The following is a 144,179-nucleotide window of genomic DNA, read 5'->3' on the forward strand; positions in this document are numbered from 1 at the left end:
CGCCGTCTCGGGTTCTCCGTCCGTCGCCGTTGCTCTGTGTTTCAGGTTTTTTCATCTCCTGCGATTTGAAAAAAAAAAAAAACATTCCGTATTGCTCCCTCCAAATCAAAGACAAATTTATCAAATAAAAATTTTGTTGTGATTATATGTCGTTTGCATATACAAGTCTATTAGAGTGACATTTCTTCATAATTTTCCTTTAGTCCTGGGTACAGTTTTGTCTTTAATTTATTTTTTCCCACTGAAACACTAGCTTTCATATAAATATAAAATCAGTAAAATATAAATATACAGCAAATACGATATGAACACTGCTTGTATGTCTGCAAAGCTGATGAATATTTTGCAAGATGCAGAGTGCATTTTAGACTTACGTATAACTGACAGTGAGCAAACACCGTAATTTGAATAAATCTGCAATAATCTTTTAAAAAGTATAATTCAATAGAAATCTCATCTCATTTGCTAATTCAGATATTGATTATCACACATCATCTGAAAAAATGTAAGTTGATGACTGGTCACTGTTGACACAGTTCAGAATGCACAACAGGTTTATGTTTGTGTTGGAGGTCAAAGTACATCTCATCACGCAGCTATGTGCTGAGACTGCGTAAAATGCCATTCAAAGATATGTAAAATAATTCACGGATTGATTAATGAATGTCAGGGGCTTCAGCCTTATTTAAGGCAATGGACAGCAGAGAACAACATAATTACTCGAACAGTGGAATTTAAGAGTGAAGTTTCCAATGTTTTTCACAAAAGTACTAGTGTGCTGTGATGATATGCTCATTATTGGCTCTCATTGCTGATAGCCAATGTCCCGTGTTTCCAGGCACATGCAAAGGTATGGCACACATACGACCGGTACTTCCGACCCCATCAGCAGGGCTACGTGTCCATCACCCTGGGCTCCCACTGGATGAAGCCAATCGTGCATCAGGCCTTCCCGGCTAACGTGCAACGTTGCCAGGAGTCCATGGAGGCCGTGCTGGGCTGGTTCGCCGAGCCCATCCACGGGAGCGGAGACTACCCCGCCTCGCTGAAACGGCAGAACCCGGGCCTGGTGCCCGAGTTCACCCAGGCCGAGAGGCAGCTGGTCCGGGGGACGGCCGACTTCTTCGCCCTGTCGTTCGGCCCCAACAACGCCCAGCTCGGACAGGCCCTGACCCGATACGACCAGCAGGTGTCGCTAGACCTGCGGCAGGCCTTGAACTGGATCAAGTTGGAGTACGAGAACCCTCGCGTGCTCATCATGGAGAACGGGTGGTTCTCTTACGCCACGGTGGGGACCGAGGACACGGTGGCCATATACTTAATGAAGAGGTTCATCAGTCAAGTTCTGCAAGGTGAGCAACTGAGATCTGCTCTGACTGTTACTGGAATTCTTATCCAAAATACGTACCAATCGCATTCTGGTATGATTACATTTGCCCCAGGGTTCCATAGAATTCCAGACTGGGAAATAATTTGCCATCATATCAGCCACAAAACATTGTATGGGTTATTCCTAGTTTTCAAAGATTAACCTTGTCAAATCAAATATAGTCCCACGAAGGAAAGAGAGGCTACCCTTAAAGCTGATCTGCTGCATTGAGACCATCAACGTCCAAACAGTGTTTGTATCTGTGCATGTTTTCCAGCAATTGTACATGACAGTGTCCAGGTGTTTGGCTACACGGCCTGGTCTCTGGTGGACGGATTTGAGTGGAACGATGATTACAGAATGAGGCGGGGGCTGTTCTACGTGGACTTCAACAGCCCAGACAGGGCCAGGCTTCCCAGGACTTCTGCGAAGTTCTACAGACAGGTTATCGCTGACAACGGCTTCCCCAGCAGTGAGATGAACCAGGATGTAAAGGGCCGTTTTCCCTGTGACTTTCACTGGGGTGTGACCGACACCAATCTGCAGGTGAGTGGGTGGAGGAGACAGAGAGAGTGCAAGAGAGAGAGAGAGAGAGAGAGCAAGACAGAGAGAGATAGAGAGAGACACATGCACACACAGCATACACGCCAAAAAGCAGACACACATTCACTCATGCACACAACACACACAGACAGACAGACACACACACACACGCTCACACACCTAATATCACTTACTGACATTTTCGTCATAGGCTTGGCTTTTAAAATTTTTTTGTAACTAATTCATAATCACAATCATTGCATATAGTTGTAACCACTGCTTTGGCAACACAAGTACCTATATTTGTCATGACGATAAAGCACTTTGAAATTGAAAATTGAATTGAGGGAGAGAGAGACAGCAAGAGAGAGAAAAAGCCAGAGAGAGAGTGAGTGGGGGGAACAACACCAGCAGGCAAAATGGAAGATGCTTCCAGGTTTCCTTGAGAGAGAAACAAAGATGGCTGAAAAGCTAAGATTCTTCACATGCACTGACAGCTGTACAGTAGCTCGTGACTCCTTCATGAAAAATGAAACGAAAGGCTCTGCAGTCCGTGCACTTGAAGTGGTTTCGTCTTTTCCCAGGTACGCCTCAGACCTTTCTCCCCGCAGTTCACCGATCCCCACCTGTACCTCTGGAACGTGACCGGGAACGGGGTCCTGCGCCCGGTGGAGGGGGTGCGGCTGCAGACCCGCAGCGCCCAGTGTTCCGACTACCTGGCCATTCAGAAGCACCTGGACCTGCTGCAGGCCACGGGGGCAGACCACTACAGCTTTGCCCTCAACTGGTCCCTCATCCTGCCCCGCGGAGACCCCTTGACCATCGACAGAGAGGCCCTGAGGTACTACCGCTGCATGGCCAAGGAGCTGAGGAAGAGGAACATTCAACCGATGGTGATCCTCTACTACCCCACCCATCACAGCCCATTTCTGGGACTCCCGGCCCCCCTCCACAGTGCAGGCGGGTGGCTCAACGGCAGCATTGTGGGGGCCTTCAGGGAGTACTCCAAGCTGTGTTTCAGAGAGCTGGGACCGTGGGTGCCGCTGTGGATCACTATCAATGAGCCGAACCACCTGAGCCAAGCCTACAATGCCAGTGACCCGTACCGGGCTGCCCACCACCTGGTCCTGGCACACGCGGCAGCCTGGCGCCTCTACGACGAGGAGTTCCGGGCCCAGCAGGGGGCGCTGGTGTCCTTCTCTCTGCACGCCGACTGGGTGGAGCCCGCCAACCCCTTCCTGGAGTCTGACGCTGCCGCTGCCAAGCGTTTCCTCCTGTTCAATCTCGCCTACTTCCTGGATCCGTTCCTGGGGGGGAGGGAGGGGGACAGAACGTGGCGGGGAGGCGACTACCCGGCGGATGTGCGGGAGTACCTGCGGGAGAAAGAGAGCCTCGGGCTCTTTCACTTGTCCCTGCCCCGCTTCACCGAGCAGGAGAGGGAGGAGGTCCGGGGAGCTCTGGACTTCATTGCCCTCAACCACTTCACCACCCACCTGGCGTCCCACAGGCGCACCAACAGCAGCCTTCGCCGCATGATGGACCACGACTGCTGGTTGACCAGGGACCACACCTGGCCCTCCTCCAACCAGAAGCAGAACCTGGTGCCCTGGGGCCTGCGGCGGGTGCTCCGCTGGTCAAAGGAGCGGTACGGAGAGGCCAGCATCTTCATCACAGCTAGCGGGGTGGATGACCAGGCTTCCAAGAATGACCAGATCAGGCAGTTTTACCTCAGAAGTTACCTCCAGGAGGCCTTGAAGGGTAAGTCCACTCTCAGGCTTCTAACTTACTTATTTAATTCATCAATTAGAACAGTATGTACCCTTCTTTTTTTCAGCAATGATCCACACGCTTTACTTAGCTGTAGGCGCGGCTTTCTGCAGTTAACATATTGCTATGACAGACAAGTATTTATGCACCGTCTGCCTCTGGATAATTTAACATTTCTCCCCAGTCCTGGATATGTAAGTAGCTGGCAGGCCTGCTGGATGGAGGTCCACCATAATGGCTAACGGTTATTAAATACAAACAGAAAATGATGAACTACAAGAACATTTGTCAAGTGTTGGTCTATTTTTGCGATAACTCCTCAAGCTCTAGCTTTGTTTAGGTCAATACAACAACTGCAATGGAGAATTATCAAGGTTATAAACTGCTTGAATGTATCAGAGGCCAAAGGTGCCAGTCCTACCAGCAGCATCATAGATGTTCTAGCAAACACACAACCTTATCATCTGCTGCCACTAGTAAATATGCCTTTATGGTGGACCTTTGCAATCATAAAAGGTGCGTAAGTACATAAAAAATGCAACATAGGAGATGTGCGTAGGTTAGCGATAATGGTATTGCCCTATTTGCTGAACCGTCAGGTTGGCTGCTGTGATATTTGTGCTTAGTGTCTCTAGCTACCAGGTTAAAATTACAATTATGATTTCCTCATTTGGCAGATACTCTTAGCCAAACCCTCTTTCAAAAGAGCATTTGACATGGTCAGCAAACACCACTAGAGTTTAATTGACCTTGGGCCTCATTCAACAAACATTTCTTAAATTTTTCTTACTTTTGTTCTTAAAAATGTTTCTACAAAAAATAAATTTGGGATTCATGACACATGTGCAGACCTTTGTTTTTGCATGTATCCCAGGTGTATGAGGTGATGAATGCTGACTGTAAATTTTATGCGTAATCCAGTTGATGTGATTAGCATAAGGAAACAGCCCTGAACAAATTCAGATAGGAAAAAAATTATGAATACCAAATGGTCTTGGAAACGTTCTTACACACAGTTTATGATCAAATGTGATCGTACACATGTTTTGTGAATGAGGCCCATTGAGTCTATCATACATTGTAGTGGTGATAATGACGCATAGGCTACTGCATGTTTCATATTGACACAAAAGGTGACTTTGCTCAAAGATGTGGGAGATGACAATGTGTTTCCTGCATCAAGAAATGAGCCTTCAAGAGCTTTTACCACAAAATTGCCTCATATTACAAGTGGGATGTTACTTATACATAAACATAACCACTGTAGTACGATAAGGGTTCAACCTGATACAGACATCTTGTGAGGAAACTAAGTGAGCTCTCACTGTGCATAGTGCGCTCCATTTAATTCCCTAAACACAATGAATTCAGTGTATGCCCTCCATTTCTAAAAACCCTACAGCTTTATTCATTGTGAGTCTGGCAGAACATGAAAAGGAGAGAAAAACATGATAATTAAAAAAGAAATTGCTCTTGCTTACATTCTTTACTCTGCGGAAAAGACAAATTGCCTTGCCAAGAGATTGACAGGCAGCCTCATCCAGTGAAGAGTTTGGTCATATTGGACATGAGGGTGATGTTGTTCCGCTGTCCCCCCCACAGCTTACCAGATGGACGGGGTGAACCTGAGGGGCTTCTACGCCTGGAAGCTGCAGGATCGTCATGGGCCCCGGTTCGGCCTCTTCTCCTCCCCCTCCTCCTCCCACCTCCAGTCGGTCGCCAAAGGCTCGGTCTCAGTGTACAGAGAGATAATCGCCCGAGGGGGGGGAGCTGCAGAGGTGGAGGACCGCGGCGGGGCGTTGTGCGGGGGGGCGGACACCAAGTCCTCCTGCGCCCTGTGCGATGCGATGCTGGGGAACAGGCCGCTGCTCTTCTTCGGGGCGTGCGTCTTCCTCACGCTCACCTTGCTGGTGGCGCTCATCCTCTTCTGGGCCAAGCGGAAACAGAGGGGCCCGCCCCGCGCCGCGCCGTACCGCCCCAGGAGGCCGAGGGGCAAGGGGCCTCATGTTTTTAATGACAGCTGCTTAAAATTCTCTACTACGTGAACTGTTCTATGTGAACTGTTCTATGTAAACTGCTCTATGTGAGCTGCTCTATGTGAACTGTTCTTTGCGAACTGTTGTTTCATATATGCTCCAAGACTTACTAAAGGATATGATTCCTCATTTGTTGTGTACAGGAGATACATAGGTCTTCGTCTTTCTCTCTGTAGCATTCTTAACTCCATAAAGGGTATATGCCATTGACATTGTACTGATATTTCTTAGTACACAAACAAAATAGGTTTTCATATTTATCAGTAAACGAAGTGCATGAATTAGGATTTTGATTCACACTAAGAGTTGACCAAAGTCTATCCAATGCATTACTAATCAAAATTATCTCTACTCAGCTTTTTATTGTTTCATATTGATAACCAGTTGTGCTGAACAACTGTATGTAAACTAAAACTTTTTTATAATTAGCTTTTTTTAATATAATTCCCCAAATTTGCAACATTGACAGAATAATCCGCTTGACTATCATTTTTAACCATTGGTTCAAAACCTGAATTGAAGTCAGGTGTGGTCTAAAAAAGTTACATACAGACAGACTAAACGCTTTTGAATGAAACTGAAAATGAAAAAAAAAAATAATAAATTACATTTTCAGTACTAAATGTAAATTAGATTTTTATTTTTTTTTCCAGTCATAACATACTACTAAAGGTAATGGTGATTGCTGGACATAACATTTGAACTGAGCCTTAAGTTAGTATGCAGTGGAGTACTAGTTTGAAAACATTGACCTCTACACCACTTTCTTTCCCCCTACGTCCAGTGTTAAAAATTGTATATTTAAAATACATGTAGTCTGGTAATTGTGAAATACTTTTACTCAGAATATGGCTCTTGGTAATACTCTGCTGTCACTTAAAAATGACTCTATAGGCATGGACTTCAAAGGAATTTTTAAATGATAAATGTGCCTGTCTGTGACTGCTAAATAATCCATTACTATTTATTAAGAACTTTCAATAACACAGGTAGGCTGTCAAGTTGTAGGTCTTGGTGTAAAGACCATCTATATCAGTGGTGTCAAACTCGTTGCCATGGAGGGCCGTGTGTATGCAGGTTTTCATTCCAGCCTCAGATCTTGATTATATAATTAGTTAAATTATTTGCTGAATTAGGTATGCAGGTTTGTGCACAATGGTGACCCAACGTCTATGGTGACCCGCATTGTCTAAATAAAAATTTTCTTATATTCTGTGCTTCAATGCAGTTAAACGCATATGGCTGAATGAGTAATTGGACTCAATTAAGGCAGCATTAATTGGTTGGAATGAAAACCTGCATACACACGGCCCTCCATGGCAACGAGTTTGACACCACTGATCTATATGGTGCCATGCATTGCTTTTTGATGAAATCACTTACTGGACTGTAGTTTATTAGACATGTACACCATTCAGCCTGATGTCTGTGCTAACAGGCTATTTAGCTGAAAAAGTACACACAAGCAGTAGTTCTTTTATTTTTTTATTTATGAGGATTTCCACTTTGACTTGGATTCGATCGACATTTGTCAATCGATCACTCAGCAAGATCACTAAGGTTAATTTCCAAAACTGAATCTGTGAAGAAAATGTGTAAAAGTGAAAGTCAAAGTAAACAAAAATATTGATTGAATATTGGCGATTGTGTGTTGTTTGGCAATTTCAACAACCCCAATGATTTTGTTTTGACTTGTGGCATTTTAAGAAAGAAATGTACAAAGAGACAGAGAGAGAGAAAATTGACTGAGGCTAGAGTGATTTTCAACGTCTACTGATTTGTATCTGGGTAGCTGTATATTTTTATTGTACATAACATTTATTGTACAGAAATGCATATTTTGGAAGCAATGCTAATGTAAATCGCTTGAATTATATTAAATCACAAATATATCTGTAAATATTACAGCCATCCCCTCAGTCTTTCCAATCCACAAACTTTGTTGTATTTAAATAAATTACTGTATAATGTTTGCAGTGTGCTTTTTAAAACCTTGAACCATTAGTGCTCCCTGGTGGTGGCTACTCCACAGTATTAAACATCACACACTCTCTCCTCCCCTCCTCCTCCTTGCTGTCACCCATGCATATACTAGTCTGTCCCATGTAGAATAATCGCTCAACATTTTCTCTCAAAAGAGGCAATTCAAACGAGTCAATTTTTTGTGGGTGGAAAATGTTCACCAATTAAAGAAATTAAAGAAAATAAGGAAATATACTTCACCACTGAATTACTCAGGCATAAACATATTATTTACAATGGAAGAGGCAGACATTTTAATGGCAGTTGCTTTAATGGCAGGAAGCCCTTATAATATATATTTTATATTTTTCTTGTTGACATCAGCCTAAAAACAGACCAAAGAACAGACAAAACTGTAAACCACTTTTATCCAGAACAAAGTTAATATTTCATGCAGATCTCTATGATTTTTCCCCAACATTTGTCCAAGAATAAAACAGAGAATGAGAGGACCAAGTTAGATTTTCTGTCTGAAAGAACTAATATTACCTTGAATGGTAAAATACTGATGTTGATGGCATTTTATTTACAAACATGACATTTAATTTCCAGCTATCAGAGTTGTGCAGATACCTTTTGGTGGGCATCTGCTCAAAGCAAGAAAAGGGCACACCAACCTAGAAAAACTTTTACGACACCCAGTTAACATACAGTACAAATTTTACCAAAATGAATGAATGAAAATGAATGCAACAATGATAATACAAATCAGGTTGTTTTTTTTGTTTTTTTTTATCAATTCAACTGGGTATAAAATGTGCTAAAGTCAGAGCTCTATCATGGCACTGATCCTAAACGATTCTGGTCCAATGCCCTAACTTCTACACCGGACACTGACCTATTATTCTGTTATAAATGTTCCAGTATTTTGTACAGGAACCCAGGATTCTGGTGGAATACGGTCCTAGACTCCACGTGAGACCTGGCAGTGGTGGAAAGAGTTGTGCTGTAAGGCTTGACTGCCTATGCCCACATCCAACTGCAGTTTCTACTTTCCCCAGTTCCTTTGTTCTGTTTGTCTTACAGGCCACACTGTTTCAGTCCAGTATTTTTAGACCCAAGCTTTCTTTGATTTTCTTTGCTTCTAAAGGTACCCCAGTGAAACTAAGAAAACTCAATGGACCAGTTTGTTCACAAATACGTTTTATTTAGATGTGCTACTTAATACTTTAAGCGTAAGGTGAACAATAGATGTTCTTTCTGAGGTAAGCCTGTGTTTTTAGCACTTATGATAACAGGTTCACAGACAGAGGTAATGAAAGCAACTAAAACTATGTTCTGTACAAAGAATAAAACAAGCCTTTAAGTATAAATCAGATGAGCAGCCTCTGGCGTGTTCTGTTCAGGAAGTCAGTCCGAGCAAAGTTCAGTTGCTAGCTACAATAATAATTGTATTTTAATAAATAAATGAATGCATGAATAAATAGATGCTTTTCTTTTATTTAAGTCCACAATGAAGTGTTCGCAAGGCGCACGTGGCACCATGAACATTGGGAAAATTGTAATTTGGACGATTTGGAAATGTATGGACTGCGGATAAAAATAAAAGGAGCGGGCAGGAGCGTGCTCTCCCCGCCCTTTGTTTTCAGGTCGCAGTACTACATCCAGCCAGCAGATGGTGTAAATATATCAAACTCAGGGGATTTTTTCATTTTTATTGCTGCGTGGCAGTTTGCTGTGCGATCCTTATTGTATGGAAGTGTAATAAAAATGCAGTTATATATAACAGAATATTAACATATGGCTTGAACTGATTAATGGATCTAGTATGAAATACACAAAAGTATGAAATGGACAAAAAGCAAAATATGTTCCAGTAAATTGTATCGCCTGTAAACATCACCCAAAGCCAGAGTGTAACAGGCAAAATGAGAAGATTCACATTTTTGTTAATCTTCCACAGTATGCATTTTAATTAAATAGGATTACTTTACTTATTTGGATTGAGCATTTATAAAACATCAAATGTACATATCAAAACATATCTGATACTATTAGTTATTTCCACATTCATACATGCTATTTAAATGGTAAATGGTAAATGGACTGCATTTATATAGCGCTTTTATCCAAAGCGCTTTACAATTGATGCCTCTCATCTATATTTATATTTTGTAGATATTTTATGGTATATTTTATGGTAAAATCTTAAAATGCATGTGGCAGTTACAATTTCAAACAAAATCTAGAAAGGTAAAACATAATTTATTGATTATTATGTATATGTTTAACCATTTATTTTTGTATGCATGCTTATATTTATGCGTGCCATCTTAATCACCTTCTTCTTGGTAGCTATCTTATCTTCTGGATTGCCTAATAATAATAAAATGCCTATGGTACACTTGGCAGCTGATATGATTGCCACAACGGCATTGGACAAGGGAGCATTTCATTCATGTATGCAGAGGCATACAACCCAATGGTTTAATAAAGATATAAAAAGTTTATTCATTTTAATCTACTATTTGCCTATATGGGTCAGAAACAGTCTATAATTGATGTCACTCCAGATTTAAGAATACTTTGGCTGAAGAATTATTCTACAACACATTTTTCTATAGCTCTCTTATTTCAAGACAGCCTTGACAAAGTAGAAATATCTTTAAATATGTTGCTTGGAAATTAATGTTGCAAATATTGCAATAAATTATAGGCTAAATACAGGCATCTGGTAATAGTCTGCAATGAAATCAGGGACACTAGTAGGGGACATATCTCTCATCAGCTGCCTGGTGTTTAAACTGGTATTAAGATCCTCGCTGCAAATTTAATACGAGGAAATCTAATGAGCAATTTAAAAAATACCAAAATGGTAGTGATTTTTTAAAATAAAAATGGACATTGATGAGGACTTTGTATTTTACGTATTCTGGCAGTAAACGAAAAACAGGCACAGTAGGCTATATGATGTCGCATCGTAACTTGGTATGGACTTTACACATTCAGAATGAGGCAATGCTGGTAGGTAGTGCTATCTGAATTAATGAGCAAACAACTGCAGCGACCCCGCTGGAAAGAACAGCTAGGCTAGCCGATACTAGCTAATTTCAACTTCAATCACTGAAACAACTATTAGCAACTTATACAAGGCAAGATATGATATGCGATCCCTTGAATCACATGACTCCCATTGTAGCTAGCTAACATTAGATTAGCCAACTCGCATGCATGAAAATGTTTTCGCCAATACAGACTACGGCGTTGTGTGGTAATCATTAAAGGTAACATTAGCTATCTTCTTATTTTTGTTCAAACCGCCTTGCGCATTTCATGCGACGATAGTACGCTCGTTTAAGCTGCCATTTGCTAAGGGGGAGAGGGGGTCTGTTTTGTTGAGTAAAAAAGTGACAGAGTGAAACAGAGTGCGAGAGGGATCCGAGAGTGAAGCGGAGGGAGGCCCGATCCAGGAAACGGCTAGCTGCATATTGGAGACGGCAACATCATGGCAAACATCGCAGTCCAGAGGATTAAACGGGAGTTCAAAGAGGTCCTCAAAAGCGAAGAGGTTAGCTATTTTTTCCTTTAAACCATATTGCCAGCCACGCATACGTTTGATGAAACGTTTGTATGATCACAAAGTCTTAGGTTTTGAAACTGCCATATATAGTATCACTAGCTAGTTTTTTCCATTGTAATATAGCTAGCTTGGCAGCTAGCTAGTGATCGAGGCCTGCTGAGGGAAGGGAAATTGGCTAACGACGGTAGCCGGGTAGAGCTAACTAGCGACGATAGCTTATAACACACTGCTAGGGCCAAACTATGCTAGCTAAACGGCAGGTCTGAATTGTCAGTGGTAGCTTGTGGTACGAGATCATCATGCAGAGAAATGGGTATATGCAGGGTTTGTAAAGGGGTTAGACTAAGGGTTGGTAACAGCAGTCTAACGTTAGTCTAGTCTAGCTAGGTAATTATTTAGCTACGCGTTCGGCCACTCTAAGTGTTTTGTAGGTTTGATTGGACACATTGGTTTTTGCAAATAATTTTGAACATTGGGCGTAATTGGTAGCGATTGATATATTCAGGTGGAGCATGCTGGTTTTATGAGGTTATAAGTTAGGTAGTTATTACATAGCTTGATAGCTGCTCAGTGTTATCTAGTATTACCAGAAATATCTTGTAGCCAGCTAGTTGGCTAGCTTGCTACTTGGTCGCATAGTTGTTTGGGTTAGCATAAACTCGTAATGTTACCAACCTAACTAAATAGCTAGCTACCTAGCATTATCAAAGGCCTTACTGTGTAGAAGTAGAGGAACCAGGCAACAGTAGCTTGCAAGCCAAGCGTACACAATAACGTTAGTAGGAGTCACTTCATAGCTTGTAAGTGCTTGTTATTTAGCGGACCTTAAATTAGCTTAAACATGGCTGTCAGCATGAGTTGACTGCATGTTTCACAATTGAATGAAAGTTTTCAGGGATCACGTCATTGAACGCTAGCTACTATTTTGAACGCCTCTCCTCTACTCATTGCCATGTAAAGCTAGCTAGATAACGTTAGCTAGCTACTTATTTCACAAATTTGATTAGCTGACGTTAACTGGCGTCAGGTCACACATTTTAATGTGATAGATGAATGGCAGATGGATATATATTTAACTAATTTGTGGCCGACCGGTATATTCAGTTTAGCTGATGTGGGACACTTGTGCGAGGTAGCATTTAGCTAACGAACACGTATTGGATCGGAGCCATGCCCTACACTCAGTCTGAACCAAGAGGAATGTTTTGGGTGTGGTGGGGTACAGGACACTTCTTAGGTCACAAATCCGGTGAAGTGTCAGGTTCCTCACCACAATTTCTCCAGGTGCATCAGAAACGGTGGTTAGTACAGTTATATACAGAGTAGGTCTATATCGCAGTTATATATAGGTTAGGTGTTGTGCGTGCATCTGTATAGCAGTTATATTATTTGCTGTGTACTCATCCGCACTGCTGAATTCTCACAGTTTCGTGAAGGACCTGCAGTACTATGAGTGAAAGGCACTGACACTGGTAATTCTGCAATATTCCCAGAAATGGACATGGAATGTAAATGTGAATTTGAAGTAGAAATGAAATAAGAAAACCTAATCATTTGTAGGCCTACTCTTCACAGTAGAGTGACATGTGGCCTCCTTTGAATTTCACTTGATTGGGGAGAGAAGCTGAATCAAAGTGCTAAACTTGGCATGAGTTACAGGTAGGAAATTGTTCTTGCCTGTTGATTTTCAGTGCGTGTGGCTTACGGATATCAGAGTCCTTCATTTTAGAAAATATATTCCATTGCCCTGCCCCCCATGTTAAATATCACCCTGTCATCAGTCCCAATGTGGTCAGAATGGGTTAGATTAGGTCCTAGCAGAACTTTGCTGTCAGTTATATACAAACCCCATCCACTGGAAAAGTGCCTGCAGTATTACATAGTGCTGTAATTCAGAGTACACTCTGAGTAGGATGGTACATTTCTGAGTTTAGTCATCAGATCCCTTGTAGTGTCCCTTCCTGAGGTAGGCAGTGGCCAGGCACCCCCGTCAGGTCTTGACAGAAAAGCAGAGAACGAATTCACCGCTGGACTTTAAAATGTTTTAAATAAAATGCTAATTCAAAAGTTGACCCAGTAGCTTGGTGGTTGGAGATGTACTGACTAGTGCTGATAGTGTTTGGTTAGATAATATTTACCACTGATGTGACTCATTACTTTGCATTTACAAAAGGTAATGATTTTCTAGTGTTTAAGGTTGGTATGGGTGGGCATTTAAGTTTTAGGAGAGGCCTATTTACTTGATTTGGCAAATGTTATTTAAATGTTGAATGAACAAGACATGGAAAAATTGTACATATTAATATGGAAAGTGAAACCATAGTCTAAGCACAAGTCAAAAAGTAAAGATTGTGATTGCAGAAGTGCGGGGGGGTGTAAGGTAGGCTTGCGATCTTGGATTGGGGGGTGGGGGGCTGGGTTGAGATTGAGATTGCAGAACTAGGGTGTGGTGGGGGGAGGAGTGTAGTACGGTTTTAGAAATTGTCAATAATTTGGGCTATTTATTCCTGATTATGTTTTTCCATTAATACAGTCAGTTATGCTAACTGAATTTCAAGTGAGGTTGTGTGTATTTTTGGAAAAAAAACGAATGGGATTACAAAATATGAGTGACAGAATGTGGAAACAAGACGCACATGCAAGAATAACAAGTTGGTACAACATGGACATGGGACAAGCATGTTGAACACCATCATATGCTTGATATGTGATATCCAGTGTAACGGTAACATATAAAGGTCTTTACAAGCTTGGAGTGGTAGTTGTATAGTGCTAAACTGCAAATGAATAATCAAATAATAACCTGTAAGCTGCATTCTGTAAAAGGCTATTTGGAAAGTATTGTGTAATGGTTGTCCCAAGAAAAATAAAAATACTTGCATTTCGACGTGTAATCAGTGATAATACAATGCATTCGCAGACCAAAACCTGCCTAGTTCTTTAGCCACCTTTCCCAAGGATAAATGTAGGATAGAGTGAGACGTGGCGGACTTTTAATACTAGAGGAAATGACCTGGGGTCAAGTCAGCCTGCCTTAAAGAGCAACTTTAGTGAAGAAATAAATATAAAAACATATATGTAAGGTGACACATACCTGTGGTTAATCTGAAAGGCATAGGCTATAACCCTCAATCTGTAGGAAATGGCCATTTTTGGCCATTGTTGTTCACTGGTCTTTGTCACATGCCATTATGTCATCGCCTACATGGAGGCTGGGCGTGTGTGTAGCCATACCTGTCAGGCTCTTGTCAGACTTGGCCCTTCTCATCCTCAGACCGTGAGTTATTGCAGGCGAGCACAACCCGTTTGCACTTGTATTATAAAAAATAGCAAATATAGGATGATTAAATATCCCCATGACAGAGTTGCTCTTAAAAACAAAGACTCAAGTCAACACCACATGAGCCAAGTATGCTTGAATGTAGCATGTGAGAACTTTATTAAATATAAAATGTTCAGATTTCTGAATCTAGCTAACGAGACTGCCGTGTGGTCTCAATCTTAAGTAATGAATATTGTGATATCACTTGCGATCAAAATGAATGAGAATGTATTGTGTATGCTTTCAGTTTCGTAATATTTAAGACGACTGTTTGTGGTTGGACTGAATTGACGGACGGTATGTAACCTGTAGCTAGCTACAGAAAGCCGTGCTGTAGCCGTGCTGTTTACTTCTGTAAAGCTTCCTCCTTTTCTCACTGCCTGCTCAGTTGTTTCCGTGCTGTTTACTTCTGTAAAGCTTCCTCCTTTTCTCACTGCCTGTTCTGTCGTTTCTTTTCCGACAGACGAGCAAAAACCAGATTAAGGTGGAGCTTGTGGACGAGAACTTCACGGAGCTGAAGGGGGAGATAGCGGGGCCGCCCGACACGCCGTACGAGGGTCAGTACTCCCGCCTCCGGCTCCCCGAACACGCCCCGCTCGCGCCGGCATTAAAATCCGCCTCCGGTTTCGCCTCCGAATGCTTTCCACAGCCAGTCAACAGCAGTGGAGGAGGTCCTCAGCTTAATGATACCCATGGGCTGTTCACTTAGCGCTTCAACTCGCAGGTCTTTAACGCGTGGGCTAATAAGTAGCGCGATAAAGAGGTGCGATGTCTTTGCGTTTCGGCGGGTGTCGTCATTTCGAGTAGGGAACCCCAGAGAAGTGTGGCGTCGGGGCGTGGCTGAATTTCCTTGCCTCTGTCTGTCTGCCGTGTCTGTGTCCTGCATCTCTCAAGGTCAGGCAGTAGGAAGACTTTGTTATACAGGGCTTCTCATTACATCTCTTAGCTCCTATAACATCCATATCCAGGGCTAATCGTTGAACTTATTAAAATACACTACATGCACTATTAAATGATTACATGGCATATAGCTTGATGTTTACCAAAGTGAAGTTCTTGCTCCGGGTTGTTGTGCATTGCCCAAGAATTCACACCTCCAGTATTATAGTTATAAGTCCTGTACTTAACCTCTTTTCTGCATGCACCGTTGCCTTTCGGGGTCTTTCTCAGGCATATCATTATTGCAGCTGGCCTTCTTACATATCGAAGAGGCTGTAATGAGCTCGTTTCGTGGCCTGATCCCGCCCCCAGGTGTTTCGGAGAGCGAGGCCGCGATCGCGTCCCGACCCCGCCGGCCGCCCCCCCCCTGAGCGCACGTCAGCTCCGTACCCGCCTGCGACCGACGCCCGCGTTCCCGTACCCGAGTCTCGGCGCTCGCCTCGGCCTCGTTGTCAGGCGCACCGGATTTCATTTAACGAAACGGCGCTACCGCAGGACCACCGGCTCCACGTACGAGCGGTTCATTTCTCGGCGGCGAAGAACGCGCGGAACTCTGCGTTCGGAAAACAGCTGCTTCCAAAAGTGTTTATTCCGAGCAGGCTGTTTGCCCTCCTTTCGACTTTTTTTCCCCCCCCAGTTTATCCGGGAAAGCAGAGAGAGGGTTACAGATGGAGATTAGATCACGGAGCAGAACCGTCACAGCGGGGAACCGAACCCCCTGCCGCTCGGACGCGGCCACTTAAACCATGACTTGTAACGGTTCTGATTTTAACAGGGCACTTTACCGGACTGATAAATACATGAACAGGATGGAGCATTATTTAAAATAATCAGATGAACAGGATGGCACATTATCTAAAATAATCAGATGAACAGGATAGCACATTATCTAAAATAATCAGATGAACAGGATGGAGCATTATTTAAAATAATCAGATGAACAGGATGGCACATTATCTAAAATAATCAGATGAACAGGATAGCACATTATCTAAAATAATCAGATGAACAGGATGGCACATTATTTAAAATAATCCGATGAACAGGATGGCACATTATTTAAAATAATCAGATGAACAGGATGGCACATTATTTAAAATAATCAGATGAACAGGATAGCACATTATCTAAAATAATCAGATGAACAGGATGGCACATTATTTAAAATAATCCGATGAACAGGATGGCACATTACTTAAAATAATCAGATGAACGGGATGGCACATTATTTAAAATAATCTGATGAACAGGATGGCACATTATTTAAAATAATCCGATGAACAAGATGGCACATTATTTTAAATAATGTTAACTATCACTCTAGTGTAGCACTGGAGCTACATTAATGTTTCTTGTTTATTTTAGGAGTGGAGCAGAATTTTCTGTTTGGGGTTTTGGGGATTCTCACCGAGCTCTAGGGATTTCTTTTTCCCTCCCAGTCCCAGCCTGTGTTTTTCTTCTCGCAGGTGGCAGGTATCAACTAGAAATTAAGATTCCAGAGACGTACCCATTCAATCCGCCAAAGGTGAGCGTACCCATTTTTTTGGATAAATATACATATTTTGTGCAAGCCAGTTAAAATTTCTCATTTAGGCTGTTCTCAAACAAATTGCTTTATGGGAGGTTCTGTTCATTCTCTGCTTATCTTGCTCTCATTTGTTGATTTTGGTGAAGACAATTTTTTTCTTTGTGGTTGTAACTTCAGTGGTGACTAATGTGAATAATACAGGTGATACGATACGATATACGTTATTGTCCCCTTAGGGGAATTTTTCTTGGGCTCAGTGTCGCTGCATTTAACAAATGTCATTCTACATTTACATGTGACACAGTCAACCACATACTGGTATTCATATGTACATGCATTTCAAGGTGTGATGTGTAACTACAACATATGTGGAAACTGTTCAGCTAAGAGTAAAAAGGGTACCTCAGGAACAGTGGTTTAACCTAGTAGGTTTTAAAAAAATGTTTTCAGTATTTCTGAGTCAGTGTTCTAGAACTCCATTCCGTTCAATTACCAGTAGCCTAATTGTTACATCAGCTTTCGAATGTTTAGTTAAGAACATTCTTTAGTTAAGAACATTCTAATCACATTTTTCCTATCTTACACCTTACAGGATTAAATCAGCATGAGAATGTTCTGTTAAAAATGTTCTCCTCACATATTTGCGATCTTACACCTTAGCTTAAGTAAATGGGAACAACACAGAGGGACTGGGCACAAAATCGCCTCAGGTATGGTTCAGGATGCCTATGAGCCCAGATCAGTGCTTGCCGTTGAGCGTGTAGACTTTTATTTTTCTTTTTTTTTAGAACATTTCTTTAGACTGGTGAAAGGAAGCGGGTTTGTATTCGTGCTGCTGTGCAGGCTCATCCGTCAATTCCTTATCAATTCCTGGAATCTTTCTGTACATTCACACAATAGGCTCTTGAGAATAATACTCCTAAGCCCTCTCTAGCCTTTATGTTCCGGTCTCTGTCAGGTTGCCAGTTCCTCGACCTGCCCGCACCATGACTTACGGCTGTGCCTCTCTTTGTTTCCAGGTGCGGTTTATTACTAAAATCTGGCATCCGAATATCAGTTCGGTCACCGGGGCAATATGTTTGGATATTCTTAAAGATCAGTGGTAAGTTCTGAGAAACGTGCTTCTGTTGTCCATTTTCACCAGAGACGTATGCCTGACGCTGCTAAAAAGTGACATGCTGGTAATGGCACCTCTTGTTTAGTTTGAGCGTGTATCTGTAATTAGCGCTTCTATCGTGAAATTTGTGTCATTACTTATGCTGTCAGTTGTGGCCTTGTATTCAGTACAGTAAATGGTAGTGATACTGGTGTTTTGGGCTGCAGCTGATTGGTACTGCAGTTTATGATCTGTTATCAGTGCTGTTGTATTGGGCTGTAACTGATTAATGGCGACGTGTAGTTCAGTAACCGTGTGCAGAACCGGTGTTTAGCTGCTACTGAACCGCTGTGCTGTCGAGCTGTGACTGATACCGACGTTAAGCGCGGGAACAGGTGGTTAGGACTGGTGCGCGATATGGCCACCGTGTTCAGTGCTGGAGTACAGAACACTGAGTCCCTCTCTCTCCCCCTTCCCCCTCCCCCAGGGCAGCAGCCATGACGCTACGAACGGTGCTGTTGTCACTACAAGCCCTGCTGGCAGCAGCAGAACCAGATGACCCCCAGGACGCAGTGGTGGCCAATCAGGTTAGAGGAGCCCTTCCTGTCCGTTTCTCAGTCCGCCCGTTTTCCCTCTGGAAGCGAGAACGAGTTTGACAAAGTAGCAGCAAACTCGGTCCTAGTCAGCAACAGCTTAAATGAGCATTTTCAGTTTTCGCTTTATTTGATCTGTTGAACCAGCTTTAATGAACTGCACATCATTCCTATAAATGTCAGGGTCAGCAGATTATAGCTTCAGCCTCTTTAACAGCTGTTTTAAAGCGCCAAAATATTTATTATGTCTCATTTCAAGAGTACGGTTTCATTGGCTGCGACTGTGGGCTCTTTCCTGGCTTTGCTCGGTCACGGCTCTCTGTCTCTCTCTCCCTCTCCCAGTACAAGCAGAACCCCGAAATGTTCAAACAGACGGCCCGGCTCTGGTCGCACGTGTACGCCGGAGCGCCCGCCTCCAGTCCCGAATACACCCGAAAAATAGACAAACTGTGTGCCATGGGCTTCGATAAGGTGCGCACGGCAATACCAACAGTGATGCGTCAAGTGAGGCATTTTACTGAACCGGTTCGACAAAATGCACGTTTGAGTAGTATGCGACTGTGACGACCATTTCCTCTTCAAAGGAACATGTTTGAGGTGTTTTTTTCCGACAGCATTTCATTTCCCTCTCTTTTGCCATTACGGGTCAGGAAATCTCCTTTGGTCAAGGGAACAAGATACTAGCTAGCTAATTAGCAAAACTGGCATATTTTCTAGGTGCTGAGCTTTTTTTTTTTGTTGGTTCTTTAGCCAAATCCTAGAGAAGGCAGTTTGTTAGACTGCTAGTTTGTCCTTGTATATCTGGTGAATATAATCCAGTTAGTGCCACTGAATATGCAAGTTGCTCAGTTTCATAAGTTTTCGTGATGCACGGTGTAAATTCTTTCAAAACTTTTAAAAGAATAAACAGAAAATCAGTCTCAGAAATGAGCAAAAGGTACATTTTCCACAAAGATCCAGAGGTATTCCTTCACACAGAGATGTCAATGTGTGGTATAGCTTGGCAGAAAACGTAGTAGAGGCATGTACCCTCAGGATATTCAAGTACAGGCTTTCGGCAGCGCTAGATACTGTCATTTGTAAGTAAATGGTATTAGTAGGTGGGCTGAACGAGCTGTTCAAACCTCTGTCATGTCAGCGTACATTGCTTAGTAAGGTAGTTGACAAATTGTCCAAGTCAGAATCAGAATCAGGTTTTATTGCCAAGTAGGTTTACACATACGAGGAATTTGTTTTGGTCAACACACCGAGGCAGCCATCCGCGGCGCCATCTTGGCGTCTCCACTTCTTTGGATTTTACTTCCCTCCCCTCTATAGGGAATTACTGCACTTTAATCCCAGGGCAGGTGCATTTGCATTGCAAGGAACTCTGGGTAAGTCCAAAAGTAAAATGAAGTCTAATGCCACTATCATCTTCTTCCCTCTGACAGAATGCAGTAATAGTGGCTTTGTCTTCGAAATCCTGGGACGTGGAAACGGCGACAGAGCTACTACTCAGCAACTGAGTCTGCACTGAAGGCCGGAACCCCTCCCCGACCCCTCGTCCTCCTCCTCCTCCTTCGCCGGTCCCTTCCTCCATCCCTCCGTACATTTTTTTTTGTCGGTTTTATTCCTCCGTTTGTTACCACTCCCAATCCACCCGTACCGTAATCTCCACAGCCCCTCCCCCCCCGACCACCTCCACCCATACCAGTCAGTCTACCCTCGGTTCATCTTTTACACCACCTCTGTCCCCCTCCACCTCTTTACCCACCTACTCAAAGCCCACAGTCAAATACACCGATGCCCCTTTTTTTCCCCCTTTTCATTTTTCGGTTTTTGCCTCCCTGTAGGAATACGTTTTAGATTCTCTTTCAGTGCAAGCGAAAGGAAAATACTGTCACTGTTCATCTGATGATGCATAATCTAGCTGGGGGGGAAAAAAACGGATAAAATGCAAACCTCACACCCACAACTACAATCACACAAAAGAAAGAGTTCATCTGTATATAAAGTTATTAAAGTCTGTGTAAATTAAAAAAAGGACGTGGTGAAATATTTTAAGTTTTTTTTTTCCCTCAGTACTGTAAAGTTATGAACTTCACCTGTGTTCATGGAAAAAAAAAAAAAAAAAACTCCCAACCAATGGTAAGCAGAGTGACCGTTACTTGTTGCCATAGGGACTGTGGCATGGGCAGCCAGTGTGCCTGTGTTCGTAGCTGAGGGCGGTGGTACCGCGACACTTTGGCAGAGACCAGTACCGGGCCTCTGTGGGCTCGAACCCAAGCTACTCCTTGGCATGAAAGAAACTGGATCATTTTGCTTCCTGACTGGTTTTAACTTGAAAACGCTGCCACTCCGGTGCTTTACCAACTCACGTGTAACTTGTGTTCCTGTGTGGAGCTAGCACCGTTTGACCTCGTTCACCAGGTTTGTGTGTGCAGGAAAACCAGTATCCCCCCCCCCCCCCATTTAACCCGCCGAAGGTCGACTGTTCAGGTTAAATTCACCGTGTCTGTACTGTATGGTACAGTATTGGGCATGTTCCAAGTTAAGCCTAGCTGGCCCACCACTGTGCCGGTTGCCATGGAGATTGCGTCTGTGGCCCCCTTCCTGTGACATGATGGAATGTTCCGCTCTGTAACTGCTCCACTTGCTAGTGCTATTAGGCAGTAACGGCGTTGCTTGTTTTGCGTTTGAAGAAAGGGGTCGCCTGCCTCTTACCACGTCCTGCATTCATCTAAATGCTGTGCAAGAGGCCAGATAGTGCTGAAAATACTTTTCATTAACTGTTTTTTTTTTTTTTAAAGAGGTGTGGTTTGTATTTCTTAGTTTGCCATGTAAGGAATAGTTGTGCTACCTTCACCCATTTCACACACAATGGCCACACTATCTCGTGCCCTGTTTTAGCTAGTGTACGCTAGCACATATTTAGCACTTCAAAAGTCTGTTTTGCACTGGGTGTTCAAAACCAAGTGAACCTGCCTCCAAAAGGAGTAGATGGTATTAATTCCTTAGGCAGATCATTCATCCAACAGTGATTTATAGGACTGGTTCTTTACCACAAAAGCGAACATGTTGCCCAGTATGTTTTTCTGATCATTATTCTAACAATCTAAAAGGAAAACAAGTTTTAAGTTGAACTGACCTTTTTTCAGAACACAAAAAGATGGAAACCACTCATTTCTTCCGAGCCCCTCGTTCTTGCACAATATAGAACGTTAAGAGGACCCTAGAGAACGTTCCCTCACCTGGGCAAATATCAATTCCCGAATCCTGCTGTGGCAGCTTCATACCAGTGATAAAAGGTTCCCCCAAGGTTGTGCGTGTTGCAAGCTTTGAGGAGGCCATTTTACTGCCATCATTTTAGAACCGGACACGGCGAGTACAAGTCGCGCAATTTCAGTGGGAACACAGCGCAATGGGTTTAGTTTTGAGTTGCTCATGGACCACTGAACCACTTGCCCTCAGCTGGTACCAGAATGTGGCTCTGGGGGCAGGAGAGGGAAGACTCTCAACCCCATCTTCACGCCCTCCATCACCGGCCTTCTCCCCAATTTCCCGCTCTCGCCCAGTAGCCCCCTAAATGTACATACCCAACAACCCCAGCCTTGTGCTTGTACAGAGCGGGGCGGGGATGGAAGAACAGACAACTCGATTCCTCCTCCCATGTATATACATACACCCATATGTCCTGTCCATATTTGTGACATTTCATCTTAGAATGCACCACTGATGGCTGGAATTATTTTTGGTTAAAAAAAGGAAATAAAATTACAAAAAAAAGAGGGGGGGGGGAATTATGCAAAAAAAAATGTATACCTAACGTCTTCCTTCCTGTTGTACTTAGTATCAATATTGCACGGACAAAAAGAAAAGCAGCTACAGTTTTTGCCGATTCCTCCGTTTGGGTCTTGCCACTCTCGCCCTTCAAAAGTCAGATTAAGCAGTATAGCATGGTTATTTATTGTCAAACTGTCATATTTCTTTGATTAAAAACATGGAAAGGGAACTTAAAAAAAAAAAAACCCCAAAACTCCACTGTAGTTTGTTTTGTGTGTGTGTATGAATTTCATAATGCTTGCCCTAAGTGCTAAGGTGTCATCCTGGACACTGCACTGGTGAACACTCACCACTGTCAACTCAAAAAGTCTGTCCCACAACCCATTTTCTTTGATAGTGAATGGTCATTTTCCCCTCTGGTATATACTTGCGGCAGCCCAACTGAGTTAATACTTTGCTGTTTATTGAAGGCCATTGTTACTTCATTCGCTGAATTAGGTGCCGTTGCGAAGCGTTAAACCAAAAACCTGCACCCACACCGGCCCTTTTTCAGATAACATTACATTATAGGCATTTAGCAGACGCTCTTATCCAGAGCGACTTACACAACTTTTTACATAGCACTTTTACATTGTATCCATTTATACAGCTGGATATATACTGAAGCAATGCAGGTTAAGTACCTTGCTCAAGGGTACAACGGCAGTGTCCTTACCCGGGAATCGAACCTGCGACCTTACGGTTACAAGCGCAGTTCCTTACCCACTGTGCCACACTCCGTCCCTAAGATGTTCTAGAGAGCAACCGAGTCGCTATTTAGCTTTTGTACGGAAACGATTCGCATTAGCATTTAATTTACGTCGTCAGCAGTGCGTGAAATGCCTCGCCTCCCCGGTGAAGGCACGTTGCGGCCATATCAGCCATGACCGTAGCTCACCGGCCGACGGCTGCAAGTTTTATGTCATTATTTATACCGATATCGATGTGACCCTGACGCTATCGCGCATCCCGAAAACACACGTCGTATATCTATCAGCTTCTGTGATTTAGCGCTCTGAGCGTAGCACGTTAGCCTAGAGCTCACCCGCAATGGCACGTGCACACCCTGAAGCCGCTGCTCTCCTTTCAGGTGAGTCTGCACTGCAGAACGTTAGTATTTTACGCAGAAAAGAAACGCAGTCATTTACAGTGATTATTAACGTGCAAATCCCCAGAACACCTGGGCTCAATTAGTGCATTATTTTACTAAAGCATATTAAACACTGAACAAAAAGAAAAACCTTTAAAAACAATGTCATCAGAGTTATGAATTCAATGTTTATTTTTTTTGCAAGCATCCAAATTCCAAGATGGCTTTTAAAAATTTTTTTATTCAAAACCTCTTCTTAAGCATAACAGTTTCCCAGAAGAAAAAATGTACATTTTATTTTGCAAACTCCTCATTTCGATACAAAAATGTAAAATCTGCACTAAGTTACAAATAAAAGGCCTCGTAAAAGGAAACCACAGTCACCTGCTAGAACCCCCCCTCCCCCCTCCCCCCACCCCCCAACAATTCTTTCCACGTGGCTAAAATTTATGTGAGGAACTACTTCTGTAAGAGACGCGAGTCTGGGGGAATGTTAACATCGGAACACAGCCGGAAACTAGAACAAGCAGTTAAAGACCAGGAAAACGAAAAGCCATGTGTGTTCGGGGTTCGTGTGTCCGGGCCTGAACACCCCCCTGTACAGGTGGGGGGCAAATATAACTAAATGTGCCCCCAGAATCGGTGACAAAATCCTAATATGAACACAACCCCTCCCTTTTTAATGTTTGAGCCCCCCCCCGACTAAAAGTGCCTATTTTCACTCGACAAGTGCGGCCATAACAACGTGCCCGTGTCTTTGCGTTATTCAGGAAGTACAGGAGATAACTGCCACAGTGATCATCCATCGAAGACTTCACAGTAGGGATGATGGGAGATGAAGTTTAGTCAGTCAGTGGAAACCCCCTGCAAGCGTACTTCATTGGCCCTCTACGCCACTGCAAAAACAGCCTGCCTATTGGACTCGGCCTCAGGCGTTCTTCATGCAGAAACACTCCACAGCCTACAATTCTCATCTCTGCGGACGAATCCAGTCACAGACGCCTGGCTTCAAATGCTTTGTCGGTATGGCGACTTGAGCTTAAAACCAACGGTAAACCGGCTTTCCGCAGTTCCCGTTTTTTTAAAAGAATGAAAATTAAAACGGTGATGAACCTGAGGGATTATAACATCTACACTTAGAGAGTAAAGTCAGACATGACGAAAACACACGGAAGGTATTATGGGTTTAACATGGCGCTGTGGGCTGAATTTAAATGGGAAAAGGCTATGGGTAAAAAAGGCGTGTCCAGTGGAGCGAAGATCAGCACCCACAGCGAGCAGATGGCTGTCCGGGCCTACGTACTGGGTTTGAACCCTTTCCAATTAGATTTTTTTTTTTTACTCTTCCTTTCGGATACTTTTTCTCCGCTGAGGAGAGCGCTTGCTTCGCCCGTGGGGGTTTAGGAAGCAGCGGCTAGGTGTGTGTGTGTGTGTGTGTCCGAGAGAGGTTTGGGACCCGTTCGGGGACCAGAAGAGCTATTTAAGAGTCAAAGGGAAGAATGTCTGTACAACCAGGTCTGACGGGTCCTGAAACAGGCAGGTCATCTCTCCTACCACCTACGCTTCTGCGGCCATTTTCTTTTTACCTGCAGGAGAAGAAAAAAAAAGAAAAAAAGCAGGATGAAGCGAGCGGGACTAAAGGAGGATGCAGTTTGGTCAAACAGAACCTGTGACAATCCCAGCAGAGATTATTTCATCAAACCAGTGGTTACCAAACTTGTGGTCTAGGGCAACCTTTGTGTACGCTGGTTCTCTTTCCGACTATAACTACACTCCCTGAAGCATAGCGAGCTATTAACAGTTTTTTAATGAGACACGCTTAAATGCGTGATGAATGATTTTCTGCCCTTCATGCAAAATTTTCAGAAATGGTCTGAACAAAATCAGACCAGCTCAAAGAAGACTGAAATGCTGTGGCAAGTGATTCCTTTTGAAAGACGTTCCAATTCATTGATGAGCCTACAGCTCAATCAAATCAACTTAAGCCCTAAAGGCTGAAAGTATTTAGGACCTGGTCATTGAAACGAAAGCAGTTGTGGAAAATCAAGAATGAAAAGGCAAAACAAATGGGGAAGAGCCAAACCAGCACTGTGTTAAAATCAGTTAAAAAAATAGATGGATTTTAAACATTTCTGCAAGGACTTTTGCCTGTGTTGAAAACCAGTATACACAGGACTACCCCAGGACAGTCTGGAACCTGTTACAGCATTACAGTTTTCAAACCCCACCCTGTGGTACCTACATTACCAACAGCCACTGCTAACTGCGGTGTGTAATGACTTGCAGATCTCTAGCTCATGTAGATGTGGTGTGAGACCGATGGAACCATACTGACGGTGTCCAATCAGGAGCGACTATTCTCACTGCCTCCGTGATGTAATAAAGTGGCTAAAGATTAGCCAGGATCCTAGCTGTGTTGACCGCACTCACTCTCACTGCCTCTCCCTGCCTGTCCTGCCCTCTGTGCGCCTGCGGGGGGCGCTCCTGCCTGCCTCCGTTGCCCTGGCTGGAGTCCGGCTCGCTCTCCGCGTTCTCCTCGCTGAACAGAGCCAGCAAGCTGCTGAAGGAGGGAAAGCAACTGCCGCCATGACGATGACTGCGACGCTTCCACTGAACGCAACGCTTGGACTCGGGCAAGCATGTGCTCTCTCAGATCCCTCCTTACATTTCTATTACTGTTCATTCTATATTAACTATTACACTGGGCTGGCCAGGATGGGCTCCCCCCTGAGACTCCTCCTGGTTTGGGGAGTTTAGTTCAGGCCTGGTTTTTGCCCAATTTTCCTCTCAGTTTCCTTCGAAAAGAGTCTTTGTGACAGTGTCTCTGTGAAAAGCACTGCACAAATTAAATTGAACTGAACTGAATGGTGAACCGACATCTAGTGCTGATCCAGGGCTCCCACTCATTTCAATCTGTCATTTTCCCAGACATTTCCAGGACATTTTGTGACCAACACCTGCTAGATTGTGATCACAGGGGAGCGTGACTGACTGACTGTGGGGTGTGTAGTTGCAGACCAGCTTTCCACTTCACGCTAAAGATATTTTACAGGACATTTCAGCTATTTTCTTATTTTACATGACTTTTCCCATAACTGGAGAAGGCAATTAACAAAAATTTGCGGTTTTCCGGGACGTGTGGGAACGCTGATTATGGATTACAGACTGAATGCCAGACGCTGCTGTACGCTGAGAGACAGCGCGGAACGCGGGCTGTGTAAAGACTACGCAGACACGGGCACGTAGGGGGCTGAGGTCTGTGCCCAGCCCGACGCACAGCATACCCGTCACTTAAGAGCCCGGCCACAGATCGCACTCGTACCTCTGCAGGTCCACCTGTCTCTGTGGCCTATTGCTGTCTGTTTCCTTCTGCTGTTTTGGTATCTTGATGGTGATTGGCTGCACGGTGGGGCTGACGGTGCTGTCCTGGGCCGCCGCCGCAGCCGCCGCCCTCTTCCTGCCCCGCCCCGCCCCGGTCCCGCCCTCTTTCTCCGCGCTGGCGGTTAGCGACTTGGGGGGCCGTCCTCGCCGGGGCTTGTTGGGGACCGGCTGCGCCCCCGCCTTCTCGTTGGGGGCCGCGCTGTTCTCGCTGCCGTTGGCGGGGGGCGCCGACGCCCCCTGCTTCTTCCCCCTCTGGTTCCCGCTGCCCTGGCCCGCCTCCGAATTCACGTCCTGAGAGGGGAGGCGGAGAGGTGGCTCAGCCTGAGTGCTGTGATCCCACAGATAGAGCCTGTGTGTGTGTGTGTGTGCGCGCAAGTCTGTATGCGTGCGACTGTGTATGCGTAGGTCTTCTGTATGCATGTGCTTGCAGTACGTGTGTGCATGAGTGATGTAAGGAAGGAGGGATGGGGGGAGGAAGAGGGATGGGGAGGAGGGAGAGAACGAAAGGGTAGAATAAATCTAGCAAGCACGAGACAGAGGGTCTCTTCAAGGCCGGCCTCTCACCTTCATCTCCACGTCAGCGTTTACCACGTTCACCGGATTCTCCTCGTTCTCCCTCGCGCCCATTTCCAAGGGCTCTGTACCCACCTCCCTTTAAAAGAAACAAAACAAACAAAAAAACACAGAGAAAAAGCATTAAAAATGGCCCAGCGTGCTCATTAGCACAGTGTCAGGAAAGGCCATTATACAGTTCACTAGCCCGAATCATTTACACAGTTGTAATTGCATAACAGTGTTTATGCATTCAGTAGATGCCGCAGGTTGACCTGGGCAGCATTTTTTTTGTTGTCCATTCATACAACTGGACACAGGATTCAAGCTTGCAACCCCCCACCACTGATAACCCTGGGAATGGCGGTGAAGGTAACGGGCGGCGCGGTGCGGGGCCTCACCTCGCCCTGTTTCCCGCCGGGGAGCTGGGCTCCGAGTTGCTGCTGACGTTGCTGGCCGTCTCGGAGGGCGTGCTCTTGGTGTAGGGCCTCCTCCCCGTCGCCGTCAGCGGCTTGTTCACCGCGCCCAGCACTCCTGCGGGTTTGGGCTGCAGGGGAAATGCGCTTAGCGTTAGCGCTGGAGCATTGGGGGGTGGGGGGCTGGTATGAACGTAACATAATGACAAGCCCAACAATGCTCACCGTTTTCTAAACTAAATTGCACCTAGTTCTCTGTTCACCTACAAACTAGATAGTATCTAACACTGTATCAAGCCTGGTCTCGAAAATCCCCGGAGTTTCTGCCCGCACTACATGACATGGCAGGCTATTCCACACGGTGACTACTCTGCCTGAAAAAATGGAATTTACTTTTTGCTAATTTCCATTTATGTTCTACTAACAGAACTCAACCTGTTTTGGGGGGGAGCTTCTTGGTACTATTACACCCCGACCAGAAGGCCAGGATTTCTTTAACCACTCAGTAAAAGAAACGTGGTCTAGAAACCGTGGAAGTGTCGATGTAAACGTCCAATGAACTCTCTCAACTAATGAGAGTCTCGTAGTGTTTAAGCAGGTATCGCTCAGCTGTCCAAACACAACCTTGCACAGAGTTATGAGTCATAGCGTCGATTAGCTTACGGTTTAAGTTCATGCTAAAATAGACTGTAGTTCAGAGGAGGAGCTGGGGGACAGGGAAGGAGTCAGATGATAACATCACACACCAATGAAAACCCGGCGTGTGAAAACCTGCAGGTTTAAATTGCAGCCCTAACTTGGCACACCTGATTCTACCGATTAGCAGCTCAATGAGCCCCCTAGCTGCCGATTGAGGTGTGCTTTGTTAGGGTTGGCGTGAAAGCCTACAGGACAGCAGATCTCCAGGAACAGGGTTGGGCAGCCTTTGCTGTGAAGGCAGGAGCGCTCACCTTCCCCGTCAGGAGGACCGTCCTGGCTTCAGACGACAGGTAATCTTTGTCGTTTTTGAAGTCCTGCGAAACAAGGCAAGGGGAAAGAATGAAGACGGAGGGACGTTGCCGGGCAGACGGTCGATGATTCTCTGCCCGCGGTGTGGCCGCGCCGGCCTAGAGGGGCACCGACCTTATCGGGCGGCGTGTAGAACTTGGTGGGCAGCACGGGGTCTTTGGGCGAGTCCAGGTGGCAGGCGGTGCTCTTGTTGACGATGACGAAGAGCGCCACGTCGCAGACGATGTACAGCTTCTGTCGCGCAACGGGAGACGGATGACCTTTAGGCAACCTTTGCTTAAAGGGCAGTTACCGACGCACAAGCACGGTCCGTGTTCTCACGCTTGGGAGTTTTAGCAAAGTTTACCAAACAAAGTCCGACAGAGTGCTCGATTGGACACGTGCGTGTTTCCTAAACCCCACTGAGAGGGCTGTCTCCTCTCTGGTATGTACAAGCACTTCATATTCCAAATGTGTACTGACTTTAAACAGAGAGCTTCAAATGAATGATAATCTTCATTTAAAGACATATTTTGTAATATTATAAAATTAATTTTACAGGCATATAGAAGGTGCCTGAAGCTGAAATTATATTAGGACCACCATGTTGTTGAGTGGATATAATCAGGTATCATACTGGGTAAATATTCCTAGTACTGAAACGTGCTCAGTACATTGCTGCCTAATTTGAAGTCTAGCTCGGGTGCTGGGAGCACAGGGGTCCGACAAGGCCAAAGGGCCCCGACGCGGTCAAAGGGCCACTCGCCTCGTTGGTTTTGGGGTCGTCGGGCGACTGCGCGTCCCTGGTCTGCTTGATGTTCTCCACCATCTTCCGGAGGAAGGCGTGGCTGTTGTTCTCGTTCTTGGTCATCAGCACCTCCAGCATGAACCACAGACACCTGAGTGAGCGGAGCAGAGTGGCAGGGTTATGTGGTGGAAAGGACTGTACATTTAACTCTTTGGTGAGAAGGTTTTTATGGAATTTATTTCTCCAAAATTCCAAGTCAGTGTAGAGTGTCAGTGTAATAGAACACCATTGCTTCCCGTTACCAGTAGCGAGTGTGACATCAGCATTAGAATGTTCACTGTTCTTACACCTTAAAGGGTTAAAACATGGTGCAATACATGTTCTCGATGTTATTTTACATTTACCCCCACCCCCCCCACACGAAAAAAAAAAAGAAACATTACAGCCAAATGCCATAAAAGAGAAAGTGCCGTTGACCTTTAAGCACCTTCTACTGTCAAAAACTCTTTTGACTGATGCATTAAAGACTGTGTCACACCTGGCGACCTTTCCCCTCCCCTCGCTTGTGTATTTAGCGGGAGGGGTGAAGCTGCAACGGCGGAACTGGACCGCGGCCCGGACAGTTCCGTTCACGGCGTTGCCCCCTTTTCGCACGCAAACCGCGCCTCGCGAACATTTTGGCAGTGCAAACCGGACACGTTAAACGTAAGCCGTTTAGGTTTCTCGTTTTGGACAGGAAGCCGATAGATTGCAAACGGATAACGATCGCGGCTTTACCACAAGAGCGGTTGCGAACCCGACGGCTTCGAACTTAATCCTCCGGCATCGACTCTACGGCTGTCCGAGTTTGTTAACTAGCGTTGTTGCTCCCAGTCGCGGTTTCTGAACGTGAAGTGCAATTTTTTTTTTTACACGTGTTTTTCTCCATTCCACTCCACTTTCAATAACCTAAAAAAATACACATGCGTGAATGAAGGGGGTTAGTGATATGGACTAAATGCTATAAAAATAAAAACATTTTATCGACCTAAGGGGTGACGATGGCAATGTTTCTCGCTCAATTTCCTTAAACTGGTCAATGTTTCAGTAACAGCGAGTGGCGTGACTCCAACCGTGACACGAACACGAGCGCTAAGGAGGAACCGTCTTTATTGCCGAGTCTGTTTTCCGCTGCGCTTTTACTGGAGGCGATCCGGTCGTTAACGGCAATTCAGTCAACCGGAGACAAGACGACGATACCGCCACCTCGCGTGGCCGCCGTTACGTGTCATAACTCGCCCGAATCGTCTCCTCGTTTATTTATCACACGTCCAGTCACAGAACAATGCCCCGGGGCAATATTTCCCACATCGTTCAGCTGTGTTCATAATCAAGGGACGAAGACAGATCAATTACAGACAATCAATACGGGTCAGCACATGGGTTTATTTTTGCTTTTTACCTATTACTGAAAATTAGAAAGGTCTACTAACAGAAAATGCCCCCAGGCAATTTAATGAAACACTTTCAAAACATTGGAGGGAAAATAGCAAAAACAAGGAATATTTCTGAAATATTTATAACAGTTAAAAATGATTCTAGAAAGACTCTGGAAAACCAGAGTATGTTCCAGCCATCCCTGAATTTGGAGTGCCCAATTGAATTTGTATGCTGAGGCCAGCCCCCTCTCTAAATTTTGGAGAGTGCAGACAGGCACATGCTCTCCTGTGAAACATGCGTTGGCCACGCCCGCTTTTCGCTGCGCGGTACGCCAGTTAAGCTCGTGCACACGCCGGGCCGGAGAAAAGAACGGTCAGGCGCAGCTCGTGGGGGAACCGAACGACCACAAGGGGTCGCTGGCGTGCGGACGTCTGCCAACCGGCTGACATTGTGATTGTGAAAGCTAACTCGTGTCACCTGACAAGCATAATCCTTCCGGTTAATAATGTGTTGCACTGCACAAAAAGCTTTTCAATCCAGTTCATCGCAGATTAATCCCGCCTGTCAACTTGTATTCAAAAAGAGGACCTGCAGAAGACATAGTGGATTACCAGTTCAGTGTGAGGCTACCAAATTCCACCAGCAGAAAATACAGCTTCAATTATATGTGCTGATGAGAGGCCCAGAATTAGGGTGTCTGACCAATAAACCCACACAAAGAACGACACAGACCCCAAAATTTAAATCCTGTTTCTTTGACCCCACCCCGGCCCACTTACTCCTTGATGTCACGGAGCTGCTCCACGTCTTGGGGCTTGGTGAAGTCCGGGTCGTGGGCCAGCAGGTGTATCATGTAGGGAACCACGTACTCCGGCAGGAGCGACAGCAGCTTCTCTGAGGGGAGAAAAAGGAGAGAAAAATCTTCAATAACTATAAAAAAACGGGAAGAAAAATAAAATATAAATGTGCATTAGTCTCTCACCCCCACCACACCCCCCCCCCCCATTACGTGCGTCTAGCGGGACTTGAAGGGACGGAACTGGTTTCTAAAATAAGAGCGCTCATTTTAGGGCAGGAGCTTCCCATTTTAGCCACGCAGAAAACTAGCGTATGAGCCTGGCAACAGTGAAGGCTAACGCTACTCGACATTTGAATCACACTAAGTTAAGTGACACTTTTAAGCATTTAGTCAAATGGAAAAAGGTGGAAACATAAGTAGAATGGGATACGATAACAAACAACTGTTGATATTGTAAGTGTGCGGTATGACTCCACAGGACAAAACTCCAGATTAGAGCAATCTGAAAAGCTTGGGTCAGGGTTGGCGCCTATCCGAACGTCTTCACTGAAGAGCCCTGTGATGATCAGAATTTTACCATACAATTATTATTCAACATGTTCATCTAACCACACTTACATCTGATGTTGAAACGTATTATTTTTTTATGATTATGCAGATTATGCACCCCTTCAATGGATGGGAGGGCTGACCTGAACCACTCACCATTGCACACAGACTGTGAAACATCTGAGAGTGTGATAATGGTCCACTGACCATGAACCATGCGATACTGTGACACTGACCTTGGGACAGAGACCGAGGTCCATGTGATAATGTCCCACTGACCGTGGGACACCGACCGTGGACCCTGTGATAACGTACCACTGACCATAGAATGTGTGATATGGTGCCACTGACCGTTCGGCACAGACCACGGACCCTGTTATAAATGTGCCACTGACCATAGAACGTGTGATAAGGCACCACTGACGGTGGGGCACAGACCCTGTGATAAGGAACCACTGACCGTGGGGCACAGACCCTGTGATAAGGCACCACTGACCGTGGGGCACAGACCGTGAGATAAAGCACCACTGACCATGGGGCACAGACCGTGTGATAAGGCACCACTGACCGTGGGGCACAGACCCTGTGATAAGGCACCACTGACCGTGGGGCACAGACCCTGTGATAAGGCACCACTGACCTTGGGGCATGGACCCTGTGATAACGCACCACTGACCGTGGGGCACAGACCCTGTGATAAAGCACCACTGACCGTGGGGCACAGACCCTGTGATAAGGCACCACTGACCGTGGGGCACAGACCGTGTGATAAGGCACCACTGACCATGGGGCACAGACCCTGTGATAAGGCAGCACTGACCGTGGGGCACAGACCCTGTGATAAGGCACCACTGACCGTGGGGTACAGACCCTGTGAGAAGGCACCACTGACAGTGGGGCACAGACCCAGTGATAAGGCACCACTGACCGTGGGGCACAGACCCTGTGATAAGGCAGCACTGACCGTGGGGCACAGACCCTGTGATAAGGCACCACTGACCGTGGGGTACAGACCCTGTGAGAAGGCACCACTGACAGTGGGGCACAGACCCTGTGATAAGGCACCACTGACCGTGGGGCACAGACCGTGTGATAAGGCACCACTGACCGTGGGGCATGGGGTTCTGCTTGATGTACTCGCGGCGCACGCTGATGTTCTTGAGCAGGCACTGGCGGGCGTGGGCGCGGCGCTCCTTCACCGGGTCCTTGGCGCACAGGGCGAACACGGCCAGGTACTCCAGCGGCAGCGTCAGCTTCACCAGCGCCAGGTGCAGCTTCATGGCGAACATCTGCCTCACCTGGTAGCACTCGTCCTGTCCGAGCGGAGCGAGAGAGGGAGAGAGGGAGAGAGAGGGACAAAAAGAACAGAGAAGGTCGTTAGAACAGAGGTGGCCATCTGTCCGTCACACGCAGGACGTCCAATCGCACTGCGGGGAGGCCCGGCGGGGGCGGGACTCACGTTGATGACCAGGCCGCACAGCTGGTACTGCTCCGGCGTGATGATGTCGTGGTAGCAGGGCTCCTGGGCCAGCTTCATGATGGCGCTGCCCGCCGCTAGCCGCAACCGGGACATGTCCGACTTGCTGTGAGAGAGAGAGATATAGAAAGAACGCAAGTGAGAGAGAACAAGCGAGAGAGAGAGACAGAGAGAGACAGAGAGAGAGAGAGGGGTCAATCTGGCTACGTCACAAACGGTAACAAATACAGTGCCTTGCATTGGCAGACCTATCGACGTGGCAAAATTCAGGAAACCATGTTATACCAGGCCTTTAGTGGACGGTGTTACCCACACAGATGTTCTTGAACAGGTGCTCTACTCACAAGGAACTCGACCAATACCAAGCCATCAGTGTCACAACCGACAGTAGTTAATGCATAATCCTACAATAAACAAACCAAGTGCCACTGCAGGCGTAGTGTTTTGAAGCAACAAACGGATTTAAGGGTTTAGTGTTAAATGTAGCATAGGTAGGGGCAAGCAAACCGATGGTTCACCTATGTTTACGTTTACCCAGAGTTCAGTGTTCATTTGAGCCAAGGTGGCAGCGTAAAGAGGTGTACAAAATGTGTATTCTCAGTATCAACAGGCCTGCGCTGGTTTGACCTCCCATTCATGCTGTCCAAGTCAGTCAGTAAGTCAGCAGGTAAGTCAGCAGGTAGGCAGACGGGCAGGTCAGTAGACGGGCAGGTCGGTCGCGTATACACGCGCGCCCCAGGGGGAGTACCTGATCTTCTTCTGCTCCGTCAGGTCACCCTCGCTCACGAGCATGGCCGAGAGGAGCCGCAGGGTGGAGTTGGCCGACTTGGACTGGTTGTTCTTCATCCCCAGCAGCCAGCGCACCAGCAGCTTCACCGCCTGGACCTGAGGGGGGGGGGGGGGGGGGGGGGGGGGTTCAGAGCCACCGGCGGTCACGACCGGGCCTGCCACGACCGCGCTTTCACGGTCTTTTTTACGAACGAACGTGGACCTGGGACACGTCTCGGCAGCGACCGTTCACTTAAAAGGCCAACTTGGACCTTAAAGGATCGACCGCGCCTTGTCCCTTTACAAACTGCACGCACACACCCTCAGCTTTTGTTCCATTCTCTTTCATAAAGGCCAACTCAAGCTGTTCCGCAGAGAGAAAACCCAGTTTAAGTGCTTAGTTGGAGCTTAGAACGTGCGCCTCCATCCGCCCTCTTGTGAGCTTCAACAAAACACTCGTAAACATTTCTCAAATTGGTATTGACTTTTCAGAACGTTTGAATTCGACGCGCTCGCTGAATTACAATTTACGGTCGTTGGTGTTACGCACCAAAGTGAGACCCAGGGAAACCAGTTCAATGCACTCAATCTGAATGAGCTTTGTAAACAGGGCTCGATATGAGCACACTGTCAAAATAAGAATTTCCTGTTGGGTACGCACTTACTGCATAGTACAAAAGGCTCGTGTCCTGGGCATTACTTACCTTGGCCAAAACTTCAGGGGAAACCTCGTCGTCTGAGGACCACAACTTCCCGTTCTTGTTTCCTATGGACTGAGGTGGGGAGGGAACCAGGAGAACATTGTTCAAAATTGGAGAGTTGGACTTGAAGGGGTGGGGGGGGGGGGGGGGTTCTGTATAGATTGCACAGCTGTAACAGCTAACAATGAGCAGCATAAACTTCTGTGCTGTCGGTCATAATTGCCTAAACAAGCGAGCACTCGTCAAGAAAAAAAAACTTTATCACTTTAACACCTTGAGTGATTCCTTTTGCACTCCATTTAGTGTTCACTAAGCCACAGAGGAAAGGCATATGCTTACAATCATCAACACCCCTACTCAAACAGATTTTACTGTATATTCTAGAATCACATTCATTAGATCCCCCAATTAATCTGCATTTCGTAGCCTTCATAAAAAAAAATTCCCACAATCCTCCAGGAGTTCAGCATACTCCATTTTAAAGGCTCAAAGGATATTTTAAAAAATTTTCCCTTGGGCTCAAAAGGTTTCATCAGTGTTTTTTTTTTTTTTTTTTAATTCTCTATGGAAACTGTTGTCCGTGAAGCGACACTAGCGAATCAGAATCAGACAGGCCGACTCAATTACGAGCCCGTCAGCCAACGCGTCACCTCGGCGTCAACACAAGCCCCTGGGAGAAAGCTCCGCGGCTCTCCTAAACTGGCTCCAATTACCGTCAAAGCTGTCTATCTCGCGGCGACCGCGGCGACCTCTGCCGGCACCGCCCCCACACCCCCCCGCTCTCACCCGGTCGTTCATCAGCAGGTCCTTGACGATGAAGTTGGCCACGATGGACTTCATGGGCGAGGCGAACTGGTCGGGCGCCAGCATGGAGATGTGCCCCAGGGAGACCAGCGGGGTGATGAGCTGCTCCGGGACGTCCGCGTTCAGGCTGCGGGACAGGGGCTGCGCGGTGGGGGGGGGGGGGGGGGGGGACGCGGCGGAGGGTCAGTCATTCGGCGCGGAGAGCGGCTCAGCTTCATTTCTCACAGCGGGATCAAACCTATTCCTGTTTGCACAACTTTTATTTTGACAGCTACGCCCCTATATCGTATCCTTAGTTCTTGTAACCCAGGGGTGTCCAATTAAAGTCCCAGGGGTCCACAGCATCTGTGAGTGAGTTTCTGAGGTTTCCTTTCAATAAACAGCCAATTAAAAGGCCTTGAGAACAAGGTGCATGGATTCTTCAGCCAATCAATAACTTGAATGAACCGCAGGTGCTGAGAACACCCAGACACCAGCAGACACTGCGGTCCTCCAGGATATACTCCCTATACCCTTGGTCCTTATACCCAATCTCTGATCTCTTGGACCAGCTGCACCAAGCAGGGCGTTCCTCTACTTTAACTCACGTGCCAGATGTTGAAGTCACAATTAAAACTGTCACCTGTTTTCATTATCTGGATTTACACTAAGTTCAGTTAAGCCAGAACAGCCCGGCGTGTGGACGTTACCACTGTTCTCGCAGTTACTGACGGAGCTGGGGTTTTCCGCTAATTAGCATCCGAAAACACCGCGGACGCGATTGCGATGGAAAAACTCAGCAGGTTCTGCGCTGATATGCCTAGAGCGCCGCAGGCAACAAGCGTAGCCTAGCAACGCTCCGCGTTAGCTGTTTGTCTACGTGAACGCGGACGGCACGTGCGAGGCCAGCGTTCGCAAGCCCAGCTGGTGCAGCCTGGCGCACCGCGGGGAATCGGCTAAAAGGCGACCCCACTCAGTTTAACAGGTCGGTTCGGTCTGCTCCATTCATTTCTACAGCCTGAAGCTAAACGTGCTAGCCTATTCACATTCTACAAACCTCTTCCCCCTCTGTAGTTATTTGGACATAAGGATCAGTGCTAACCAACCCTCTTCCTGGAGAGTTACCATCCAGTAAGTTATCATGATTTAGAACAAACTGACCACTAATTTAATGTACTAATAAGCTTCTCATCAAGATCCATAGCTGTTGAATGAGGTGTGCTTCGTTAGGGTTGGAGTGAAAATCTACAGGACGGTAGACCTCCGGGAACAGGGCTGTTTACCATCGATCTAGACCACCTTCTGGGCCTGTTCTGTCACAGGGCTCTCAGGCCTAGAACCTGATAATCCTCTAGGCACGCTCACTGATAATCCTCTAGGCCCGTGCCTGTTTGACTTCTAATTCCCTATGACCCTCTACTGCAAGGATATTCAAATCTGGCCCAATAGTGCTGCTGGGTTTCTTTTCTACCAGGTAGATAATGAATCGATTAATGGCACCGACTGGCCAGAGAATTAACTGTTTCACGCAGCAGGATTATTGAGTTAGCTGGATAACTGCACTTCAGGACTGAGACACCAGTGGGGTATTGGGGCTGGATAACTGCACTAGAGTTAAAACCCAGAGTTAAAAGAGTTAAAACCCAGAACCCTCTGGAACATGGACCGAAGTAAAAAAGAGCTATTCCGGGTTTTACTCAGTGCAGTTATTTAGATCCAATACCCCACTGGTGTCTCAGTCTTGAAATGAGCCCTGCTTTGAAGGCTGAAGATGAAAACCAGCAGCACTACTGGCCTCGAGGGCCAGATCGGAGTATCCTAGCTCTACTCCCCCCCGCCCGATCCTCCTCTGGGCCTGACCCGCTAAGCGACCCTGGGCCGCGACCCCATCTTCACGCGGACGGCGCGAGTCGCGGCGGCGCACCTCGAATATCTGCGCCAGCTGCACCTCCTTGTTGTGGAAGATGGCGTGGATGCAGTGGACGGCCTGCTTGGCCTGGTGAGGGGTGCCCCGTTTGGCTTTCTGGTGCAGGACGGGAATCAGGGTCCTGTGAAGGGGGAGGGAGGGAGGGAAGGAGGGGGAGGGGGAGGTTAAACTGTCCCATTGGCTACCGTGTGCAAACATAACACCCCGGGAAAGCGTTCGGTTGGACGCGGACCCGAAGGGCCGTTGGCTTGATACGGCTTCCGTTCACAGCAAGGAACCCTCCCTGAAGTTACGCGAGGAAACGCGGCGCGCCCTTAAAGGCACAGGCACACTAAAAACCGGTCGTTCTGACGGGGGAACGAACTTTGCCGGTCACCAGGCCCGGCTGCGTGACGGAGAACGGGGGCCGGGTTTCGGAAGAGTCGGCCCGGGGGGGGGGGGGAACTTTTTTAGCTCGGGGCTCGCGGGAACTTACGATCGGATCTGCTGCAGCTCCGTCTCGATCTTCTGCCCGGTGTTCCGGAAGATCTGGATGGCCGCCTCCGCCACCTTGTCGTCCTCCATCTTGAGGCACTGCAGCAGGGACTCGTACGTCTCCGCCGAGTGGAAGGAGGTGGGGTGGGTGAACGAGAGCACCTGCGGGGGAAGCGAGACGCGACGCGGGGCCCAAGTTACGCTAAATAATTTAGGAAACATTCAGGGGCGTTGCTTTGGGATTGGGCTTGTTCAATTTGTGTGAGCTAAGATAGCCGATATTGTCTGTTGTAACTTGGTCTCATTTTGATATCAATACTTTCAATGGCAGGCCTAGATTTGGCTACTTTTAATTAATGAGCTATAGACAGTGCTTTGTATATGTAAGTAACGTTAATGTGCACACACACACACACACACGCACACCTTGCTCACAAAATACATAAAACACATACATACACGCACGCAAACCTGCACCCACACAAACACCTGCACAGACAGACACAGGCAGACGGACGCAGACGAACGCTAACGCGAGCGGTACGTGCGCAACCTCGGTGTGAACTACAAAACATCAAACCCTGTTTCCCCGGGGTTCGTTTTAGAAAGCTTACGGCTTTCTCCGTGAGCGTTCAAAAATTCGGAGAACAAGAACTTCAATGTCAAGAGCCTACGAGATTGATTTTCATAACAGTGAGGCATGAAGTACTCATTCTGCAGTGAGCAGCTCTTGGTGCTCTGAGTCATAATGAGTCACAGCTTAGGGAGAAGCCGTCTAGTCAGGAAACACTTCACCGTGAGGTCACATTAACGTCCATGATTCTAGGCTAGGACAAATTCAATCACAGAGCATTGCCATTAACCAATCCATACATAACATCTTCACACCTCAAACATCAGTAAAGGAAGAAAATAACCAGGACCAAGTCATTAACTGATGTGTTAAGGCCTTAAAGAAACTGAAATATGTTCCCATATGTTACAGTCGTTACATACTACACTGGAATGTATTAATGTACGGTTACGGATTTGTTCTTAACTGAATTTTAATGAATGTATCTGTTCATATTAATTAACGAGGCCTGGCAGTCGGAGGGTTGCCGGTTCGATCCCCTGCCCTGGGCATGTCGAAGTGTCCCTGAGCAAGACACCTAGCCCCTAATTGCTCTGGTGAATGCGAGGCATCAATTGTAAAGCGCTTTGGATAAAAGCGCTATATAAATGCAGTCCATTTGCCATTTACCACTTACTGTGAAGTGTTACTGTGTGGGACAGGCGGTATGTCACAGGAGGTGTGTGTAACAGGAGTTGTGTAGCAGGCAGTGTGTAGCAGGCAGTATGTGTAACAGGAGTTGTGTAGCAGGCAGTGTGTAGCAGGCAGTATGTGTAACGGGCAGTGTGTAATAGGCAGTGTGTAAAGGGCAGTGTGTTAGAGGCAGTGTGTAATAGGCAGTGTGTAAAGGGCAGTGTGTAATAGGCAGTGTGTAAAGGGCAGTGTGTAATAGGCAGTGTGTAAAGGTCAGTGTGTTAGAGGCAGTGTGTAATAGGCAGTGTGTTAGAGGCAGTGTGTAACAGGCAGTGTGTGTAACAGGCAGTGTGTGTAACGGGCAGTGTGTAACAGGCAGTGTGTTAGAGGCAGTGTGTAACAGGCAGTGTGTAGCAGGCAGTGTGTTAGAGGCAGTGTGTAACAGGCAGTGTGTAGCAGGCAGTGTGTTAGAGGCAGTGTGTAGCAGGCAGTGTGTGTAGCAGGCAGTGTGTGTAGCAGGCAGTGTGTAGCAGGCAGTGTGTGTAGCAGGCAGTATGTGTAATAGGCAGTGTGTAACAGGCAGTGTGTTAGAGGCAGTGTGCGTACAGGGCAGTGTGTTAGAGGCGGTGTGTTAGAGGCAGTGTGTTAGAGGCAGTGTGTAGCAGGCAGTATGTGTACCGGGCAGTGTGTAATAGGCAGTGTGTAATAGGCAGTGTGTTAGAGGCAGTGTGCGTAATGGGCAGTGTGTTAGAGGCGGTGTGTTAGAGGCAGTGTGTTAGAGGCAGTGTGTAGCAGGCAGTATGTGTACCGGGCAGTGTGTAATAGGCAGTGTGTTAGAGGCAGTGTGTGTAACGGGCAGTGTGTCAGAGGCGGCCTCACCTTGAGCAGCTCCAGGCCGGAACGAATGGCCACGTCGGGCGTCACCCCCTCGTCCTCGTCGTCCGCCGTCCCCTCGATCGACTTGTTCAGCAGCTTCACCAGAGAGCTGAGCAAGGCCAGAGAGGAGGATACACCAGGTTGGCGCTACGCTCGCAATCTCCCGTTCAAGTAAAATAACTCAGCTGAGACGGGTGCCAAGATAAACTCATCCATCCATCCCACAAATTTTTATTTTTTAAATATTCCATGACGTATGTTACACGGTACAGGAAAAATATCAGCCAATGCCGTTAGAACTGGTTTTAACGCGGTGGAGGTCTCGCCCCTCAGAGAGGGCCGGCGGAGCTGCAGTTTCAGGAAGCCGCCACTAGGTGTCGCACCGAGGCGCCGCCGCGCTAACCCTCCCGCTCGCAGTCGAGTTATGCAATCTCCCCACAAGAGCGCAAAACACATACTGCTAAGTCCAGCAGTGGACCGAGTTACACATTTAAATGTCAGCTAACCGCGGCATGCCGAGCTGCGGCGCGAGCCTGCTTTCGTACGAGAGGGCAGGCGTCTGTCGCGTCTGAACGAAGAACACGTTATTCGGGAAAGGTCGTGCTTTCTTCTCTGCCCGTGTCTGGATCCCCGCCGACAGAGCTAATAACTGAACCGAGTCAGAGGTGGTCACTTTGTGCTTTTTTTTTTTCCCAAGGCCTCGTTAAATACATGCGGACGTTTCCTGAACTGTCTCGCGTGTCCCACATTCACCGAGCGCTAGTGCCTTAGCTTTATTTTCAGTTTTTCCCCTCAGCTGCTCACAGACAAGACGTGGCACTGCAGCCGTGGTGATCAAAAACCTTAACGTATGTATCAACAGGAAACAGTCTTTCTATAAAGCTATAAGGGCGTAGTCCTCCTTGTCACTCAAACTTTGTTCTCAATGGCCCTTTTGCAAAACAATAAACGCAATTCTTCCCACTGAGCGCAATCTTCATAAATGAAATCTCTGGTGTTGGCATGGAAAGGGCCTTCAGTCAGACACTGAACTTCATTTATCAGTTGATCACACTTGTTCCTCACTAGTGCAGGTACTACTCAGCCTGAATGAACAATTAGCAATCAGAGCTTTAGCACACGGTAGCACAGGTAAGCTCATTGGCCGCTCTGTCGTCGTCGTGGACGCCCCTGGCCTACAGAGGAAACATCACTACCCGAACGGCTGCAGATCCTCCACGGGGGTCTTCCGTTGCCATTCCGTCGTGGGGCCGAGCGACAACACGGCACGGACTCCTCGCTTTCCTTCACGCGCCCTTCTTTCGCCAGGGCAGAGAGCCGCGCGGCCTGTAGCGGCCTGTGCGCGTCATCGTTTGGGACCGCGTCGACCGCTGTCCACGATCCATGTCCAAAAGCTCCGCAGCTTTCAGCTGTGTATTCACTCATAAGTCATTTCGCTTCCGTTTCGCTTCATTTTATCGATCAGAATTTTGTAGAAAGCGGACATACCCCATGCGTTTTGTTGTGTTTATATTTTGATACGCATTCTTCTTCCGGTATTTACGTAGACGCTAGGACGATAGAGCGACTTTAGCGATCGACGAGAGACGAGAACGATAGCTGTCGAATTTCCCTCCCGCTGGGACGCGGCCAATTACAGGACTCCCTGCCGCGACTCGACAAATCAACCACCGCAACAAGAAAGCAAATTTTTAAAAATGCACAGATTTTGTGCATTTTTAAGGCGCAAGGTCTGGCGGTACCTTTCGGGTTAAAAGAAGCCGTGGTCTAGAACCCGTGTCGGACGGTCGTTACCTGATGGCCTCGGAGTCGATGTGCACCGGGGCGATTCGCTCCAGGAGGAACTTCACCATCTCCAGGAAGGGGTTCGTGGGCTGCTTGGGGAACGTCAGCTTGCGGGTTATCTCCCTCTGCAGGACGGGAGGGATCGAAAGACCCGCTCCGGTGAACCATTTTTTTTTTCTTTGGATGAAATGCGACAGAGGTATCGCGACAACCGCAAAGCACTAGCATGCTGCGTGCATAGCTTACAATCGACTTTTTAAAGAATTTCACACACGTAAAGGGCGGTTGAAACAAAAAGTAATGATGATATGATATGATATCATTGGGCTGAAATTGATCCCCCTTCAAGCCAGTGAGCCCCGACATTCAGAAACAAAATTAGCCGCTTCTGTGGGTTATACGTTGGAACAAAGCAAAGCTTCTAATTGGGGCTTAAAGCCAGATTTGCCATTTGCCAGGCCTGCCACGTTCAGCCAGTTCAATGCACATCTAAGTATGGGCAGACTACAACCACGGCTCTGTACGCCTGCTCTTTATGCAAAGAGAAATCCTTAACCTCCAAAATAGAACACTCATCGCATACATAATTTCAGAGTAGAGCACGGCCGCCAGAGGCATGTTATCAGACCTAACGCATGACTCATAAGCGAGAAGGAAGGAAGACGGACAATATTGGGAGACAGACAAAACACAGTCAGCCTGGCAGAAAGACAGACATGCCAGTGACAGTGGACAAACATTACAGTGGGGGATGGACAGACAGGGGGCAGGCAGACCGGACGGGGGGGGGGGGGCGGGCAGACCGGACAATGGGGGGCGGGAAGACTAGACAGGGTTTGCGGGCAGAGCGGAGCATTTGGGCGCGGCCAGACAGTCTGGACCAATCGGACGGGGCCCGCTCACCACGCAGACTTCGGCCTGCTTGCAGGAGCAGGTGGGGCTGATGAGCTGCTCCAGCTGGGCCCGCAGCTTCTCGTCCTCCCCCAGCACCTGGTTGAACTTCTTCACAAAGTCCTGCGCTTTGCCGGGGTCCGGAAGGTTCTCTGCCACGAGGAAGAGAATCTTAAATCGGCACACTGAGCCGTGCATGACACACACAACCAAAGCAACACAAAACCCATCGCCGTTTTAATACAGCACATAACACGTGCACTTACATAAATTAAATAACAGTTTAATAACTTAATCATTCAAGAACTGAGTGCACATTAGACTACGTCTGGCTTCCATTCCGTAAGGGATGGTCACAGGAAGTGCATTTGTGAGCTTTGTAATTGATGTATCCGGTTGCATTCTTGCACAGAATGGAAAACATTCTTGATATTGATTCCACCACTGAAGTCCATGTGCACACTGACATTCGTTGACAGGACTTTGTGTGGGTTAGACTGTTTGTCAAGGTCTCAAGCAGACTGGACATCTGGATACTATGGTTTCCTTTCTGTCTTGTGCTGTTCTGATAGGACTCAAAAACAACATTCCACAGATAAAGGAGGGCTAAATTAAGCAATTAGAGAGACATGTTTTCCAGTAATAAAAACCTTTAAATTAATTAAATTGCACACATACACACACACTTACTGGCTATGGTCATCAACTTCCCGAACATGGCTGTACTGTTGGCTTCAGACTGCAGTGAGGAGAATGCATTAACACGTGTTAATGCATTTATCAAACACAACATGATAGCTCAGTGCTAATGAAGGAAGGTTTAAGTTTGGTTTGTGATGTCAAGTGAAGCCTGGATTTTAAGGGCCAATGAGACAGCAGATAGGCGGGGCTTAGGGAAGGGTCCGTGATGGGGAGTCAGGAGGGAGGAGAGATTGCAATTGGGAAGGGGAAATTCATGTAGGCGGTCCCAAGTGAACCTGCAGCTTTAACTGTCATATGTGTGGGAGTGGATAAGGGCAATGGGGTCTAACGGCATGGGCAGGGCCAGGTAACAGTAAGTGAGAACAAACAGTGAGGACTAGGGAACTTTACATTACATTACAGCCATTTAGCAGACGCTCTAATCCAGAGCAACTTACACAACTTTTATATAGCATTTTACATTGCATCCATTTATACACTCCACGGAGATACTGTTCTCATGGCGAATACAGCGCTGGGCGTGGACGGGACTCACCGTGGGCTGTTTGTGGAGGTCCAGCAGTTCCCGCACGTGGCCCCTCAACATGTTCTGACACTTCCACATCTCGTTCAGAGCTCTGAGGGTCACCCCGTCCACGGAAGAGCGAGAAAAAAGGGACAAAGGTACGCGTCACACGCTAGCTTCTCCACGCTCTCTCAGCTTCAGTCTGTGAACCTCTCCAACAGCTAAACGCGGTCTGTAGCGCTGAGACAGCAGGGAGCCTGAAGGCCGAGACTCACTTGACGGCGTTGAGGTCCAAGCAGGCGTACAGGTAGTACAGACACTTCATCTTCTCCTCCGTGTCCAGGTTATGGGGGACCATGAACTGAGCAAATATCTTCTCCACCAGCAACCTAAACAAAGGGGGGGGGGGAAAGCACAGACGCGCACGCACACACATACACAAAGACACAAATACAAACAAGCAGAGATACACAGACACAAACACAGACAGACAGAGAGAGATGCACAAACACACAGACAGACGGATGCATATGCGCGCACACACAAAGACACAAATACAGACAGAGATACACAAACAGACACAAACAGACAGAGAGGCACAAACACAAACAGAGAGAGATGCACAAACACACAGACAGACAAACGCACATGCACACACATACACAAAGATACACACACACACACACACGCACAAACAAACAAAGTGAGTCAGGGCTAGATGTTTTTCTCTGTCCACACAGGCATTTAATAATGAAGCAGAGCCTGAAGCGGCAGGCCTGCAGCGTTCCCTCACTTGTCGTCGATGCTGTTCTGGTAGTAGATGTGCAGCAGCTTGTCTTTGATCCAGCTGATCTTCTGAGCGGACTCCTTGCCGGCCTCGTGGTGCAGGCAGTACTTCTTAAACAGCTGAGCCAGTCCCATCATGGCCTCCTTACGAACTCGCCACTGCACAGAAACGCACGGTTCAAAAACGGCGCCAACACCCAGAAGGTTGCAGGTTCAAATCCCAGATTGTGGCCTTTGGAAATTCATGTCTAAATTTTACTGATTTTACACACATATCATCTGTAATGCAAATAAATTCATGAAATTTTCATATCATCACATGCAGGACTGACAGATTATGCAAATACACAAATATTCTTTCTAAATATTTATATTCTTTGAAAATACAGGATATAATAAAATGGCCGGATAACATAAATGGCTTGCTATCACTGGCTTTCTTATCTTTAATGTTTCAGGGTCTAATGTAAAAACAAAATGTGCAGTTTATGTATAAGGAAAGCTTCAAACTAAAATCTGAATCAGTCTCAAAGGAAACAAACCATGGTTCTCCACTATGTCAGCGTTCTTTATACCTCCTAATTGGACAGGGGGGACAGCAGGCTAATAGGTTTCTGAAAGATGTAGCTGGATGTTGCTGACACCCACAGAACATTGCCACTGCTAGCTAGCAGGCATACAACACCAAGCCCTGAGTGTCACAACTGATAATACTGGTTAATACATAAACCTACAACATGAAGTTAAGTGCCATAGTAGTAGCAGGAGGACAACTGAGAATCCAGCACATATTACATATTTGGCTGAGTGACATTTGCATAGCTGTATATTTAATGATGTAACGCAGGTTAAAGGGGGCAGTTCACAAAAAAATGAAATAAAGGCACGTTTGCACTTACCCAGAGAACGACCTATCCACCCAGATAGTTTTGCTGAGATTTGACAAGTTTTCTTGATATCCCCTGCAGCTCACCCTGATACAACGTACCTCAATGGAACCATATTTTTGTGGCGCTCAACGCACTGTTAATTTACATTCGATAAACTCAACGGCAGAGTCTCTTTCCAAACACAGTGAGTGCTGTGAAAAAGTATTTGCCACCTTCCTGATTTCCTCTGTTTTTGCATATTTGTCACACTCTGAATGGTTTCAGATCTTTAGACAAAACGTAGCATTAGACAAAAGGAAACAATGTGCTTCCATTGAAGTCCACAGTATCAGGGTGAGCTGCAGCAGATATTTAAAAAAAACATGGTGAACTGCCCCTTTAAGTACCATACCCACAACTGTACTGTGCACTCTGGGAATTACACCCACAACAGCTCGCTAATCAATATGCTACACCACTGCTCTATAGTACATTGGTCAGAAACAAATTATTATTTTATGCATTACAGGCAAAAGCTACCAAACCCATGAAAACTTCTCATGGCTAAATGTTAGTTGAACATAGATGCTAAATAATCATTGAGGGGCTATATTCAACTTACTTGCATGCAAGTACTTTTCACCATCCGATCAATGATACTGGTTAGAGGTTGTTCTCAGGTTTGTCACTTCTCATTTGTCTGTACTACACCTTTTTAGAGGTCCAGGTTGCCTGGGACCTTCACCAGCAGGAAATAAATATGCTCCCAGATGATAATGCCGCTTTCCTGAAGGCTAACACGCAGGCTTTCTTCCGGCAGGTCAACCATGCTAAAATATTATCAATTTATTGCTATTCATAAAGTAAACTTACGAAGTTTCGCAACAACTTTCTGTTAAATGCTGTAACATTTTATAAGACTTAGGAGTTTAAATATTAACTGAAGACGTTAAACCATCAACTGCAATCACCTTGTTACAGAGTTGCCAGCTTTACATCACCTTTAATAATCATTAAAAAAAAAATTTAATTTAAAAAAGAACACCAGCCAAAAAGGAACACCTGTTCCTTAATTTTTCTCTTCCCAGTTAAAGCCCCTCAGATGGAATATTAAACACATTTCTGTAGGGGTACAATTGAGGCTCCTCACCCTTTTGTCCAGTGTCCTCTCCCTGACAAAGCCCAGCAGTTGATCATTCACAAGGTTCAAATCCTTCTTCCCAGCGTTGATGATGGTGACGATCACGTCGTGCCGAATGGCTTCCTCCGGGTCATGTGACCGAACCTTGAGGAATTCTGCCAAGGAAACAAAGAAACAAACAAATGAGATTTATGGACTCCGTGGGGGCAGGGAGGGGTGTGTTCTGGGTTTTTCTGAAGCTCTTCTGTGCAAAAACGAGACAGGGTTTACGAAGTCATAGCCAAATTAGCCGTACGATCATTTTCCCCGTCAATGGCTGTTAAAAACAGGAACCCCTATAAGCCTTAAAGGTTTCTCATCCCAGACCACGTGAAAACCAGTTCACCTGTTAGATCTTTGGCCAAGTCGGGGTGGTTCATCAGACAGTGACTTGCAAACTTGACAGACTCCAGTCTGACTGGAACATGAATGTCATTAAATCTGGAGAGAGTGAAGAAGAAGGATGTCAGTTAGATTTATTTCACCAAAACATACCAAAGTATGTACCCATTTTACAAAGGCCTAACACATCTTAGTTCAGAAATTGGTTTTTACCAGGTTCAATTATTCAAATGAACAAAAGCCACCTATAACAGTTGACTACTAAGGTAGTGTTGGTCTTAATCTAGACTGTGACTGGGGGTTTGCCTACGTACCTTCCCAAGAAGCACTGCCACAGCGGTCGGTTCTGCGTAGCCAGCTCCGAGTCTTTGGCCCCAAAGAGTTTCGCCAAGAGTCGCACCACCGCCAGTCGCTCTTCGCCGTCGTTGCTCTGAGCGACACAGTCAAAAATGAACACCCAGAAGCGCAGAACAGCAGACCTCCGTCTGTTCCGTTTCATACAGCAAAATTACCCAACAGCTACAAATCCTGTCGTGTTTCTACTACGCAAACAGACCTGCGAGAACTTTGACTATGGGCCTTCATCGGTAAGACAGGCGAGGGAAGGGAAGTCAAAAGCCATAGCCACACCTTGAGCTTGAACTCCAGCTGAGGCATGACGGACACCAGGAGCAGGGGGTCGATGGCGAACAGCTCCTGGATGAGGTCGAACACGTGCTCTGACAGGTCGCTCACCGACGACTTTCCCACGACCAGAACCTGATTGAAGAACTGGACAGGAGACAGACGGAGCTTCTCGTAACACCACTCACACAAGAAACATGACAATTCCCAAATATTTACTTCAAGGAAAGATAAAACGGGTACTCACATTGGCGATACACGTTTCTATGGTTTGGACAGTCCTCTTCAGGAGAATCTTAGCAAGGTCATAGGCTTGCTTATTTAAATTCTGTGAACAGTGAAAGTGGTACTCAAATGAGATAAAGGCTACAGGGGCAAGAGGAATGAATGTTCTCACTAAATGCATTGATGTGTAAACATCTTGCTTTTAACTATATTTAAATATCCATCAGTGAACTCTCAGGATTCTTCAGCCTTCATCAATCATGCCTTAGGCAGAGTTCTAAGCTGGAAACCCTCTTCATGTTTTACACAGAGTATTATTTCAAAAATATCGATATGATTATCGCTGAAGACCAAAAAATAAGCTCAAATCATAGCAATAATTTTAGGCCATATCACCCAGCCCACGTGTTCATGTGTACGTCTTAGACAGACAGACAAACATACCTTGTGCGCAGGGATGAGGTTGATGAGGATGGTGTCCAGCAGTTCCTGTGTCACCCCGTCGCCCTCCGTTATGATCGAGCTCATCAAGTCCAGCATGTGCATCTGTACTTTCTGATTGTGACTGTTACTGAGAGAGGCAGAGAGAGAGAAAGGAGAGAAGGTTTAAAGGTGAACTAGAACCAAGGAGAAGGCCAATCAATAAAATAAAGGTTTAACAAGAGTGAATTTGTAGATTGCCCCACAAGCTTTTCAGAGCGTCTCTTTGGTGACAGCCTAATAGGTAAAAAATGTCAATACAATGTGGACTCGAACCAGTGTGCCCTTGGGTTTTAGTGGCCCTAAAGTCTTCAAGCATTAAAAACTTGAATTGTGCAGCCCAAGGATGGTTGTGGCCCTAAATGACTGCACAGGGTTAGGGTTAGGGTTAGGGTTAGGGTCGCGCCAACAGCCGACTCTGACCTCAACAAACATTATCAGAAAGCACGACGAGACAGACACGCACTTGATGACGGAGAAGAGGGTCTTGAACAGCTGGATGAAGATCTCGTTGCAGTCCTCCAGCTCAAAGCAGATGTTGTATGACTTGACCCAGGCCAGGTTCTGGAGAGCAGACATGAGAGTTATCAGGACACCAAACAAAGCAACACCACTGAGGTGTTTGCACTCTGTAATACAACACCCACAAATTTTCAGTTTCAAGTGGAATGAAATGAATGAGACCTAGGAAACTGAAAGACTCAGATTAATCCACTGTCACATCCAGAGGTTAACATGTAGTCATACATGTACCCACCTCCAGTCCTGTACCACTTAGTAAAGCAGTACAGTAATGTGCCAGAAGGGCTTTTCAAACTTCAACTAAAGAGCCGTGGAGCTTTCACATACTGCAAACTGAACATGTTTCTCGCTGACTTAAACTACTGCAGGTCTAACAGAACAGAATCCTGAGAAGGGCCTACTTCCAGCAGGTAGAAGTATCTGTTGAACTGCGGGCTCTTGGTGTCCTCCAGGCCCTTCAGCTGCCGAGTGATGAACAAGAAAATGTCCTGCAGAGAAAGGAGAAACGGCGAGTGTTTTCCTTGTTTATTCAAACCTGAAAAAATTTCAATATAACTAAGTGAACGCTGAAGGGCAAAACAGAACACTTAACTGTATAACATTTAAATCAAATGTTCAAAAAGACCTGGATGTCGCCCTTTAGGACGCACGCTGCATTGTTAACACAGCAACTTTCATTGAAGTTTGAGGCCATTTCTTTGTAGCGCTTCATTGCGCCAGGATGCTGATTTTATTTGTCATTCTAAAAGTCTGCCTGACCTGTTGAACTTTACACCATGCTGTCATTTCTTTAAAAATAAAACAAGGAAGTGAAAGAGAGACAGATTGAAACACACTGGAGCGGAAAAAACAAAATCGAGAGGTTAGGGTAGAGACCCTGTTCCACTCAAGATGGCGGCACCAAATCCTGAACTTAGAAGGGCACTACTATAGTTCTGGCTGAACCTATTATTAGGCAGATTTTCTGAAGACTTTGTAATTTACGGAAATAATAAAAAAAAAACAAAGAATAACAAACGCACTGTTAATATTGTTTTGACCGGAACAGGAAAAATGTAACAGTGGGACGTGGCTTAGCGTCATAAGCCTTTCAGAGCTGAGCACGATTTGTTCAGTCCAGCAGCCAGTTCCACCGATAAAGCCGCGGGGGCCGGCGAGCCAGCGTTGAGTTTTGGGGTCACGCGCCCCCGTACCTTCAGCTTGTCGTGCGAGGTGTAGGGCGCCTCGGGGGCGTAGATGCGGAAGATGTCCGCCAGGCAGCAGGCCACCAGCAGGCGCACGTCCTTGTTGGGGTTGCGGAGGAAGAAGTCGGAGGCCAGGTGCAGAGCCAGGGCCAGGTACTGCTGCTTCTCGTCCTCCGAGTCCTGGTCCATGTCCATGAAGGTCTTCACCACCATCTATGAGGGGAGCACCAGGCACGAGCGCAGGGGTCAGCTGCTGGCCACACCCTCCGTATTCCCCGAAACCGCGTTCAGAAACAACGTGTACCAAGATCAATCTGTGTCATTTCATGTAAAATATACCCCTGATTTTCTCTATGCATTCTGTGACACCGTACAGGTCAAGGATCTCAAATACAGCAGTGAGAAAAAGTAAGTTCCCCATCCTGCTAATATCTTGATTTTTTTTTTTGGAAAGCGGGGAACATGGTGGACTCATCTCATTGATTGACTCAATGTCCACGCACTGAGCCATCAAAGCAAACCAAACCGATCACCATGCCACCACCATGTTCCATTTTGTTTAGTTCATTTTCCTTTTGAGTTCAATAGAAGAATTAGCTTGGAAAATAAATAAATAAATAAATAAATACACACCTATTAATACAAAAATGAACAACATCCTACAGAAGCATCAGGATATCGGTCAATAATTGTAAATGTCAAACTACTACAGGACTGACACTTAACCCATTATTAGAGACATTATTCAATTACACTTCTGGACATAGGCTACAATTTGAGACGAGAAACGCAGACAATTAACCATAATCCATCTCATACAGCACAATTACTCATAACTGAAACAAACCGACACACAATGGAGGTTAAACATCACTGCAGAGCCTATATGAATACACAGCTTAAATGGGGCTGTAGACATTTTGAAGGTAAACTGAAACGTCAAGCTAGGACTAAGAACGTTTTTTGGAAAACAAGTCAGAATAACTTGAAATTTGGTCTTAGGTTTTGTCTTAAAATCTTGCCTCGTCTTTGCAGCATTATTAAAGGTACAATGAAATGTGAAATATTAAGCATTGTATGAAACATTTGTAGCACGTTGTGATAACAGAATGCCTCCATCCTCCCTGCTCACCCTGAAATAACACCAACAAACCACATCCGCATTTCGGTAGTGGGCCTCTCTTGAGATGCGCCGTAAAGATTTCACAAGCTATACATTAAATTGTATGGCTTTAGGACCCAGCAGAATCGCGGAGTGAAGAAGCGGCCAGGGAAGGAGCAGGGAGAGGAGCAGCCAATGGGGTCGCAGGGAGGGGGATGGGCAGCAGTGCCTTGGCGGCTGAGAAGAGCCCCACAGAGCTTTAGAGAGCCGCTGACTTGGCTGCCCGCGCTCAACCCGCTCCAGGCCGAGCACGCCGCTCGGCTCTCAAACTGAACACCGATCAGGGACAAACGCACGTCTTCCAACATTCCTGGTCTCACTCACCCATTAAAACATTGTGCAACTTACAGTGCGCTATGATACGAGATTCAAAAGGCGGTTGAATTTGTCACGCACAAGGCAAGAGATGCAATCTAATACAAAGAGTCTATTAGGGCTGGTTATTTCTCGACCAAAAAATTTCAATATAGCTAATATTTTCCCATTTGAGTGCATTTACATAAACATAACTTTTTGGCCTTAATAAATACTTCAAAAGTGTACAGACGTTTGTTGTAAGCTTTTACATGTTACAGAACATTACCAGTCCATTTCCTTGTTAACTGAACAAAATGTATTCACATATATGTATTCTGATATTTATTTCACAGCTTTCAGAACAGGCAAAAGAATACATTTACAGAAAGAAGAAAAACATAAAAGGACAGGAGTTTTGTAACCATAAACACATTGTACATCCTTTTGCTTTACAGACGGAATGCGTCGAGTGAACACATGCTCACACACAATCACCTGCGAAAGCTACAGTCAATGAATGATAAATGCCAGCCCACCAACTCAACAGAAAAGCATCTGTATGGAAGTACCCTTTCAATTGTTTATCAGGAAGACAGTCTCAAAGCACAGAACAGTCATGTACAGCATCTCAACAGCTGTGCTTTGCATCCTTTTTCAGAGTTAAAATATCAGTATTACTACAAATATGTACTTTTTGAAAGTTGCAGCTTTAGTTCTGAACATGAACAGCACGTTCAAACATTCCACTGTAAACAATGATTATCCCGGTAATGGTGACAGCTATCCAAAAAAGAGACACAAAAATAAAAACGGTATAAAACATATAAAACGGAGGTAAGTGGACAGGGTTGAGGACGGAGGAGACTTTGATTGTAAACAAAGAACCAAAGCAATAAAATCCTGCATAGTATGCCTTTAAACTTCAGCAAATAAGATACCCTCAAGAGAGAAACAGTTTTGTTCATTAAAGATACTTTGATAAGTAGCCTACTTTTAACTGTTTCAAAAATGCTGGCAGCAAATGCAATGTAATACTAACACAAATTAACACAACTAGAAAAGTGCAAGAAATTGCGACGTCAACAAACATTTCATTATCAATAATGGCAAAAGATTGTCAACCATGTTTCTAAAGTCAGCTCCTGAGCAGCCCACAAGAATCCGCTGGTGGACTTGGCGTAGAACGCTTTTGGTGCTAACCAACATGCCACAATTTCCGTTCTGCCACCTAGGACCTGGCCCTAGACAGTCTACTGGGCGGGTCTTCAAGAAACTAATTTGGCTGCATAAAAAGTGTGCAGTATAAGCACAACGTGATATTTTTGATGTAGCATATTTTTGCATCCCCTAAAAAATGATGTTGAATATTACAACAATACTCAATATATCGCCCAGCCCTATTATCCAATACACACAATTTCCATGCTATCTGTGTGCTTGTGCACACACAGGTTTGTGTGTGTACCCTTTGCCATGACCTGTCTAGTTTACAAATATTTGATAAGACACTGCATATTCTGATGAACTTTTTAAATTGTGAATTCATTTAATATTTTACTCAAGGTTTTAGCATTTTAGTAGGGAGTAATAATTCATCAGCAAGCTGCATATTCTGAACCCAGATCCACATTCTATACCCAAATCCCAGATCCTCACAGCATCATAAAATAAACTTCCTTGTAAGGGCTAGGCCAATATCAGTACTGCACATTGTGCTATTTAGACATTTCCCAAGGTACTGATTATTTTAAAAACAGAATTATACATCAAAATGTAAACCAAGTGAACGGCAGTGACAAGAAGTTGAGCGAGAGGTAGAGAACAATTCTGCTGCTGTTTGGCTCAGGCAAACACGTAACAGTCTTGGAAGCTGCTCAAGTTTTACTCCTGTTCCAAGACTGCAGCGGAGGCTAGGGTGAGGAAAAGTTCAAGCGATCTTTTTGCAGTGACACTAACAGATCACCATGTCCAATATTACATCTCCAGATTTCATGACTGAGCTAAAGAGTTGGCATGAAAATACACCCAAAAAAAACCTGCGTCTGTATGTGCAAATATTGCTACCTACTACCACACATAGACGCACGCACGCACGCACACACAATTATTCACATCCTTGATAGAGATGCTACAAGAAGGCCGTATAAATTAACCAATGCAGGTAATATATTTTTTCCCTGAAATACTGTTATCACAATTATTCACACCACCTGTTTTCAGTACTTTGTGCACCCTCCCTTCACAAGTATGACACTCAAATGAGCGTCTATTCCTCCAGACAGAATCTTTCAAGATTCTTCAGATCTTTTGGTCTGAACTTGTGCACTGCCTCCTTCAATTCAAACCACACATTTTCTTTATCAGATTTAGACTGAGTTTCATTAATTTCATTGACCTTAACATGAACTCCAGGGCCAACAGATTCAAAGCAACCCCAGAACATCAAAGATCAGCCACCATATTTCACTGTAGGTATGATATCCTTTTGAACGTAAGCATGCTTCTTCTGATGTCAAATCCACCGCAGGCACACATGCCCAATTTAAACTGTAATTTTGGTTCCTATGCTGAAGAGTCTCGAAGATGTTCCTCCAGCTCCCCCAACATTTTGAATATTCATTAACTGTATTTTGTAGTCCAGAAGCAGCTGTTTTTCTAACTTTACCAGTAAAACTGCTTCATTAAACATTCAGTGGTTAAGGATATGGTAGCCTCCATCCAGTGTCTCATTATAATTGCTGCAGCCAGAAAAACCAAGTATTCAAAAATAAATTATTTTGCTTTCCGGGGAGCACATAACCTGACAAATCACCCAGAGTAAATGTAATTGGGGTTAACTAGATTGGTACCTTAAAGTGCCATAGTCCCTTTTTAACTGTGTTGGTCCATAGATGTTAATGACCCACAGCAGGTGAATTAATCGCCATTTCATTTCAAAACATTCTGAATACAAGCCATGCCGGTTCATCTTCTGTAGTTTATCAGGTGTACAGCTAAGTCTATTTAAAATCTTGACCTGGAGCAAGTTATTAATAAATGAGCAGCTTGCATTTTAACAGTAGATACACAGAGGCCCACTGGCCACCGAAGTGTGCAGTTTTAATGACTTCTCTGCAGTTTGATTAAGCAGGTTGTAAAAAGTATGAGCTTTAACCTTCGCGTAGCCTACGTTAACATATGCTTCTCGTTAATGGTGCAGTATTGCAGTAGATTCTGATTAGATGGCCAACTTTTTCAAGAGAGGAGTTGTAAGACAGAAATTTTTAGTTATGTATAAGGTGGTGCTATTTAAAAAAAAAAATAGGTTCTCACAAATTTGGTTTTAAATAAATTCAAAAGAAGGGGGATTGCAAATATGTTCCTGTTACCAAAAAAATGATACTTAAATTATAAATTATACTACAATGATGGAAATACTTAGGCATATTAATTTAAGGTTATTTTTTTTTCCTCCTTATGCAAGCCAATGGTGTTGAGAGTCTGAATTGCAAATATACAAAAGCAATCAAAAATGCAAAACAGAACTAAAAAAACTTCTATTCAAACAATACATTTGCAAGGCATATAGGCCTACATGCTGCAGCTGATAGCACAACTTGAAGACAAGCTGTAGATCCACTTGGTAATGAACTTATGATGAAAAGAATGCAATTTCATAGCGCTTCATGTTGGAATGTATGCAGTAATATAGTAGTCCCTTTTAGTAGTTAAGTTAAGGCCTTTTTAGCTGCAGGAATGTTAAAATGTCACAAAAGCAAAACTCTTTGCACTATCCACATTAAAATGCAATGCAGTAGCTCAAGCAATGTTGTCCAATCAAACTTAAAACGTTTCTTTCCTTGCCAGGTGTTCTTATGTCATCAAAGATTCTTCACATAGGCCTATCTTACAGTTAATATTTTCCCACTTAAACTGCCAAATATTGAGGCTGTTCAGGTAAGGAAATTTGTGCAGTCGCAACCGCAGTGTCACTCCAAAGATTTTGGCATAAGCACTGGTTGCTAGTCTGTTGGCTGGAAATTGTCCAAGTCTTATAATATTTTTTTGGTCAATTTTGCCAACCGCTTTTGGTTTTTCCAGTTGCTGTTGTATTTTCTAATACATGAAAAAAACATTCTTTAACATAAAAATATTCATTTTTTAAGTTTTTCTGAGTGTAAATATAACTTAAGAATAAGGACAGCCGAACTCAGTAAACCACAGAGAAGGACCATTAACTATACTCACTATCAGCATCTCAAGGGGTCAAATCCATAATAGTCCAGTTTAACATATAACAATTAATCCCGCAGACCAGCCAGATACCAAGCTCTTCATTCCTAACATCAAATGTTCAGCCTCCCTAATTGAAGACAAACATTCCAATTTGATTCCCCATATGAATATTCAAAAGGGGTGTGTTCATCTGTAACAGTGTGTCATAATATTGTGTCAGTAGAGGTTTTATATAGCATTAGATACATGTGCTACCAAATGTACCTTTCTGTCTTTTAAGAACGTGAGGCAGATGTGCTGGACTATCTGGTTAGTCTATGCAATCTGTGATCCAGCCAATCATAGCGCAGTTGGGAAAATTACAGATACGACCAAAGAGAGTGGACGACACCACCTGTACTTCGGGATGACAGTTAAAAAGCACCATCATACTCTAATGTTCCATCACCTTCTACTGTCAGTGCACAAAGCCAAGTGATCATTTAGCATCATAATGTGGATACGGTTAGCAAAGTATTCATTTTAAGAGCATCAACTCAATGTCAGCCTTCAGGTTGTTATTCAGCATTTCATTATTCCCTAAACTTACATGTTTGACTTAAAACTATAAGATAATTCCAAATCACACAAGGCTTAAAGACTAGTTCTTGGAATAATGCCAGTCAAGGTGCTACATTTGATGCACAAGCAAAAGTGACAGCCTGCCCAGTGTATTTTGGTAACAGGCATATGCAGCACCCAGGTGTGCACTGACACAAGTACATGGAGATGTTACCATACAATCTTTGGTGACTGATCATTGCAAAAATGTTCATGCACCAGAAAAATCCAAACTCAACGAGCTGAAAAGCATACCTAAGTATTGAACAGATATCAGTGATTTAGCAACAAACAATGCTCAAAGTGAACACTAGGAGCAAAAAAAAAAACCCATCAAAGCAGGTGTCACTTTCATGAGCGCAACTGTTAAATATATTTCCATGTCCCACTTACCTTTAACCGTTTAACCACCTCATCATTGGTAATCTTATCTGTGATCTCTTTTACCCCGGGAGGATAACTGATTTTGCCATCCGCTGGCTTCTGATGCTGTGGGAACTCCATTCTCGTTAACTGTGTCCACACGGTCCTCTACTGGCCTCTATGGGTCGGAAAACAAAAGTTCAAGAGGATAAATCTACCGCACTTTCGCTTATCCAGTTTTAAATTCTAATTTGTCAAAAATCGCATCGGTATAAACACGAAAAACCCAGTGGCCACTTCAGTGACTGTCATAATTCGCCAGACTAATTCCTACAAAATAAAATTAAACTGATAAACGGATAAGCATGCTAGCTAGCTACAGAACACGCTTGACAATCACCGCCTCTCTTTCATTCGCTGATAATAAATCTAGTTAATCTATAGCGTTAGATCCTGCAAAGAGTGCTTATTTTACCAGATACACTGATAAAAACAACTTCGACTGGAACCGCAAAACTAAACAATTCCCCCTACATAATTTGTTAAATGCCTCTACAGTCTGGCTAAAAGCAACACAAATATTGTGCGGGGAGAGATGTTCACCAACCCAGCTGCGCTAGCTAGCTAGCTAATTCTACGGCCTGCGCGTTAGGCCTCAAACTATTAAAAAGATACACACATCCGACTGGAACCTCTAACCGGCAGAAATGAAATGATTCGCTTTCATAAACGGTCATACTGTCTAAAAGGAAATCAATTTGCACTGCAAACGTTTTGGAAGTACGTAAACTTTATTTTGCAGCAAAATACTGTTCAGACACTTATTGTTTGTTCCTTCCAACTTCAGGTCTGCAGCACCTCAGATCCCACAGTAGCCAATAATGTCACATCGCTTGCTTTACCACGAACTTGTCTGCTACAGTACTACTAGAATTTCAAAAAATCGTAATACTTAAGGAATGAACTAGCAAGACATTTAACTCTCCCGGCAACACCGTCACTAAAGAAATGAAATACAATTGAAATATTTACCTCATCAATTTTCCTTTTTAATGCATGAGTCAGGTTTACGTGAGGTTTTTAGTTTCAACAAAGCTCCCTCTTTCACAAGCAATCCGGTTTCCACAATGTCTGTACAGAAATAGGTGGCATAGCGCCACCCTTGGTCTAAACCGCATACAGCCGACCGAGGCAAGGCAATAGCAAGGCGGGAGTCTCCAAAACAGCACAAAAACTTCCACTCGAGAGACTAGCTGCTTACCGTAACGTTGCGAAAACGAGCGCATTTTTACAGTAAGGTATTTATAGCCGTATCCTTAATGCATAGTTTTGTGCATTTGTTCATAACCAGGAAGAAAAAATTCGATTCATACCGGAATGGTGACAGTGTTTGTTATTTTATTCACTCATTTTTCTTTGTATGTGCAAATGTGTAATTCTGGACAGAGCATCTGATAAGAATCATGAAAATGTTCCTTTTACCCCATTTTATAATGTTTGAATGACACTGACCACGAATATTTTACATTGTAACTTACTATAGTTTTCCAGCTGGTAAAAAAGAACCTAAACAGACAAATACTACAATCACAATCCATTTTTTCATATGTTCTGATGAAACCATGTGTCCTTGTTGCTCCAATCAAAAGCTGTACATCCATGATCAAGTTGTCGTATAAAAATAATTATAAAAACGTCGAGGTTAAGTGAAATAGTTTAGTGTTTTGATACTTTAACTTTTGCTTTAGTTTAAAAAATGTATGTCTACCTTTTAGAAGAATTAGGTGTGTAAATAACTGAGAGTGTAATCTGATTGATCTGGTCTGAAACACAGTATATATGGGTGTTATTCTTCCTGAAGGGGGTGTCAGAGCAGTTCTCTGTCATAAAATATGTGCACATGCTACAAACTGAAAGTTTTGTAGCGTACCCTATATGTGGTGTATTGTTTTCAAGAAGACATTGTGACAGTCTTAAGGATCATTTTATATATATAAAAAAAATTATGCTTAGAGATCTCACTCTGTGAAATGGCACACGATGTGATGAAACTAACTGAGAGGTAAGACATGGCAAGATGAAGAAAAATAGGGCCAAGTTTTAAGGAGTGTATGAAAACAAGGGAAAATATCTTTTGAATATATATATTGTATATATTTATTTGTTTCTGTGACTAAAGCTATTGGTGAAAGTTTAATTGTAACGTGCCACTATTTATAAGACCAATATTTTGGAAATCTGTTTTGCAGATCTATAGTCAATGTTTTGTGTACACTGACATCAGTGATCAATTACAATTTACAGTCATGTAGGATGCTTACAATGGCACAAGTCCATATGTCCGAACAGCTACTGAAAGCAGAAATATGAGTCACATCACTGCTGTAAGAAAAAAAAAAAAAAGTCATTTCCGTTCAGTTTGTCTATCTTCTCAGCTGCATTGACAACCTCTTCACAGCCCCAACAGTGCGCTTGTTGGTTCACACCAAAGAACATGTGTTGATCAGATAAAATTTTCCAGCAAAGGTGGTTTTGAAGCTTTTCTTTATCAAAAACACCTGCTAATACTGAATTTAAGTCCATCAAATCCTGGGAATAACTTTATTTTATACGCCCAAGCTTCAGAAACGATCAAAACGACATCCTGTGAGCATCTGAAAGGGTAAGCACCCGTTAAGTTCTTCCTTCTTACTTGTATAACCTACTTGTGTTAGGAAGGAGCATATGCAAGGTTCACAATTGCTCTTGTAGCAGTTAAAATATGGTTGTTCAGAAAATTATGTTTTAATTATGAGGCATATTCAAAACATTAGAAGTGTTTATTGCAAGGATGCACTCATTATTTATGAAGATGTTGTTTAACAGGTGGAAATATGGGGTGCAAAACAACATGGCAATGCACACATTGTAATTAAGCCACAAGTGTTTATCGATTTTTTTTTTTTACATTACATTGTCCAAATTGAAATCTTCCTAAAAGTAAATTGTGGTTAATATCATTTCTAGATGTAAGCAGGTTATTTTACAGATACAGATATTACATTGAGGCGGGCAGATGTTTCTATATGCATATTCTCCCAAACTTGTTGAACTGATGTTTATTTATTTATTTATTTATTTATTTATCTATTTGTTTTTTTTTTCCTATTTATTTATTTAGAAACCAGGCTAATTAGCCAGTATTTTTAGCTCATTGTCTCACTTAACAATTAAGTTTAAATGGCTTTTGGGTGAATGCATACAGTAGCAAATTCCTTTTTAATTTGGTAATTTGAGTAAGGCATTCTGAATCATATGTGATTGCAAACTATCATTATTTTATTTACAAGAATGCAATTCTTTAATGTTCATTGATATTATCCAAATATGTTGAACATTCATTTATTTGGTGTGCAATATTTTACGTTTGGACATGACAAAATTAGTTACTTATATATATATATATACATATTCTATTAATTTCTTTCTTTTCTGCCTTTGCTTAATTTTTTTCTTGTCTGGGCCTCTTTGGCCTATGCAATTATAAAACCATAATGTCATTTACTTAGTTGCGTCAAGTATTGTTTCAGTGGGCGATTAATTTTTAAATGGTTTCAAATATTCCTGTCTGGATCTGGAAATAACTAATGGCAAACAAGACCAGGTCAAAACCTAGTATATGGCTGGACCGTGTATGGGTGTGCGAAAACTCGGCCGACCAATGGTGTAACTTCATCACTCAGTCACTCAGTGACAGACATTCATGTTTATAGGGCTGGCCTTATTGTTGCGGTCCAGCCAAAAATATGGTCAATTTTCCTATGGTTTGTGTCACAAAAAAGTTGGCCAGGCTTTATTGTGGTGACAGATTTCATGACAAAGCAATCTTCCCATTTCTGGACCTATTATATTTAAATGATTCCATGGCGTGCTCTAATTTCGGATCCCTGAATACCACCTGCCAAAATGTAGCAACATTTTGGTAATGTCAAAGCACCAGACAAAGGCAAAAACACAGTAAAAATGATTAAATAAAGGCAGTTATTTCAGCAATTGTAGGCCTTTCCATTTCCTTTGAGATGACAAATGCTGCATTTATTAAAGTCATAGCTTATACTTATACGTAGCTGTACAGGTATATTGCGAATGCTGTCTCGAAGTTCTCCACTTAAACTTCCCAAGTAGCCTTTGCTGCTCGCAATAAATGACAACTGTTTAATTTTCTGTCACCAGTTGTTCACATTTGTTTTTCTTAATGACTATTTGGCAGTGCGCGGAAGTCAATCGTTTGTAAATTGACAAGAGTCTGCACAGTGGAGCATCTTAAATTTTTCAAGGAAACATTCAGACCAAAGTGGTAAAAGCAAATATTGTGATTCATAAAACACAACTGAAAAGAAATGCTCTCAACTATCAAATGCCAAAAGCAAACATGCAGTTGTGTGAGAATAAAATTAATCTTCAACCAGGCAGTCAATGGTTGGAACATTTTATCGCAGTCTTGTCAAAAAAGATGAAAGGGTATGATTAGATACATGTTTTTATGGTATTCGGCCATGTGCTGTTTTTGGCTCGAGAAAGAAGCAATTATGGTTCAGTAAACAAAAGTTGTTAGATGAGAGAGTAAGGGACTGCAGACAGCTAATCAATTGAAGTATTGCTAGCAACAGCGAGTGTGAAATAGCATGCTCTCGAGTGATTTGTATTTGATCAATAAAGGATGTAAATAAATCCTTTAATAACAAGAAGGTCAAAGGTAAAGACTATGAAAAAAAATTGAAAATTGAAACACTACCATTTTAATTTAATATCTTTGGAAGAGGTCAGTTCTGTCTGTTCTGACTGAGTTTCCCATTTTCTTGACAGATATCCTTGGACGTAAGACATGAAGGGGAAATGACTACTTGTGGAATATCCTATAAGTGGACAGAGGTCATTAGAATGTGCAGCACACGTTCAGGAAATATTTAATGTAATAAAGGGTGAACATAAGGCACTCATAAGGAATGCATTAATGTGCTGAACGTTCACGGACACTGGAATCACTCAATCCTCCGGTTTGCAATCTGTTATTCACTGGCAGCCAGAGTTTCAACCTTCAGCTTGATAAAGTTGTGATGTTTCTTTCTTCTGTTTGCGAGTGGTGAAATTGCTTCACTTTAACGCGCATAAAGAGTCAGAACGCACACACAAAGATGAACGGGATGTCGGAAGTCTCGGTCAAGTGTGTGCTGGTGGGCGACACCGGAGTGGGGAAGACAGCTCTGCTGGTCCGCTTCACCTCGGAGACGTTCCCGGACTGTTACAAGCCGACCGTTTACGACAACCTGGGCGTGGAGGTCTTCATGGACGGGGTTCACATTAATCTCGGGTTATGGGACACGGCCGGGAGCGAAAGCTTCCGGCAGATCCGGCCCATGTCCTACCACCAGGCCGATGTGGTGCTGATCTGCTACTCGGTGGCTAACCCCGCCTCGTTCGCCAGCGTTCGCCGCCGGTGGATCGGCGAAGTCAAGGACCACCTCCCCCGGGCGCCGGTGCTGGTCGTAGCGACGCAGACGGACCAGCGCGACGTGGGGCCGAACCAGGCCAACTGCTTGTCCTCCTCCGACGGGAAGCAGCTTGCTCACGACATCCACGCCAAGGGCTACCTGGAGTGCTCGGCGCTAAGCAACCGGGGCGTGCAGCAGGTGTTCGAGTGCGCTGTGCGGACGGCCACCAACCAGGCCAAGCGAGGGAGGTCACGCAGGAGGGTCTTCAGCGTCAACCACTGCAAGATATTTTAATGGGCTCTTCAATCTCCTCATTTGGTAAAGGAATATGTGTATTGCACAAAAACTTAGTTGTTGTGGCTGACTTTGAGGACGCTTGGTTCATATAGGTTCAAATCTGTGACTGCCGCAAGGCATTCTCGCATCGTTAGTCTGCCATTGAATGGACATTTAGGTATAATATTATATACTATAATATTATAGAAGTGTGCCCAAGCCAAGAAAAAAAGTTAAATACAATGGGACGCAAGGTAATGTAGACTATGTTATATATCTAAATTTCCTCAGGAAAGCAGGCATTAATTTCAATAATTAATGCAATAATTATTGCCTCAATAAAGGCAATCATTTCAGGCATTATTTAAGCATTTTGTCAGTGTAGTTTGATATGCTTGTTGGGTCAGCCGTTGGCTTGTTTCTGTTTGATGAGTACTCTGCTCTAACAGGAATTTACAGTACAGGAAGAGAACAACAGCACTACTGTGAATATGCTTATAGTTTACCATAATAAAGCTATTTCCCATTTTATGACCACATTATGTTGTCATGTCTGCATATCTCTCATACATGCATTATTTGGAAATATTTCAGTTAGCTAAACTTAAGACTGAAGGCGAAACACCCTAGAGCATCACCAAGGGACACACCCAGCATCTGGTGATGTCTATGGGTCACAGACTTCAGGTAGTCATTTAACGCAAAGGACGTGCAACCAAGTACTAAATATGACATCTTTATTTTGTTAATTTGTCCCATTACTTTTGCTCGCCTAAAATGGGGGGACAATGTATGACAAAGCTGTAATTTCTTCACGGATCACCCATTATGGATATAAAACCCTCAAATTAAAGCTTACAGTCATTTTAACCTCACATGCATATATTTCAATTCATGTATAAAAGGTGCTATAATTTGTTCAGGGTAAAACCAAAGTCTATAAAAATACCATTAAAGTGAAGCTGACAATGGGCACCATGTGAATTGGTTGATTCCAAATCTACAATTGTGCAGTACAGAGTCAAATCAAGAAAAAAAAAGTTTTCGCCCAAACTTTATGGAGCTCGCTGTATACCATACAATCACATGCAGTTACTAAACACCGTTGTTTTGACTATAATCAACTTAGATTTTAGCTGAAAACAATCAGCCATGCTGGTATCTACAGTGTAGTAACTGGTAACTGTCCTCTGTTAAAAAGTAACTTTGCAAGGTTTGCTATTGAAGATTATCACAAATGCATCAAAGGAGGAGCCACGTATGAGTTAAATAACTACAGTCCGATTTCAAAACTTTCAGTCCTGGAAAAAAATACTTGTTAAATATGCGGTTTCTGCTTAAACTTATGTTAATCTGGGTTTAGAACTGGCCACAGCACCATTACAGCTTCGGTGGCAGTAACACATAATAATGTAAATGGCCTTGAAAAACAACAACATAGCTGCCTTATTTGCCAATTTATCCAAAGCATTTGAGTCATTAAACTATGATTTACTGATAAATCACAGGCTCAGAAGTACTAGGTTTAGCCTTGACATCGTACATCGTAGCTAAGAAATTATCTTACTGACAGAACTCATTGTGTTTGTGTAGAAGGCCACAAGTCTAGGTTTCTAGAGAATAGTAGGTGTTCCCCAAGGCTTCGTCTTGGAACTTGTCCTGCATTAAATGATTTTATTAATGATCTAGGCAAGGTCATCCAAGCAAACATTAATTTATCTGCAGAGGATACTGTCAATTATGCATGTAAACACACTGACCCAGACTGTTAGAGCTCTTTGTGCAGTTTCTGTTACATGATGCTCTGCTTAATTTGAAATTGATTTTAACTGCTAAGAAAACGGTTCAAGGTTCTTTCTCAGTAGTCTGATGGTTTTAGCATTTTTAAACGTGATTTTAATCTATTAAAAGGGTGAATTCTAAATAAAAGCATGTTGTTAGAAAGATTGTCATCCATCCATATACCCAACAATCTTTCTAACAACATGCTTTTATTTAAAATTTAACAATGAAGCTAAAAGTGAAGCTTGGCTTTTACATCAGAAATAAATCATGTTTTACTTTTAATGCCAAGGAGACATTTCTTGAAACTACTTTTCTGTTTGTATTAGACTATGATGCCATTTTGTACATGTATGCAGCCTCCTGTATCTTGGGAAATCTCGATGCAGTGTGTCCTGCATCTTTGTATTAAGGGTGCAAAGTCTCTCACTTACCATTGTATTTTGTATAAATTGGTGGGTTGGACATTCTTACATTGGTATGTTTTTATTTATAAAGCAGTTTTAGGCAAACTGCCTGTTAATCTCAGCACTCGCTTTTGTAAGAGTCCTGGGTACAATCACGTACAATCATTTAATTGGTTGCTTTACATTGTTCTATGGGCTTTTGCAACTCTGGGTCAAACTGACTTTTATTTATTATGCCCTGTTGTCATGGAACAAATTGCAAAAAGAGCTCAATTAATCAAAGGCTGAATTTAAATGCACACACCCTTAGTAGCCTACACATATTTTATTTGTGATTTATTTGCTGTATGTTTTATATTTATCATATAGTTTTATATGTATGTATTGTACCATTTTATATTGACGCTGCGTTGACTGCTGTCTTGACCAGGTCTCCCTTGAAAATGAGATTTCGAATCTTAATGAGACTTCCTGGTAAAACAAAGGCTAAATATAAATAATTAAATAAATGATAATGCATGCATGGTACAGTGTTATGACAGTGCCATTTCCTTTGAATCAGTTGAATGAAACAGCAAGCAGAGCACATCACTCAGTGGTCCAGTGTACACTTACCTTAGTGTTGAAGCTGAGCCATTAAAACCACACTGCATGTGCCAGAGTAACTGATCTCTCAATGTGTACTGTACTGTGCACAGAGTGAGCCATGACCCAGTATAAAACAAAACTATTTTTGGTTAATTTCATAATTACTTTCTCCCTATGTCCACATTCAGTGAGCTTTGGTGGTTTTAAATGAATTTTATAAAGCATGCATTTATACTTGTATAGAAACACGCTAAACACAAAATAAATAAAAAAAATTTAAAAAATTGTAATATTGTTCTAGTTTTTTTTTTTTAAATCACACTTTTTATTCTTTGCATTGTTTTATGGTCTTCATACCTCTTCATACTTAATGCCCATTGCCCCATGAAATATAGAAGAAATGGAATAAATGTTTATCACAATATTTTATTATCTAGATGATTGGAAAATTGCAACGGCCACTGACATTTGATGGAATTAGTTTGAATGTATTTCTTAAAACAGGCAATCATTTGTCCTTCAAGTACTTAGAAACAAATTATTTATTAATTCAATAATTACTTTTTAGGGCGCATTAACAAGGTTTGCAGCATTTTTTTTCCATTATTAGTTTCTTCTGGCTTTAAGCTTGACATGAATTGCCAACACATATTACACATGAGAAAAATAAAAATGTGGTAGTCCTTTGTAGTCAGAACATCTGAATTATTCAAATGTGTTAACGGACTTCTGCTTTGATCTGGAATTATACATGCTGTAGAGACGTAAAAAAAATGCAACTTGTGCCTGCCATGAAAATAAGAAATCTGCACTGCTTCATTTTAACATATGTGTTTACATTATGTGCTGGCGTATTATGCAAATACATATGTACTGTATCACCTTATTATGTATTTTACTAGATATTACTCAGGATATCCACTCCTGTGATGAAGATGGTAGCCATTATTATCCTCAGTTAATATTTATATTTTATTATTCATAATTTCATAATTGAATACCATTTTAGGAATTAGCTAGCATTGATAGAAGACCATCATAAATGTCCGCTCTGGATGAAAACCTTTGCCAAATAAACACAATGCAAGAATGTACTGTAACCAAGATGTACCTATGCTAGTTTGCATGTTTTGTACAAATCCTCCTGATTATCATTATTTTGTCAAGTGAAATATCACGTGGTTGGTACGTGCTTAAAGTCCTGTTGTCACGTTCGCATTGACCACAGCTTCTTATCGTAACAAAGCTAAGCGCTGGCGTTCGTTTAGACAGCTCAGCTCTCTAGCGTGCCACGAGCTGCCTGTGTGTCTGTGTTCAGTGGGCAGGAAGCAAGGGGCTCATCTGTGACGTGGTGGCCCTGGGTTCGAGAAGAAAGGAGAGGGAGGGCTTCCAGCTTCGCCTAGAGGGAGTTTGGTTAACCGCAGATCTACGTCGTCTCACCGGCAAGTGACAGAGAGGAGCTGACAAGCTCATGGGCCCGAACCTGAGAATCTGACAGATGTAGCTCAGAAGCTACACCTTGTTAGCAATGATGAAGTTTGTCTGTGCATGAGGGCCTCACAGCACTGCCAATATGCTTTTGGTAACTTGAACACCAGGATTTAAAAAATGTATCAAATAGGAGAGTGAAGCACAGTCTTAATTCTACAGTAAAATAACAGACTGACTCAGAACTGTTTGATAATCAAACGGCATGCAAAACAAAGCCAAAGATAGTAGGAGCTAAAGTTTCCGCAAATAAACTCTGCTACAACAATAATAGACCATAGCACCTAACCAGCTACACAGCTGTGAACCAGCTATCAGCCAGTATCAAAGCAGCTTGTGCAGCAACATTTTACTTTTGCATATAGGCTATACATATGAAGTTTTTAGCTTTCATTCACAAATATAAACATATCTGTTTTTTTGTGTTGGTGCTTCTTTCATTGAGCACAGTGGTCTCAGGTTGCATGTACTGTAGGAAATAGTTCTGACCGAAAATAAAATAAGATGTAATTTTATAAAAAGGATTATTTGCACATGTACCACCTCTGGAAGCATAACATCACAGTACAAGGTGCAATGCAATTAATGTATGTGTATTTTCTTGCTTAATACCTTGAACCTGCAAATTCCCCATACCAGCCATAAAAAGCCAAAAATAAAATACCCTGTAATGCACACAAAAACAGACAGTAACACTGAAAGAAAAGGGAAAAAGATTTCTTACACCAAATACAGCAATTGTCTACTGACATTTAATTATCTTGCTTGTGTCCCTGAATAACATGTCCCTGAACATGATGTTGATATCTATTTTTGGGTTCAGTTTACCTTTGAGTCATGCATACTACCATGAATGGTCCTAATGGACTTTTCCAGGGATTGGGACACTCATAATGAGTGAATCTGAAATGCTGCCTGGAAATTGTGTTTTGTGAGCTGAACCCTTGGTCTCTAAATTAACGGTTGTACATATAAACAGATGAGGTGGCTTTTGTGAGCCCAACCACAAAGTTTTAACATCTTTGTACAGGAAGCACCTGTGATCGAGTTACCGCAGCAGAGCTCTCATTTCACAGCATTGGCTGCTCAAACGAAGCTGTTTCGTCGATATCCATTGAAGCCAAAAATGTCTCCTGCGTGTCCATGTGTCCATAGGTGCCTCTGGCATTTAAAAAAAAATGGGTCTTATCTGACCTGGAGTTGTCACTGTTGATTTTAATATTTATAATGGTGTTCTTTAACTCAGTGGGCCAAGGTCAGAAATTAGAGTCTGCTGTGCGCAATAAACTCCAGTTAAAGAACCAGCAGGTCTTTTCGCGTGTCCATTTTGACTTCTCATATGAATGAGTCTGCAGCTCGGAGCATCACGTTTCTCATGTGGTATTCAAGCGTAGCCATTACCATTTTAAGCCGCAGGAGATTTTCATCAAGCGCGTTTGAAAGTGAAGTTGAAATCTATCAGTTCGTACATGCGGGTGCGTTAGCGCATTCGCGAGCATGCGCATGTCTGGGCGTAAATGTGTCGCAGCATGCGTGCAAAGTAAATATTCTAGAAAGTGTTAGTGGTTATAACTCCACCTTGTCCATTTGGCACTCTCTTAAAAAAGGCACCTTGATGTATCAGTGTGAAAGCTGACTGTTGGTGGAGCGATTCCAGCTGTCGATTCCAGCTCTTTACTGTCTCACTTGGGCCTCAGGCTACACCACCTCACACAGATAAGAGAAAAAGATAAGATGAACATGCACGTGAGCCACTGTGGCACATTATGCCACCCACCTACAGCTGGCAGAAACACCTTCCTTCTCAGTCAGCTGAATTCACCTACATACCCATTTATGTATATTGTTTCTGGAATAATCTGCCACACTCTACTGTTAAAACAGAGTCAAATGTACATCATTATTCTATATCTTAAAATAACATGAATTGTGCTATAAATTGTGCTTTAATTTTAACTGTTACGAGATAAATCTGTCCAACTTCTGGGGAAACAATGGTTTCAATTTTGGGGGACAGACATTTCTTCTAATGAATCATGATCTTGTGTAGGTGGGACTTCAAATAGGTAGTGATTCAAGTAAAGTGATTCAGGTAATCCCTGACCTGTATAAATGACTAATGTACAGGCTATATACTTCCTCTGAGAGTCTGCTCCCTAAATAAAGACAAACAATAACCTAAGCCTGCTGCATAGGTTCAAGTTATAAAACACTTGTGTCTGTAGAAATGAGCTCACAGGTTATTGTAATGTGAAGTTGAGCAGGCACCCACATAAGGGCCATCTGCAGTGACCTGGAAGTGATGTGGACGTGACCTGGAAGAAGAAGAGGTAATTACATTTTATTCACTTCAGTTCACACTTTTCCGATTTCTGATTTCCAAATTTTCATGTGTATATTCCTGTATTTATGGTTCTATGTCAAAAAAAATACATATTGTTAGATAGCAGCTGCTATTGAAGGCATATCATTACTTGTTGCCTAAACAGTGGCATAGTCTGGCTATGTATGACATAAATCACATGCAAATGTGCATATGTTTTTAATGCTAAATGCAAAAAAAGAATAATAATCCTGTGCTAATAATAATGATCATGTGGTGACTGTTCTTCAAACTTTGAGAATGGTCTGTTTTCTTCTTTTCATTACATCTGCAAACACTACTTGTCAGCAGTATCTCGATGTGCAGGGCAAACATTTCCATTTGTTTGCATCCCCATTTACTGAAGTTCTTTTTTCCAACTGATTTCTGCAGGGATTCATTACTTTTGCGTCCTTTGTTCTCTACAATTATTGAGTGTCCAAAAAGCTGTGAGGCTCTGCTGTAATGCTATTTCTGAAATGATGTGAAACAAAGAAAAGCAAAAAGACTACAGACTTGGAGTGTTGTGAAAACAATGTGACCTCTGCATTTTCGTCTGACTGAATTTCAATGGCAAAGTCTGCCCCTCGCACTCAATAATAATACATTACTGGATGTAAGAAGAGATATTCAAAAAAGGCACAGCGTTTTCAATAATAGGAGGTGCCAGTTTAATCTCACTACCTGTCAGAATGATGACTGTTGAAGCAGGAGGGGATTTTTTTGTTGGTACTCACAAAAAGCCCCGCCACGCACCATGGTGGAGGCAAACAATAAACAAAACACAGAAAAACAGCTTTCATTATGCTGTTTTATGGCCCGAGTCAGGCATTCACAAACAAATGAATACGAAAGAACAAAGGATTACAGAAAAATAATACGTTCCCAGTTGATGGTACACTTCATCAGGAATGAATGCTGTTTTATTATCTTTAAATATTTGCAGTACATGTTGTATGTCATATATAATTTGATAAGTTAATTTTAAATTCCACAACGCAGACAATCTCCAAGAAGTATACGCATCACGTGGAGGCTTGCCCTATCCTTTCTCTGAGGTTGGTGAACTACAGCCTGCCATCTTCTAAAATTACAGTAGCGTAAATGCTTAGGTGAAACTCTAGGCTATAAATGGCCTGTCTGGCTTTGTAGAGTGACCAGTTTTGAATACAAGATAAACAATAACAAAATTATGCTCTTGGGAAAACTGTGCATGCTACATAAAGAACTCTTTCAGTCCTCAACATGGAGCAACATATACCAGCTGTTTTAAAAGTATGGCAGTTTAACTTTAATACTTGTCAGTCAGTAAACCTATAGTAATAAAAACACAATAATAATAATAAAAATAATAATATTTAAAAAATAAAATAAATAATAAGAAGAAGATGAAGAAGAAGATGAAGAAGCTATGTGTAAAGAGGATGTCTTCACCTCTTGTTTTATACTTCCTCTATTCTTCTATCTACTGCATAATCTAGCTGTCTTAATCCATGCCATTCACCTGTCAATCAGATCTGACAGTTGATGAAAGGCCAGTGTGTGCAGTGAGCCGGTAGTCTGGAGCATCCAATTTCCCCCCGCTCTGCATGCTACGTGATAGCCCGGCTCCGGTTCCACAAGCGAATGCTGTACGATACCGCGTATCTGGGAAAGCCATTCGCCGAGCAATTGATGGAGGGAGCCAAAGGAAACGGTGCGCGGCTCTCCTACTTTTGGGTTTAATTGGGGTTGAACGACATGTAAATCGACTGGGCGGCGACTCGAGTAGCCTTCTCCAGACTCGCATTCGGCTGGCGGTTTACTTCGAATTGTCTCGCAGTTTTGTTCGTTTCATTTCTTAAAATGAAAGGAATGGTTCTAATTGCTGGCTTCGTCATGTTGTTCTTGGAAGGTAAGGCCAACATCTATCTCATTATCGAGCATTTTTTCAAGGGGACTAATTTTTTTTACACAAAATGCTGTGTAAAAAATATATATTTGTAAGGTGAATTGTTCAGTATTCAGTAATATTATTCAATTAGTAAGTAATTCATTTTTCTACTTACTGATAATAACATTTATACAGTGATGAGTATATTTTCTCAGCAATCTAACAAAAAAAGAAAAAAAAAAGACATCTATATAATAGTGTCTTTAATATGCGCTGGAAAACTTTGTGAGCTTTGGAATGTATTCATTTTTGTATATATCATTCTGTTAATGTACAGAAAAAGACCACAGGGCATTGGTACTGTAAGCCCGCGCAGTACTCATCTGTATGTGTGCAGTCTGTTGTGGACCACCTCTGGCTGAATGTGCCATTCTGTCCCAATATAGACACTAGTGTGTATGTTGGTACGGAGAGCTGTCTAAGTCACTCTAGATAAGAACATGTGCTGAATGCCTGTAATGCAATATAATGCCATTTTCCATTGTGTTTGCTCATGATGGTGCCTCCTCCCCCCCGCCCCCCCCACCCCCCCTTACCCCCTCCCTCACGAAATCCCTCAGCGGGTCGCTCAGCTCAGGGCGAGTACGCCCGGAAGCTTCTGAACGACCTGATGGAGAACTACTCCAACGCTCTGCGCCCCGTGGAGGACACAGACAAGGCCCTGAACGTCACCCTGCAGATCACCCTGTCCCAGATCAAAGACATGGTGAGTCCTGCAGAAGGGCAGATGGTGGAGGGGGTATATAGATGTAGATTGGGGTAGACATAATAATAATAATAATTATTATTATTATTATTATTATTTATTTATTTATTTATATAGCACTTACCAAAAGCAAAATGACAAAGTGCTTCATAAAAACATAAGAGAAGACGAAAACAGAGATAAAATCAACAAAAAAAGACTTGATGTAAAGTAAACTATATGCAACTACAACTAAATGGGACCCTGTGTGGCCCAACGTCTATGGATGCAATGATTTCCCAAGACCAACCTGTGGGTGACTTTGGAAGCCAAAACTGGGGAGCTGAGCTGCCTAACCAGAGTTCATAAGCCATTGCAGAGTTTTGCTGAGAATTTCAGTGAGTAGCCTAACCAGAGTTCATAAGCCATTGCAGAGTTTTGCTGAGAATTTCAGTGAGGAGCCTAACCAGAGTTCATAAGACATTGCAGAGTGTTGCTGAGAATTTCAGTGAGTAGCCTAACCAGAGTTCATAAGCCATTGCAGAGTTTTGCAGAAAACGAAAGCGTGTTCACGTACATTCAACTGGAAAACATGTAATTCCAGTGATCGCACTGGTCTTCATAAAATGGATTTGGGGTAGAAGCTCCACTCAACTGTTTGAGTACAAACCTGTGTCTGTTTTTGAGTTACCTTGGGTAAGTTTGAAAAATAATAATACTAATAATAATAATAATTAAATAAAACAATAATAAAATAACCATCTTAGTATTGAGTCTGTGCACATAAAATAGTTTATTATTGTGCAGTTGAATTAGCTGTATTAAACATTCAATGTTAGTTATTAAACACCAAAAAGTTACAGCCTGGCCTCAGTGCTGAGTAGGCTATGGATGTGGCAGGTTTGGACCAGCATGCTTTCCTTCATGTCAATATCGTGTTGCTGCCACCCAGATCTGAGGAACTTTGAATTGGCTTAAAACTGTACACATTATCGAGAGACTTGTCCGGGTTTTATCATAGATCTTTGCCTCAGTAGGTGAGAAATGTGAGATTAAGAATAACGTTTAATGCAGTTGGTGAAGTTCATGCCAAACAGGAGCAGTCACAAGGGATTTCTGGTTTCATTTCTATGATTGTCTTTGAATAAAATATGAGAGCAGCTATAAATGTATTCCTTTCACTTACTCACAATATATGTCCCACCTACCTCCACACACACTCACACACAGACACAGACACATGCACACACACCTGCATCAGTATCGCTCAGTAGAAATACCACTCGTCTTACTCTAACAACTTAAACACTTAGCTCAATCAGTTGGGTGGTATCACGGTTACAGAGATGGAATACTTAGAAAGGTAGATTCCGGCGGGTTGTGTCCTGTTACCATGGAGAAGCACTCTTCTTTGTCCCTGTGGTAAAACTCTGCCTTGTGTTGGCCAATGATATGCCCCTGCGTCTGGATTGTACTTGATATTGACTGCCAAGTCTTGATTTCAGCCAGTCTGACAGTCTGGAAGAGGTACAGTATCCAATCAGTGATGCAATTTCCTGTTTGTGAGTCATCCTTGCCAACGCTTCATGTGTCCAGTCAGGAGGGCATCATCTTTGTGTAACTTGCATAACTTTCATTTAATAAATTTCTAATGGCTTGCTGTATACATTTGTTTATCCTAAGAAATATATTTGTGATATTCATAATTATATTAAGCTAGCTTATGTTTGGTATGATTAGACTGTCCTCAAATGGGGATAATGTTTTCACTATTTGTACAAAAATTAGACATGACATTCTATATGTACAGCAAAGCCACACATTTTATTTAAATGCAGATAACATTTTTTTGGTTCCCATAACATGTCCAAAGAGTTAAGGTCGGCTAAATGGTCTCAAATGTGTTTATTAGCTGGTGCTTGAATGCTATTTTTAAACCACAAGCAACATACAATTGCTGAAAATAATAATTACAAATGGTCCCTCATGTTCATTTTCTTGGTCCAAGTCTGGAGTGTTCAGTGAATTTGGCTTTACTGTATATACTTTTAATAGTTAAAATGTTTAGACATTATATGTTTTTCACATGACCAAATGATACAACAATTAGTGCCATTCCTAGACCCGAATCTCAACAATAAGTATGCTGTTTGTTTTTACACTGTTTCGGTAACATCTTTATTATAACTAGTTTTAGGTGGATTACTTGTTAAATATATCACGGTACTTGTTTCAAATGACATGACAAAAATGTACTTGGTAGCATGTTCTGTTAAACCATTCTAAACGTGCAGTCTAATGTAATATTTTTGATACTTTTTGATTACTTGCAGTTTCATTTGTCAAGAAGGCCTATGTTCTGGAAAAATGTGTTAGAAAAATACATTAACTTTATGCTTCTGACAACGCTGTGGTTTCTTTTTTTTCTTTGAATTTGTAGCCACAATAGATACACTCACATCCTGCTTATACTCTTATGAAGGTATATACATGCGGTCTGTGTGTGACTGGATGTGTGTAGTGCTTGTGTGTGTACATGTAGTGTGTGTGTGTGTGTGTGTGTGCCCGCGCGTGTGTGTTCCTGGAACTAGTTCCCATCTTTACGTTTTTCTGCTTTCAGAAAAGGAGATTATCAAGGAGTATGATCTTGCTAATTCTAGAGGAAAATATGTGCAGAACTGGCTAAGATGAATTTTATTGCTGTACTTATAAAAATCCACATTTTAGTACCATGAAATATAAATGAGCTGTAATATAGTGAACATTAAGATGGGTTGATGTCCATAAATGCGAATGTTGTATTCGTATGTACAGGACGAGAGAAACCAGGTGCTGATTGCATATCTGTGGATCAGACAGACGTGGCACGATACCTATCTGAAGTGGGACAGGGAAGCCTATGACGGACTGGAGGTCATCCGCATCCCCAGCAACCTGGTCTGGAGACCCGACATCGTCCTCTATAACAAGTACGCCAAAAACAGTTCTGGTTAGTGAACTCAATGACTCACTATTAGCGTATGGCAACCAAGGATTCACCTCCTTTATATTGTATTTATGAAAAATAAAAAGCTCTTAAACATTCAACATTCAATAAGAATTTTCTCAAAAAAATTAAATTAAATTAAAAAACAGAAACTAGCTCCTTAACCCACTTTCAGAAAAGGCCTTTGTGTTAGTATAGATCATAATGTATGAGTCACCTCCCTCCCCCCCCGCCCCCGCTTTCTCCCAGAGCGGACGATGACTTCTCTGGCCCGGTAGACACCAACGTGGTCCTGCGCTACACTGGTGAGATCACCTGGGACTCCCCCGCCATCACCAAGAGCTCCTGCGTGGTAGACGTGTCCTACTTCCCCTTCGACAACCAGCAGTGCAACCTCACCTTCGGCTCCTGGACCTACAATGGCAACCAGGTGGACATCACCATGGGGATGAGCAGCGGGGACCTGTCGGACTTCGTGGAGAACGTGGAGTGGGAGTGCCACGGCATGCCGGCCACCAAGAACGTCATCATGTACGGCTGCTGCTCGGACCCGTACCCGGACATCACCTACACCGTGCTGCTCAAACGCCGCTCCTCCTTCTACATCTTCAACCTGCTCATCCCGTGCGTGATGATCTCCTTCCTGGCCCCGCTGGGCTTCTACCTGCCGGCCGACTCCGGGGAGAAGGTGTCCCTGGGCGTGACGGTGCTGCTGGCCCTCACCGTCTTCCAGCTCATGGTGGCTGAGAGCATGCCGCCCTCTGAGAGTGTGCCTCTCATAGGTGAGCGAGCAGGGGGGGGTTGCTGCTCGAATCCTGCGGGTCCATCCTCACATGACCTCTCTTCTTCTTCTTCTTCTTCTAATAATAATATTGATGATGATGATAATGACAATGATGATGATGATGTTGTTGATGATGATGACGATTATTCATCTTCATCTTCTTCTTCTAATAATAATAATTATAACAATGATGACGATGATGATGATTCTTCTTCATCTTCTTTTTCTAATAATAATATTAATAATCATCATCATCTTCATCATCATCATCATCTTCTTCTTCTACTTCTTCTTCTTCTTCTTCTTCTTCTTCTCCTTCTTCTTCTTATTATTATTAAAATTCTTGTCATTGCTGGGTTTTGTTAACGTTGTTGCAGTAATCATAATTCATGATTTGTCTATTCTGGTCCTCATAGGGAAGTACTACATAGCCACAATGACCATGATCACAGCCTCCACCGCCCTGACCATCTTCATCATGAACATCCACTTCTGCGGCGCCGAGGCCAAGCCCGTCCCTCAGTGGGCCAAAGTGCTCATCATCGACTACATGTCCAAGATCTTCTTTGTGTACGAGGTGGGCGAGAACTGCACCTCGCCCCAGACCGAGCGCAGCCCGCTCCACGCCGACGAGCCCCACACCAACGGGGACCTGAAGAAGCACCGTCGCCCCGACGACGGGCACCGGCCCCGTCACCACGGCAACGGCGAGACGCTGCCCCGCGGGCTCTCCCGGGACCGCGAGAAGGAGGACGAGGGCTGCTGCGGCGAGAAGGCGGCGGCGGCGTACGCGTGCTCCTGCGGCCACCACGACAAGCTCCTGAGGAACGTGGAGTACATCGCCACCTGCTTCCGCGAGCAGAGGGCCACCTGCGCCAAGGGCGCCGAGTGGAAGAAGGTGGCCAAGGTCATGGACCGCTTCTTCATGTGGATCTTCTTCATCATGGTCTTCCTCATGAGCGTACTGGTCATTGGCAAAGCCCCCTGACACTCAATGCCTGATTTTTTTTTTTTAAACATGTTCTGTCAGCCCTTATTGGTTGGCTAAAAAAATCTACTTCAAATATGTGGATGAATATTTTTTTTCCTGGCTTAAATGATTAAAATTGGCTGTATTATGGAACATGAATTTACTTTGATCTCAATAATATCAACACTAGCAGTGTTTGTAAAACTGTGGTCGTCCAGTTACATTGAAGAGTCAGGTGTCTGCCCTCCGTCTTATACAGTATATGTACGTGACAATATTAATAATCAGAAAGCATTACCGAAGTTTAAGTCCTGTGACTTTACTGTATACCAGTTTTAAATGATTTATCTCCAGTTTTTGTTTTGTTGTTTACTGCTCAACATAGTTATTTTGCTTGTTAGTAAACAGCCCTTGTGCTGTTTGTTACAGTTCTTAGTGATTATATGCAAGCTGGTAAACCGATCTTTAATTTCCTATGACTGATGCTGCTGGAGCGTTGTCCATGGAGGAGAACACAGCCATGCTGTATCTGGCTGACCTGCTGGAAACCAGATGCTAATGCTGAACCACAATGGCTCCTCCCAGGGTTCAGCGCTCAGAATATTTTCTGTTCCGAAACAATGCGGTTAATTGTTAATGACCGGCTTTGCTTTCAAACGTGGTGCAAGATGTAAGACAATCCACACACACTGCGAATGCGCATCAATAATGTATTTCAATGCATTTGGCCTTATGGTGCATGACAAAGGCAGAGAAACCGTCATCTCGGGGGGGCGGGGCTTTTAAACTCAGCCATTGTTAAACTCAGAAAACGAAAGGCCCTGATATGGGCTGTACTCTAAAAGAAAAAAGAAAAAAGTTGGCCATTGTGGAACGTAAAAGCGTGATTGAGAAACCAATATACATTAATAAAATATCCAGTGCCACTTGAACTCTAACAGTGATAATTCAACTCTTAACAGATAACATTTGGTCCCACTCTGGAATGTGAGACTAAATGTTATTCGTTAAGAGTTGAATTATCACTGTTCGAGTTAAATTAACACTGGACACTATGTATGCTACGCACTTTGATTGGCACAAGTTGAATGAGCAAGCCCAATTTTTAGTGGAAGACAGACAGGGTTTTCAGGAATCCTTGTAATTCACATTATCAAGTAGTCTACCCACCTCATTCCCATTTGTTATAGTTGCAGTTAGCAGATCACCTCTGTGTACTTCAAATCCCCAGAGATGCTGTTCTTATAGATGGTTATAGAAGGTCTTATGGACTCGCTGCCCTGAAAGGGTTATGCTCTACATCGCTTTATCCAGTCTGCTTCAGGAAATATCCCACCTCGTAAATGGAAGATGTACAGAATACAGAGGGCATAATGGGCATCTGCTAACACAATCAATAATGTAACATAAACGCTTAACTCTTTTCTGAGGTGACTGAGCCAAAACAAAAGGACTGAATAAAAGACAATCGTTCTCATTTTCTGTGTAGTTATTTCTTATGTGTTTTTATAATTACTCGTAGAAGACAGTGAAGGTCTGTGTTCAGTGTTCAGTGAAGGCACGTGGTCATTCATTCCCAGTAAATATCATTGCTGTTCAGCTCTTTGGGTGGTTTGACATGTGCTCGCAGTAATCGATTGCGCCTCCAGTTGCACTCGGCGTACATATACAAGGGCTAATGTGAAACCTGAGCGAATCAGAAGCATCTGATTGCCTGCGCTCTCCCAAGGAGAGGATTTGCAAACGCATTTTTAGCAGGCAGGGGCACAGAGCAGCCTGGATTAAGCGGTAGTACGCGGTGAGTCACGGCTGAAAGACAGCAGTTTGACGGCTGAACTCTCTGCTCTAATTTCCCCAACGTGTTGCTGTATTTCTTTAAAATGCGCTATGGATTATTAACACTCTCTACATGCGACGAATAAAAAGGAACAACAACATTTAAAACTGCACACTCTTCAACAAGCACTGACTGTGTATGTTCCATGTTGTAACTTTGCCCAGATTAATGTATTTTTGGGGGGTTTTGAAGACTTTTAAAAATCTATGTGCTTTCAGTGAAGATGATCTTGTTAGCCCTCGTGTGCAGACAAATCTGGAATTCTCTAGTGTTGTTCTCTAGAGATCATCTCCTATTTGTGTTTCTGTTTCCCAGAATAAAAACTATGAAGTATATTCTCTTTAATTTTAGGATTAAAGAATGCATTAGATTAATATTTTAGTTGGAATATATATACAAAATACAGTTATAATTACCTATCTTCTCATAATGGAAACAATAAAATCATCCTTCAATTGCAGAATGTGGTAAATAGCAATGAGTGTAAATAAGGTGTTCCAGTGTTTCTATGCACTTTCCCTGTATAAACTAAAATAATAAGACAAAATGTGTTTTAAAAGAGATTGTTTTTATTTTATTATCACTCAGAATTGCACAATTTGCATAATACAAACATTTCATCCCTAAATGCTTACAATTACAAAATATGATTTTAAGCTGTCCACATATCAGCTTCTTCAGAAATGAAACTTATCTTTATCATACTTATCAGAATAAGAGTTCAATCTTTTTTTTTTAATTTTTTTTTTTAACAAAGACGTAAATTTAAAATCTGTTCTTGGTAATATGATTGTTATTACCATGAATAATAACCTTCTTATTACTAGGTTTAGCCAGTATTATGACATGGGAAACATGCATGAATATCTGGACTAATACTATTTGGTTCAGGCTGGGTCAAATGAGGACTTGTAGCATCCTTTAGCACCTTCAACTTGGGTTGGGTTTAGGTGTGTCAAGTTGTCAAGCCAAGGTAAGGTTTCGCTTAATTTGCAGGTCAAATCAATACTCTCAGGGAGAAAGAACAGAAATACATTGTGAACTCTGTCATATGACTACAGTGCCATCTAATGGTATCCTTAGAAGTTGCAATCAATAATGTGTTTCGGTCTCTGCACATAAATTTCGCTGCCAGTGTTGTGCGAGCTCTGGTAAAGCTTTTGGAATTATTTTCCCTGTCATGGCCCTTGCAGGTCATGACAGGGCAGACCACACTAACCTGGGCTTTCCTAAGTCACTAAAATGTTTGTTTCTCAATAAATACTGTGTGCTTACATACAAGTGCTTAGCTTAGCTAGTAAGTGCTAAGGTTTCAGGTGCTTAGCTAGCACAAATATTGCTAACAAGCAAAGTTCTAGAAACCACACTAGTTTCTTGCTAGCTACGATGTTAAAACCACACATGGTGCAGTTTGGATGTATCACAATGTTCTATTGTTTGTGTTTAGTGAATACGTTCGGTCGGTTCTCCTTCAGATGTTTCATCAAACCTTTGAAACAACCATGATGAACAAGGCATATGTAGCGCAGTCCGCAAGTATATGGACGGTGATAATTGTATCATTTTGTTGTTTTGGCTCTGTACTCCAGAGCATCAAATTTGAAATGGAACAATGAACATGTGTATTTCTAAAGACAATGTTGGTGTAATCTCTTTAACAATAATATACTGGTTAAATCAGTTAAATACAAATTGGCACAAGATTAATGCTTTCAGTTATGTAAAAAATTAAAAACGGAACCAGTCTCCTTTTAAAAATGCTTTATTAACTACTTACAACTACAAAGGCAAATAGTCCTGAATAAATTTTTTAAAAACATCACAAAAATAGAAAACAGATAAAAGGCCTAAGAAGATGCAGAAGATAAAGTACATTTTGGCAAAAAAGCACACTAAAACATAGTCTAAAATATTTCATAAACTTTCAAAGCATTGTTCGTTTAAGTAGCTAGAAACCTTTTCAAGTTAAGGGTACTACTTATGTAGTGTTAGTGAAATGATCACAGGAGAAGAATGGTTTCTTCATAGGAGGCTTGTCAATTCCCTAAATCGCAATTCAGTTGAAACTGAGCAGCAAATGAAATTACTTGCTCTCTGAAATGAATTAGGGAACACCTCCTCCTCCCCTTTGTACAACAAATAAGCACAACATATAATATGAACTCTTTTATCAGAAATGTTCTCATATCATTGGACACTTTGGCAAACAGTTGTGGTTGAGGTTATGCTCCATAACAAGAGAGAAATAAAGTAAAAGGATATGTTTTTTTCCAAATATATTATACTATATCTTCTCAGTATTTGCTTAGCTTCATATACAACACACTCTCACTGCATATATTAAATATGTCCCGACTCCTGTTGTCATAAAGAGCGTTAATAAGGAACATTTTATAGGTTATAAACATTTCTAAACACCACAAGAACAGCCTTTAAACAGGCTGTGAACACTGCACGGGCATCAAAGTTCCTGTTCCAGCAAGGTAATACCACATTTTTTTAAAAACACATTGAAATACAATGGAACAAGACGCAAGTCCATGCAGCAAAGCAATGCCAGCATTAAATTATTTTCTTCCGCACAACTTCTATGGGTAGCATTGCTGTGTGCCCGTCCTCTCTTTTGGCCAACATAGGCCACAGTCCGTGACACGGGACAGGTACACATGGACAGTGACATTACTCGTGTCAGACTAAATATTATAGTTATATGAACACTCTCGAAATAATGAAAAGGAAGGACCAAACATTTAAAGCAACATTTAAGCGTGTACGCCAATACACAATGGGTACAGCACATTCCAGTTACAAACAGTGAAGTAAATAAGAGAAAGAACCCTCAAAATAGTAAAAAAAAAAAAAAAACCCTAAATACAAACCATTTCTTGTGAAAATGTTAATGCACCCAAGTAAATAATATTGTTTTTATCAAGACAACAACGGAAAAACCCAGCTGGAAAATACACAACCTATAGAAATATTTTCTTCAAAGACACCAGAACCACCCCTGTATTGCATATTTGTTTGGCTTCACTTTAAATACACAAGTTACTTCATCAAAATGCATGTCTTGTACCTAGAAGTGGTCTCACGTATAAAACAGGAAATGCTTTTTGAGTACTGTGAAAGATCAGACATTCACTTATACTTGGTGATAGTCAAGTAAGAGTGCTCTGACCTCTCTTGTTCCCAGATGAGCAGCTTGGACCTGTGGGAATGCACAGTTCACAGAGTACATTCCCAGGATTTTATCTTTTATACGCGTCGCACGGCACAAAATGCAATGTCCTTCATACAGACACAAAGTACAGAAAAGTGCTTGTAAAATTACATTGGGGAATGTTTCTAATTATTTTCTCATGTGGACCCAAATGATACAAATAAGCATGATTCAGGCTTCATCTCAATCTTTTTTTCCCCACTCCTTGCAAAATGTCAAGTCTCTTTCTTTCAAATATGCAATTTATCTCCCGTGCTGATGGCAGTTAAATCCAAAACAAAATAAAAGATAAATGCAATGTAATATCAGCCCACGTGCAGTGCTTCAGGCTGTACAGAACAGAGGATAAGAGGAGTGATTATTTGTTAAGAAGATATAGTATTTTGCAATCCAAAATTGCAAATCTAGACATCCCCAAATCTATGATATCCTAAAAGTGAAACTACGTCCTAATTTGATATCATTATATTTCAATGACCCCGACATTTTTCAAAGTTATATTTGTTTAGATGTTTAGATATTTTATTGTTTGTGTCCTGAATTCAGAAGGCCTCTCTTAAAAATACCTATACAATGGGTGTGGCTACCCCATGATGTGAATCATACCACTTTACACAGATATTTTCAGGATGGGAGATGGAAAGCTAGAAAGCTATACAGTAATGTTACAATTGATGCCTTTCTCACATATTATAACTGAACAGAATAAAAATGTACTTTAGTGTGAAGTTCCCGTTTAAATATAGTGGGAAGCCCAGCATAGTGGCTATAGAAGCTACAAAATTATTTTGAAAATCACATGTAGAATAAGTCACATAAGAGAAACACGCTGAATCTTAAATATGCCATATTTTGATGGAAAAACGCACTTGGCTGTCGAGTAAGATAGAAGCTAGCCATGCTCACACCCTTACGTGTTGCTTCCTCTTTGTTACACATGTACGCCATAGTGCTCTAAGAGGTCAAGTAAAATAGGTCTACAGGAGTTCCAGTTCTGTACGCAGCTTAAACAATGTCTGTCTCATTCTATCTCTGCCTGTTCTCCATCAGCTTGCCTCCCTGTACAATACATACCGTGGCTAAAGCTCACTGTGCTTATTTTGGGGTCTGAATTTAGAGCAGGGATGTTGAACACAATGAATAAACAGTGCATCAGAAGTTAAATTCAGATGGTGTACATTGCTGTAACAAACATAATAAATGGGGGAGTGTTGGGGGTTTATGGAATATTAATAGAATATCTGCTATTTTCAATTCATCCCGGGTTGTATATAATGGCATCATAGAGCATGTTACTGGCAGCTGAAAAATGAACCACATTCATGCTAGATGTTGCATTATGATTGGTGGTGCTGATTTAAATTGATAAAATGATTGAAGTGAGAGAAATACCAAGAGAAATAGGTATATTCTATGCAGAAGGGTTTTTTAAAAGTTCTCATTTCAGTTACAGTGAAGTCAATGGAGACATAACACCCTCTGGTAGTGTTCCCAGAATGGTGTAGGCAACCAATTGACATAATTCTGTGTCCTTCATATTTCAGGGTTTGTCAGTTGTCAGAAGTAGCTGTAAACAGTATGCAGGCACAGAATAATTTAGAAAATTCACACACACTACCATGTATTACTGTTTTAGCAACTGGCTTGTATGAGCAGACTGAGCACTGGAATGTATTTAAAAGGCAAAGAATCACAGAGAGCTTAATGGGAGGAGCATGAGTTTGTGAAGTGTGTTTGACAAGTTATGAACTCCATGTCCCATCAGTCTCTAGTGCACTGCTTTTTTAATGGACACCTGATAATGCTGAAAGGGATCTTAGGTGAGATTCTACAAAAATGTAAGCAACCGTTTGGAGAGTCCTGAAACTGATATTGCATACTCTACCTACACCAAACTTTTGACCAGTGAGAATGAGCCCTATCAAGGATTCCTGAAAGATTCCTGACCTCACAGACAAGTTTGTTATATCAGTCGGCCAAAACACAAGTCTTTGGTAAATGAAAAATGCAGAATCAAGTCTTTCAAAAGAAAGTCTGATACCCAAGACATTTCGACATGGTTGAAAATATTCAAATAACAACTGCGCTCTAAGATGGTGCCTGTAGTACCTGTGTCGGTTCTTTTGTATTATCAGTGTGACTTAAATGTCACAGTGTGTGGCTGTCTTTTGTATGTGCAGTCATTGTATGTTTTTAGAGACAATGTTCTGTGAAAAGAGGCTCAGCCTAATCCTGGAGTGCACCACTTATATAAAAACTTCATACTGTACCACATCATTTTATAAAGATAAACCACCTCAACAGGAATAACATTCACAACATCATAACCAAAGCAATAAAAACAGAAATAATAATAATAATAACAATAATAATAATACATGAATAATGATAAACATCCTCTTTCGAAACTTTAGACAGTGTATGGACGGAAGATGCAAGCGTCTAAAAAAACCCCCATTAAATTGTCTATAAAACTCTAGAAAGATGTTAACTCCTGTTAACAAACACAGTATTTCTGAAAATATATGTTTTTTTGTCACATCTGTCTTCAGTGATCTTTTCTGTTTCTGTTATGAAGTTTTGTTTTGTTGTTGAAAAAGTCTTACTTTACTAAAATAACTTCTGTTAAAAACTTCTGAGCTTTGGACACAAACCAGCAAACTTCAGAACGTTAAAAAGAGATATTGCGCTTTGTAAGTACTTCAGTGTTTCTTCAGTTTCCTTCTTGTCCGTGTAGGGGGCGTCAGAGAGCGCGGCCCGGCCACAGGCTCCTTCAGTAGGTCTGATAGATGTCATGAATGGGCACCTGGAAGGCGGCGGCGGCGGGGAAGGCCTGAGGCATGTAGCCGGCGTAGGCCCCGTACGCGGCCGCCGCCACGGCCGCGTTCTTCTGCAGGGCCGCCAGGGTGGCGGTGGTCGGCGCGGCGATGGGCATGGCGTAGCTGGCCCCGTAGCCGGCCCCGTAGAGGCCGGCCGCCGCCGCTGCCGCCGTCGGGATGCGCTGGACGTTGTGGGCCATGGCGTACACCGGGGTGATGGGTCGGCCCTGGAAGGAGGGGGTACGGAGGAAGAGGAGCGAAGGGTGAGATGGCTGGAAAGAGCCAAATCATTGAATGGGTCAAAATCCATTGAACTCTTAGAAGCATGATCCTTGAATCTAATTTAGTGGACCCAACCAATGGACTGCACTGTGAAAAATAGTCACATTGAAAGTGTTCCTCTACATGCCAAGCATTTATGAAGCGAGCAGTGGACAGCAGTGTAGTATAATGGGTAAAAAACTGGTCTTGTAACCTAAAAGGTCACAGGTTTGATACTTGGGTGGGACACTGTTGTAGTACCCTTGAGCAAGGTACTAAACCTGCATAGCTTCAGTATACATCCAGCTGTATAGACGGATGCAATGTAAAATGCAATGCAAAATTGTGTAAGTTGCTCTGGATTACGTCTGTAATGTAATGTAATGTAATGAGGAAACCCTGTAAAGACCATTGTGGCAGGAATGGAAAATTTTCCCTGGCGTTTGTATTGAAATGCTGACTGACATTTTTCTTTCCAGAAAAGATGACATGAGGCTGTATATATGTGCAATGCAAGGCCACTGAGATGGTGAGAGTGAAGATGTCAATGCAGTGGGACCATGGAGCACCTGGAATGGGGGTGGGGTGGAGACGGCGGGAAGGACGGCGGCAGTGGCGGCGGCGGCGGCCGTGGAGTGGTCGTGCTGCATGGCCAGGGGGTTGATCAGGTGCTCGACCGCGTGCATCTTCCCCTCCTCCAATAGTTTAGCAGCGGGGCCACTGGAGAACATGGGGTACTGACCGCCCAGAGTTGGGAGAGTCACTGCACAGAGACACAGGCCGCGTGAGTCAAAACGGGCGAGCCGCAGGTCCACATGCTTCCACCAGGGGGAGCAGTGGCAAAATACAAAAATGCCTGTCAGCCCCTGTGGGTTCATACACTAGGCAGGAAGCAGTGAAATAGCAGGAAGCAGCAATTATTATGCGTTTAATGAATCTTAGAGTGCATAATCTTAATAAATAGGTCACAGAACTGCTCATTCATGAATGGATTTACCCAGACATAAACTATGCTTAAAGTGACAACAACTCAAAAAACAAGGACAATCAAAAGTAAGTTCAAAATGCCTTTCAAAATAGAAGTGAACAAGTGCTTTGTGTCGGACATTTTAAACTGGCCAAACTAACTTATCAAATGTGCTTATATACACACAGTCTGTGTTACACGCTGTGTCTTTAGGGCCTGGATCTTTAAAACTCTGTGTTGTGCAATTTAAGGTTGTGTGCTTTATGTGAAAAATCCTTCTTGGGTCACATGACTAAACATGCCTGCATAATCATTACTTTGAACCGCTTGTTCACAGCAGAGCAGCGCCATTGCAGGAAAGAGGGACAAACACAGAGGGGTTGCTGCTGGTTCCAGACTTGCTCAATGTAATCCCACTCATGAGGGGAAAGTGCCACCAGATAAGAACGTAAGTGGCACACAAAATTAGCCTTGAGTCAGGTTCATTGTTCAATCAAACAAAGGCCTATTGAGTTGCCCAGGTCTTATTATATATGATAAATACAATACTCAGTATAGGTCAAAGAACTGGCGCTGAACAGAAGCACTAGATTTGTGCACTGTCACTCAAATGACTGCAGATTTAGGTCACAGTTCATTTGGAGGTCATTTAATTGATTCCGGTTAATGTATAGATTATGTTAATCAAAGGAGCTCCGAAGCTCCTGAATGTTTCATGATTTCAAGCTGGAAATAATCAGAAATCCCTCTTGTATACTGCTAGTTGAGGAAGCAGAGGAAGAGAGAGAAAGAGAGAGAGAGAGTGCAAGAGACAGAGAGAGAAAGAAAGAACAAGAGAGAGGGAGAGAGAGAGAGAGAGAGAGAAAGGAATTTTGAGAAAAAAGTGTACTAGCCGGGCCCCAGGCAGACAGTGGCTCAGTGGGGTGTAGAATGGGGTGAAAGGGGAAACCAGGTTTCAAAGAGGGGGCATTTTATGATTACTCTCACACTGACTTGCGCCCGGCTTGATGCCCACTGGGTTGACGGCTGCCAGCTCCAGGCTGGGCACCAGCTCGTACGGCTTGTCCTGCTGCTTGGCCTTGCCCTCGTGGTACCTGCTGTATATGCCGCGCCCGGCCGAGTAGCCCCCCAGATAAGACCCTCGTGGGCCCGCGGCCCTGCTCCCTGAGGCTGCGCGGCCCCGCCCTCTTATAGCACCTGCTTGAGAGGACACGGAGAAAGGCTCCTGTTCAGAGAGGGGCACGATGGGAAACGGCTAGCTCATATGGAAATAAAATACACTGACCGAGTGCACACAGGCACATTCCCGGTGGGGGACTGCACTTTTGTGGGTTTATTTCAGGGTAACTTTACCAGAACAGCTCTTCATCAACTGTGGAACTGTGAAGTTCTTTTAAAACGTGTTTGTTTAGTTTCTAAGTTGATGGGTACGGCTGTACTTTTGGTCAACGGTTTTATAGACTAACCATATTCCAACCTCCTGCATTCTTTCCATCTTCTCTGCTTCCTAATTATTGGAGACCCCAAACAGTAATGGTAGTTTCCAATGCTAGTTTCCAAAACTCTGATAGTTTATGGATATTCATGACAATTAATGCCAAAGGATAAAACATCCATTTTGACAGGACTGTCCTTAATTAAATTTATCGTGTATGTACTGTATCTCAGAGATATACAATGTGTCCACAGTCTCCAGATGCGAAAATATTGTTTTATAAACAAGAAGGTGTTAGAGAGGAACGTCAGAGGCATCAATGCAATTGATAAGTTCACTGTATATCTTCATTGGAGTAGGATTTTTTAAAAGATTTTTCCTATATATAAAATTGAAAGATTGGAATCCTGGGAGGATGTGGTTTCAATCAAGACCAAAACATTTCGCAAACACGGATTATGCAAAAAGAGGAATGAATTGCTGTATAAAACACTGAAACCTGTTCGATCATCAGCCAGAACATGAAAAATCAACATAATGGTTAAAGATGAGCAAACACTGATAGCATATTTGGAAGGCTATCAGATCAATCAGTTACATTTTATGGCCTTCTGTATTGTGCATGCGACCAAAAATGTAATATGTAAATATGCAATGTCATTCATATTGAGACAAAAAATAAAATCTGAAATCTAACCTTTGATGAAGTATTCTCTGTTGGGCCCTATGAGTGCATTGTAAGGGTACCCATAGTAAGTGAGGGTGTAGGGATCGCACTGGTAAATGTAGTTGGTCTGGGGGGTCTCTGGGGCGGGGGTGGTCCCCTTGGCAGCCTTCTGGTATCGAGTGTACTGCTCCTTGTCGACGGGCTTGGCGAGAGTCACTTCGATGCAGGATCCCTCCACCTCCGTGCCGTTGAGGTTGTCCATGGCGAGGACGGCGTCGCCGCGGTTGGCGAAGTGCACGAAGGCGTAGTCGCGGATCTTCTTGACGCGCTCCACGCACCCGGGGTTGAACTGGCCGAAGACCTGCCGCAGCGTCTCCTCCGACGTCTCGATCATCAGGTTGCGCACGTAGAGGATCTTGACTGTCTCCATCACGTCCTCGTCCACGTCGATCTCGGGCTCCGCCCAGTCCACGGCGATCTGGTGGCCCCACAGCTGGATGCGGCCCGGCATCAGCTTGCGCCGGGCCATGGCCGCCGCCCGGTGGCTCTCGTACTCCACGAAGGCGAAGCCGCGGTTCTTCATCTTGTCGGCGGCGCTGGCGTACACAATGACGTCCAGCACACCCTCGGTCACCTTGGAGACCTCCTCCAGGATCTCCTCGCGCTTCTTGGTCTTCGGGATGCCCCCGATGAAGAGGCGGCAGTTGTCCACGGAGCAGCAGACGCCCAGGAGCCGCCCCGGGCGGACCTCGTAGTTGTTGAGCTCCCGCACGGCCCGCTTGGCCTCCTGCTTCTGCGTGTACATGACGAAGGCGTAGCCCCGGTTCTTCCCGTCGAAGTCCATCATCAGGCGCATCTCGTAGATGCGCCCCACCGACTCGAAGACGGGCACCAGCTCGTCCTCGTAGACGTCCCGCGGGATCTTCCCCACGAAGATCTCGCAGCCCCGCGGGGGGGCGTGGCCATCCCACCCGGGCGGGGGGCCGTACTTTCGCTGGCCGTTCTCCTGGACCATGCCGTAGCCCGTGCGCTCCATCAGGGCTACCAGGGCCGCCTCGTTGGGGGCCCCGGCCACCCCCTCGGGCACGGAGGTGTGGGGTTGCTGGGGGTGGCAGGCAGGCTGGGAGCTGGGGTTGGGTGTGGTCATGGTGGCGGGTTTCGTTGCGGAGTCCTCTGCGGTCATTATGGCAAAACCATCCAATCTGTTAAGGAGCCTGAGGGAGAAGACAGAAGGAAGAAACGGTCAGATCTGGCTTTACACAATATCTCACATGACTGAGTATCCATCTCACATGGTTACATACTGAGAATAACAAGAAATTCAGTATGAGGCATGGATTTGAAATGGCAAAACATTTGAAACATTGGGACACACCCTGTTTCTGCTGTTAGGTATACATATTTTGGCATGTCTTTAACAACAACCATTGTGTTAAGGTGAATGATGTATCAGTAAATAATTTTGTGTCATATTATCATTAAATCCTTAAAGCCCGATGGCTACAAAGTTAGACGATGACATCTAACAATGACATTCTCTTTATTTATTGCTCTTATCTGTCATTGATTCAAGGTACAGCGCTAAAACCGGTATGCCATTGTAAAGCTTAGACTCTTTGAACTTTGATGCAAAAACTCAATCTTGATAGGCAAACTAGAGATCCAATAACTGTCCGCAACAAGTCAAACAACTGCTAATGCTACAGTGGTGGTATTGATATCACCAAAATTCCCCACTGAGCCATAAGCAATCAATCCACTCTTTGTACATAGGCTAGGTAAACATCAACACATTATTTCCATTGAGCTGAAAGCATTGTCAGGAGCACATGACAACGAGCATTTCTATGTATGTAATTAGAATTTCAAAAACAAAGTGATTGCAGACTTAGTCAAAAAGAGAGAATGGGTAAATAAACTATATTTGTTTTGTGGGGTTCCAGAGACTACCATCCTTAATAGAATACGCTTCTGGATGTTGAATATGGCTGTGAAAAAATACACAATATTCCAATCAGGAGAGGTTTAGCACCATTTAGAGAGGTCGAGGGGACACTTGGGCCCACCTTTTGGGAAAACTTGTGTAAAATTCACTGCTTTGATCAATACATTCCAAACTTCTATCCTGGTGTTGTACACATCCTGGAGTACGACTGGCAAATAAATCTGGTTTTGTCCAGTATCAGAAGTACATGTAATCACTACAGAATAAAGAAAACAATACAGAACAATTCTGAGATTTCCCTGTTGTTTTTTTTGGAATAAATATGCCCTGTATGTTTACTCACATGTTGTATGTAAGACTCACATAGGATCAGGGGGTTTGGTCATTCTGGTACAAATGTGCTCTTTATTAAAAGCTTTGATCCATGTTTGTACTCTATATAGTTTTGGAGACACTGGGGTATATTTAAGACATGGTTGGGGGGATTCTTACAAAAAGTTCTGGGTTTTAACTAGGTTTTAAGGGGTTAACTACACTAAGTAGCTAACTAGGTAGTCGTCCTTAACAATATGTTGCATCATTGGTAGAGTCAAATGTTTTGACCTATAGTTTTTTTTTTTTTTTTTACAGCTTTATAATGTTGAGATCTTGACCCTTGACCTCTTTTTATTGTGGTTAAAAGGGGGCAATAAAACAGCTGAAGATTTGACTTGGATATGGATCGCACGTACAGGGTGGAGGGGGTTTAAAGCTAACAGGTCTGAGGGAACATGTGACTTTAACCATGTGACTTGATTCCAACAGCCAGATGCCTAATCCAGACCCTGCCACCGGACCCAAACATGCTGTGAGCAAGCAAATGCCTGACAACATTGCGGAGGCACAAAATGGAACCCAATCACCTCACAGAGTGGATGTTCACTTTATTTTTCACTCTTTCTCCTACCTTTACCCAATATTTTCTATATGAAAACTAGTGTGTCGTACCTAAGCACTATTATTTAAAAATTTATTAAAAATGAAAAATCGTTGTTGCTTTCTGATCAGTTCTGATGACATTGCCCACTTATTTGGTGACATAGACCAAACAATCTCCAGCCACACCGCTTCTTTTTTGTTTAGGTCCCTGTATAAATTACTATGCTTTTTTGTTTCATGTATTAGCCTGTCTTTGTCCATGTACATGATGTCTCTTGAGTTCAAATGCATTTACACCAATAACAACACTTTGGAGATGGGGTACACCAGTGAAACATCATTGAAATCAATAAAGCAAGTGATGAAACTGAGCTGAACAACATTGTCCTGTATGTTCATGGATGCATGCAACCAGTGAGGATAATGCAATAGAAAGCTATGTTTTCTATTAATTTTTTTGCCTCAATCTGATTGTTTTGCTCGTGTCGCATCATGGCATGTTAGGAATGGGTGTAATGCTGCCAGGTTGCTTCACTGCCTGCCAAGGAGCAAGTGGAAAGAGTCAAATTTTCTTTTTCAACCTTCACAAGACTAGAAATAATTTTATGGTTACTTTAAGAGAGAATGAACTCTGTCTGAAGCAGAAAAATGAAGCTTCTGAAAAAGTAATTTGAAACCAAAAACAAAAATATTTAACAGCCAATCACACCCACTGAACATTTCAGTTGGGAAAAGACGGTGAAATGCCATCTAGGCTTTCGGGTGATTGCTTGGTGACATTTGGTTAGGTTTTGTCTAGCCGACTAGGACATAGCCACGCTACAACTAGATAAAACCTGAGCTATACTGGGCTTAACCTAGTCTGTCATTGTGAAAAACATCTCTCAACCTATCATCTATATTCCGGCTTTTGCTCACTGGGTTTTTATGTTTCCTGTAACAACACACACAAAATAAAATATCAGTTTTACAAGAAACCAAATGGTCTTTGTCATTATTAGGCTGCAAGGCCACCTGGACTTTGATCAACTTTAGGCTGAGGTAAGGGTACAGAGTAACTAGGCAACTTTGCCATGCCAACATGGTGCGTGTATGTGCGTGTGTTTGTGTGTGCGTGTGAGACCCGATATCCTCCTCCCTCTATTTCCTCCCACACTGCTAAGCCCCGCTTGTGTCCAAGGATACAGGCTTGTGCATAACTAGCAGTTTTCTCAGTGGACCAATCAGGACTGGAGCGAGAATACTGGGACAATGGTCACAAGGTCAGAACAACCGGACATCTGAATTGGTGGGAGGCAGAGAGATTGCCTTTTTAAAAATATGTTTATAGCCTGTCAAAAACAGCAAAAACATTTGACCACAAAAAGAAAACAAAAGAGTGTTATTTTAGTTATATTAAATGAAAAACAGAACCACATAAACTTGCATAACCAAATAGAAAATAAGAAAAGTAATTTAATAGAAACCTCAAAAAATATACATTTGTGTTCAATTTAAGCCCTCCAAATATCCTACTGAGGCACATACAAAGCTCATACAAGCAAAGGAAGAATTAGAGAAAGACTGGAAAAGAAGAAACAAAATACTTATTTCTAATACATCAATGGGGGAAAAGCTGTTTTTAAAAAATGTACAATTTACATGTAAAGGGACAGAGAGGGAAACAGAGGAAGAATCAAAGATAACAAATACAAACAAGTCATATATATTTGAATTAAAAACTTGTTGCCTTGTTGAATGAGCAAATTGACTAAATCAGATATTAGAACACACAGAGAGAGTCACACACCTGGCACCTGGCTTTCCTGTGCTCAGTCCAAAAAAGTCAAAAGAAGACTCACTTCATTGAGTTTACTTGACTGCATGTGTGGAAAAAGACAAAAGCCCTCAAGTGCTTTCAAGCCCTTAGACTTTGGGTGTGCCAGCGTTCTCAACCGGAAAAGGTGAGAGTCCAAAGTTTTTTCAGCTTGGAACACCACATAGCCTATCTGTGTCACGTCACAACTTCAAGTTGTTTTTGAAGCAGAATCCAACAGATTCAGTGTTGCTGTTGAAGCTCAAATTGTACACCCTGTGACACAAATAGCCACAAGAATGCCAATATTTCTTCCACAGAAATCTCACCCTAATCTGGTGCCCGGTTACACCCCAAAGCCAATCTCTAACAGTGGGGAAGAGCCTCAACGTGATGCCAGTTGCTCTACAAAATGGAGTATAGGCATAGATTCTGAGCTACAGTACTGGCACAGTGCTTTTGACACATTGTTCCTGTTTGAAAAGTAATAAATCTAAAATATTTGAACTACAATGGGGGAGACAAAAAAGCGTAATTCTAGTAGAGCTGGTCTCTGTGGTCACATGTAATACCGGAGCCACAGCCCCACACCAGAGAAAGGTAGACACTGAGGGCTGTATGTATTCCAGGGCAGGGAGGAGCGGCCAGGATCTCTTTTTTCTTACAATCACTTCCTTAAAAAAGTGTGGGATTGTGTTGGACATCCACATATACTGTTTTAATTCAGAATTACAGAGAATGTTGTTTTTCTTTGTTATCTTTCTTTTAGATAAAAAAAATAAATGTAATAACGATCCATGTGTGCAACCTATCTCTTTCAAATAAAAAGTGATTCCTCTCGCTGTTGTTCGAACCGATGTAAATGTTCCCCGTCCTTCAGAAAATGAACGGCAAAGTGCTTTGAAACACTGTGGAATATGCTTTGACGCCATGGGAATACATACGGACGTATTGGATGCAATGTTCAGTTTTTTTCCCCCCCCTAACATGTAAAATGGCCACGTCAGCACATTGCACTCAGTTTCAGGAAATCACCTGAGAAGCCCACCCTGCTCGGCACTGAAGAACTGAAAATTGGTGAAAACAGGTGGCTCCTTTGGTTATCTATGGTACTGAACTGCTTTACTGTCCAAGTTATAAAAGATGGATTTGAAAACAATTCTCTGTATACAGGAGAATGTGTATAAGTACGCGGAGAGTTTCAGGGAATCAGACGCATGCAGACGTGCAGTTCGGCTAGCCCACATAGATTCTCAAGCACCGTACACATTGGAAGAGTTTTTTTCTGGAAGTGAAACTTATTTCCTTTAGTTTAAAAAACAAGACTGGTGTCCTTTGAGAACAGGATGTGAAATTGGGGGGAAGGGGGGTGTCATCAAAATCAGTCAGAATGTGTGTTTGTGCGCGTGTGTGTGTGCGTGCGTGTGTGTGTGTGTGTGTGTGAGTCAGCAATTGTGGATTGCCATATGGTGCAATACTGATCAATTATGCAATTTCTTGGTTTTTCCAAGCTCTTAGTTTCTTGAATGTTGTAGAGCTCTTAATCCTCTCTAGCACCCAAGATACTCTGGGGTATGATGAATTTGGCTTCTAATAAAAAGGGCCGAGAGGGCAGACAGAGAAAAGGGGAAAGTTCTGAGCTATATTCATGCTTATTCAGTCTCCTGCTCCTTCTTGTCCCTGTTTGGCAGAACGTTGACCTTTAAGATAATGTGTTTTTTGGCCCTGAGGAAACCTGAGGCAGTGGCAAGTAGATGATTAACCACAGGTAACACAAATCACTGCTCGGAGAAACACACCAGAGGGAGAAAAAAGGAGAAAGAGAGCGAGGGAGCGAGAGAGAGAGAGGGAGAGAGAGAGAGAGAGGGAGAGAGAGAATCTGGTTAGCAATGTGAGAGGGGTGCTGTCTTATGTTTATATATCACACCTCATTTCAATATTTGGAAAGGAAACAGAATAAAGTGTAGATGTAAGGAATATAAAAGCATCAGATAGGATTATAAGGTCCCAGACTTTTTAACCCCCCTGTCCAAACATTATAGCCTATGGCACAAAATGGTCACTCTCTGTTCCAACAAGCCATACAGGCAGACACCAAAATGAATTCTTAGTTTTTAATCTGAAAAACTATGCAACTGCTATGTTTATTCCTTCGTTATGATGCTGTGACCGGAGACCATATCCTTTTAATGTATATTGAGTGCTGTCTTTTTATCCCTATTTGGTCTGTATTAATCGTAAGGAATAACAATGTAGCTACATATATTCACATTTGCAAAGATGTTGTCAAAACTGCTTGCAATGTTTTAAGAGAAAAGCAAAAAAAAAAGAAAAAAAGAAAATAGCAGTAGTTTCTCTCATACGTTCCTGACTCCAGACGCCAAGTGCTCTTTAGACTGATAAAGACAGAGGAGTGGCTACAGGGCGTCTGAACACTTTATTTTTGTCACAGGGTAAAGGAACTTCAGTCCATGGCATGCCTGACCCACAGTAACAAAAAAAAAAATATACCTGTAATGAAAAACTTTATTGAGCGCTTCCACAATTTGTGTTCACGAGTGTGTGCAATCATTTCCCACAGAATAGACACTGAGTTACTCAACAGAACAGCTGATGTCATCTTGATTATTGTCTTTCGACAGTATTAATACCAGGCGAACATGCCAAATTTTGAAATCACTACGATCTATGCAGGAAAAATGTGCTACAAATGATGTACTCTGTATTGAGTCCCTTTTAAGGCTAGTCATTTCTAGTGCAGTGTAGGCAGAATTCTTAATTCTTTCATCTACAAAGATTCAACAAGCAGCCACATACTGTTCAGATTTTTCCAGAACCCTACAAGCTTAATTAACTCCATGGATTTTGCATCAACACAGCAAAATCCAGTTTTAATTAAACTAACTGAGTTTAAGTGAGTCGGAATTTAAAGTACTCCGCATTGATTTTTCATCAGAACATTTCACAGTGTATGTTATCAGTTAAAAAAATATGTTTAAGTAAAAGATAAATACACTAGGGTATCTCCAAAATGGAAGCTCGCTATATTGTGGATAATGAGAGTGTCCCCTTTCAGAGAAGACAGAGTCGGCCAGAATCCAATACAAGTAAATGCCCTTCATATTTGTCTCCATCTCTTATAAAAGAAAGCTTTTACAGCTGATACGAAACTATTACAGCATTTAATGTTTGACATTTAAACCCCTTATACATTGGAACTGTACCAAACATGATTAGAAAATGTTAATGACTTAGTAGTGAGCAAACAGACCAAAACAATGGTCACTGTTAAGCACTCTGAGCCATGGCCATTGACAGTGTGACATTGAAAAGCCCCTGGCTTTTAATCACTGTTTCATCTTCCTCTTGCTTCTGCTCAATGGGACATTAAACTACAAGGGCACCATGACACGAATCTTGACCATTTTATTTTAACTTCCAAAAGTCAATTTTTCTCCATGCAAACCTACGGCAACTGTTTCCTTTCTAACCCTATGCTTACACACGTCATCTTTAAATATAGGCTAACAGTGAGATTATAATTTTTTTATATAGAAATTGATTTAATCTAAGAATTTTTTACTCCCTTTTCCCCCCATTTTTTGCCTCAAAGCTGAGGGTACATGTTAGTAAATAAAAACATTATGGGTCAAACTCACAGGTAGGTGACAAAGCAAATCACAGTGGCAGGTTTACATGGTCCCATTGGCAGAGAGGTGTTAAAGCGAGCTCTAGTTTGCTATGACCTGTCCTCATTATTGGTTTCCAGGAATGATATATCCAAACTGCACATACACACTACATATGTCATACAGGTAATAACACCTGTAACGGCACTCCTAAATCCCCTTGTCCATAACAACCACAATTCTCACCACAGACAAACTCAGAGACCACTGAAATGAACCATTGAAACAGTTTATAAACACATAACATTTATCATACTGATCCCATTGCTTAATCTGTACTTTCTATGATGTATGCAATTAACAAATAAAAGCCCAGTAATCCACAAATTACACACTGAATTTTCTCAGGAAACCCACATACACATACACACAAAGCTGTATGTGCACACACACCTGCGTAAATACACACACACACACACACACACACAAAACACTCTGATATGCTGACAGGCAGAAGATTATCACATTAACCACCTGTACCAACTTGAGAGTTGCTACAAGCTGTACTAAAGCAACAGCCAGAAACAAAGGTAGCTGGAACGTGGCGATCAACAAACAAGAGCTGCACTACAGTACCTCCTCTGACTTCCCAGCAGTCCAGGACCATGAGCAACAGGTGCTGAGCAGCCCTGCACCGAATGCTGGTTTAAAAAAAAACACTCCAAATTTGGTGAGCACAACCGGAGCCGGTGGAAGCGTAACAGGTAAGTACACCTGACCAGCTCCTACTTTCACTATGAGAAGGATGGAAGTTTTTCACCCTGACAGGGGAGGGCGGTGGAGGTGGGTGGAGTAGATACACAGACAAAGGTAGAGGATAGAGAAGAGGGGGATGGGGGGAGGAGGGGGGGGGGGGGTGACTGTGTACCTGCTGCATTAGCCAATGGGTGCTCTGATTTCTAGAGCCTTGCAGAGTGTACAGAATGGATTTTCACAGGGCATAATTGAGAAACGTAGAGAGGAGAGAACCCTGACATTTCAGAGGGAGAGAATCGAGAGCTTTCCTGTGCTAGCTTTCTGTGTTTATGTGTTTCTCTTACCTCCCCTACGTTTCATTCATTTTCCTCTCATTTGTGAACGCTCTGTTGATTACCAACTTAACATTTAATTACATTCCTTACCAAATGCTCCCAGAGACCCCCAGGGCTGTGTGGATTTCTGTGTGTGTGCTTGTGTGTGTGTGTGCGTGTGTGCGTATGCGTGCCGTGTGTGTGTGCGTGTGTGCTCGTGCATGCCATGTGTGTTATATGTGTTTGCGTGCCGTGTGTCTCTTTCTGTGTCTGTGTGTGTGTGTGTTTGTGAATGCCGTGTGTGTGCGCATAAGTGTGTGTCTGTGTGTTATTACAAGAATAGTGATCTATCAGTCAGGTGGGGCCGCCCGTCCTGTGTCTCATTTGACCCACCGGCTGCGCTTGAGCGTCCTGTAACGGCCGGTGCTTTACCGCCCCAGCGAAGCGGTCGCGCTGCTTGACTTCGGTGCGCCCGGCTGTGGAAAAACCGCCGGAGAGGACCGCGGTCTGACGGTTGGGGCGAGAACGGTGTGTACATAACAACAGCAAACGCACTTTCCCAACAGCGCTCGAGCTAAGCAAACAGCACACCTTGCGGAGCAGCTAAGGGCAAGGGGAGAGCTGTGGGAGCGCACGGGGAAGGGGAACAGAACCCAGGCCGCGGAAACCGACTCCACCTTTCTGCGGACGGGGGAGCAGATGGAGAACCGGGGTGGGTCCGCAAAGAGATGGAATAAGAAAAGGCAAGAAAAAAAGAGAGAGAGCAAGTCTTGTTTATACTACCGTTGAAGACAAGCTGTCGAATAAACCTGTGCTCCATCGTGCGTGTAAGGTTGTGTTTGTAAAGGCTGTGTTTGTTTTTGCTTTTTTTTTCTTTGTTGTTTTTCTAGTCATGAAAAAATGTGGTCTTTGTCTCAAACACTCTGTCCTATTTGTAATCGTTTCTTCATACACACATGCTGTACTTAAAATGAAACAGGGTAAATTTAAGTGTTGCAAATGTCAGCAAAAAGTTACATATCAATTGAACTCTACACTGACAGCTCTGAGAAGTTCTCATACTATGGTTAATATTTAAAATATCGTCAAAAATAATAAATAAACAAGCCTGCTTTAAAAACCCAAATATGTGACAACCTGGACACAAATTACCACCAAGTGTATGTTCCGTACACTAAAGAACCACATATTTTCAATGGACAGTGATGCTTTGTTCATTCGCAGTCACTGTTGATTACTTTTTCTTGAGTACCTAAAAGATAAATGTATAAACTAAATCTGGCATGAACAAGTTCTCCTCAATGGCTTGACAATGTCTTTATAACAAGGTGATTACTCAGTTAAAATGTCTGCATTATCTTGTCAAAAATTATTTTCTACAAATGTGCAGCATGGCAGTTGCAGATCTCAGAAATGGTATTAGCCAGAACAGGCTATTCCAACAAATCACCAGAGCAGGTGTTTGTAAATGCCAGGAAAGCACCAATGGAAGCCATTTTGACAGGAAACACCCGGGATATCCAGCGTAACCCATTCCTTATCTCACCATTGTTTCTCATATTCCTGTCTCCCCCTAGAGGCTATTATTGTTACAGCATCCAAAACACTCAAAGAACTACCCGTGCAGATTGAAACTCAAGCCTGTTTATGACCCTCAGCTTTTTTGTTGTTAAACACTTTCTCGACATTTACCTTGGACAAAATAAAATATATTATTCTGTATTTATTGAACATGATTATAATTTGTTTATTTCTCCATGACATTGATCTATAAAGCAATTGAAAGTCTCAAGTTTCCCATTTAAAAACATATACTGCTTGGAAAGTTGCGTCTTTGGCCACATTCAGTATGTGGCCGTACTCATAAATGACAGAACTGGCTCTGCGCGCAAATGAGCTTTTCACAAGTTTGCCTGGGCTACATTATTAACTGACTATGACCACAGTGTCAGGCCACAGTTGACTTCAACCTGTCAGGGGTGGATTCGGCTTAAGCTGGTCATGCTTCCTGGGGTTACTGTTGTATTTTTGTCAGTTGCTGTCAGTGAGAGATGGGCCTGTCACCCTACCAGCTATAGCTCTATACAGCTGCTGTGTCTGTGGTGATAAAAATGGTCACTGTCTTGGAGACCATGCATTTCAGATGCAATAATTATCTTGTGGGGTTTGCGTAACATTAACTTGAGATGTACCAGGCAGTAGGCTGTAGTCCCCATTTTGTGTTTGTGGCTATTGCCTTTTTTGACTGACCTGCCTTGGAGTCAAATAATGAGGAACTCGTTATTTCATTTATTTGGGGCCAATAAGAGTTTACAGAATATTCAGGCATACAGCAACTATATGTAAGGGATAATCCACTTCGACGTGGTCTGCTGTTGAAAAATAATGACAGACACAGAGGCAAAGTAGGCAGTTGCCTCCATGAAGGTCATTATTTTTCGATAGCAGACCACGTCACAGTGGATTATCCCTCTTACAACACGACTAATAGTGCTGAGCGATTAACAGACATTTCTGTGTTTTTGTTTTATGTTTAAATAATCCATCGATCAATGACGGTTTGATAATTTGAAATGTCTTAATTTGGTGGAAAATCAATGTTTTTCGCCAAGCTTGGTGTGCTAGTATTGTAATTTTTAAAAGGCAGCTACTCAACACTCAACACAGTTCACACAGAAATAAGCATCGCAATAACTACAATGACCATAATTCATTGCGCCTACAGTAGTGCGAGTAATGGGACAGATTGGAAACACACAGAACCCAGTAGTCACATGAGAGCTCACATGAGTTTTTACTCAACAGAATGTCATATCTGCCTCAAAACTGGTCCAATGATTTTGTCAACGTTACTAGTTGGTAATATTCAATGGCGACGGCTGGCTGGCTGCCTACCTGCAACCTTTCTGCAGAGTGAGTTAGAAGAAGTTATATGTTAAATTAGTCTGTTAACCACAACAGTGGTCCTTATTCATAAATATTTGACTGTAAAATGCCTGAAGTGATCAATCAGAATCAAGCATTCAACAAAGCCGTGTAATAATTATCAATATTTTGTCATAGTGTTCTTTTACTTACATATGATAAATTCATTTTTTATAATGTGATACTGTCAAATTTAACCACTGCAAAAGAGTTTGATAATGTTTATAAACAGTACGTATGTGCCACAATTTGAAATGTGAATAACACTGTTCAAAAAATTCATAAAAAATGCTACTTTCATAAATGCATTATTCCTTGGAAACAGACATCACTACCAAAAATAAGAAAATCAACCCACTTTCTAATTGGATTGAGTGAATTGCCAAAATGGATGAAGGAGGCAAGTTAAACTGCGTAACCCCTGCCAGACTTTTCCAGGCATAATAATCGCTCCCCTGTTTCATTCTCTTCCCCACCTTGTTACAGTCATTTGGAGGTCAAAGGTTAACTCACACTAATGGTCTCTGATGAGGGGGCTGGGAGATTCACCTTGCTGGATTAAAGGGACAGAGTTCGAGCTCTCCTAGCGACCAAGCCACAGTCACAGTCTCAGCCATTTAATATTTATGATGAGAAGAGAAGACGATAGCTTTACAGGTCCTCTGTTTAAATTGAGGTACCTGGCTTTTCTGACTGGAGTGTAGGTTTCAGTAAGAAAGCTGAGAGCGTGAAAAACTTCAAGAAACTGCATTCTGTGTGCTCTACAGCCTGTCTGATAAAGAAACACAGTGATATGCAAAGTGTTGATCTATGAAGTTTCTATAAGTCATAAAGGTATAGGACAGTTACAGTGGCCTCACAATTAAATAAACGTGTGTGTTTGTTTCAGAAAAAATATGTATAACCACGCATACATTTCATTATGTGAGTATAGATGACGCCTATGCAACAGAAAAACTAACAAGCCTTGAGGTGAATCACTTCAAGGCACTTCAGCACTTTCTTCATTGACTTTCTTCATGTGTCCGTCAACTCTGTGTGTACAAAGAATGGGAAGCTACAGCTGCACTGCTTTGGTATGTCGACAAAACACTTTACTGGTGCATTTTACCTTTGAACCATGGAACATATTATTTAAAATTGTAAAAGACAGACAGACAGACATACTGTTTAGCTACTAAGGGCTCCTACTCTTGAAAACTGTTTTTCTGCCACTGCGATTGCTTTGGCTGTACTGACCAACCTTTCCAGATAAAGTTTTAGTTTATCTTTGCCATAGTTCCATTTCTTTCCGTATTCACCTCTGATGCAATAAATATAATGCATTCACAAAAAAACCTATTTCAAAATTCATAAATTTAACCAAACTAATAAACTACGCAACTCCCATTCACAAACAGGCCTGCTCTTCTGTAATGAATGACCTGTATGCTGCAGTGAACTTTGTCCAGAACTTTAAGTGAAAAAATGGCTGTTTTCCATCATTGTGGAAGTGAAAAATGTGATACTTGGTTAATATTTTCTCTCAATGCTGAGCACAAACTGTGCTTAAGTGCTTTCTCAAGGGCACACACTGTCACTTGAGAGTCTGAATGATCCGTTTAATAACTGGAAACACTGGAGAAGCCACTGCAGGGCTGTTTGAAGAGGCTAAGGCTGCTGTCTGCCACGGGTGTGAACTATAACCTGTGACCTTTGGGTGACCTTCTCAGAATTCAAACTTCTCTCAAGTCCAGAGAAGGAAATACTGTCAGAGCCATGTTCAGGCTGGAGGTGAAAACGTTCTCTAAGAGATGTATTTGTCCCACAGATAAGCGTAGTTAGAATGCAAAACTGTCGTCACAGAAGTACATATCATTAATCCCACATTGCCTGGTACTTCCTTGATGGCTTGTTTTTGATTGGCCACAGTTAATGTTATGAGTTTCCCTCTGCTGAAGAGAGGTGCTGGTCTTGTTTCGGTTCCACAAACACTTCTAACCACACCAGCAGTGGAGATATGCACATCTACTGCATATGCAAACACGTATATCAAGACATACATACTGCATATAAAAATCGGTAAGTGGCTTTGGAAATACATGCATGGTCATAGGTTAAACATGCACATACATACACATGGAAGCAATAATGCAGGTAAACATTAATACACATCTATCAGCTGAGTGCATGCACCTCTGCATATAGGCACACACATGCATAGACACGCAAGACCAGCAATATAACATATCTGTGATGCGACAACCTCCACCAGCACCACAAATAATATATTGCATTTTTAAATACATTGTATTTACAAATAATACTAATAATAATAATAATAATAATAATAATAATAATAATAATAAACAGCTCATTATTGATTTATTACTTTTGTTTCACTATTTTATGTAATTATAGACTCAAGTGCATGTTATTGTGCATGTTCTTCATAACCAATGTCCTTCAAACTGTTGCAAGTCTCTGAGTTAATGTTTTACCAGATATGACGCCCAGTCACACATCCTCCCCTACTGCAAACACACTAAGAGTGCAATCTGGAGAACTGCATAGAAAAGACTTCAAATTTTTAAATCTCACCAAAAAGATCTGCAAATTATACACAAACGCATGCACACATGTCCACAAACACAGACACACACACTCACTCATGCAGGCATGCATGCACATACACACACACACACACACACACACACACACACACACACACACACATTCAGACAGACACAGGCATTCATTAGTGTTATCAGTTTTCTGTACAAAACACTGTCAGAAAATTCTGAAAATTTAAACAGAAATTCCAAAACTCATTGACACAGGTTTTCTTTTCTTAAAAATTTTTTTTGAAATTTTAAGGAAGAGAAATGCCGCTTGTTTGGTTCATCCTTCCCGGCATAGATGTTTTTGACAAGGTCAGAAAATGGGCCGCTCGATTACATTCCCAGAATTCCAAGGTCACCGCATCGAGAGAACCAAAACTGGGCCAGGAACAGTGCTGCCCTATTAGTTCTCAACTGTGTATCTTCGTACCCAGGCAACTTGACACATAAGAGCAAGCAAACTACAGCTACAGAGCTACAGAAAGCTACAGAGCCTTTTCAGTAAAGGTGCGCTCCTTTCAAACTTTGTGCTCAAAAGGTATCACACAGGTCAACGCACCGTCCGCTACCTCTCTCTTCGGTGCCTAAATGAGGTTGCCCTCTTTCTTAGTGTGGCTAAATAAGTACGCCACAGCGATGTGGTCAACGCTCTCACCGCCCTCAGTGAAACTCGGTGTCACTCACGATGTTAACATGGCTTCCATTTCAGCTGTAGAAATTCTATTATGGATTTCCTACCTGCCTCCTCCTGCGGCGTCTGGAGCGGTCGGTCTAGAGCAGGGACGCGCGGACATACAGAGAGGCGCCTTGCGAATACGTTTTCCTGTCCTTCTTCAATAAAGCGCTGTCTGCCTCAGTGGTACAGCCTGTATCGCTGAACCTCCACAGGTTGAGAGGGTGCTAAAGGTGCTAGCTTGTTTACACATTTCTGAAGAAGGTAGGGCGGGCTCCTCAATGTAACCCCCCCCCCCCCCCCCCCCCTTTGCCCTCTCCCTCTATCTCTCTGATTGGGAAGAAAAGAGCAAAGGTCTAAGGTCTAAGGAATTGGATGATGGATTCTTTGATGATGGGTGTGGGGCCAGACAAAGGTTGCTCATTGACTAAAGTAAGTGAAGGTAATTTGGAAAATAGTCTGTGTGTGTTTATGTGTGCGTGCTTGTCAGAGATTGTGTGTGTGTGTGTGTGTGTGTGTGTGTTTGCATTTAAAATTGTTATCAGAAAGGTGGAAGGCCTCAATTTACAGACCAACCCACACACACACACACACACACATGCATACAGGCACACAAACACACACATTCACATGCATGCACCCACATACGCATGTGCACGCACACACACACACTGCTGTCCAAAACCTTAGGAGGGGTTTTGCTGATGCAATTGCAGCACAAATGATATAACCACAAATTGCTAATTTCTCAACTGTCTTGAGAATCAGAATCAATCAGAATTGGAGATGTTCTGAAGCCACACTGTTTCACATCTCCTTATGACCAATTCCTCAAGCCAAATATGGGCTCCAGAGGATGTGGTACAGTGCGAGCCTCATTATTCTGCTTCCTCTTGCTCTGCTACATTTTAGCATGCAAACATCTTATATTTCATCCATCAGGATAAACTATACACAGTAAGAAGGTGAGTAAATATCTCAATATCATATAAAACAATAAAATGCAAAATTGCTTCATTCATTGATGTTTCATTTATTCAGTTTAAATGTGGAGAGAGAGAGAGAGAGAGAGAGAGAGAGAGAGATTTAGGAAGAAAAAATTTACCAACCATGCCCCACAGACCATGGCTCAGCAATGTTGAAATGGAAACGCAGCTTTTTTGGCAAACCACAAAATGGCTTAACCGTAACTGCCACCCCTCAACAATGGATTCACCCCCTCAATGGATTCATTGTAACTGTCAACTGTAACCCGTCACAACATGACAAGTTAATTTCATGGACAACTTGTTGCGTGCTTGTGCCCAACATTTTACTGTGACATTTTACGCCTCAACCAGCCCTTACAAAGACAGATTAAAAAAGTGCAATTAGTGTTCCTATGTGACCCTGTAACCTCACACCATATACTCAACTGTACACAAACACACTGCATTATTATATTGTATCAAACGGATCTTGCCATACGTAGTGTTTTGTATGACTTCAACTGCCTCACTCAGATGATTCTAAGAAAGCAGATAAGAAAAGTGATTTTTGAAAAGATAATTTCTCAGTGTTGAAATGCACGGGTAAAAATGGCACACATCAGCAAAAATAATAATAATAATAATAATTAAATAAATAGCCAGAATGAAAAAAGTTTCCACAGTCAGCATTGGCATTCATATGCATCTGATCAGCAGGAATGAGGAAGAGGAAAGGGGTTGAAATGCTTTTAAAACGCCCTGCCACCCCAATGATATCTGGACACTAATTCCTTGGTCATTTTTCGGAAGGCATACTTTTAGTAGATAAGTCGTGACGTTCTGCTTATCTGAGATACACTTGTTTTTTTCTCCGTGGCATGAGTTATTGCCACATTTTCAGCCCTCTCTTGCTGCTTATGGTTACCAGTCTCAATCCCCAGGATTCCATGAATGTGTTGTCATCAGAAAATGCTATCCACATTTGTATTTCTAACTTTCTAGCTGTTGTTTAGGTAACAATGGTGCACTATTTCAACTACGTTGATTGACAGAATATCTAGGGTTTGAGTTTTGGTCCATTTTGGAGATGCTATTGAATCTTATTTGTGCTTGTGTGTGTATGTGTGTGTGTGTGGACATGGTGTCTGTGTGTGCCTGAGTGTGTGAGCAGATGAGGTATAATTGCTCTTAATTTCACAACGGGCAAATAGCTGGTTGACTGATAACCTGGCAACCAGTTCAATTGACATGGCCGAGTCTGACATCACTCATTTGCTGGTTTAGAAAGCAGTTCACAGCACTTTTTCTTGTTACTTGCTGAACCAAGAAGGAAGGAGAGATGTGTTTTTCATTTCCACGGCTCAAAGTCCTCCAGTGGAAACACGCTGTCGACACTCCACTTGGGAAAAAAATAACCAAAGAGGCGTTAACAGCAATAAACGTGTCTTAGATCCAGAGCTTTTGTATCGTTTTATTACCTGAGACAAGCGAGAATTGCATGCCCTGGTGACATATGCTGAGATAGAGCGGACCATAAAGCAATGCATGGATCCTTTCTTTCTTTGTAGAAAGCAATAGTAAATTAACCACGGGCAACTTCTCGATAAAGAGCACTCCAAATCATGCAATGAGGGGAAAATCATTTTCGTCTAATTAAACTCTCTTGAGAACTACCTTTCAAAATTCGTAATTTAAAAGTAATCACAGGATTTTTTTTACCTAATTGTCCTGACTATGTGTATCAAATTGGTATTAAGGTAGATCAATGCTAACTATCAACCGATGTACAACAAACAATCAATGACCAATAGAGATTTAAATGTAGGATCACTCATTTGGGTTAAAATATTGCTTAAGCTCTTTCTGTTAAGGCCTTTGGTGTAATGTTTAGCCAAGGCTTTCTACCGAAAAAAAAGATCACTTGCAGTAAATGGGCAGTAAGTACAGAAAAAACAACAGCTTTTGTGCCACGTGTTTTGCGCAAACACTATGATAGTGCACAAAATGTGATTATTATCCTCATCTGTAAATAGTTACAGGTATAAATCAACACTACTGCTATTACTGCTATTATCACAAGAACAATTCTGTGGTTGTTATGACCCAGGATTAAATTTATTCTTCTTCAGGTCATCACCATCAGATCATAGGCTTAGACTTTACGACAATGATTGCATTTGGGCGGCAGTGTAGTATAACCTGTTAACCCTAAAGGTCAGAGGTTCAATTCCTGGTCAGGACACTGCCATTGTGCTCTTGAGCAACGTACTTAACCTGCATTGCTTTAGTATATATCCAGATGTATAAATGGATGCAATGAAAAAATAAAAAATAAAAAGTTGCGCAAGTCACTCTGGATAAGAGTGTCTGCTAAAATGTAACGTAATGAAAATACAAGGGTTCCTTCTCATCATATCCCTTTCTAGGCTGGCACTCATGGAAGCAATAGTCTGACAAACGTACAAAGCCTATTCTGATTCTTTATGCGGGTCATGCTTTTGATTCTAGCCATCCTACCAGCTATGTGGGTAACACTGTTGTATTTCTTGGTGACGCTGAGACAGACGTTTCCTGAACCGAACTGCCATTTCCGCTATTGGACAGAAAGGCAGTTATGGTCACGTACAGGTCAGGGTGTCCTCACACTGGGTTGACTGGCTTTCTCATATCCTTCTGATAGAGCAGCCCTGAGAAGGCTGGAGGGGACGTGACCTCAGTGAGGCGTCAATGCAGAGCTCTACGGGAAGAGGTCACAGAGGATGGCAGGGAGCAGTTTTTGTGGTGACAAAGGGACAAGAATTTGTTTCCGTTTTGACGGCCTATTATCTCTTCTCTGCTTTTGTATCTCACACACTCTCTCATGAGGTAAATACTTAATACACACATATGCGCGCACACACACATACACAACTGGGGTCCCTGGGGTGAGGGGCTTTGTTATTAATTTAAAAAAAACTCATATGATCATAAAATTACTGTGTATGAATGATGCTGCCGATGTAGGTCAAAAAGTAAAAAAAAAAAAAAAAAAAGACAATATGAATGCAATGTAGGGCCACTACATGCTGCCAGAACAGCTTGTATGCACTGCAGCATAAAATCTGTCAGCATCTGGAAATCACTCGAAGGGAGGCAGTACTGTTCTTCCACAAGTAAGTCAATCAGCTTATGCTTGTTGAAGAACTCCCATATACTGTTTGCTTATCTCCATGGCATTTGGATAACATCACCCACCATGGAGATGTGTGATTGCATACACTCTGTGGACATCAGATCGTCTTTCTGAAAAACGCCCCACCCTCCAGGAAAAAAAAGTGCTGCAAGCTGGTGGTGATGACTTTAATCTTAGCTTCTCAGTGGATGTGTGCACTCAGACCAAGCAAGAAAAAGCACCCACACCAGAATCTCCAGAACCCTCTGCTGTTGGATCCAAGCATTCAGGCCTGTAGGCCTTTTTTAGGTGTGCACCACACGTGTCTGTCTGCCAAGAACATGATGAAAGATGATTCATCTGTCCACGTCACATCTGTCCACTGATTGGTTCTCCATCACCAGTGCTCTTTGTGCCACTACATCTGCACACATGCATTGCTAAGTGGAATCAGAAGTTAGTGCACTGCAGCCAGACTATGGTAATCTGTTAGGTAGACGTATCGACAGACCATTCATTATGAACCTGCCTGCACTTGTATTAAAATGAAATTTGTAGTCGACTGATTTAGAGTTGCTTAATTGTTTAGCCTTGCACCTCAAACTAAATCACAGGCATCATAATCCAGCAGCATTGCGATGTATGTGCAGGAGAATGTGTTTCCGACCACAGGTGACCTTTGCAGATGAGTTATTTTACCCAGAAATCCATGCTGTCATCTCTTAACACACTGCTCTTGATGACATAGGAAGTTGAGCTGTTTTAATCAGTGAAGCTCCTGTGAAAAATGTGGCCCAACAATCTCTCCTCTTTCAAAGTCACCGAAGTTTCAACTTCCAGCCATGCTAGTCATAAGTATAGGCCTGAATCACAGCTATCCATCTTGTTGCATTACGTAATTACATTGCAGAAACCAAATCACACATCTTCCATTTTTCATACTTGCAATTTATGGAGCTAAATACATTCAGAGAAAATTCAAGTGTAATACCTTGTTCAAAGGTAGGATGGGTGTGCTCCAACCAGGATTCAAACCTGCAATCTTTCAGTTATGAGAACCATTTACACCACCCTAACCAAAACAATCTTTCAACATTTTTATACAAGAGACAAACACACTGACCAAAAAAAAAAAAAAAAAAAAAAAAGAATAACACCATTCCGACATTGTGCATAATTTAAGCCGGATTTTCAGAATATGTTGCAGTGATTATCTAGTCATGCCATTTGGTTTTAGGAATTAATTAAGTTTTCCTGTTAAAGTTCTACTTGGAAACTGAACCTTTGCCTTTCACTGGATTGTCAATGTAGAGATTGTCTGTCAATGATTACCAAGTCATACAGGATACTTTTCTAATTATAAAAGCTTTGATGATCCACTGACTAATCAGCATTCACTGGCATGTAGCACTCACAACACTAACTGAACTGTCAACAGCTTGAATCTTTCCTAAAGCTAACAGATGACGTAAGCGACATCCGATCATCCCAGACACCTGAGGAGGCCTGGAATCTCCGGCACCATCTGATTGCACCGCCCTGCCCCCACCTGACATGCGCAAACACACCCATTCTCAACGTATTGCGGTTCGCCCTGCAGGTATAGATAACTGTTCAAACCATGTGTTTGTTGAGATTCTTTTCTCAATTCATTTGTTTGTTTAGTAAGTAAATACAGCTACACCCAGTTGAATTACTTCATGTTAAGACCAACCAGTGGGGTCTGTGAACAGCTTTTTATTTCTACCTCCTTCCTGTTTAAGTGTAACCTACTGAAATGTATGTTGCGTTGGACTGCTAAGAACTGTCCCCACATTGTAACTAATGTGCTGCAAACTGTCCCCACTTTGTAGCTATCATCTGCAGGCCTTTACCTAAGCACCTCTGTCTGTAGTTTACACACTCACTGTTATCAAACCACCCTTAGAGTGCCAGTAACAGACCACTCAACACAACCCAACCAAAACATGCAATAATTTTGTAGTGCAAACACACAGAGGCCAGGGCTGTGGCAACTAAAGGCCTAGCACTTTCTGCACTTTGCCAAACTGAGTAGAAGAGGAACTCTATCACCAAGCTTGGGGAGTGTTTACTTGTTGCCATGGTGTAAGTTCTTGAACGGACTTTATATATCCGGGAAATGCAAATCCGAGTGAATAACATAACACCAGCCATTCAAACCAAATAGTTATTCACACTACTCACTGGACCCCTTACAGATATAACCTACGGAATTACAGTGGTTCCTAGCCCTGGTCTTGGTCTTCATATGTTATTTTTCATCCCATTCACCCCAAATTGATTATTTCAAGTAACTGAAAACAAGTTCCTCATTACCATCATATTTAAAATGTATTTTAACACAAACTTGTTGATCCTAAAGGGAATATTTGTAAGGCAATCCAGTGGCTGTATAAACACGTTGTTTGTTTTGCTGCATTGTGAAGATGAGGCGGAATCTAGTTTTTCTTATTAGCAAGATAAAATTTGAGGAACAAAAACAGAGCATAAACAGACAGGGGTTTAACGTCCTTCAAGAGTAGACAAGACTACATAGTAGTCATGTTTTCAATTTTAGAGTTTGGAAACTAATAATATTCAGCTGTCCAATAAACACAGATAGAGCAGCCTTGGCTCATGCAGCCTACTTCAACACAAGAAGAAAAGCTGACCGTTACCCAATTGCGAAAACACAAGAAGAGAGAGCTTGAAGTCCCACTCGTTAAATTTAGCACCTGATTTTTAAGATGGGACAAGCCGACAAATATCTGTGACAGCAATAATGAAAAGTTGTCGTTTTTATTGTTGGTCATACAATGTTAAAAAATTGGTGTGGGAGGTGTGCTGTTTTTTCTGCCAAGTAGCTAAATCAATCTCTCCCCTTGGATATCACAGGCCGGCCGTGTTTTTGTTTCAGCTTTTCTGTATTCTTTTTCTGGCTCCTCCATGCAATCTGTTAGACAATTGTTTAAATCCATGTTGAGTTGTTTCACGTCAGCATGACTGATTACAGCAATCGACCTTCACCAAGGTTTCTCACATCCCCTCTGTGTTTTCGCATGGGAGTTAGCCAGTGACTTGGCTTGAGGCGATTCTCCTGGAGAGATTCACTTTATTCCATTCTTATCAGGGATGTGGTCCTTGCTTCTATGGTGGATTAAGATGAACTACACACTAGGGATGCCTGATGTCTGGGGAGCAACTCCCTGGCTACGTTGGTCGATACCGATGCCGATACCAGTTGGCTAATATAAACATGACCTCGATATTATTGTGCGTTTCTACTGTAAACTTCTCAGGAGAACATAATGCACTAGGCCAAAATGGAGCTGAGGGGCACTCTGATGGCTGGATTTTTGAACTCAACAGAAGTAACTTCTCTATGCTTCTCTCAAAAAATAAAAAATAAAAAATCAAGTTTGAATCTTATTGTATGTTAATTGTTGTCAGAGAAACACAAAGGGTGCTCATGTGAAAAAGCTCTTCTGTGAGTAATTCAACCAGAGCTGTACAAATATCATCCCCTGTTGTGGCTACACAGATCATACCAGTAGCTCCAAAGGACAGTTGTAAACCTCCACGCAATAAACCTGCCATGACATAAAGCTGCTGAGAGAGTGTGAAGTCCATTTAGGGCCTGATCACTACCTTAAATTCCTTTATGGACAATTTCGTTTCATTGGTCTCTAGATCTAGCTGGAACTGATATGTGGGTATTGGTCATCGCCATAGTTCATACAACACGCGCCACGTACAGGTACCATTGAGGGCCAGAGCGGTGTTTGGACGACAAACAGACTGCCAGCTCACGTTCCCAACCGGAATCTTCGGCCAATTTAACCTGACTGAGAAACTGGAAAGCCAGGTTTTTCTCTGGCTTGTGACCTCAAATGCACTGTTGAAAAAATAAATAAATAAAGCAATGAAATGTCTGGTACTGTATTGTATTATATTGTGTTTTATTAAAAGACGACTTAGATTCCAAATAACTCTGCCGTGTCACAAGCACACAGGCCTCAGTTTCTGGTGAATCCTATCCCTCCTTCAAAGACAATAAAACCAAAACCCAAAAGGCACTATAGTGAACAGGATCAACCACGTTCCCATTTGAGGAGATTTTAGCTGGTGGCAGATTCACTCGGACAGAGAGCAAGGTTTTCAGCATGACTAGCTCACTTACTGTACTGTTTTTATGAACACCGAGCAATAAAAGCATTCAAACCGCTATAGACAAAGACGGATTACAGGAACTAAAGCTGTAGTGTGACTTCCCATAGATTTCTGTTCTGTTATTCATCCTCCATACGCTGCTTTTCTGATTGTGAGCAACCCCTAAATCATTGACATAAAGACTACATCAGCCCATTTACCATTTTAACAGATAGTTCGAACAAAAAGTTACAAAGAATGGCTTATCAAATCACACTGCATGCCATATCTTATGTGATGTCCATTTATGCAGCTGGATATTGCTTTTATAACTACAGAAATTTAGTTAACCCATTCTCATGCTTATTAACATGTGACAGCACTTTAGTTAACCCTTTGCCCAACATTAACATGAGACAGTACATAAACCCTAAACCAAGTCCTTATTGGTAGTGAAATATCTAACGAGTGAAGAGGATTAGCAATGTCCCAGAAACACTAAAAAATGCAGAATATGATACATATACAAGCAATTAATCGAAATTTGAAGGTGTAAACAATATAATCCATCCTCAGACAAAATAACCAAATCTGGTATACATGTGGCCTTGTTTTAATCCAAATTTAGCACTGTAAGACAAAAAAAAATGTTCAAAAGCCAGAAAGGAAAAAAAAATGAAGTACAAAACTCAAATTAAAAGATATAAATAAAATTGATTGTTACGCATGCTGCACCTGCTTTAGCATATGCTAGCAGTAGGAACTGCACCTACTATACATGAATACGGTCTAAATATAGGAAAATAAATTCATTATTTATGACATGTGATGTTAGTAGATGTGGGTCCCCAGTGCTAAGAGGCATTCCTGAGTGTATTACACCCAGCTAAGAGGTGTGACAGAGATGAAGGGATTTAGGCCAGCAGGGTTTAATTCTCTCACAAACAAGGGAAATGGATGCTGGTCAGGCCAGCCCCCAGGGGAAATGAACTTCATTCACACCATTGTTCCATCTTTCAGCCGTACAATGTGCATTATGCTTTCTGGCTACATTCACCATGGCTAAATTTTGTGCACATTTTTTCAATTGACATCATCCTCGGTCCCTTTAAGTTATGTCTAAAATGCTGACTTCAGACAACCTTTTCTTCTAAAGCACACAGCTTTCTTCACGTGAAGCCAGCTTTAGAGAAAGCCTGTTCATGAAGGCTGTGCCCCAATTTCATCCTGAGTTTCCATTTCATGTGGCAGGCTGCCAGTTTCTCTTCCAGGAATTGGCTGGCATAAGTCAGCTGACTGAAACTTCGTCTTGATTCGCCACCCGGGCTATCACGTGACCAAACATTGACTTCCTGCAAGTCATCGAGTGCTTGTGTGTGTGTGTGATTCCTATACAGGTTCAAGGTCAATGAGAGAAAGAGGGTAGATGAAGAAAAAGGGGAACTGTATCCAGGGGAACGAATGACATACCTGGATGTGACTGATGGTGGTGGCTTGGAACTGGATTGTGTTTATAAAAGGGAACATTTGTCTTTATGTGGTAAGGTATGACAGGCCAGCTCGGTATGACCTTTTTGAGTGCCTAAGCATTCTTTAACGTTTAAGGTTTTGGACAGCTGCAAGTCTGGGGGGAAAGGTGCATTGCTAAGGCATTCCTGAACTGACAGAGGAAAAAAAAACATACACACAAACCATGCACACAAATGCTCTAAAAACATTCATATACACATATACCCACACACACATACTCATGCACACAGAGTTACGCTCTTGTAACTGTACACATTTTAAGTATCAACAGCTCTCACGCTACCTGTGCACTAGTATTGTGCATGGGAAAACAACATTTGGAAATACTGTCATGTTTTTGAAAATAAAACACTTCCACACAATTGCCCTACACTTCTTAATATTCTCACACTATCTTCTTATACAATCTTTTAATCCCAAAAACACAGGAAGGGAACTGTGTAATTTCACTGAATGAAACATGTCATTCCCCTGTGATTATCAATGCCAAAGACCTAGTTTCAAGGGATGTGTGTGGGTGTATTTTCTGCTTTGCAACAAAAGCCAAACGAGACAAGGAACACAATAGGCTAAGCTCACCGTATTTGTTGTCGAACTTGCGGACATTTACAATGAAAATCCGGCTCATTGTCATGCATCTTGTTGGACTTTCCTGTCTTATCTGAACGGATAGCGCACTATTTCACGGCCATTTTACTGTGATGAGTTGTCTGTAGATACATAAAGCAATTATGTTGTCTCACGGAAAGCAAAATCTTCTGTTGGCTTTCTGTTGGCTGTCTAGGGAAATTTTCATCTCTGGATTATATTTCCAGCGTCTATCGTATTTACACACCCAACGATGCCCACCATGCGATCCAATTTGTCTTTTCAAAGGGGCCAGCCTAAACTTTTTTTTTTCTTCTCAGCATTTTTTATGCTGATATTTATTGTAGCCACTTGGAAACGCTGTAGCTTCTTCAAGGTCGCGGGGAGGGCTGGGGCTCCGGTTCTCGTGCTACAGTCCGGAACATTCCACCCAGCGAGATTAATAATACGGGATGAGGTATTCGGGGGGGCAGAGGTCCGCCTTGTCCGTCTGCGGCGTCTCGTGCCTGGTGGACGCGGGCCCGAGAAACGCGGCCGCCGTCTCAACAAGAACCCCATTGTGCGCAGGTATGCGGCGAGAGGGGACTGTGCGGAGAGGGGTTGGAGCGAAGTGCTAAACAAGAACCCCCCCCCGTTCACCGCGTGTCCCTGTCACGCCGTTCCGTCACCCCTACCTCCCCCCTCTCCGGCCACCTCCGTTCGCTTGCCAAGCCCGACGGGCCTTCTCAATGGCGTCAAAACCTTGAAGCGCGATTCCCGTCTTCCCCCGCCCCCCCTCCTCCACCACTGTCTCCTGCGTAACGAGCGCAGTTAGCCGACCTGAGCAGTCACTTCACTGAAAAGGCCCCGAGCAAACACCCAAAGAGAAAAAAGTTCCGAAAACTGAATATTTTCAAGGGAACGTGCTTCACTAACTTTCCACTTGCTTCGCTATGTTTTTCTAACATTGAATTTTAAGCTTTCTGAACAAAACAAACAATGAATTTTAGTTGGCGAAACGATTTAAAAACCCGAGTTAAGCTCAGAACGCGAAAATATAGCGAAGTAAGTTGCCTCAGGATTTTGAGTTTTCGGAACTTTTCCGTTTTTACAGCGTAGGGAAGGGGAGAGCGAGTGGAATTGGAATGAGGCGTTGTAACAGCATTAGCTGAGGGTCTGATCAGAGCACAAGGGGTATATTTCTGCAGGTAGTGTTATGGCAGGGACAGGTGGAGGAAAACCAGGAAAAAAGACATGAGGGGGTGAAGATGGTTGGATGAGGCTGTCCCGGCACTTGCGGGGCACCGTCGCGTATTCGAATATGCGACGGTAAATCGGCGCCCGCCGTCCACCACCGCGACGCTCCGTGGGACGTCCCGCCAAACGAGCCTTTGGTCTCAGCTGGCCTTTCCCTAATAGGGTCTCCCTTAATTCAATTAAGAAAATAAAAGACTCCGCCGTCGGAAGAGGTTTACCGCGGTACACGTTCCGAAAGGGGTGGGGGGGGGGGGAAGCCACCCTCCCTTTCCTGCTTCACGTTGAAAGCACAGAGGAATAATGAGGCCATTGTGCCGGCTGGACTTTGCATGTAACGAGGAGAAGTCTGACGCTGGGGCAGGATCACAGGCCAGGCGAGAGTGAAACTGGCTGCCACCCTCGCAGGTACACTTGTCCCTCAGAGTACAGAACAGCCGAAACATGGAACAAACAGAACTTCAGTGCTACGGGTGTCCGCCTCTATTACTCAACGTCGTTCAGCTTATCCTAATCTTTTTAATTTTTCTTTTGCTTCTGAACCTGTGTTCTGAAGGGTTTATTAATTTATTTATATTTGTTTTATTTATAGAGTGCATTTCCTGCATTGCATTCAAATTGCTTTACATAAAAGATTTTTTGAATGTTACAATAACTGCTTTACTGTAGTTTCAGTATAAGTCCAGCTTCACAGATGAATTGCCAAAAGTGTAAAATGTAAAAAGTGTGCCGTCTTGTTCAAGGATATAACCTCACAGAATGTCTCATTAAATTATTAGTAATAAATGAGAAATGTGAAAGAAGTTCCATTACTTATTATTCTATATGCGTGGCAGCCATTGAAATTAATTTAAAATCCTGTGTAAGAAACAGAACAGTTATCTTTCATAAATGTTTGACAGCGATTTTGAAGTCACCCTCATTAGAAAAGACAAACAAACTCGTCAGTAAATGAAGAAAGTTGACGTGCTCCTCACTTTCTCTCTTGTTTCCCTGCGCCTCCCGTTCTTTAATCTGTTGCAGGTGCAGACAGCGCCTCTCTCCGCCCCCCCTTGAACCCGCGCGCCGCCCACTACCGAACGCCGTCTCTCTTCCTGGAAGCGTACCCGGGTCCCAGCAGCGCGTGAGCGGCTGATGTCATGTGACTCTGCTGTCGCCGCGGGTGTGCGCTTTTTAGACAGCCCGCGGGCCCCTGCTGCAGGGCAGACTACAACCCCCGTCAGACAACGTCAGCCTTCCCCTGGATCACCAGCGCTCAGGGGTAGATGGCCGGATTCGTGGACTGGATTCCGATCCCTGCTTAATCATAGGCCCGAAACGCGTTGCTTGTCGCTACGGCTAACGTGACTGAGTTACCGTTTTAAGGCACGTTTTTTTTTTCTACGGCAGTCACTGCTGCGATTATGGTAGATTATGCCGGTGACGTCAGCTGTGTTTCGGCTCAGGTGTTGACGTTGCATGGGCCACAAAAGAGGTGACCTCAGAAGTGTGTGTGTGTGTGTGTGCGTGTGTGTTTGTTTGCGACTGAATACGCGGTAGTGTAAGCATGTACGTTTGTGTGCGCATACAGTACATACGGTTTGTAGCATGCGTGCATGTGTAAGTGGGCTCACATATTTGTGTGTGCATGTGTACATGAGCCTGCGTGTGTAAGTGTGTGTGTGTGTGTGCACACATGAGAGAGAGAGAGAGAGAGAGAGAGAGAGAGAGAGAGAAAATTAATTTAGTGGTACAGACAGGGTTGAAACACGACAAGGAGAGTCAAGGTCTGTCTTTCACTCGTCCATCCATCCACCTCCGAGGCACTTTCTGATGTTATTCTCACATGGAGCTGAGCAGACTTTAAATCTCTGTAACTCTAGGCTATCTCCATAGGGTAAACCAACCCCGTAAGCACTTTCCACTGGGGAAAATGAGGGGTGTTGTTGCCTGAGTGCAGGCACTGCCTCTCCTGTTACAAGCGTGTGATTATAGCAGTGAGATTCACAACACACCTGAAACTCACCAGGGTGACCAAAGGACACGGTGGAGGGTCACAGGCACCGACAGATGGGTTACAGTTGGAATGGTAATGCTCCTAAAATTTACTGCTTTAGAAACGGTCGAATTGGTTCATTCATATTTTCAAAACAATTTGTGACATCAGAAGTCCCAAACTCAGTCCCACCTGTCTCCATTCACATTCATCCTCATTGGCACTGAACCTAATAAGACTCTGATTAATGCTGCACAGGGAGATTTTTAGACTATAGCGAGCCAGAACTGACTAAATCCTCCCATGCCTCAAACCTGTGGTTCTGTGAATTCCAGAGACCTTACTGTAAGGTCTTGGCAATGGTTTCAGACTGAAGGGTCCAATATTTATTACATAAATGTGTTCTAATAATTAAACAGCCAAGTGATCCTTGCTGCTATATTTATGTGTAATGTCAATGTGCCAGGAACAGGTATTCACCTCCAAATCTCCGTGAGGTCACATGTCTGTGAATCAAGATGTGATAAGCCAAATGCAAGTGAGGTGTTGCAAAGTTACAAAGTTGCTGTAAAGCAATGAGTGCTCACGGGTGCAGGTACGTATTGATGTTGGCTGCATACGTATTGATATTGGCTCTGCCAGCAGCCTGTTAGCCCATGGGGTTTTTCCTTTGGAACGCAAAAGACTTAAGCCTGCAGCTGATCAGTCCAAACCAGGCACCAGCCAGGCACCTGATTTCCCCTCTAATGTCATCATACTCTATTTTTACACAACAGAACTTTTCTCGATAAAAAAAAAAGCCACACAAGAGGGTAGGTCATATGCCATATAACCACGTTTACCATGCCGGGATAACGTAAGTAATGCATGTCACCGTTTTCTGGTTCTTAGTTCTGAATATACCAGAAGTCCACACCACACGTCCATGAGTCACACTGAACCGTCAGTCTCACACCGAAACCGAGTGACATCTTGAAACCTCCAGAGTCATGCCTCCCTTGATATCTTGTCTCTGTCGGACTGTCGCCCTGGTCCCCTTTGTAAATATTAAATACCGACGGTTGAGAGCGCCAGGAGCGCCGCTCTTCCTCAGCGTATCCGATGTCCTGCCGCTCCCCCGGCTCATTGTTGTCAACTGAAACACTCCCCGAGCGCACCGAACACAGGCCCTGTCGGCGGCCCTCCCCCCCCCCCCCCCCCCCCCCCCCGTCCTTGATTCTCACCTTCTCCTCCTGAAACTTTGCCCGGTGTTTACTGTAACCACACCCCCCACCCCCACCACCACCAGCACCGCTCCGCCTCATGCCACGTTGTAATCCCCACCCTCTCGCGGTCCTTTCACCTGGGTGCTGTACGTCATCCTTCACGAGAAGAATGGAGAGGTTGTGGGCGTTTGCACCTGTTTGATCGGACTCTGTGGAGAATCGCTCCTCGGCTCAGATAATGGAGGAGAGGCACAATTTTTGCACTCTTCAAACCCCCCCTCCCCACTTTTAAATGTTTTTTTTTTTCTCAGAAACACTGCAAGAACATGCATTTTACTTTAAGTCCACCCGCCTACAGTAGAGCAAGCACTCATATACAGTATAAATAAGTCTTGGACTAGTCATGCCAGTTAAACGTATAAAATCATGATGGCAACCTGTGGCCTGTGTAGCTCTGCAACTTTGATTGACAGGGAAACTGTTTTCTTACTCATGATACAGTATCTAAGTCGAGCCATGGTTGGATTTCATTTAATTGCACTCACAAAAGTAAACTCTCTGTAACAGTTGTGTAGCTCAACGGAACAATTGCACAACAAGCGCTCTTATAACACTGGCTGGCAGAAAGAGGAAGTGTGCTAAATCTAGGCTGACAGGCATATGACTGACAACTCACTGAACCCGTTCTTTAAAGGTCCTTTGAACCCGTTCAAATACAAATCCAGTGGAGGAAAAGTGAAAGGAATAGGAAAACCAAGACTCGCATTTTTTCCTCTGCACTTTTGATGCACAGTTTGAGCATCTGGAAGGCTGAGGGAGAGAGGAGGGAAGGGAAGGAGGGAGGGAGGCGACACCGGCCGTCTTACCTATGTCGAGTGCGGCGGCGGCAGCGGAGTGAGTCAGTCCCGAACTCGCGAAGCCCCCTCAGAGAGCGAAGGCGGACAGGCAAGTAGCGGTCCCCCGCAGGTGCATCTCCTCTCTGCTCTCGGCCCTGGGGAAGTGCGGGCGGCCCGCTCCCCGGCAGACCGCTATGCGTGTGGGAGACCTCGGGTTTCTCTTCTTCTTCTTCTTCTTCTCTCCTTCTCCTCCGCCTCGGTCAGTTCCTCCCGCCGCCGACTCGGGGGCTCTCTCAGAGGCGAAACGCCGCAGCCGGAGGGGGGAAGAGGAGCGCCCGCAAAGTCTCGGAGGGGGAGCGAGTAATTAGCGCCAGTCGAAAGCGAAATTACTGACTCTCAGTGACATAAGCCCCACATTCCACCGCTCTGAGGAGGAGGGGGAAAAAAAAGGTTCTTAAAGATGACTGGCACAAACACGTATGACAGCTGACACGGGCAAAAAAAAAAATTTTGAGTATTTCTCTCACAAGTGTAGAAGTCTTCTACAGGTGAACGTCATCTACTTATAGGGTATCTAACATGTCCAGGCGCAAAGTTGTCTGCGGTTGGAAGAGAAAGTACGCTAAATGAATTTGAGAGGGAAAATGAAAAAAAAAGGAAGTTTCGCGTAGGTCGCGTCCGAGGGCTGGGGAAACTCCAGCCGTTGTGGGAGACGCTCGGTGCGTCTCCTCTCTGGGCGCTCCTCTCGCAGTGGCCTGGCTTGCGCTCTTTGTGCACTCCCTGCTCCCAAAACTCGCCAAACCTGAATTGCGCTTCCTCGCATCGACAGCCTCCCCGTAACTGTGAGGTGAAACGCTATCCTCCTGTGCGCTGGGCTGCGGCTGGCTTCGGGCCAGTTCTGCATTCCTCCTCTTTTCGGGAGGGTTTCTCCACCTTAATACACCCACTTCTTTCTCAAATATTGAATAACTGTTTTATTTCCTTCTCAAATCAAATAACGGAGATAAGTCGGGGGGAGAGGGGGGCTTTGCAAGATTTCTGGCCCTATATATCACTCATATTCACGTACTACGATAATCATTTCTGTAGGATGTGTTTGGCTCAACCAAAATATCACTGGTTGTCAATTTTCATGACCATTTTTAACATCGTTGCTCATTATTCACCATTCAAAAATCATCAAAAATGTTTAAGGCATACAGCTTTCATTTGCAAAGTACTGTACAAGTTGCACTGGAGTTACTTGAAGTGCATTTTCTTATTTTAAACACAAACATTGAATGCCCTCCTCCGGCAATTAAAAAGCCCACAAGTTGTCAGAATTTTCTGTTTTCTGTAATATAAAATATGTTCAATCCCATAGAAAAAAATGCCAGAGCCAATCACAAGAAGACCGTAAAATTGAAATAATAATAATAATAATAATGATTAAAGATAGAAAGTTAACTATCCCTTTAACACTCCATGACTGACTAAGCAGCATACTGTATAAAGTCTATTTCCCCTCATTTATGGTCTGTTTCAGTTTCCTGGCATGAAGTCACACATCCTTGTTTCTCTATTTGTCATCTGAACAGTCCATTAACACAGATCTCTGGATGATAGTTCCTCCCCTGCTTTCATATGACTGATGTAATTTCTCTAAAAGTATAAAGGCCCTCACTTCTCTGCAAGTTCGGTTAGCGGTATGTTTAGCAAACAGAGGTACTGATGGGATATGTGGGATTACATTAGACAAACTCCACAACCTGAATATGAACTTCATATTCCATTTGCAATGCTACAAAAAACTTTTGGTCATTTACTTCACAATGTAACTTTTTTTTTTTTTTTTAGGGTGAGGCATGCCTCAGAGATGACATCACAATGACATCATCAATGTCTTCCTCCCATTAGCTCCAAGGGACCGGGTCTGATTACACCACTGCTGAGTCTTTTGGGCACACAACAAAGGGCCACAAAGATAGGTAGCCAATCAACAGTCACTTTGTCCTCCGAGCTGATACATATTTATTTAATAAGGGAGCGGCTTCGTTTTTATTGCGGTCTGTATTTGGGTGTGTTTGGGTAGCGTGAGCCTCTGAGACAGAGCCAGAAAGTGTCTCGGGCCAAAATCTTGAGAGCTGGCAACCCTGGTCATAGTTTTCACATGGAGTGTAAAATGTATTGACCAGTCACAAGTACCAGTCAGTTCACTCTAGTACACTACATGGCCAAAAATTTGTGGACACCTGACATCCAACATCTCATCCAAAATTATTTCCATTAATATGGAGTTGGTCCACCCTTTGCTGCTATGACAACCTCCACTCCTCTGAGAAAGCTTTATACTAGATGCTGGAGCATTGCCTCAGGGATTTACTTCTATTCAGCCAGAAGAGCATTAGTGAGGTTGGGCACTGATTGGGCCGTTAGTCCTGCTTGCATTTCCAGTTGATCCCAAAGGTGTTGGATCGGGTTGAGGTCAGGGCTCTGTGCAGGCCAATCAAGTTCTTCCACACCATTCTTGACAAAACCACTTCTATCCGTGATGACTAGTTGGTTTTCCCATATTTTTGGAGAGACCCTGAATTTACAGTCTCAAAATGGAAAATTTACAGCCACTTCTGACCTAGATGATCCACTTGCTTTACCAAAGCTTTATATATGAGAAGTCCCCATGGTTTTCAAGAACCACAACAAAATGACAGTAAAATGGCAGTTAATTCAATGCCAACAGAGTACAGTACATAATGGTACAAATCCATATTTGGGACCATATGTACTCTGTAAGAGGTAATTTAACACTGAACATTTTACTGTGTTGGTGTATTAGCAATAATCTTTGAAAATACATTGATATTATCACAGAATTTGAACCATGGATATTAACTCACAAATGATTCTAAAGTAGCCTATAGTTGACTTATTATAGGCATTAGAGATACACGTAATGCATTTCACAATCATTTGATGAATGCAACCATGCCTACCAATATACAGACTTTCATATGCATGCACATGGGGCACTGATCCATATTCCTGCTTATTGGGGTGCATGATACAATATGTCTGCAGGTCTGCTGGATACTAAAGGGGGAAATTGTATTTATGGGGCAAACCTACAGCACCACTGTGAATGGTCTCGCCAATGGCAGTATTACTGAGAGTAGAGCCATGACACAGAATGGTCTGCATATATAATACATGCCAGTACCCCTTGCAATGTGCTGTACATTCATACTTCAGAGCATATCACATAATTGTATCATCCCAAACAGAACAATGGTTTCAAGAACAAAACTTCATCTGTGTTTTTTGAGAGCTGCAAAGTACATAAAAACCAAACTACCAAAAGTCAAATTGTCACGTTGATGCCCGCCCTAATTAGTGTTGTCAAAACAAGCACGCACAGACACATACAGTACACACACACACACACACAGTGCAGTTTGTGATGGTAACATGAGCCGTGACCTTTCACCCTAACCCATAATTAAAGTGATCTGGTGCTATGCTTGACTATCCAGTTGCTTATCATTGTCTGGAGTTGTACCTGCAGGGACAGAGTCTTAAAGGAGAAAGAAACAGATGGGCCAGGCTTTTCACTGGTAACAAAATATGACCGAGACAATACTTCACCTCCTCTTTCTTCGTACAAGCCTGACAAACCAGAACAAAAGCAATACACCAGTAAGTGTCTCTACTGTTCAGGTGGGATTCACAATAAAAAAAAAACAGCAGTTGAGAAAAACATAAATAGAGAACTCATTGCGTTTCATTGCAAGGAGAATGTTCTTCTCCACAAATAAAAGAAACAAATGAATATGCAAATGTGAACAACTGATAAGTAACAAAGCGATAAAATTGAGTTAATGTCATTGTTATTGCAATTAACAACCCTACAAAAGACTAAGGGCCTAATTTGAGAGCAAATACCCCGACTGGTCATATCACTGGTTTTGTGTCTGCTAAAATATTTTTCACATGATGAAGGTCTTAAATCAGGCCATGAAAGTATTATGGCACCCTTGTAAAACAATGTATGTGCAGTCAAAATAATTGTTATTGATATTATTAAGATAAACATAATGTCAGCAGACCAAATCTTGGTGTCAACATGTACATACTCTTTACAGTAGATTAGGCCATGGAGGGAAAGAAACTTTGGCTGTCATTTGGTGACTTTGACTGAGAGTGTACAATGGCGGTATGTAATTGGTCTTGTTCTGTCTGGTGTATGATGGATTTAAGACCATGGTTCCTCAGCCGCATAAATGAGTTTAAGCACAGAGGATATTTATCAGGAAAGTCTGGCCATCGGAGATTTACAATGTCACTTCATTGCACATCATTGTGCTCACAGGCCCACGAACAGCCACATATTCAATGGATATGATCGCATATACAGCACATATACTGTGTACGTATACTGCATACATTTACAGTACGCTGTCCACAAGGACATGAAAGAATATAAAGAATATTTGTGGATCTGCAAGTGATTAACTGTTTATGTTGCATTGCTTATTAATGCTGTGCAGTGACTACAAGGGAAAAAAAGTCCATCCGGCCTACCTCAATATGGATTAAAACTTGCAGTTTCTGCATGCAGCGATATCTCTTGCAAATTACTTCCTTCGGAATGTTCCTTTCTTATGATAGCGTCTTGAATCATTGTACCCACGGGGCCCGAGGTGCTATAATATGATGAATATGTGGATATTCCTTATTTTTATTCGCAGTCTTCAAGCAGTGGCCATGATGATAATGAATTCAACGACAGCATAATTATTAGGCCATTCCCCGTAGATGAATTAGGTAGCGTTCTTTCCTCAGATAATCGCAAGTGCGCAAATGGTCTTAAATCTACTAAAAAAACGTAATTCTCCTCGCATGAGAGATATTTGTGAAGAGACTAACAACCTCAAATGTAACTAAACCCCACAAAGTCATGCCATCTTGCCAGCTGTAGGCAATTAGACAGTTGGTACAGATAATGCACCAGGTGTGTAATGGTGGTCATATAGTTGGACGTGGATGGATATTGTGTGCAGCCATTCTCCTGCACCTACAACAGGAGCCTTCGTTGGCTGTCGGTGAGTACCCTTTAAGCACTGAGTTGAAGGAATGTACTACAGCCTGAGGATCTTTTGAGCTTCTCCCTGAAGAACACCCTGAGGCTACATGCAGAGCTTCACCATTCTGTGTATTTTACTGATACATTGATTTTCAAGCAGAAGCCCAAGCATGAGGTTAGGTTTATTTGTATTTGCGTTTTACTTAGGCCTGAGCTCAAACCGCCAAAAACCCAGTAAATAAGGATATAGATTCAACCACAATCATTGTCAAAGACTATGGGAATACCTGACTAATCAGTTGATTTACAGTACCTTGGTAATATAAGATGTGTTATACGGGTTCAATGGAATGTTTATTAGAAATCTGTTCCTGCTGTGCTCACATTATGGATGTTAAATGTGTAGAAATTTTACAAGCATTTAAACAGAGAATATTTAACCATTTAAACAATAGCAATTACTGTAACAGTTTTATGAATAGTTACTTGTGTGGTGCAGTGGGCATTATTAAACTCTAGCTATGGAGCTACGGCCGCTCAGAAAATGCTATTATATTTGTCAAATTCAGAAATAATGCAGTGTTAGTCTTATTGAAATACAGGTGAACAATCTCCAATTTTGTAATTCTGTTCACCTTGATGGGAAAAATATCTCATGGCACACATATGTTTGAATAGGGTAAACCATAGCAAAGGTACAAATATTTAAGTCTGCTGAAACACTCATAGTTTGCTGACAGTCTTAGCTACTTTTATTTTTTTTACATGCATCACTCTCAGCTTGGCTTGTCAACTGATAACACTCTCAAACATAAGCAGACAACTGTGTGTCACCAAGATATACGCGCTTTAGAAAGAGTTCAATGTCAGTGCTTCAGCGGCTGCCAGCCAGCTAATCAGCCATTTGGCAAGTAACACAGTGTCAAAAATGAAAGATATATTTACTGAAGATGAGACTGCTTTGTAGATACCACAACACTGCCATTCATTTTTTTAAAGAATGTACCTGTAATGGAAGTGTGTGTGTGTGTGTGTGCACATGCATGCGTGTGTGTGTGTGTGTGTGTGTGTGTGTCCATGATTGTGTGTGTGCGTGTATGCATGTATGTGTGTGTGTGTGTGTGTGTCTGAGTGCAAGCATGCATGTGTGTATGTGTGTGTCCATGATTACGTGTGTGTGTGTATGTGTGTGTGTGGGGAGGGGGGGGGGGGGGGGGGGGGGGGGGGGGGGGGTTACGTGTTGGTCAGAGGGTGGGAGGGCCACTAATGAACTAATGAGTTCTTTCCACTGAGTTGTTTTGGTTCTTTGTGTCCCTGTGGAATTATCAGATCTTACTGTTAGAATGTTAATCTGTGCAAAGCTGTGGAGCACAGAAGGAGATTGGAGCCAATCGGCAGTACTTTGGGTACAGCACAGCGACTGGTCCCGATCCATCACAGTCACTTCAATGCCAGACTATTATATTTCCTCACACATTTCTGCTTTTCGAATTAAAGCAGACATTAATATCACAGATTCAAGTTGTATGCCGATGTTCATTTACGTAGTTTAGTGCGCGTGCGAATAAGCAATGCTACCATCTGTGGTGATGATAAGGTGCATTCATTTCAGCCTTAGTACATCTGTTTAAGGTAGATGACAGCTCTGCATCATCTCTGAATCTGACCATGCATCCATGACAAAACACAAAACAGGTTGGGTATGAAAAACTGAAGCGGCCACAAGGGGAAACACAGATGGACACTGACAAAGGGACTGAGAGAAACAACTTCCCATTTTGGAAAACAGTATGTTTTTGACTGTTGGCCAAATAAATGCAACCATCATCAGCTGGTACCCAGTGAGCACCAGCCCAAATATAGATGGAATATAGATGTCTAGAGGGGTGGAAGTCTAAGTCGAGAGTTGTTTTGCAATAAAGGGACTAGTTTCGCTCAATTTAGCCCTAATTTAGCTCAAGCTTTACCTTGATATAGCCTGGTTATGTCCTAGAAACAGGCCAGATTTGGTTTAAATGTGAACGTTTTCTAGCCAGACAGGACATAGCCAGGCAATATCAGGGTAAAACATGAGCTCGTGCGTTTATGTCAAAATATCTCTCAAACTAGATTTCTACCCCTCTAGACGTCTAGATTCCATCTGTATTCTGGCTTGTGCTCACTGGGTAATTAAGTACAGATTATTTCTATTCTGACAATGCGCTGCGGGTATTTCTTTGATCATCTTTAAAAGTGACCTCTTATCCAGGGTGATCTTATTGAACAAATTCTATATGGTTGCATATACCGCTATATAAATGTGCTCGTCTTCCAGGTGTACATGCATGTGTGGAATCAAATGAAAGGTAAGACTTCACAAATCATTACTGAATCAATGATTTGGCAGTAGAGCATGAAAACCAATGGAGGCTTCGCAATGGCAAACTTCTAATTCTACTTTTGGCCTTTACTTTGCAACTTCTTTTGGCTTGTTTCCCTGCTGCCCACTTAACTGTAGCTGTAGCGTAGAATAAAACCAGGTCTCCACCTACACTTTAGAATATGTATTGCACCCAAAAGTTCCTAAGAGAACAATTATACCCGAATTACGGGTATAAATAGACCCCAATCTGTATTGCCTTCTGCCCACATGGTGCTTTTTGGGAATTAGGTTTTGCCATTTTGAAAATGAAAAGAATAACAAACCTGCTTATTTTGAGTTACCAGAAAAGCATCATCTTAATGGATTCAAATAATTTTTTGTCTGACAAAGAGAATGTAGAATTTCCATCCAAACCATTCCAGATTTATATGAACTGGAGATCCTCTGCAATGTTACAGTTATCAGTATGAACAGAGCAGCTTTGTTTCAAATTGGAATTGGAAAAAAAAACAGCAGTAGCAAACCAAGGTATCCTTAAAAGGTTATCCCCACAGCAAAGAACCAGGTTCCATGGCACTGCATAAAAAGTTACATTTACAGAATACACATGTGTGTGTGTGTGTGTGTGTGTGTGTGCATGTGCGAGTGTGTCTGTCTGATTTAATTCGTTATTTATTCAGAAGTTTATTTATACTTGAATAATTAATACATTTCCAAAATGTTCTTGTTCCTGGTGTTTGGGCAAACTAAAGACCCTGCAGTTTCTGTTGTAGGTGAGGCAGGAGGGCAGTGGGAAGTAAAAGGTGGATGCGGGCCTTTTGCCCCCATGAAACTTTAGAGTTTAGAAAGGGAACAATCAGGCCTCTTACTCAGCAGCCTCCTGTACAGATTCTAACTTTATTGCAAAAATTCCAGATCGGCTTACAAGCGAGCAGCCAAGAGTTCCAACAGGCATCTCTAACACAAAACCATTATTGCAGTCACACAGCAACCAGAAACCTGGGCATAACTAGACCTTCCCTCCTTCAATGAAATTCATCTGACAAAATATTTATGTAAACAAGGTCATGATGCTTTTCAAAGTATTTGAATACATCTTGCAGTCTGGCAAAAATAGCAGATTTTGCAACGTTGTTATAAATAACATAATTACAATAGATAATCACAATCAATAGTTGTTCATTAAAATGCTTGACACCGAATCATATTTAACATTATTTGACTTGAACATGTGTAAGGCACATTCAAGGACTAATAACATCGGAAACAGATAATGCTGAGCTGGCTAGTGTTAGCATCACAAAAGCTTGATGCGCTTGATATGGTTGATATGGTCTGCATATTAAAGTCAATAGAAAGTGGTAGAGGAAGAAGTGGTGATCAGAAAAGAGGAAGTGGCACAGTTTGACTAAGCAGTAGTTTATGGTGGCACTGGTTTTCTACGGGATTTTCCGCAACTTTATTCTGCTGATGCTTGGATGTAATTTTACATTGCAGTATAAATAAAACAAATTATCTGAGTGGCAACATGCAACATTTTTTATCCTTAAGATGTTAGGGTACTCTTTTACCCACGTACTCATCAATGTTCCCTCTCCAACAATAGATTAACTATACAGTATATATACATTATATATTTCCTAGATTCTGATCCTGTGTTTGGAGGCCAAAACACATATTTCTTTGCATTTTTTTCACATGAGAATACAGCACATTATATTTTAGTCATTTATTTTCGACCATAGAAAACCACCTGGAACTGTTCTACTCCACCATGTCCAGTTCTGGGTGTATATTTTGTACATATTTATGATATCAGATATGGCACCAGAATCATTTCCCCTCTAATGAACTTTAATGTCTTGTTCTAATTTCTCCACCATTATGCTGGAGTTTCAGAATCATATCCTGACTCCTGTTTTCTGTAAATGCGGTATGTGTTGCCAAGCGCTGCTAAAGGTAAAATAATAGCAGCATAATGGTTTGTAACCTCTGTGTCCACCATTCCTAATTATTACATTGTTTTATTATGTTGTTGTTGCACGATAGTAACTTTGCATGTTCAATACTCCAGATTGTACTGCCACCTGGTGGCTATTTTGTTTCTTAATCCTCTTTTGTCTAAAAGTACAACCCATTCTATTACATTCTCCCTCTATCCAATGCACGTGCTAGCTGCTATTGACTCAACTGAATTGAATTGTGAAGTCTTTGAAGTCTTTGCCTCATTTGAAGTATAATTCTTTCACAAACAACATATGAGATCAGACGTACGTGCAATCATTGCCATGTATCCCCTCTCTCTCTCTCTCTCTCTCTCTCTGTCTCTAAATGCATGCACAAAAATGCCACTGCTGCTAGCACAAATAGAAAAAAATCACTACTCACGACACTTTGTGATTTTACATTAATCCTATAGCAAACTCACACTCACATTTCAAACTAATGTGCTTTTAATCATCTCATTTTTTATGGCAAAAAGAAAAGGCAAAAAAAAGCACAAATAACAATGTGGCATTAATATATCGTGCATTCTATGAATATCTGATGTATCCACTAAGAAAATTATTTGAAAGTTAAGAAGTACTAAATGAGTAGTATTGAATAAGAAAGATTCTATTCCTATGTCTTCGAAAGGCAACTGCTACAGTAAATGCAGCGGATAAATAGATGACACTGAATTCTGGGAGATGATTCTTAAATGTAAGGCTGTCTGGCCTATTTGGAGAGGCTTATAAATAGGCCAGTCAAAGCGGAGAAGGGGATAAAAGGGTACCTTATTTGTGGCCTTTGGCCGTTTAATAGGGACATTTTCTGAGATTACCCAGAGATCCTAGCTGCTGTGGTTACTGATGAATCTGCGTCTAAGGTCAGCACACTGTCTGGCTTTGTAATGATTGTTGTGGGGGTCCATATTACGTAAATGAATCCAGAAATGCATCGCCATTTTTTTGTATGTCAAATAAGTACAAAATTGGCCTACTTCTCGTATTTTCCTTTGAACTTGATGCTTTGGCAGGTTTCGGGTCAGCGTGTTTGTATAAATCTGCATCTGTGAGAAGACCTCACATTTCTATACCATATACCATTCTATACCATATGTTATATCATTCCCTGAAACCTTTCTCTGATAGGTTATTTAAGCTAAAACTTCCTGTTGTGTTATAGATCTTGGTAATTGCACTATATTCTAGCATTTGGAGACCTGTGGTGAATCCTGTGATATGTGCTTTCCTGGGCCTTTCTTGTTTCATTTTAGTCATATTTACTGTCAGGGTCCAATTCTGACAGTAATCCTGCAGCATATCTGCTTTGCTGATGTCTTTGTTCAATGAACAAGTATACAGTTAATCAATTTTCACAGAGCAAGAAATTAATCTTTGTCTTTTAATGTAAGCCTAGGAGCAGCGTTAGGCTTAAACTTCAGCTTGGTCTCACTCTTAACCCTATAGTGAAAGTAATTTATCCTTCCATACCCAATTTTGACTCTTCATTTCCTTCTTCTGTATATAGATTTGATTGCATCTTAAGTGTTACTCCCTACATCAGCTTCAGGAATATTGTAGAACAATCCACCATTTCAAAAGATTTATTGAAATCTATGAAACAGAGCAAAATATATAATAGACAACTGTGTAATAGTAACTTAAAACAATAGTTATAAAAGTAACAATAATAGCATTGCTAATTAACTGTGTCATGATAGCACTAACATTAGCAGCAACGGCTACGTGTAGAAGTGTTACCAGTGTTGGTTTTTAAGAGACTCATTGGCATACACTGAAACATATTCCTTTTTCAATCTTTTGAGATTAATTCCTTAAGTAACAAATAATGCTCACAGCAAAATGTGAAGCAATGAGTTTTGTTACTTTGTCATCGATTTAATGCATTTGAAACTTGTTCTTTTTGATGGGATTCACCACCCTGAATTATCAGCCCATGTTTCTGATGGTCTAGAGAGAGCAAGCAGACAAGGGAACATTACAAGGGCTCTTCAACATCCATCAGACTTTCCACAGGCAACACAGTTTAGTTCACAAGTCAGCCCTTGATTTTAATTGTGACATGACTGGTTTGTGGACGAGCTGGGATGAAAGAAGAAGGGAAGCAAATATACAAGCAGCAAGTGTCCAGTGTCCAACAGGCACACATCATAGTGCAAGCTTACCCCTTTGGATGGGGATTGGCTTTACCATTTTGTCACATATGCTTCCAGCAAGAGGCCATTGTTCACGTCTGTCCATGAAAAAAGCATGAAACTCAAGGTCCTCTCATTCTTCAGGGGATATAACCTGGAGGTCACCTGCTTCTCACTACAAAGAACATACACCCTGCAGCCCTTGGAACTGAGTGCGTTTGATCCACTGAACAGAGTCTTGACTGCCAACCTGGCATCTCGAGGGGAGATGGCAACAGGGAAAAGGTAGCTATTTTCCATCTTGAAACATGCACAATCCCAGGCTTTGACCAAAGACGTGGAGAATGCAGGGTTCCAAAAAGCAGGCTTCTAACCCACCAAGACTGGGAGCAATTGATGCTACACAGCTGGTGAAACTGGTTCCCCCTCTCCAATGAACATTTCAGCAAATTGCCCTGATAACATGGATCCTGGACCATCTTCCCATTTTCTTATCAACACTTCCTCTTCTGCCATGTTCCAACTATCAATACATAGCACTATCAAACCCACCCATCAATGCTGCAGTCCTCCCAAAAGTCCTCATTTAATTATTTGTGGCTCCACGTGTCAATTGCAGCCAGGAAGGAAAGCAGCGGCTTCCTCTTCCCAGCATACATAGTTGCCAGTGACACCCACACTGCAAACAGAGAAGGATGAGGAGAGGATAAAATGGGAAGAGAAGAATTGTTAGGGAGACATGGAGATGAGAATGGAAGCAAACAAAGTGAAGGTGAAAACAATGTGCGGCTTAAATAGAGGAGGATGATTGAACTCACTGTTCAAACACAAGAGTGTTGTGTCACCAGGATCCCCTGATGATGGGAAAATTGTGGTTTCATGAGAAGTTCCTTGAAGCACCAGAAGCGGACAGGATGTGTTGCAGATATGCACAAAATTACTGTGATTTAGTTCAATAAAATAACAATGAACAATGAATTCATTGATCAATTTATTTGTTACGTCTGGTGTTGATTCATAACCTATTTTTCTGAACTCAATGTGGATGGTTCAGGTGCTGAGCTTTCAAAATCCCTTGTGGTTATCTGTTGATTCCATATGGCATGAAATAGCCTCCATATTTGAATTTGATTGATGATGACTGAATTTAAAACAGCAATGACTTTCCTACACTGATTAAGCTTTAAATTCAATATAGCTAACACAAATTTCAACTTACCTTCGTCTTGTAGGATGCCCTTTTGGATGGTGGGTTATAGGAGCCACATGGTGGATGGTTGGAGCAATATTACAGTGTTCTGCATTTGGGGGCGGGATCACGGTGTGGGAGGTTCCCTGCATCAGAGATGAATCTGGGGAGAGCGGCGTGACCATCATCGCAGACTCCTAAACGTCCAGTCAAGCCTTTTACACAGACAGTGGGGGAGGAACTCCTGGACTGTGGAGGAGGGGGCAGTTACTCTGGTTCCTGATCTATAGAGGAGGAGGCAGCGAACCAAAGCTTGTGGTCTGTTGCAGAGAAGGTGAGAATCCTCGCGGCAGACTTCCTGGGTGATCAGATTGCCGTAGAAGGCTGGGCCTTTCTCAGTTTTGAATGCTCAGTGGAGGAAATGGGACATGGGGGGGGGGGGGGGGGGGTGATTTGGTGGCTGGTGATACTTCACCTTTCCACCGTCTCTGATTTTTTAAAAATACGATGTTTCACAGAGTGGAGATTTTGGTTGTAGAGGGAGGTTTAGCAGAATTATTTTTCATTTTCGCTGCAGGCTTCTTCTGGGAGCCTGCTTCCTCGTTGTTTCCTTCTTTTTTCTTTTCCCTGCCGGTTTCTTGCTCAGGGCCTTGTTACTGCTGGGTGCAGCGATGGCAGTCCGGGGAATTTCAGGGGCGGTGGTCGACTCCTCCATTTTGGCATCCTTCTTAACCGCCCTGGGTTCAGCCACTGCTACCTGTTGCATGGCTGGGGCACTCTGTTTAAATATGGAGGAGCAATTAAGCTTGATGCAAGTCACCCAGTTAGTATTTGCATGATTAAAATGAAAAGTTTTGAATAAATGCAAGAAATGTGTCACATTTTTAAAGTAGTGGCTAACTTATACAGTCCTGCTGCTATCAACTGGGACCTAGGACATATATCAAGAAAATATAAACCAGCCACCATATTTGGTGATTACTGTGCTTCCTGATCCTCAGGGGTTAGGCAAATATGCTACGGTAAGTTAAAACTGATGTAAATGAGGACGAGGACTACAGTATCAAGTCTGTACTCACCGTCCTGGTCATCACTGACACAAAACCACCATTGCTCTCTGCTGACGCCTCCAGCACAAACAAGTCTTTGTTGCCCTCCGGCTTGTCTTTACTGCCTGGTGGCAAGCCTGTAGTGCTCAGCCTATTGGGTGCACACACACACACACACACACACACACACACACGTGCACACGCACGCGCACACACACATAAACATACACACACAGACATGAACACACACACGCACACACATGAACACACACACACGCACGCACACACATGCACACACACATAAACATACACACACACAGACACAAACACACACACATGCGCACACACACATCCACACACACAAACACACACACACACACAAACACATGCACGCACACACACACACACACAAACACAGTCATAGGGGAATGCCCAATCATATATCAGTGCTTGTTGCTGCAACCCCTGCTATCCTTTCAGGGAGCACAGAATGTTCTCTGCGCTCCCATGAAGCGCACAATGCCAAGTATTGCTTTTTACAACACAGCAGTCCATTGGTCAGGACCGGGCAAGGTATACTATACACCCCTTTTGAAGTCTACTTCATCTCTGACATTCCTGGCCTTCCTCACCTATTGTGCCCCTTCTTTTTACTTGATAGTGATGTCTTCATGAAAAATTTAGTTGTGCTGCTATAGAAAACGTGTAGACTCTAGAACCAACACATATGTCTTGCTAGTTATCTCCTCTCCATCTTCAGATCCACAGGGGACCAAGCAAACACAACTTTACAAGAACGACTTACGAATGCCCTATCATTCAAAGCCTTGTGTATGTGGATATGGACACATACATAAGACAAGTAGATGATAAAGCATCAGATACTGGTGTTTCCGTGTGTAAATCAAGTGTAGAATGAATGGTGTGGCACCGAGAGAGAATGACCTGTAAATCCGGGGTTTGGAGCGCACCACCATCTCCACCACTTCCTCGTTCTCCTCACTGCAGGAAGACCACGTGCTGTACACCACCGCCTCTGACTTGGGAACTATTTAGCCCAAACAGACAAACACACCCGCAGATAACAGAGCCACACACAGATAAAAAAATATTCTAATTTGTCTGTGAATATTTCCATAATCTCTTTCAATTTTACACAGAGCAGTGTAGAAACCCACAGGATATCCTCAAATGTATAATGAATCCCTAATTCATTTCCCAGGCTTGTCTATTATTATTATTATTATTATTATTATTATTATTATTATTTATTTTGTTTTTATTAACAAATTTTTTCATGGTTCTACCAACTGTATTTTTAAAAAGAAGTAAAAAAACTTCACTCATTCAAATTAGATGTACTGTTCTCTGTGCTTACCCTTCATAGCATGTTCAAGTTCCTGTTTCTGATTGGCCGCTAGGTTGTTCAGCCTGCCCGGGCTGATCGAGCCACAGGATAGGTCCTGCAGCAGGTCTATATCTGTAACCCAGCAACCATTTCTGTCAGTGGCCGCACCCCACTTCATCATACGGTACACGCCAGTCACTAACCTCAAGAACACATCATACAGTAAGTTCACTTTCATGCTAAATGCCTTAGCATTTTCCTTGGAAAACCTACAAATTCATCACATCTGCCATTTCTTTTTTGTCATGTTCTCCGTGAATCAAGTCACAGTTTGGACAGGCACTAAATCTGAGTAGGATGACAGCGTTCCAGGGGAGCACAGGGTGCAATGTGGGGCTGTACCTCTGTTCTCTCGAACGATAAAGTCCACAGGGTTGCTCACAGCCGACAGGGAGCACTGGGGCATCATTAAGATGACGCTGACCCCCTCCAGCTCAACTCCCATTGGGTTCAGATCCATGAAATTGCTCGGGATTATTTCCACATCTGCGGAGAGGTCATGCGTCGCCAGGTCACAAAACTTGGAGCAATTGCACTGACTTCCACCTCCAACTGATCTTTGACTCAAATGCGCATTGGCTTATAGGCCCTTATGAGTAAACAGCCATAACCGCTAATGTTCTGGTGTCCTTTTTCAGCAATTCATAAAGGTATCAGTGATGATCTGGAAGTTTATAGGTGTCACCGGGGGGACATTAGGTCACATCCCTGCTAAACATACTGGCGTGTTGCTCCAATATTAAGCAGGTAACAGCAAACTCCAGATGCTGCACTACAGTGGCAATGTTTCAGTGGCACTTCCTGAAAAGCTGCAGCGGTCATTAACGGGACAAGTTCAGAGCACGTACTTCGAGAGCACGCCATCTTGGAGAGGACGGCCCTCAGCTCCTTCCTCCTGGCCCCGCTGCCCTCGCAGACGAGGACGTTTCCGGAGCGCGAGGCGGCGGCGGCGGCCGTGTGGGCGACCGTGAGGGCCGAGAAGCAGCCGGTCACGAGCACGCCCCGGTCCCGATCCAGCACGGAGCGCACGGCGCTGACCGGCAGGCTGCAGGACTTTTCCTAGGATGGCGACGTTAACAGCGGAACAGCATTTGCCGTATATTTCACTCTCGGTCGTTTGCGAATAATGACTCATATTGTCACTACCGAGTTACTGTAGCAACATAATACTGCTCACACTGAACACATGCTCCTACAACCAGGCCGTGTTAGCACCTACCTGAATGACAAGCTTGCAGTCTTTTACAAGCTCTGTTCCGCTCAGCCGTTCTTTGTGGCGCGGAGAAAAAACGAGCAAATCTTCACAGTGCGCGTCACGGCAGAAAGCCTGTCCCTGCAACTGTTGGACTGAACCCGCCTCTGAAAATCCCTCCCTAGTCAGGGCATCCTTCACATCTTCAAGACTGCGGAGATCAACAACAAAGCCAACTAATATTTAACCATGTCAGAATTTCATAGATGTTAAATGAACTCAAGAATAATAAAATAAATACTGCAGCACAGCTTGGAGCAAGAAATGCACACAAAGCATGTAAGAACTGTTTCAAGCTGACATAGATGTAATATTTGTTGAAATTTCAGGAAAATGCAGCACATAAATACCTGTCTGCTAACTGGATTTGATATAAATACACCGTGTCTTCTGCAATGTACTGTAACCTTCTGTGTTTCAGTTTTTCATTTGTCAATTTACCAAAACCAGTCATGTAATGCCCTGGCAAAGGGAAGTTTTCTTTTCCTCACTCTGCTTCAAAGCAATCAGTCAACAATTTCTCAGTGGCATGCCTTCATTGCACATAAAGGCACACTTCTGTTAATGGAGCCCTGTGCCTTTTATGGTCCACGAAGCATGATTATTTTTTCACATAGTACCATTTAGTAAAAATGACAAAGTGCCATATTCAAACAAATCATTCTTCCAGGTTTTAAATATGGAATCCTTTTTCATTAATAATGTCAGTACAGAACTGAGGCTAGGAACTCAACAGAGCTGAGAATCTAGCATGGTCAGACAATATAGGATAGATGGGACAGGTGAGGGAACTGACCTGGTTTTTTGGGTGTTGACCCAGGCATATAGCAACAGAGACCTGGCCATCTTCTGCCTCTCCTTCACGATTTCAGGCAGAACGCATTCAATGTTCAACAGGTTAAATTTGATCCGAATGCGAGCCAGGGAAGCTGCCAGCTTTGTCTTATATCTGAAGTGTCAATGATAACCAATGAGAGGTCTTAGCGGTAGATGCTAACTGAACACGTGGATCACATATCATTTCTGAATGCTTTACAGATGAGATCACACCTATACCTGGCATATAAAAGACAAGCAAGGTTAACTGCACAGCTACAGGATTAAGCCACTAAGCGTAAGACTTCACATTGCACTCACATTGAATATATGTGTGTGCTTTTTTATCTCTCATTTAAATATTGAGATCACCAAAGACCACAAAGCATTGGGTTCTAATCATATTTTTAAGGATCTCAACTAAATGAATTAATGCTAGACCTGGAAAATCTACAAAATTGCTAAATGAATAGCTTAATACATTTTATACAAATTGTAACAATTAAAAAAATTAAATAAAACAATTTTGGAATTATGTATTAGAGATCCTGTCGTGCATAATTACAATCAAACAAATTACAAGAACAGCTGCAAGCATACATACATATGTACATACATACATACATACGTGATACATTTGAAAAAGTGTTGAGCAATTTATACTTAAATATTTCGCCACATATTGACATCCAAAGATGTTTGCACGACAGAAGAAAGAGAATGAGGAAGCAAGGCAGAGGAAGAACAGGACACATGTGGTGCCTGTGTGTGCAGGAGTTCATGTTCTTCCACTGACCTGAAGAGGCAGGCCTCCACAGTGATGACATCCGGCAGCTTCTCACCCTTAAGACGTCTGCGATTCACAAACTTCCGGTCCTGGAAGTCAAACAGCATAACTACCACCAGGCTCATCAGATCTTCTGGCTAAGGGAAAGAGATCCATTTCACTTCGGGGAACAAAAGATGAATTACAAAAACAAAGCCACATATATTGCAGTCCATTGACCATTGACCATATATTAACTGAGTGCTTCAATCAACTACCTGCACATACTCAAACTAAAGTTTGTAACTGGTCAATATTTTGTTAATAAGAGGGTCAATATTCTGCGAGAACTATGTATGCAAATATTACTTGACTGAAATGGAGAGGTTACACTTCTTCATTTGTGTAAGTGGTCCTTCACTTTTCTAGATGAATGATCATTAGAGTGCCACCCAATTGCATTCCCCAAATAAATAAATAAGCTTTGGCTAGCAGTGTCTGGTTACAATCTCACCACAGAATAACAGATGAACGTGCAGCTGGTAATTACAGATTCAAGAAGGTCTTGGTCTGCAAAGAACAAAGCAACATGAGTTAAAACCAAAGTGGCTGAATACTTGAGTGAATGATAAATATATCAACTATTTACCCTTATCACGAAGGTCAAATCAGTCCAATAATTACATTTATATGATGTACCATGATAAACTTTAATAAGTGGCTTACCTAGGCTAAATAGATTAATAAGTCATTACATTGTAAGTAACCTGTCAAAAAAATCAAACTTGTCCACTGATGTGAGAAAGCTTTCTAGTTCAGTGAATATCCATTAAATACAATTGCTGTTATTCCATATACATTAGCTATACATTCAGACCTGGTAGGATGGTAGACATCTAAATATCTTACTAAAATGTTTTGTCAATTATGGATTGTCACATATTCAACCATCCATTTCTAAACCACTAACTCCAGGTCAGGGTTGCAGAGGGGCTGGAGCCTATCCCAGAACACACTGGGCAAAAGGCAGGAATAAACCCAGACAGGTTGCCAATCCGTTGCAGGGCCCACACGCCATTCACTCTCACATTCATACCCCAAGGACAATTTAGTCTCTCCAGAGGACCTAACCTGCATATTTTTGCACTGCATGAGGAAACCAGAGTACTCAGAGGAAACCCACGTACACAGAGACAACAGGCAAACTCCATGCAGAAATGCCCTCAGCCAGGATTTGAACTCGGTACTATCCTGCTGTGAGGCGACAGTACTCACACTGCATCGCCATGCCGCCCCATATTTTATATGCAAATTATTTTAATTACAGCTTTTTTGTCTTGTTTTGTTTGTGGCTCTCAGAGGCCTTATTAGTTCTCCCTGGCAATTATGCTTCCGTGAGTTGAACCAGCAATATCTCATTATCGGTTCTACAGATAACAGATTATACGGTTGGCGAATTGATTTGGAGAGCCGTAATTGATACTGGGTTGTGTCAGGTTCAATACACCCATCCTCGCCGTTTCTACGGTGCATCAATAGGTACAAATGGGCAGCTTTGCCAAAAAATCCACTCTCCTAGCTAAGTGAATGAGACCTTTCCTCTGCCTCTTGGGTGGTGGTCCCACCTCCTATAGCAGATGCCCACTAGCTCACTCAGGATAATGAGTGCTACATGAGCACCACAGCATCACAACGTATTCTCCCGATGCTTCTTCCAGGCCATCAAAGTTCAATACCTGCTGAAATCTAGCCTTAATTGATGCTTTAAAAAAATTAATTTCACAAATGGCTTATATGGTAATAAAGTGGTTTTTATGGTAATTCTCCCGCCTGCAATATAAAACCCAATCAAGCCTTTTGAAAAGTGATTTGTAAGTATTTATACTCAACAGAGCCATTTTTTGTGCCACTTTTAAACAAACAAGAGGTGCAACTTGGAACTTGGAGTGATGCCAAGCCCTCAGAGGGGCAAGATATCGAGTAAAACTAACTTCCTTGACTTGTTTTACTCAGTCATTGTTAATCATTAAACTAAATAAATTATAGAAAGTAATCAATATTATCATTTTAGTATAGGGAAATTTCATAGTAAAATGTCAATTCAACTCTGAACACACATATGAGTTCAATAAGGACCAGAGAGGGACCATGAGCACTATGTAACAAGTTGATTTAACACTGAACGGTTTACTGTGTACAACCATAGTGCATACATTTGAGACTGTTAAATGCCAGCTCATAGGCTAAGAGGCACGACTCCTCATCTCTTTCTTCAGGCATCCAAAGGTTTCCTTTCCTGCCATAGTCAACCAGCTTCTGATCTGCAGGCTTTTCCACGTGACCGTTTTGGAAGATGGCAGCCGCTTGGACATAAATATGATCAGTAAAGCCCACGTCATTTAGTGGGGGCCCAACGGGATCCTTGGGCCGTTCAATCATGGGCTGCTTGGTCTGACAGGTCTGCATTCTCTCTAAGAGATAATAGGAGACATGGGAAAACATCTTTAATTACTGAGCCCTTTTCAATGCTGTGTTTAATCCTGAGAATGCCTTGCTCCAAGGTTCCATTATTTTGCATTACATTACATTGCTTTCATTTAGCAGACTGTCCTAGCCAGAGCAGATGCTATGAAAGAGAACTTAAGTGCATCCAACCATTACGTAAGCAACAGTGCCAACAATCTGGCCGAAAAACATTCCCAAAAACAGCAAATGTACGTAGAGTGTGACTGTAAGTACGCTGACTTGCACCAATCTAGAAGCATAGTACATGGGGTAAGTATTTGCACCATTATAACGGAATACATAATAATATACCTGACATTGTTGCAATAGGAACGTGACAAAAGTCCTCCTCAGAGAAGTCCGGAGAATTTATACTCAGTTCGTAAATGCTTAAATGGAAAAGTTACACTGATTTATAACGAATTTATAGGGTTATATGTGGAAGAGGGAATAGTGCTATGAAGTCATAATTAAATGTAGCCATCACGTTCCATTTGCAAATATTTGAACACGAACTCGGCCAATCAAGAGTGATTTACGCATGTTTGCTTGGATCAAAGGCTATTTCAAATCATGCGTTTTCATATTCGCAATTCGCAGCCTTAGCTTGTTCCATTTTAGCCTATTTCTTGATACGCCTATCTTAATTTCAGCAGTTTCCTTTGCAAAAAAACGAAAACCTCGTAGACTGTATTTTATTGCTTTTATATCTAAAGGCATATAGCCTAGTATGGCCTGTATAAGTTTATGTGCCGTTTATGCTTTCTTTATAACACATTTAAAGAAACTCCACGTTACCATAAATATCTTTTATCACGAAACATGGCCATCTGGGTTGCATCCTCAGTCATCCTAGTTAGGCAGTATACAAATTAATCAAGTATAACTAATCTTCAGCAATAAAATAACTTTATAATATCATTTTCTTTTCTTTTAGTATATTACTAAATTTAATTTTGTGAAAACATAGGTAGGCTATCTGTGAAAGCAGCTTGTTCAGCAACTTGATGTTTCCATATCAGCAGATAGCATGCATTCACAATTATAAACATAAAAATCAATTTTGCATTGCTCCAGTTCTTATTGCCTTCTCAGTTCCCAAGCAGCACGTCACTCCCAAAGACCGTTGCAATAGGAATTAAGCATTATAGTAGGCCTATTAATTAAGGATCCACGTAGCATGTTATAGGAAGCCGCGCGATTCCATACTTCCTTAAGCACAGGTGCCATGTCCATAATATCCAACCCAAATTAAAAAAAATTAAACTTTTTTTTTTTTTTAATTCGGTAAACACACGCTCAACCGTTGGAGGCATCAGGGCATTCCACAAGTCACTTTGGAGTTACTTAACGTGTGTTTTCATGCTTTAGATCACAAACTCCTGAAAGCCCCGTATGCATTTTACCGTCTTGTGCATGAATTAAAGACTTGCATGAAAATCTATTTCAATACTGGAAGAGGTAGGCCAGTAGGGGGCACAATGGGTTCAGGAACATCTTCCCTTATCTGTTCTACCCAGGATCTTCTGTAAATTGGCCATAATAATAATGTTCAATTTATGACCGAATTGGCAGTAAATTTATTTGTACCACTACATGAATTATTTAGCAGACTACACGAAATCTGGGAAAGAGGTCAAGAAAATAGTGGATTCTGCCGTTGCTCAAACCGAAGGGCTATGAACAACTTTGAAGGGAGTGGGAGTCTTCAACTGAACTAATATTTTATTTTACTAAAGAGCACATATGTGGGGACCCGGTTCAAAAGCTAGGAATGTGCTGTTGAGGAAGAGCACTAGCACCATCTACTGTCTTGCAATTAGGGCTGTCACAACCATGGATTCATGGCTTTTTTGTGGACATAACCTATTATTTGTTGCGTGTTGTTACCTAGAAGGTAAATATACATTATTGGGCAAAAATAATTACTTGCCTGAAAGATAATTGCCTGAATGGGGAAAACCTTAATGAAACACAATTGCTTCTGGTGCAATGGTGAATTATGATTATGGGTTGATATACCTGGCTGTTATCAATAAAACCTGAAATAAAGATTGACATAAAGGATTCTGATGAGTAAAACTTAGCGTATCACATGATTTATTGGAAACATGCACTCAAAATAAAATATTGAAAGTTAAAAAACACCATTATATCGTTGCGTTCCTTCAATTGCCTTTTTGCTATACAAGGTGTCTGGTGGCTATTAATGTGTGTTCACATTTGAAATGACAATTTCTCACTTTATTTATTCAGGTCCTTTGTGTGAAATTATATGACAGCAGCACAGATGCATAAAGATGAATAATTTCCCTGAGAAACATTAATTGGAGAAAACACTCAAAAAGGCTCATTAGATTAATTCCTTTCATATCCCAATGATGGCTGAACTCCTCCTTGGCAAATCTTTAGGCATATCTAGTAATTTATCATACAAAATGTTTACAACAGATTTCTAGCAGTCTCCAAGGCGTTGTACTCATAGTGCATACTAGGCATGTACTGAGGGGAGGTCGTAGATACTGATTCTAATGTTACATGTAAAATAACCACAAAAACCATCCCAAATATTCATTTAGCATCTGAACAGATATAGCAGTTATACGCACAATTAATATTAAAATGAAAGGATTAGAAATAGGGTGGGATAAGCATTGTAGCTAGCTGAAATGAGACCTATGTTGTTTAGCAATTTCAAAAAAGGAAGCCATAAATAATGCATTTGGACTACATTGTGAAGTATCATAAAATATTGTTCGCTTGAACATAAGATACCTGTTGCTTGTAGGCAACAGCATGCAGTGTTGTTTGAATGCAAATGTATGCATATCCATCCAGGTGGTAGCCTAGTTTTTAGAGCACTGTCCAATAACACCAGAGGCAAACAGTTTCCAACCAACAGAAAGTTTTTTTTTTTTGTTTGTTTTTTTTTTCTAGCTGTGGCAAGCATGTCACTCTTCTACTTGGACTGTAAGAGCAAAAGTGCCTTTTTTCCTTTCATGTTCCATATGTTCATTCATGCTCCACAGGATCATTTATGTTCCACAGACCAGCACACGTTCATTCAGATGTTTCTGTCCCATTGACCAGCTGAAGTTACTGTGATGAGGTTCAATGAAATCTACAAAATTTGTATGATGCAAAGGAAGGAAGTGATCCCCTCTCATACGCTCAGAACGTGTTGTCACATCCCACCGGCCCTCAGACAGAACCCCTTACCCACCACCATGCCCCAGCGACTGTTTCTGTTTCCATGGTAACTCGCAGGAGCTCAGCCTGCAGTAGCCAGACTTTGCACCAAGCCCGCTCACTCTCGAGCGCCACCCGTACCCATGGAGACACTCTGGAGACCTCTCCCTCACAATGGGGTTCTGTCACCTTTACAGGAAGTGTGTGAGAGACGCTTCATTCCATCCCTCCAGTAGTAAATTGGAAAAATAATTTAGTGCAAGTGAGTCACACTCCAGTCCTGAGGGGCTGCAGTGTCTGATGGTATTTCGTGTTTCAAGGCTTAAGTGTAGTCATTGATTGGTTAAAGTGCCCACACACCTTGTTTCCCAGGCCTAAATTACTTGCTGACAGAAAGGAACCCTGCAGCCCTCCAGGACTACAGTTTGGGGCCCATGAGTAGGTGGGGGGAGGCAGCACCAAGCACTTAGAATATTATAGCAGAACTTTGTGTTTATAAACTGCCATTGACAGTTTGACACTGTACAGATTGACCAGTGGAAACAGGGAAAAGTCGGTACTGGGCAGAAATTACACAACTAGGTTGTGATAACACAGGACACGCTCTAACACTTCAAAATGCGAGGCACACTACCTGTCTTGATTTTATGAGGCCTACTCTGAAAAAGACACTGGAGGCAACTTTTTTCTAGGCAACCACACTTTACTCCTGTCAATTACTTGGCTGATGTTGATACAGCATTTGCAAAATACAGTATCTTACCATTTCCATCAATCAAGGCAGTGATCTGTCGCCCATACCCTGGAAGGCTTATTTTTGTCTTGGTTGTCATGATTTGTGAATTCGTACTGTT

At 42.8% G+C, this 144,179-nt stretch overlaps 7 protein-coding genes and 2 long non-coding RNA genes across 17 annotated transcripts in view; 6 read left to right on the forward strand and 3 right to left on the reverse strand.

Moving 5' to 3' along the window:
* The window catches only part of klb (klotho beta), an 8,451-nt gene extending 1,617 nt beyond the window's left edge, over positions 1-6,834 (forward strand). The window contains exons 2-5 of the mRNA XM_035424953.1: positions 839-1,352; positions 1,647-1,915; positions 2,497-3,670; positions 5,282-6,834. Of these exons, the coding sequence (XP_035280844.1) occupies positions 839-1,352; positions 1,647-1,915; positions 2,497-3,670; positions 5,282-5,724 (2,400 nt within the window). The 3' untranslated portion in view covers positions 5,725-6,834. The remainder of the gene's footprint in view (positions 1-838; positions 1,353-1,646; positions 1,916-2,496; positions 3,671-5,281) is intronic.
* A 3,617-nt stretch (positions 6,835-10,451) lies between these two features.
* LOC118232303 (ubiquitin-conjugating enzyme E2 K-like) lies at positions 10,452-22,519 on the forward strand. 3 transcript variants are annotated; one of them, XM_035427189.1, is made up of 8 exons: positions 10,452-10,701; positions 11,078-11,245; positions 15,043-15,136; positions 16,985-17,043; positions 18,066-18,148; positions 18,630-18,729; positions 19,078-19,206; positions 20,166-22,519. In XM_035427189.1, exons 2-8 carry the CDS (start codon positions 11,183-11,185, stop codon positions 20,238-20,240), a joined length of 603 nt encoding a protein of 200 aa, XP_035283080.1. In that variant the 5' UTR covers positions 10,452-10,701; positions 11,078-11,182; the 3' UTR covers positions 20,241-22,519. The 3 variants fall into 3 exon arrangements, with proteins under 3 accessions (XP_035283080.1, XP_035283079.1, XP_035283078.1); XM_035427188.1 differs by lacking the exon at positions 10,452-10,701 and adding an exon at positions 10,708-10,961; XM_035427187.1 differs by lacking the exon at positions 10,452-10,701 and having other exon boundaries at positions 10,708-11,245.
* A 1,279-nt stretch (positions 22,520-23,798) lies between these two features.
* Positions 23,799-58,673, reverse strand: LOC118232208 (sister chromatid cohesion protein PDS5 homolog A-like). The gene is made up of 33 exons (XM_035426964.1): positions 58,494-58,673; positions 57,492-57,639; positions 50,834-51,037; positions 50,042-50,128; positions 49,585-49,682; positions 49,083-49,209; positions 48,661-48,741; positions 48,420-48,560; positions 48,104-48,219; positions 47,794-47,888; positions 47,418-47,563; positions 45,406-45,557; positions 44,888-45,001; positions 44,643-44,724; positions 44,096-44,144; positions 43,418-43,557; positions 42,524-42,639; positions 40,733-40,838; positions 38,609-38,769; positions 38,131-38,254; positions 36,210-36,368; positions 35,427-35,495; positions 34,703-34,839; positions 33,937-34,060; positions 33,586-33,790; positions 31,909-32,023; positions 29,729-29,861; positions 29,098-29,217; positions 28,926-28,988; positions 27,961-28,106; positions 27,572-27,659; positions 26,949-27,298; positions 23,799-25,212 (listed from the first exon to the last, which is right to left on the reverse strand). The coding sequence occupies exons 2-33, from the start codon at positions 57,600-57,602 to the stop codon at positions 25,209-25,211; spliced, it is 3,963 nt and encodes a 1,320-aa protein (XP_035282855.1). The 5' UTR covers positions 57,603-57,639; positions 58,494-58,673; the 3' UTR covers positions 23,799-25,208.
* Positions 58,674-59,420: 747 nt separating this feature from the next.
* On the forward strand, positions 59,421-66,272 carry LOC118231117 (rho-related GTP-binding protein RhoH-like). Its single transcript, XM_035424619.1, has 2 exons — positions 59,421-60,123; positions 62,307-66,272. Exon 2 carries the CDS (start codon positions 62,636-62,638, stop codon positions 63,224-63,226), a length of 591 nt encoding a protein of 196 aa, XP_035280510.1. The 5' UTR covers positions 59,421-60,123; positions 62,307-62,635; the 3' UTR covers positions 63,227-66,272.
* A 5,104-nt stretch (positions 66,273-71,376) lies between these two features.
* Positions 71,377-77,559, forward strand: LOC118232285 (neuronal acetylcholine receptor subunit alpha-9-II-like). Its single transcript, XM_035427158.1, has 5 exons — positions 71,377-71,729; positions 72,329-72,474; positions 75,268-75,422; positions 75,689-76,221; positions 76,640-77,559. The coding sequence occupies exons 1-5, from the start codon at positions 71,681-71,683 to the stop codon at positions 77,209-77,211; spliced, it is 1,455 nt and encodes a 484-aa protein (XP_035283049.1). The 5' UTR covers positions 71,377-71,680; the 3' UTR covers positions 77,212-77,559.
* Positions 77,560-80,776: 3,217 nt separating this feature from the next.
* On the reverse strand, positions 80,777-104,195 carry LOC118231958 (RNA-binding protein 47-like). 7 transcript variants are annotated; one of them, XM_035426394.1, is made up of 5 exons: positions 104,020-104,195; positions 88,430-89,613; positions 87,291-87,494; positions 85,900-86,093; positions 80,777-85,296 (listed from the first exon to the last, which is right to left on the reverse strand). In XM_035426394.1, the coding sequence occupies exons 1-5, from the start codon at positions 104,073-104,075 to the stop codon at positions 85,024-85,026; spliced, it is 1,911 nt and encodes a 636-aa protein (XP_035282285.1). In that variant the 5' UTR covers positions 104,076-104,195; the 3' UTR covers positions 80,777-85,023. The 7 variants fall into 7 exon arrangements, with proteins under 7 accessions (XP_035282285.1, XP_035282283.1, XP_035282284.1 ...); XM_035426392.1 differs by having other exon boundaries at positions 87,285-87,494; XM_035426393.1 differs by having other exon boundaries at positions 87,291-87,497.
* Positions 86,213-91,639, forward strand: LOC118231959. Its single transcript, XR_004766183.1, has 3 exons — positions 86,213-86,383; positions 86,635-86,745; positions 91,149-91,639. It is a non-coding gene; the product is annotated as an uncharacterized LOC118231959 (long non-coding RNA).
* LOC118231960 lies at positions 97,339-98,576 on the forward strand. Its single transcript, XR_004766184.1, has 2 exons — positions 97,339-97,450; positions 98,323-98,576. It is a non-coding gene; the product is annotated as an uncharacterized LOC118231960 (long non-coding RNA).
* Positions 104,196-134,980: 30,785 nt separating the features above from the next.
* Positions 134,981-140,097, reverse strand: LOC118232561 (putative methyltransferase NSUN7). Its single transcript, XM_035427626.1, has 7 exons — positions 139,845-140,097; positions 138,146-138,201; positions 137,662-137,789; positions 136,846-136,998; positions 136,017-136,200; positions 135,646-135,856; positions 134,981-135,283 (listed from the first exon to the last, which is right to left on the reverse strand). Exons 1-7 carry the CDS (start codon positions 140,095-140,097, stop codon positions 135,057-135,059), a joined length of 1,212 nt encoding a protein of 403 aa, XP_035283517.1. The 3' UTR covers positions 134,981-135,056.
* Positions 140,098-144,179: the final 4,082 nt, after the last annotated feature.

This window comes from Anguilla anguilla, chromosome 7 (genome assembly GCF_013347855.1).
Source record: "Anguilla anguilla isolate fAngAng1 chromosome 7, fAngAng1.pri, whole genome shotgun sequence".
Lineage (NCBI taxonomy): Eukaryota > Metazoa > Chordata > Actinopteri > Anguilliformes > Anguillidae > Anguilla > Anguilla anguilla.

What these genes read in the sequence shown, in the direction of transcription:
- LOC118232303 (XM_035427189.1), top strand. Translation starts at nt 11,183, where the DNA reads ATGGCAAACATCGCAGTCCAGAGGATTAAACGGGAGTTCAAAGAGGTC. An exon ending in AGGTCCTCAAAAGCGAAGAG is followed by an intron (nt 11,246 to 15,042) that starts GTTAGCTATTTT and finishes CTTTTCCGACAG; the next exon opens with ACGAGCAAAAACCAGATTAA. An exon ending in ACCCATTCAATCCGCCAAAG is followed by an intron (nt 17,044 to 18,065) that starts GTGAGCGTACCC and finishes CTTTGTTTCCAG; the next exon opens with GTGCGGTTTATTACTAAAAT.
- LOC118232208 (XM_035426964.1), bottom strand. Translation starts at nt 57,602, where the DNA reads ATGGAGTTCCCACAGCATCAGAAGCCAGCGGATGGCAAAATCAGTTAT. An exon ending in AGAGGACACTGGACAAAAGG is followed by an intron (nt 45,558 to 47,417) that starts GTGAGGAGCCTC and finishes GTTTCTGTGCAG; the next exon opens with TGGCGAGTTCGTAAGGAGGC. An exon ending in CCCCTGAAGTTTTGGCCAAG is followed by an intron (nt 34,840 to 35,426) that starts GTAAGTAATGCC and finishes CCCCCCCCTCAG; the next exon opens with GTCCAGGCGGTGAAGCTGCT.
- LOC118231117 (XM_035424619.1), top strand. Translation starts at nt 62,636, where the DNA reads ATGAACGGGATGTCGGAAGTCTCGGTCAAGTGTGTGCTGGTGGGCGAC.
- LOC118232285 (XM_035427158.1), top strand. Translation starts at nt 71,681, where the DNA reads ATGAAAGGAATGGTTCTAATTGCTGGCTTCGTCATGTTGTTCTTGGAA. An exon ending in CGTCATGTTGTTCTTGGAAG is followed by an intron (nt 71,730 to 72,328) that starts GTAAGGCCAACA and finishes GAAATCCCTCAG; the next exon opens with CGGGTCGCTCAGCTCAGGGC. An exon ending in TGTCCCAGATCAAAGACATG is followed by an intron (nt 72,475 to 75,267) that starts GTGAGTCCTGCA and finishes TCGTATGTACAG; the next exon opens with GACGAGAGAAACCAGGTGCT.
- LOC118231958 (XM_035426391.1), bottom strand. Translation starts at nt 104,075, where the DNA reads ATGTCCGCGCGTCCCTGCTCTAGACCGACCGCTCCAGACGCCGCAGGA. An exon ending in GACGCCGCAGGAGGAGGCAG is followed by an intron (nt 89,614 to 104,019) that starts GTAGGAAATCCA and finishes CTTCTCCCTCAG; the next exon opens with GCTCCTTAACAGATTGGATG. An exon ending in CCACCCCACCCCCATTCCAG is followed by an intron (nt 85,297 to 85,899) that starts GTGCTCCATGGT and finishes CCCTCCTTCCAG; the next exon opens with GGCCGACCCATCACCCCGGT.
- LOC118232561 (XM_035427626.1), bottom strand. Translation starts at nt 140,097, where the DNA reads ATGCAGACCTGTCAGACCAAGCAGCCCATGATTGAACGGCCCAAGGAT. An exon ending in GGCATTTAACAGTCTCAAAT is followed by an intron (nt 138,202 to 139,844) that starts GTATGCACTATG and finishes TGTTCTTTGCAG; the next exon opens with ACCAAGACCTTCTTGAATCT. An exon ending in ACTGCAAGCTTGTCATTCAG is followed by an intron (nt 135,857 to 136,016) that starts GTAGGTGCTAAC and finishes TCGCCATCCTAG; the next exon opens with GAAAAGTCCTGCAGCCTGCC.